The sequence below is a fragment of the Rhipicephalus sanguineus genome, chromosome 2, assembly GCF_013339695.2.
Source record: "Rhipicephalus sanguineus isolate Rsan-2018 chromosome 2, BIME_Rsan_1.4, whole genome shotgun sequence".
NCBI classification, from domain to species: domain Eukaryota; kingdom Metazoa; phylum Arthropoda; class Arachnida; order Ixodida; family Ixodidae; genus Rhipicephalus; species Rhipicephalus sanguineus.
The window spans coordinates 50,255,510-50,399,688 of NC_051177.1; the positions used below are offsets into that span (position 1 = coordinate 50,255,510).

At 47.6% G+C, this 144,179-nt stretch overlaps 4 protein-coding genes across 4 annotated transcripts in view; 3 read left to right on the forward strand and 1 right to left on the reverse strand.

Moving 5' to 3' along the window:
* Nucleotides 1-5,184: 5,184 nt before the first annotated feature.
* LOC119382921 (N-acetylgalactosamine kinase) lies at nt 5,185-17,229 on the reverse strand. Its single transcript, XM_037650836.2, has 7 exons — nt 16,909-17,229; nt 15,582-16,094; nt 14,211-14,323; nt 13,950-14,107; nt 11,862-12,086; nt 10,850-11,091; nt 5,185-5,906 (listed from the first exon to the last, which is right to left on the reverse strand). The coding sequence occupies exons 1-7, from the start codon at nt 16,920-16,922 to the stop codon at nt 5,744-5,746; spliced, it is 1,428 nt and encodes a 475-aa protein (XP_037506764.1). The 5' UTR covers nt 16,923-17,229; the 3' UTR covers nt 5,185-5,743.
* Nucleotides 17,230-17,479: 250 nt separating this feature from the next.
* Nucleotides 17,480-31,451, forward strand: LOC119382920 (NFX1-type zinc finger-containing protein 1 homolog). Its single transcript, XM_037650835.2, has 2 exons — nt 17,480-17,705; nt 27,429-31,451. Exon 2 carries the CDS (start codon nt 27,996-27,998, stop codon nt 31,422-31,424), a length of 3,429 nt encoding a protein of 1,142 aa, XP_037506763.1. The 5' UTR covers nt 17,480-17,705; nt 27,429-27,995; the 3' UTR covers nt 31,425-31,451.
* Nucleotides 31,452-49,519: 18,068 nt separating this feature from the next.
* Nucleotides 49,520-105,357, forward strand: LOC119382922 (uncharacterized). Its single transcript, XM_037650837.2, has 3 exons — nt 49,520-49,809; nt 98,461-98,748; nt 102,228-105,357. Exons 1-3 carry the CDS (start codon nt 49,783-49,785, stop codon nt 102,600-102,602), a joined length of 690 nt encoding a protein of 229 aa, XP_037506765.1. The 5' UTR covers nt 49,520-49,782; the 3' UTR covers nt 102,603-105,357.
* Nucleotides 105,358-141,690: 36,333 nt separating this feature from the next.
* Nucleotides 141,691-144,179, forward strand: part of LOC119382923 (hornerin) — a 39,369-nt gene continuing 36,880 nt past the window's right edge. Inside the window, exon 1 of the mRNA XM_037650838.2 lies at nt 141,691-142,117. Coding sequence (XP_037506766.1) covers nt 142,106-142,117 — 12 coding nt within the window. The 5' untranslated portion in view covers nt 141,691-142,105. The remainder of the gene's footprint in view (nt 142,118-144,179) is intronic.

A 144,179-nucleotide genomic window follows, 5' to 3' on the forward strand; every position in this document is an offset into this window, starting at 1 on the left:
AGCACAGACTTTCAAAATTACACAAACCAGCAGGGGACCCCGAGTACAGCCCTTGCCTGCTGTTGAGCCAAGTGCTATTGCTGGACAATAATAACTGATTTTTGGTTTAATAAATAACCCACGTGCTTTTTCGACTTAATCTGTCTATTTTATTTGCCTGTTGCAAAGCCACATTCATAGACAAATTTTGTATTTCTTTAGCTTGCAAGGAATTGGTACAGGCCTATGAATTGCTAAAGGTGGAGTTTATCACTCTGGTACTGGGTGCACTATGTGGCTTTATAAGAAGATTTTGCCAGTACATTGGCAGGTCATGGTCACATATTTGGTATGGCTGTTCTCGTGAAGAAGAAACCTATCAAATGATATAACCACTAGTGCTGTGGCTGCACTTCCACAAAAGTTACAGTTGTCTGAAACTTCAAATGCGTTTTTCTCAGTTTGATATTTTTGCTCAACGCACTCAGCCTTACGGGGTTTTTTTCCATGTTGTTGTTGAGTAAAAATCACAAATTTGGTATCATTTTACTCGTATTGAAACGATCTGGGGGGTGATGCTATTTGCATTACTCTAGCACCATTTTACAAATTTTAATTAAAGATACTAATGAGAGTGAATCAGAAAAAATAACCACCAGTGAATGTTCATCTGTTTTCTGACCTTCACAGTTCTCTCAAGGGAATAAAAATAGCATCACCCCCTACAGCATGATCTGGGCATTGGGCCCATGCACTTACATATTGGTTTTAGTAGGTCGAAATTGCCTAAAAGCCCCGTAAGAAGCAGGCACTAATTATTTTTTCGAACCTCGAGATCTTTTGAACTAGTGCAGCTATTAAAAAACTAATTACAGATTTGAAATCGGCATAAAAAACTGGTCAAGACAGTGAAGTTTGGTTCATGTTGACTCAAAAATAAAGAAAAAATTTTAGGACCCACGTCCCCCCTTAAGTGTCCCAGTGATGTTATACTACAAACTGGCATGTATATATTGTTATAGTATATAAAGACTGCATACTGCTTTTGTTTCCTTCACTCGTTTTCTTACATCGTGTGCTTTCTCCACTGCCACACGATGCGATACTGCATTGTGCAAGTTAGGTGAATGCATGCCCACATATCTAGTTGCCACGAGTCGTTTGTAATGATTTGCTTTTGTCTACACAGCTTTTCAGTCGTTTTTTAGGGGCGAAGCTCCTTAGGGTGTGGGTCTGTCCCTCCTCTGTAGTATGTAGTAGTATGTGGCCACTTCTAGTTCTCAGAAAAATCCCTAGCTGGCGCGGAGGCACTCGCTGCGTTGCAGGTGCGTGCTCTAGTCCCTTCCCCCCTCTCTCGCCTTGCGAGGTCGACGCAGGCAGCGTCTGCTAGCGAGTTTCTTGATTGAAAAAACCGACTGCTCGCGCTGCACAACCGTTCACTGACCACCCCGTATATATAGGCACTGGATTTTGACCTCCAAGGTAGTGCCTGTGTGAGATTTCTCCTGTGCATGATTAAACAATAAAAATTCACAGCGTACATGTAAAATTAAAGTGAGCTGCAAGTCGCCATGACTCTCATTGACCCTTTAGTATAAATGCGCCCAATCTCACGTCGTTGATGATGTACTGGGCAGAATTCACGGAAGATTCACATATGGCGCGTGTCATTGGTGGAAGGCAATTGTTCGATTTAGTGCGGCGACGTACGCTAGGGGGACCGTTGTAATGAATGGACCACGTAACCAAGAGTACAATAAAAGTTTGATGTTTAATATATACACGGTGTTTCTCACGTGTTTACTTGACCATATACTGGGCGAATTACTCGGAGTATTCACGGTTTACCGATGATTCCCTCCGGAGCTTCGCCCCACTCATCATCATTCACCCCGTGGATATGCTGTGGATTTTTTTTTTCACCTCTGGTCTTTGATTTTGACTTAAGCCTAAGACACAGAAATGTCGAAATTTCAGTCCACAACAGCAAACTTTAACTTTGGTTAAATCATTAAGGGAATATGATTAATAAAAATCGGCAGGCACGCCTAAGCTGGAGGAGGGAGTAGTATATACGTTTTGTGAAATACGTGTGCACTTTATTAACGATGGTCCCCTTTCAGACACAGCAACCAAGGAGCAGCAAACAGCAGAGATTGACAAGTAAAGCATTGTTTTATATTGTAGTGAATTTGATGTTGCTGATTTTGCCTGCCTAACTAAACAGTTAACTTCTGACACACAAGTAATCTCCTGGTGCACGGAGCATTGTGTTGTCACAAGAAATCAATGCAACTACTGTCACAAGTCCATTCCTTTCGTGTTTTTTACAACCTCGTGTCATGCTTCATCTTTCAACACCTTTGAACATAGGTGTGTGCAGGGGGTTCCCTATTAGAGGGGTCAAAGTTTCATCGCAGCACCCCCCCCCCCGCCGCATTATTCAGGTTTTGTTGAGTCAAAGGACAACATGCTTCACATTGGATGAAAAAAATGAAGATGAAGTGATGACGTCCTTCTCACAATGGCCACCCTGGCTTTCCTGTAGTAAAGATGGGAAGTAAACAATTCTTGGAATGCACCGTCAGGGGCTTTCAGCCTCCATTCTCATAAAAAATCTGCATGGCCGTAACTGAGTAAATGTATGAGGCAGACTTTGTGATAGCTCACGTGACAGCTTATGCCAGCAGGCTGCTGTCCACCCTGGAGCGAAATTATTCAATCACGGAGCGCGAATGCCTTGCTTGGGTGTGGGAAGTTGCAAAATTTCGCCCTTACTTAGACGGCCGACCGTTTACAGTGCTCACCAACCATCGTGCCCTTTGTTGGCTCGCCTCTTTGAAAGATCCCACAGGTCGTCTCGCTCGCTTGCAGGAGTATAGTACCTACACGGTAGTGTACAAGAGTGGAAAACTGCGTCAAGATGTGGATTGCTTATGCAAGAAGCCGTCAGAACTTCCTGCTGGGTATCTTCAGCCCATCGACATCCCACCGGAGCCCTTCTTCCGAGTCGGTTTGGACCTTTTCGGTCTCTTTTCCCTTTCCAACATCCACTTCAGGAAACAAGTGGGCTGCCGTTGCCACAGATTACGTGAGCCGCTCTGCAATCACGCGAGCCCTGGCAACCAGTTGCACTACAGACATTGCTGATTTTTTACTTCGGGATTTTATTTTAGTGCACGGTGCCCCACGACAATTGCTGACAGACCGAGGCCATACTTTCCTTTCGCAAGTGATTGACGATATCCTGCGTTCCTGTTTCACCTAGCATAATAAGCTCATGACCTCGTACCACCCCAAGACAAACGGGCTTACAGAGCACTTGAACCGGACCCCGACAGACATGCTTCTGAAATACATGTCAATCAACCATCGTGACTGGGACCTTGCACTGCCATACATGACGTTGGCCTACAACTCCTTCCGGCAAGACACTGCTGGATACTCACCGTTTTACCTTTTGTTTGGATGCGAACCAACATTTGGGACGTATAACGCCAAATATTATTATTATTATTATTAGTGTCTGAGAGGGAGAGAGAAAGGTAAAAGAAAGAAAGGGAGGTTAGCCAGAGGAAATTTCCATTTGGCTAAGCTGTACTTTTGAGGGAGGGAAGGGGTGAGAAAATGAAAGAGGAGAAGAGAATTTGTAACAATGATGCTACACAGTTGTGACAATAGCACTGTCCGAAAGCAGCACGCCAACATAGTTGGTGAACTGCTGATTGAGAAAAGCACAACTCATCAGAGGGTATATGGCATGTGGCCCACCAACAGTTCACGACAAACAGTAATTTGTATTTCAAGTAATGTTGCTGCAGTGCATGTGTTGTAGTTTTCCTTCAAATACAAAGGACAATGTAGAAGCTGGCAATTGTATTATAGTAGTTGTACTGAACTTCATAAAGGAGTTTGGAAACACTCTACCAACATTAACAAACATGGCTGTTCATTCTACCCAGGCATGTACAAGCATCGTAAAGGGTTAATTTTTGAGGAGTCAGCTTCGCATTTCTAGACATAAATGTATGGAATGTCTGGACAGTGGGAGAGAAGTCTAGTTTGTAGTTTCCAAAGTAATTTTAAATGCGTAAGCATTTCTGTGCCAACTCAACGAGAAACCTGTGTATCCGTCCCTCTGTCACATAGGATGAAACGCTATAAAGAAATAAATGTATAAAACAAGAATTTTGATGGGGTGTTGAGTATTGAAACAAGGGCCCCACACTAGCAAGCGGAGTTCGTTACCCACTGGGTTAAGCACCCACGCTTGCAGAAGCCGAATGTATCGGAGCCATATGAATGTGTTGTACTGGCAATACAAAAGACGTGCGAAAGGAGACCACTTTCTATGAATGCTTTGTTGAAATATTTTGTGATGGTGTAATAAAAGCCCTTTCTAGAACAACATGAAAAGCCAACATGAAGCATTTCACTTGGGAAAATTCCCACTTCCCAAAAATTTAATGGCAAACAAGCATTTCAATGGTTGCAGTATGCGCCTTCCATTGGGTCATTCCAGACACTGATGAACGCTAGCAAGAAGAATGGCGCTGTGCCGATGCCATCTGAAAAAAACAGTCTAGGGAAGGCCGTGATGCAGAGCAGATGCAGGAAATACAAGCCCAACGTGATACTAGATGTCATCAGGGAAAAAAAAGACTGCAGTACTTGTGTCATACACAGCACCATACAAGGACTAAACAGCAGCTTATTAGTGCTAATGATGTACAATTGTTGAGGTTTTAAGTCCCACAACCACAGTACGATTATGAGGGACACCGTAGTGGAGGGCTCCGGAAATTTTGACCACCTGGGGTCATGCACCTAAATCTAAGTATGCGGACCTCTAGAATTTCACCTCCAAATGTGGCTGCCATGGCCAGGATTTGATCCTGCAACCTTTGGGTCAGCAGCCAAGCACCGTAACCACTAGACCACCGTGGCAGGGTAGCAGGCGATTCCTAGCACATGCTTATGCGTCAACGGGACAACTACCATAGGAGATTGTCTAGAGCTTTTAATAGAGTTGTCTTTTTGGAGTACTATTCTAATAATTTTTGCTTCCTTGGAGTAGCAGCAGTTTCACTTATCAGTGACTTTGGTGCTTCAATTGTTTTATTAGCTACCATCAACTTGGTGTAAAAAAAGAAAAGTCTGCTGATATCTACATACATATATAGAATCAGTCACACTGTCAACATCCAGAAATGCAATCAGCTTTATTGGTAAAAAAGGCTTGTTGCTGATAACAAGATGGTGCTTTGGAATGTAGTACATCTGCATGCAATGTAGCTGCATTGCCCTGTTTACTTGTACAAAGCACCCAATGTGCAGCTTAAAAACCTCATTGCATGTGTATAGACAGTACTTGTAAAAGTTGGCTATTTTCTTGACTGAAGCAATGGCCAGGTAAATGGAAGTGCACCAGACTAGCATTTTGTTTATTTGCTACAACAAAATTAAGAAGGTAAAATAATGCTGCTATGCAACACAGCTTCTGGGACAGGATAAAAAGTATGAATATGACTGGTGTAGGCTCAAAAGAGCATCACAATCTCTTCTTTTCTTCCTGAGCAACTGTGTTATGGTGGGAAGAGTAAATGGCAGATGTTTGTTCATTTTGATTTTTCATTTGCTTTTCTTACACATATCAGCTGAATGGGGAATGGTCGTGCCCACAAGCCAGAAAATTCCAGCTTTTGAGTTTCCAGAGTATTCAGCACAGACAAGCTCACAACCATTGGTATTGCAGAATGTGTGACTAGGGTACAAATATGGCAGCGCCGCTGCCAGGCTTGGTGACAAACATGGCCGTATCTTTTGCCACGCTGTCACCAAACTTCCCATAAAACTTGGTGCCAACTTCCTTCAGGAAGGCATCCAGCTTGTCCGAAGGCACCAGAGAAATGCTACAGCCTCCCCACCTACAACATAAAACAGGAGATGAGGAAAGCATGGACTGAATCTGCTACAAGCATGGAGTTCTGACACAAAAATTCGACATATTGTTTTTTCTGTTGCAATAAGTAGCTAACAACCCGCTTATCATGGCTGGAAGCCTCATTTGCTTGAGCATGAGACAGTTAATTATTTGGAGATGGTTTTATGGCGTCCAGTCGCACTTTCAGTTTCAAAGTGTGCCGAGTGAGGCGGGACCCAGAATGTTCTTTTTTTTATGTACACGTAGCATTCTTGTGAGCACAAAAACTGCCTTCACATGAGCACTGCATTGACAACTCTTTTCAACAAAGGTCCCTGGGTGCTGCAATAATCCTCTCTGGGATCTTGTAAGTAGGCGTGACCCTCCAAAAAATGCACTGCCGAGGCAGTGCCTTTGTACTCCCATGCAAGTCCATAAAGGAGGCCCATCCGCTTTCCGTTGAAAATGTCTGCTAATGGTGTATCCAGATGACAGACTGACCCGCGGGCGGCTGAGTCACGTGACAGTAGGAACGCGAGTGGCCCGTCCGCTTGCTCGATACACACGTGCAGTCAGAAACGGGAGGAATAAAGCACGGGCCGAGTCTTGTTCCAACCGTAGACGATACAGCGCGCGCGTCTCAAAAAAGAAACCGCAAGTTCGTAGAGCCGCCGGCGCACTCGGTTACTGAAAAAAGAAGGAAAAAAACCTGTCTTGTTGACACCCCACCCCCCTGAGCACGCGGCCCGCAGGCGAGGAGGGGGACGGACGGTTCGTGAAAATGTTTTCGGCATTGTTGACCCTCCCGATCCGTGGCCCAGCTACGGACTCCCCCGACCGGAAGTGGAGGGTCACGTGACGGCGAGGCCGCGGGCCAAAAGAGCGGTTTGGCCCATCGTCTGGATGCACCATAAGAGAGAGCGCTTGCAAGGATCATGGCAGCCAACGCAAACTCATGGTGCAGCTGGTTGTTGGTTGCTTACAATGAAAACAAGCTGGTGCCGATGTCATGAGGTGGGGCGCTTCGCGACACGTACTTTAAGATTGATTTTAAATACGCTCTGGGCTATATTAGCCGTTGATATTCTGTAGACAATGTGTGTGCCCACACATATCTATCCCACAAGGTATCTCGGCTTCAAAGTTTTGTGTCAGTACTCCTTCAACGTTCTGAGCATCTGTCAAGCAGATACAGAGAAGCAAGCTTTAATAAAAGCCTTATCTTTATGTGCACATATGAGTGCAAACAATTGTTTAATATTGACTAAAGCTATGACGAGCATGACTTCAGGCTAAAATGTGAGTACGGCATGACTGGAGCTTGACGTGAAGATGTCATTTATGGCTACGCCGTATCTGCTATGAAAATGAAACCAATATCTCCAGTTTTCTGTACTGTAATTATTCTTTGTAAACATGCACACCTGTTCTCACACTATTGCAGCCTTAGTATATTATACTGTTAACGTCGCAGTACAGAATGCAGAACCTTGTAAGGTACATCAGCAAGGCCACAAAACAACAAAGCTTTTTCACCTGATTATAGCATATCGCAATATAATGAAGATTGTAGTTGGTGACAACCTAGCTGAACAGTAGTAAATCTACAGCTGTCGAACTCAAAGAGGATTCAGATTTATGCGCCAGCAAATTATGATTGCCCATTTCCATGTCGTCAAGTGTTTTTGCATGTTAAAGGGGTCATGAAGCACCCCTTGGGCTGATTGAAGAAACACATCCTGCGGAAAGCTGACACGGCTATGAACTGCTCTGCCAAATATTACAGTCGTGCGCGCCGCGTAATGGCCACAAGCGGAGCGCGAAGTTGCCGTTTCCCCAGGCACCCTCTTTTCAAACAGAGGCCGGTTCTCACTCTCGTCGGTGGGCGGGGCGTCTGTCCGCTGTACGTCGCAAGAGACATAGCATGCTTATTGGCCGATAGCCGACGTAAATCGAGAGCGGCGTTCGGATCAGATGCGCTTCTTGCCGCGGGGTGCCGCCACTTGCCGGCGCCGCACTCCTCAGTACACGGTAGCCGCACTCGCGCAAGCGAATCACAGCGGGAGAGCGATCGCGTTTCATGACGCGCGCTGGCGTAACTTCTTTCCCCCATGCCATCCCTCCCTGTCTAGCTTCCAGTGCGCTCGTCGGCACGAGAAAAGAGAGAAAGCGCTGGGAGCGTGCGCCAAACCCCCGTAACTCCGCTGATTCTTGACGGATTCGAGAAATTTTTGCGGCAATCGATTCGGGAGGCAGTACACTCCGATACTGAGGCCATTAGATCATTACTTGGAAAAGTGGTTCATGACCCCTTTAAGGATTGTTTATATTGAGAGCCGGAACATTGTGGCAATCTTTAAGGGAGATCCTGACATCAGTACTTGGCCAAAAATGATGTTTTAGATAGAAACAACAAACTTTTGTTTTCCGATCAACAGAGAACAGCAGATAAAAGATTTTGATTGAACTAGGGTCATCACAGCTGTCTCCCAGAGGTGAAGGGGAAGTGTACTGCAGTGTTGTTGGGGTTGGGGGGAGCTTGTGCTGAATTTTTAGGTTTTCACCAAGCTTTATACTGCTTTATAGTACAGTGCTGTAGTTGAAGAAGATGCATAGACAGGCAGCAGTGAGTTTAACCAGAGGTGATTCTGCTGGCTACCCTGCTTAGGGGCTTAGAAAGAAAGATGAGCACAGGCAAGGTTAACTTTGTACACCATACAGCGGTAGCACACGGAATTCCCAAAGTCTACCAAAGGAACTCGGGAGCTGAGGAACTTCAGTTGTGCAAATAAAGTTTTCTACACAGAGCTCCTTTAAAAACACTAGCCTAGAACTTTTTTTGTTTCTATAGTGAATGACTGTCCAGTCTGTCCAGCACTGAGCGCATCATTTGCCTCTTTGTGCTATAGCTCACAGGAGCATGCACCATCTTTGCTAATACTACTGAGATTAGTGCGAGCACAAGGGAAACAATGAGTGCTTGTTCAGCCACTGGGAAGGGACATTCGATGTACAGGTGCATTATTGTAGACTCTGGAAGCACTTATGCTAGCGCTTATGGTGATACTAAAGCTAGGGGAACCACTTTAGCAGAAAAGGATCCTAAAGCTAAATGTCGCAGTTTCACCCAAAAGGTGAAACATTGGTAGCTATAGCGAAGCTTTGACCATATAAATTGCAACAGACGTCTACTTACTAAAACATAATTTTGGCATGGGTCACGTGTGCGCAGACAGTCAGGAACAAGTGTGCTGGCAGCTAGAGGCTTCACCATGTCACCGCATCTCCGAAAGTTGAGGTTACCCTGCCCACAACACTAGGTGCGTGAGAGCACGGCATGCATGAAGTGACCAGTCATCCCAATTCACCTGCAGCCTCTGCTCCTTTTGCAGATTATGCTGCGTGTGTGGGCCACGTATGTGCTCAGCTGCACGGATAGAAAGTTGCTAACGAAATTATCCCCTTCAAATGCAAGTGGTTAATGACCTCAGAGCCCAGCTGCTGTGTATGACTGGATAAATGTCGCTGTCAGAAAAGACAACGATACATCCACACGTGTGATGAAAAAAAAACGCCAGGCCTGCGCTGAAACCGCAGCACAGTCACAGCGAAAGCTGGAAGAGCGGCGTTTCAAGAGTCCGTTGTAAGCTCTCTTGGGGCTACAATACAAGTACACTAGAAGGGTACCCACTACGCCATAAATCAAATTTTCGTGAAGTTGGGAAGCGCCTACTAAGCCATTATTCGTCATTCTGCGGAGAAGCGAGGCACCAGCTACACGTCTGTAAGGGATTATGTGCACTTTTGTTGACGCGACGACTGATGACGATGAAGAATTATGGCTCAGCCCTTTGTAATGGGTTGGAAGCTTTAAACGGCCCACCAGTTATGTAATTTGCACTGGGTGACGCCCGGTCGCTATTTCCCTCTGCCGTCATGCTGTATAACATACGCTGACGTGGGAGAGAGACGGGGGAGGGGTGCGAAGAACTTTACTGAGACCCCGAGGAAATGGATCATGCGCTTATGGGCTTCCTTGGCAACCAATACAAGTACACTTGCGAGGAACCCACTACGCTATAAATCATTGTAATTTTTGAGAAGTAGGGCAGCAGGCACTGTGCCATTTTTCGTCATTCTACGGAGAGCCGTGCTATCTGCTAAATGCATGCAAGGCATTATGCGCACTTTGTTGATGCTGTGCCTGATGACGACGAAGAATTATGGCAGAGACCTTTGTAATGGGTTGGAAGCAATCAACAACCTACTCGTTGCGCAATTCGCATTGTGTGACACCTGATTATAGAATTCGCGTTGTGCGACGCTTGGTGCTTATTTTACTCTTCTACCACGCTATATTGCATATGCTAATGTGGTTCGTTCCCGACACGAAGCCTGTATAGGACCTTTTTGCAAAGCAGTTTCAACCACCGGCATGGCTCAGAGGTTGAATACTGGGCTCACACGCAGAGGGCCCAGGTTCGAACCTCGTTCCACCCTGGAATTTTTTCTTATTTCGTTTTTTTTCTTATTTCGAGCGATACTGGTTACGGACACCGGCGGCGGCGGCGGCGGCGGCGGCGCCAAAAACGGCCGGTGAAATGATCTCATAACAGCTTTCGCTATAAAAGTCGTGAACATGGGGCGTCGCCGGAGCCGACGTTTCGACAACCGGACTTGTCTTCTTCAAATCTGCAACTGCAGCTGTAGCGTTGAAGAAGCCAAGTCCATTTGTCTAAACGTCCGCTCCAGCGACAACTTGTGTTTTGAATTTTTCATCTCTTCAAGCTACTATCTCCCCCTGAAGTTCTGCCTTTTTCTTTGGATCTACACAGGTGGTAATGCAAAGCAAGATGGAAAGGTTTGTACACTTGCGTACTTGATGACGATGCCCCAACATAACATTAAAGGCTGTTTAAGATACGTATAAGCAAGAAACGTGCATACCCTGCGCCAGTGAGGCGGGAACCCAGAGCACCGGCCCGCAGTGAAATCTCCACCAGGAGATCAAGGTCCGGGTGGCTACACTCGTAGAGGTCACGGCAGCTTGTGTGACTGTCGTTCATCAGTTGCCCAAGCTTGGAAAGTTGCTCGGACGGTGACAAGGTTCCGTGACTCCCTTCGCATACGTCCTTGAACTGCCATACCCGGTTTGCCTCTTCGTATACATGAACTGCTCGCTGGTGCAGCTGCAGAAATGTGATGACATTGCACATTTTGTTTCTTTTGTCAAAGTGTCGACACATGAAGACAACCTAGTTAAATTTTGTTCGAAGCAGTGGCAGAGAGAACAGGTATATTTCAGAAAGACATGAGTAAATATGCAGCGCAGATAGTATGCCACCCGACTTCATGATGGGTGGAGGTTCAACATTTCTAAAGGAAACATTTTCCTCTCGCATGATCGTTCACAGCCTTGCACGTTTCGCCTGTCTGCGTGATTAAAAGAATGCAAGAACTTCCCTCATGGCTTTCGAATAAAATGAATCGTCTTGGATTTTTGGCCTGCTGTGGCACTTTGCAGAGAGATAAATATTTTTTACAGCAACCTTCACACAGTCACTCCCTTAACATCTGAAGTGGATTTGGCTGGTCGACTTCTTCAGAATGAAGAAATTGACAAAGCATGCATTTCATTTTCTTTGGTTTTTCTTTTGATTTAGTGAAGCAGTGCAAGATCATTTCCCTGCTTTTTCTAATTGTTGGCCTTTGTCATTTATACCTAAGGTACTGCATTACGACATCATCGGTGACTGGTGTAGGAGCTGTAACAGTGAACTACTGTTCGAACATAAAGGCTGCCCATTCCTATGGCCATAAGTTTCAGAGCGTCTATGAAACTCCTTTACTGTTTCACTTTTGTTGCTGGGACAGCTATCTCATCAGTCTGTTCGGTGTAATGGCTTTTTATGCCGCCCTCTTTCATATAAAATAAAAATGAAGCATTAAGCTGACTCACCTTAAACTCTTGCAGGTGTTTGGTATTTTTTCCAAGGAAGCACCTCTCAAACTGAGCGTCGTCCATGCCAAAGAGGGTACAAAGCTCATCCCTTGTGTAGGCGGCTGGATGCAAAATGCTCTTGGCCAAGGTTCCCATTTCGTGCAAGGCAACTCTGAGCAGTGACTGGAGCTCTCCGAGCTTCAGGTGTTTCCTCATCTCAAGACCTTGAGCTTTAGCAATCACCTGAATACAATATGAGGAGGAAAATAAATATCAGTCAACAAGGAGTCACAAATTTTCATGAATGATTCATAAAAGCACACACAGACACGATGACATCAGTGGCAATGGGTGCCATGGGTAGCTTTGAAGCAGTTTTTTATTGTTGCTTTGAAGAGAAAGCATGTTTGTGTGGCTGATGTAACATCTGGCATTTTATTTGTATATTAATACTTTAATCCGTCTTATGTACCGTTAAAATGCAAGACATTGCACTCTATCAATCAGGCAAGCATGTATTCTCATCAGTGCAAAAGAAAAATGTTATTTCAGATCAACCACTGGTATTTGCAACTAATGTGTGCACTAAATTTGCATTACAACACTAATTATTTAGAACAGTATCATGTAAGGAACAGATAGACTTGAACTGCATCACGCCCATATAGAGACAAAGTTATACTGCTTTTGCACTGTGTTATAACTATTACAATGAAGCAGTACAGCAGCAACCCATCTGTATGTTTTAAGGGAAACATCTATGATCATGGAATGCGTAACATCCAATAACTTTTACCATAGCACTACAAATGAGGTAGAAAGCTCTTCACATAATACTGTAAGAAAGCCCACAAATTATTAAAGCTTGCCAAACTGAGACTAATAAAAAGAAACAACTACTGAGGACTTGTAAAGTTGTGATAGTCTCTACAGTAACATTAAGCAGTCAACTTGAGCGCTGTCAATGAATGAAGCTACACTTGTTGCACATCATCTCTGTTTTTGAATGTGGCCGGAGAGAATGCAAATATGACAAATAGGGAACCGATAGACATAATCCTATAGTTCGTGATACACATGATCGAAATGCAACCAGCATTTCAGACCATAACAGATGGAAAAATGTAATGAACAGGAATGAAACAAAAAAACACCAGACCTGCGCGGAACATGCAGCACAGTCACAGCGAAAGCTGCAAGAGTGGCCTTTCTAGAGCCCATTGTAAACTCTCTTGGGGCAACTACTACAAGTGCACTTGCAAGGTAACCACTATGGCTAAATCATCTTAAGTTTTGTGAAGTAGGGAAGCACCTACTATGCCATTATTCGTCATCTGCGGGGAAGCGAAATACCCGCTACATATCTGTAAGGCGTTATGTGCACTTTGCTGACACTGTGGCTCATGATGAAGAAGAATAATGGCTCAGCCCTTTGTAATGGGTTAGATGCTTAAATGACCCACTCAATATGCAATTCACATCGTCTGACACCTGGTTGTTATTTCACTCTTCTACCATGCTATATTGCACGCTAACGTGATTCCTTGCTCGCCTGACGTGACGCCTCTATAGGATCTTTTTGTCAAGAAGTTTCAAGCACTACCGTGGCTCTGTGGTAGAATACTCGACTGCCACGCAGAAGACCCGGATTCAAATCCCATCCAATCCTGGATATTATTTTCTCATTTCACACGATAGTGGTTACGGAAAACGGCAGCGGCGGCGGACAACTATGCCACCAAATCAGCTGCTGTTGTGATCTCATAACAGCTTTCACTGTAAAATGTAAGGCTGTAAGACACAATTTTCACAAGGAAGTGTCCTTAACCTGCGCCTAATTTGCTTCAGAGTTTTTATGGTCTTTGCAAGTCTCCTCGTTCAAAGCAAACATTTTTCATGTTAACTGCAGAAAGACAACATTATTACATCATGCATGTCGTAACACATGCATGTTTCCATTAACTGTATTTTTCCGAGCGTTTCTTTCTGCTGTGAATAAGGGAAGCCAGCCAGGTGCATTCAAAGCAGGAGTCAGCTGATCACATCACTAGACATGCACATTTTGAGAAATGTACACTTTGTCAAATAAGTTCAGAAGTACGAAACCTGCGCAGCGATGTGGCATTCCACTACACGGATATTGAAATCCGATGTTGCCGCCTTGTTCATTTCTACAAGACTGTTGGCGACTACAAATGTTGCCCCCTCTGGTAGAGTTATGCTCGTGGTTCTCAGTGGATTGAACTCAATGAGCTTAGCGGTACCTGGGAGAGAGAGAGAGATAAAGAACTGTTACACAAGGCTTGTTTAAAGTTTGGTACTGAGCATGTTTCATAAAATATTTAGCTGCACTTGAGAAACACTGACCTGGTTCAGCAAGGAATGCAATGGCCTGGTCCATTCCACCTCCTTGGGTGCCAATATACCTTTCAGATGCAGCGCACAGTGATGCCAGCTTCACCTTTGGTACGACAGCAGCCCTGGGTTATACAATCACATGGCTTAATCGGTTTTAAAAAGCCCGAGTGCATTAAAGACACGACAAGCAGTGAAAATCACAACATCACTGAAGTTTAATGCATCACATTACATCACCTGACAGCTTAAATGAGCGTCAAGCATTCCCCTAACTCAATCTCCTGCACTAACTACACATACCTTACATTTGAAGATTTTCTCATCTTACCACTTCGTCTAATTCTTTATGTCAGCAACTATGCATCAAATTTGTTACCCATGTCCATCTCTGGGTCATTTCCAGCTGCAATATTGACTTAGTCTCCAATCCATGCTCCGTTATTCATCTCTTAGCACTATACTACTCGATTTCCATTCCACTGCTCATTATGCCATCCTACGTTCCTTCAAGGTCTTCCAATGGCTTCCAATATTTCATCGCAAAGCTCGATTTTAACAAAAAAATTATATGTACTTTCTTTTTCGTACACATCGACCTTCGAAGTGCTTGCACACAGCAAAATCTACTCTTGTTCTTTAGTTGATCGGTTTCAATCAACTTAAACCCAGCTAGGCTAAATCAGGTCAAGTTGACTGTGTTTACTCATTAATTTCTTGCTAACTTTCTGCTATATGCCACTGTCTCAACACGAGTTCATTAAATGGTAAAGTTTCACCACACTAGGAGCACTTATGTGCTACTCATCTTGCAAACGGATCTTTTTATAAGACAGGAAATTGGATATTTACATCACGGTCGCAGCTTTAGAAAAGATGTACGAGTTTGTTGCCACCAGGCTGACTGCAGGCTGTTTGAGGGTGCTTCTTTTGTATGCCATAAGTTTCAGAAACTTTGCGAATGAAAATAGCTCTCAAGCTTATCATTCATACGTATGAATTGTCAAAAGTGCCACGAGGACTGAACCATGTAGTAAAAAAATGTGCATAATGAGGGTTCCGAGTAGTCCACATACTTTTGCGAAAGAAATGAAAAATTCTTGAACCCAGGGTGTCGCTGGAGCCAATGTTTCGACAAACGATCTTGTCTTCTTCAAGGCTGCAACTGCCTACCTTAGCACGTGGTAAACAGTTACAGCCTTGAAGAAGACAAGACCACGTGTCTAAATGTTGGCTCCAGCGAGACCCTGTATTCAAGAATTTTTCATCTCTTTTAGCTTTGATCTTTCCCTGAACAAATGCCACTGTTGTGAAAGGTTGTTCTTCCTTACTGTTTTCTATGCGACAACACTAAAGTGATGAGGTTAAACATTGATGATTTACTTGTTTGCCTGTAGTGTAGCAAGTGCAGCAGCGCAGACCAATGCACTCGAGCTCGACAAACCGGCCGACTGCGGGACAGTGCCGTGAACCATGACGTCCAAGCCAGGTGGAGAGACACCCAGATCACAGGCTCCTGCATCTTCTACAGCTGCTTTAACTCCGCACATGAAATAATGATGCCAGCATGGTTGGACGTCATCGATCTTGAGACCATCTATGGGTGCTGAGTAGCTTGGGTAACGGCTGTCGACATTGGCCAGCTGCAACAATGTGGAGTTGTTGTGTCCGCAGGCCAGCAGAATGTCCTGTTGGACTGCCATAGGTAGAACAGCATATCCACAGTAGTCAATGTGTTCGCCAATCAGGTTAACCCGTCCGGGCGCCCTGACGTAAAACTCGGGATCTTTGCCAAATGTTTCACGGTATTTCGAGCGCATCAGCTCTAAGCGCTCGCGGTGGTCTTGATCGTGAACATCAGCCAGCTTCACCAGCGGTGGGCATTGCACTGCATGCCTGCGTAATGTTTGTATCAGGTTTCAGAAAAATCTTTCTCGCGCGATCACACGGCTTCAATTGTACTGACACCGCCAGCAAAGCATAAAAAAGAAAGTTAAAAGTCAAAACTGGATCAGCACATTCCCAGGAAACCGGTTGTCACAAGGTGCATTTTCGATCGCGATCGAATTTTTCGGCCGCAATTGGCATCATTTGCTCAAGTTGCGGAGTAACCAGTTGCAGTCGAGGAATTCGATCCAGATCGAACTCTATCGCTCTTGAAAAAGGCCGTGTGACAACGGTACAAAGTGCCTTTTACCGGCATCATGCGGGTACTTTCGATCGCGATCGAGCCTGATCGCCATCGAATTCTTTAGCGATTAGATCCTTTGTGCGGGCTCACAGGAGGAGGCTGATCGCAATCGAAAGCGCCCGTGTGACACCGATAATAAAGGACGTATAGGTTTTTCCAAGATATATAGATAAGCCCATGTGTACTCTGCGACACGGTGCTATTTTTCCACCGTGCTTTGCGGATTACAGTTATCGTGCATGATTTTTTATTTCTTTACACAAATATTTTAATGTTTGGTTATCACTGTGTGATATACTTTCACTTGTTACACATACCTCGGCCCAGACTGTTTGCTGGTATAAATAACTAACAAGCATATCCTGGGACAACGCCTTTGCGACGGCGTCATGTGCAACTTGCAGCGATTGACAAAAAGAACGCAGCAGTGAATACACGAAACATTTCGATTTCTTCGGCATGTATACGTCATCGAGATTCTTAGAAGTCAGCGGAAACCATAGCGGGCAAAGTACTTACACCGGCTCTCCCATGATAAAGCTTTGATACGTGTCCAAGCCGTCGAAGCGATGAGCGCGTTCAGACTTTCACCGTATTTTGACGGGCACGCGAGCACCGTCAGCACGCCCTCGACTGCTTTCGAAGCTTGTCTGCGGGCACTTCAGCGAAATCTAATCATGCCAGCTGCGTTACAACACCGGTGGGCTGACGCTCTGAACAACGCTACGCTCCGCTAAAGTCAAGCGAAATATTTTTCTCGCATTTAGTACATTCGGTACTGCGGCTTACGTCAGATGACAGCTCCCTTTTATGCACATGTGAAATAAGAAAGGGGTATCGAGGTGTCACGTATCGCTGCCGGATGCAATCGCGCCAAGCCACAGCGTTATTTGAATTGTTGCCAGTAGCAACCGCGGCCTTTTGCCGCACCATGGTTCCTGGACTTGCCACAGCCTGCGCTGCGTTTGGAGCGGGAAATTTAGCACGTGATCTGTGACTGTAACGGTGCGAGCGATCAGGCTTTATGGGCTTTATCGCTTTATCTTCTAGCAGAGCTGCTAGCGGCTGGCAGTGCATGGGGTGTGTTTCTGTGGCCGTGCAGTGGCTTTGATAGCTTGACAATAAGACAGCGTTTGCCGCACACGGTGCTAAGTTGAAGACTTCACTCGTTCTTCGTCCACAGAAGCACGTCGCCAACAAGGATGACTGGACGACCGCAACGCGTGGACATCTCTCTCAGCTGTTAAATCACTGCGCGGAAATTGACAAGCACACGCAACAGAAAACAGCTGGGACTATCCATAAGTATTTGATTCGTAAGTTTTGAAGTTTTGGCAGTGTGCAACATGTTTTAGTAGCAATGAATTTAGAGCGACTTGTCCCTTTCGAAACAATGGGTCGTTGTTCTTTTTTTTTGTTCCTTTTTCTCGCTGGATTCTTGTGTTTTGAACACCGGCCAGCCGGCTAAGCAAACGGTGCGAACTCTACATATGAGGCCATATAGTGCAGGTTTTTTTTTCTTTTTTTTTTTTTTTTACAAGAAGAACGCAGCAATGAAGGCGGTATACGTCGGGGAGACCACGCCTGTTTTGCAGTTTCTAACTTCGCCCTTATTGGTTTCCGCTCCTTGTTCTGCATTTCGTGCTGTTTTTCTTCACGGAGCAAATTATTTTAACTGTGCTTGGGTGTTCCATATCCAGACGTGGCCATTAGCTAGTGTGCTGCGTACTGTATATTAGAGCTTAACTTAGTACACTGTAGCACTTTTACATTTGAGGCAAGCCGCGCTGTTCTTGGGTCCGGCGTTTTGGAGACGTTGATTACGTGTCTGTGTTCTCTGGTGCGTCCATTTAAAAAAAACCGCTTGACAATGTTATATGCGTGTTTTTAAATGCACCAGATAACTACATCCTCCAGTATTCATACTTGAGGAACATAGGGTGAATATGCAGGCAAATTATAAAATATGGGTATTAATAAAAAATTGTTTAATGCGTTTTTCAGAGACTTCATGCAAAACTGCTGTGTAATGTGTAGCGAAACTATATCAAGCATGGATTCGAAAACTCAGTTTGCGTACGTCATAAAGTATGCGGTTCAATTACAGGCGACTGCAATTAAGGCTGTGATTCTTCATGGTCGCGCAAGCGCGTCGTTTCTTTCTTTCTGTGTACAGGTTTTAGTGCAAGGAAATTTTGGCGGGATGTTGAACAAGCAAAATAACCATCGGTGCGGTCGGCAATTCTGGCTACGATATTGAGCTTTCGACATGCTAAACTGAGTTTATGTTGAAATGTTACTGCGTTTCTCGCTGCGCCGTGCACCAGAAGTGACAACTGTTTGTTTTTGTGATTAGCTAAACCAGTACACTTCCATATCTTGAAATATCTTCGCTCAGTCAACTTTGCTCGCACTTGTGGCAGCTGGATCGAAGGGCTATCGCAAAGGTGGGCTGCAAAACTTAATCTGGGAACATAATTCAGAAGCCGTGACACGGAAGTTTCTGTGAAAAGCGACGACTGCCGGAGCTTTACACATTTTTCCGCCATCGGTGCGAATTTGGCAATGACATGCTCGTGTATACAAAACATAACACTGAATATTCCCTTTCCTTTCGCCGATAAACAGAAAGTTTGTCTTTCATGGATCGGTTTGCTGCAATGTTATGAAAAGTTCGAAAGCGTGAAAAGGCGGACAAACGTACGTACGCCTGAAAGAAACATTTTAAAGCTTACTAAAGCTAGGGCGTCAAAGAATATAAATAAATCGCCGCTTGGCCGTTTCTTCCATTCTCTGTCGCGTTTGCAAAAAGTTTCGAAATGTAGTATATCAACTGGATCAATCTTCAACGCTACACACGTTTTGTTAAGGCTGTTAAAATTATTTTAAATATTTCTTCACGCTGGCGCGAGCGCAGGATTACATGTGGGACGCAAACCTGCCTGTTATATGTTTGCATGTTGAGTTCGCTTTTATTTCCGTCTAGCTCAGCTTTAAACCCCTCGTGCTTGGTGAAAACAGATACTTCGGAAAGGAGGCGCTGCTGTGAACTTCTCAGCCAAACCTTGCAAACGTGCGCGGCAAGAATTTACAAGCTGAGTGAGCCTTTCTCAAACGCCCTTTCTTCATACTGAAGCCAGTCCTCATTCTCTGCGGTGCTGCCGGCAGCAGCTCTATCTATATAGCAGACTGTTGGCACTGACTGATATCTGATATAAATCAAGAGTGGCGTTTGGATCAGATGCCCTTCTGCCGCATGCCGGCACAGCGCTCTATTGTGTGCCGAAATTGCACAGCAGCAACACTAGCGCGCACCGAAATCACACTGGAGTGGGCGAAGGCGTTTCATGGTACGTGCTGACGTAGATGTATATTCTTGCCCCTCTGTCATCCACCCCCTCCGTGCGCTCGTCGGGACGAAAGAGAGAGAACGCAATCAAAGCGCGTGACAAAACCCTGTAACTGCTTTCATTAATGACGGATTCGAAGAAAATTTGGCAGCAGTCGATTAGTGAGACAATCAATTCTGATACTGAGGTCATTCGATGATTACATGCAAAATTAGTTCAGGACCTCAGGAGTTCAGTACCTCAGGAAACGGGAATAACACGCCATGATCTTTTTCGATGCTTTATATAAACCTTGTTTTAGATAACTTCCCTTCCCGTAGTGAATAAGTAAACGAAAAACATTTTTTCCCTCCAAACCGACGGATCTGATCGAAGAGATGGAACGTCTTAATATACTCTGAACGGAAAAAAAAAGAGAGAAAAGCTTCTTAGTAGACTTTACTAAAAAAAAAAACTTTAAAAACAGCGAGAAAAACTGTACAGGTAGCCTAAGTGCAACACAAGAACGTGGCTCAATAGGGTGGTATATTCTCTATTTTACCCTCTATGCTGTGTATTGCACGTCACTTTAGTTCACGATGACGTCACAGATCGCCAAAATTCTTGACGTTATCATGACGTCACAAATTCTGGCGTGACGTCAGGTGGGCCGATCACGAAAGGCGGGCTGATCACGGAGGCAGTGCAAAACGACGCAGGGTGCACGATGCTTTCGGAGGGTGGCGGGGCAGGATCAGTACATCGACTGAAAAGAAAGAAAAAAACATGGATTTCGCCTTCGAGTCGCCTTGGGTGAATACATAAGGGACACCGTGAGTTTTTGATGGCACTCAGTATGACTTATTGTAATTTGTAACCTTTCCTGTTTCTTTTTTCTATCTGCCGACGTTCTGTTGCGAGTGCAGTTTTATGAGCAAATGTTAGACGTGGCTCCGAAGCCGCGCAGCCAACGTTCCCCTTCCCTTTTGTCGGCCACGGCAAAAGTTGCGGCCCACGCATTTCCGGATGCCTCTCTCATATTTGTGCCCTGCCTGACCGGTGATAAGATATGTAGTGCAATCGTATGTGATAAAAATATGTATTGTACGCCAGGCGATAGGTGTTCGATTGATATGCGCTCGACTGTTGCAGTCGTCTTGGCAACAGTCGAGCCATGTGTATCAATCGGCTAAACGTATCACCAAGCTCAATTTATCATTCGGCTTCCCATCGAGTGTTGCCAAGACGACTGCGTCGTCATAGCAACAGTCGAGGGGAAGCCGCACTAACTGTACGTTGAAGGAGGTAGCCCGCCATTGTTTTAGGCCAAGATCTGGAAGCGTATTTACGCACGTTCCATTCCAGTAGTGATCCACATGCCTGCAATAAAATGTAGCTGGTTATATAGCCTCCTCGATCGCTGAGGTATGCGAGCTGCCCGAGAGTGCGCGAAGGAGGAGATGGAAGGGGGGGAGGAGGTGGGGTATTCTGATTCGTCCAATCCCCTCGCGACTCCAGATCAGCTGCACAAGCGTCTAGACTTCACGGCGCTCATATTGCAACCTTTGCATAACGGGGCTCTTCAGCCAAGTCTTGTCGTAAGGCGTTCCAGAAAAACGACTTTTATGCGAAGCACTGTATGGGAAGCAAACGGGGGTTTCTGAAGCGGCTTCTGGGTCAGCATGTAGTAAACCATTTTCCGAGCTAAAAAAACAAAACAAACCAATGACATGTATTCATTCATTCATCACTGAATTGTAGCGAAGCCTTGGAACTTGGCAATGGGTTGCGCTCTCGAGTGCCTTCAAGTGGGTCGTCCTCTTTGGTTTAAGGACGCCGCTCGCGCTGAGAGCCCTTGTTTTGCCGCGACTGTCACCATTACATATTTTCGCTGAGCGCCGGCAAATAAACACCTGAACAGAGTCATTGATCATTTGAAACTTCATTCATTGATCTTTTAAAACTATTTTCCGGACACTAGAACATTAATTCAAAGTTTTAAAAAATTCGGTAGATCCCACGCTTGTGGGAATCGGTCTCATGCGAAGCAGCCAGCAAGTACTTCTATGCTGTATTTTATGGCTTTGAACCAAGCGTTACGAGGTGGATCGACGTGTTTTTGTAAGTGCAGTAGCTGTGTGCCAATCATGGGCTTACCAGGCACGTCGAAAACACTGGCGCTTAAAGGGTAACTTTCTGTGTGGTGCGACGTAACGCCAGCCCTCACGTTAGAGTACATACGTCAGTATTATCGCAACATTATGGTGCAATCATGTGAATATCATACGCAACTTTCGTTTTAATGTTCCGGTATGTAATGTTTATTAGACTGCTATAAAAGTGGAGCCAACACTGGAACCACAGACGTTAATATGATATGACGCCTGTATCGTAGGAGTACATGTGTAGTATTTATTGCTTTCTTGTAAAATTAGATAGCCAGCTCCACAACCACAATTGACGTTGCACCGACATTACACCTGCATAGGCTGTTTTTAAAAACCAGTTTGACCTGGCCTGGCTCTGTGGTAGAATGCCTGATTACCACGCAGAATGCTTGGGCTCGATTCCTGCTGGGATCCTAATTTTTATTCTTTCCATTCGTCGGGTCAACGCTGCTGATGTCTGTTCTCGCCGTTCGTGAGTAGATATAAACTCTGCAACCTGTGGCGCATAGCCGTACACCGCGGCCCGTGGTAAACGGGTATGTGCCCCACGTGTCTGGAGGAAGGGGTTTGACGATGTACGCGACAGGATTTTCACGTTATTCATGTCATGACCCGAGTCATATTCGTCGAATCTTCTTACCCTCTCATGCCAATTATGGTCTACACCAAGTTAAGGAGGCGATCATGAGAGCACCCAGACGTAGGCGGCGAGATAGACAGACAGACAGACAGACAGATAGATAGACAGATAGATAGATAGATAGATAGATAGATAGATAGATAGATAGATAGATAGATAGATAGATAGATAGATAGATAGATAGATAGATAGATAGATAGATAGATAGATAGATAACAGACAGACAGACAGACAGACAGACACAGACAGACAGACACAGACATAGATAGATAGATAGATAGATAGATAGATAGATAGATAGATAGATAGATAGATAGATAGATAGATAGATAGATAGATAGATAGATAGATAGATAGATAGATAGATAGATAGATAGATAGATAGATAGATAGATAGATAGATAGATAGATAGATAGATACGCTCAAAGTGCTAAGGGTTCGCTAAGAAATGCTTCGCATTTAAAATACTACGCCTGCGTGGAAGCACAGCGAAAGCTGGAGGAGCCAGGGAGGAGCAGACTTTTTATAGCCCCTTGTAAACTCTCTTGCGGCTACTATACAGTGATTCCACTCGTGCGCCAAATTGTATTTACTGCTACTAAATTGTATAATATCGACGAAATTTGCGCCAAACTGCGCCAAAGTCTCGGATTTGGGGGCGTCTATCACCGGCAATCGCGCCGCCGGCGCGTCAGAACATGTGCAGCTCGATCTTGGGGCTGCCAATAAAGTCTCAATCATGGACCAAGAATTATTCCGCTGAATAAATAGCGCTCGCGCGTGCGTTCCGAGTAAGCCACGATGCCATGCACGGTGCCGACGCAGCTTCTGTTCTGCAAGTCGGCTCGACAGCAAAACGCGCTCTCCGCAGAGGCTCGTGACGTCTAGGCCTATCGGCAGCGAGAAAGTGCGACGGCGATTCATCGGCGGACGTCGTCTGTTCCAGAAACGCTGCTGATAGCTCGTTTCAAGCGTCGCACGGCACGTAAGGAAAGCAATGTTCAGTAATAACTACATGAGTGCCGCTAAAATGTCTGTCACTTCTGTTTCCGGACATCGCGGAATGAAATCTGGGATCGCCTCGCAGTAGATATATGGGACAATATCGACTTTTCATTGCTTCGCGTTTATGGAAGAGCACGCGAACGGTGGAAACGCGTTGACACTTTTCCTCAGATATACTTTATCCATGGATCTTCATCCAGAACAGCTTTTTCGTAATTCCTTCCGCCAGCACCTCCGAGTTTGTAATCACTCTGCGCTAAATACCCCCTGAAAGGCCCTGCCCTTTCGAGCTCACGTGCTAGGGTTCCAATTCGAATTTTTTGCTTGCTTTTTTAAAAATGCCATCTCATTAGTAAAATCATATCTCCTGGTCGGAGCAGCCGCAAATGCGTAGCTGTCAGTAGCGGGCCCGTCGCTGACGGCCCACAGTGAAGCGGCTACGCCATGCTACACGTCCGCCCCTCGCTTTCGGGAGTCAACAGCTAACGGTTAAAAAAACAGTTTCGCTTAAGAGCGAAGCAATGAATGCGATACCAAAAAATTGTATTGTGAAACGAAGTAAGACTAGCAGCTAACTCTTTTGGATCCGATCTCGCGTAACTCAACAAAACGCTGGTTTAAGGGAATATGGCCCCTCCAGGAACCGAAGCGTTTTCTTGCTCTGAGTTCTCTAAACGCGAAGTAAGCGTTGAGAGCACAGCAAGTTTACGAGCCGTCTCCTGATGCCTCGAGATAGCGCGCGCGCAAGCGACTGCGCCCTTCGAACGATTCCCCCCCCCCCTTCCGCTCCCATGGCGTCTCTTCATGCTCCTTACGAAAGACGGGCGGGGCGTTTCCTCTCTGTTTGATGAGCAATCGACGGCAGGCCCGCACGCGGGAAGGTGTTATCTCATGCACTGTCCGTGCGGCGGAGACAGACGGCCGGCTAGTTTAATCTCCGCTTCAGCCGCGTTCGTCGCCAGCGCTCGCGAGCTTTTACCCGCGGTAATGCGCGTGGTGATTATTAATTTGGACTTTATACGGAAAATTACGGCAACGGCGACGGCAAAAATCCGCCGACAGTGTCCATATAATTGCTATCGCAAGGGTCAATGTACTGGGCAGATTTTGCGCCCCCCCTTCTTAGGTGATTAGGGGGGCGGCCGCCCCCCCCCCCCCTGTAGCACGCCTATGTTCCTGAGATGATTTTTTCCATGAGATTTGCAATGAATCGAAATATTTCTAGCCTTCATAAGAGCCCCATAATAATACTCAGGTGCTTGAATGTTAATGCAATATGCTTCTGTATTGCACTCCAGGATGTAAAATTCGCTGCTCCAAAGTTTGTCAGTGCACTTGTCAGTGCTCCAAAGTGCTCCCAGATGCAAAATTATCTGCTCCAAAGTGCTCCAAGATGAAAATTTTGCTGCTCCAAAGTGCTCCAAAACGGAAATTTTGCTGCTCCAAAAATTGCTCCAAATCAGAAGTCCTCGGTAGCATCACTGACTATAGCAAGTACAGTTGCGACATAGCCACTATGCCATAAATCATAATTTTGCGAAGTAGGGAAATGATCACTATGCCATAATTCTTGATTCTGCTGAGAAGCGAGGTACCCACTTTGGGTCTCAAGGCATTATGCGCACTTTATTAACGCGATAGCGTTAGAGAGCTCGTGTCGCAGAAATTCCGCCGTCGGCGTCGGCACCGTTGGTTGTGAGCGAAAAATCGAGAAAGAAAATAAAATAAAGAATAAAAATTTTCGGTCCCATTGAGGATCGAACCCGGGGCGTTCGCGTGGCATGCAGGTGTCCTACCACAAAGCCACGATGTTGCTTGCAGCTGCGTCGAAAAAAAAAACACTACATAAATGCCATGTAGTGGAAGGAGTCTCCCTAACACATTTTCTTCGACAGGTGTCACGACGAAAACGAGCCCATTCGGCGATTTGTAGGCGCATTTGGGAGGCCATCAAACTACGTCGAAAAAGGCCGGGACAGTGCAGTCATCGCCGCTAAAAGCACACACGAACTTTCAAACAGCTCTAAAAATGGACAACTATGTCCATCTAGCGGAAAACATATCAAGCCAACGCCGGCTTTCCAGAAGAGGCGTTGATCAAGCAAACAGCAAACGCGAGATAATGTGCTGCCATCTGTGAGGCATTGTGAGACTCTTCATGGCCTCCGAGATGAAGCGCGCGGCGTCTATCTCGGAGGCTGCGACTCTTGCTTTAGATCAAAAACCTGTATGTACCATTCGCGCGCGCGCGCGTGTGTGTGTGTGTCTGTGTGCGTGTGTGTGTAACAATACACATTAATAAGTATGCACTTAGTGGTTGAAGTGCGCACTAGGGGCCGGATTTCGCTATTGCGTTCAACTCTTAAAGGCGAAGCTTAAGGGTCCCCCAATTTTTGATGTTGTGGCTGATGACGCGAAGAATAATGCTTGGTGCCTTTGTAATGGGTGGGTGCCCACTAGTTACGCAATCCGCATTGTGTGATGTCGGGTGTTATGTTAATCTTCTATACCACGCTGTATTACATATCTGCTAACGTGATTAGCCCGAGATGACGCCGCTATAGGGTCTTCTCGCGAAGGTGGCCAAAGCACCGGCGTGGCTCTGTGGTAGAATACTCCACTGGTACGCAGAAGGCCCGGTTTCAAATCCCTCTTGATCATCGATATTTTTTTCATTGGGCGCGATAGCGGTTACGGACACCGGCGGCGGCCGGTAACTACGCCTCCAAAATCGGCTGTTGTTGTGACATTATAACAGCTTTTGCTGTAAAAGTGTTTATGTTCTGTGAAGCCTACCGTATGAACTCTCATTATGCCAGAGCTCGTTCGCCTATTTCCCATTCAGTTACGGCTGACCACCGCTGTTACCGACGAGAGATCGCGCTACGTGCACATGCATGTCCCCTAGGATGCCTTGATGCCCCCGCGCGCGCGCATCGAGGCACTCTAATGTTCCCAAATCCTGGTCATGGTGGAGGAGGATTGATACATCGACTATGAAGAAAAGCAGATAGCTTTCGCCTCCGAGTTGTCTTAGGTGAATGCGTAAGGGACCCTGTGAGTTTTTGTTGTGCCTGTATAACACTGCGCATTAATCGAATTTCGACGTGCACTTGCACTCTCGATAATTTACTCTTAAACAATAAAAAAATGTGAAGGCTCCGGTTAACGACCTTCTATACTCCATTATTCTCTGATTAACACAGCGGCCATTTTATGATGGATCCTTACCATCTACTCAGCTTTCTGTCGTCCTGATTCGCGAAGCGTTGAAAGCCCTGATAAAACACGAACTAGAGGACGTGGCACGATACGATGGTATTATAAGGTCACCTGAAGTTCCATGCTCCGTGCAGATAAACATATCTCTGAAGTATATAATCACGAAAAGTGCAATATATAGACGTAGGTTCAAGACCTGCACTTGGCAAATATCAAAGCGGGAAATATATTGGTAAAATGAAAAGCCTCGCAGTTTCTTCAGCATTCAGCTTACGCACATTTGCTTGGTACAACTACCAATCATGTGCGCGCAGGAGAGTTTCATTAAGAAATTTATTGAGATTGCAAAGTTCAAGCCAGTTAGTGCACTATAGGCGTACTTGATAAGGCCACTTGATAGCTAAGCCGACTCTATAGCTTTGAGACGTTCGTCTATTCTCTGATAGAAATGTATTCAGGCTCCTGTCTCGAAATCCTTTCGCGTAAGTCTGGAAATATTGCGGGAGCTTTGCTGACCTCGGGACTATCGATCATAGACTCGAGGCGCGGTCAACAAAAAGTATTGTGACTCTTCATCCCTGAATACATGTGCCATTCGCATGCCTTTATTTAGAGACGTGAGGTAGGTACAAAATAAAATACGCTAATTGTATTGTTTTTTCCGGTTTGCGCAGATATTCAAGCCATCCTGCCTGCCCGGAAGCTGGCAGAAAATTCATGGAGCCGCCATCTTCAAATCGCAATGGCCGCCCGAGACCTCGGAATCGTCGGCGCAGAGATAACCAGCCTGGCGACGGACCGCACTTCAGCTTTGCTCGGCACTCTGCAGCAGAGCGAAGTGCTCAGCGAACCTCCGCCGCTGAATTCGGCTGAGTTTTTTGATAACAGGGCGCAGGAACAGAGATGCGTCGGCACAAGCCATTCGCGCAAGATCCGGGACCAGGGCCAGGAGGGGTGCAACGCGGGGAAGAGGACGGCCCCCGTTTTCAGGAGGTCCTGGCAGAGGAGGGCGTCGCGGAGGTCGAACCCAGCAACACGGCACCCTATGTAGCAGCACTCGAAGTACAGACCATGGCTCGTTCGACGACGGTCCTTCCGGGCCGTGTTGTGACGAGAGCGTTCCAGGTGATGACTCTCCGAGTAACTACTTCGATGACCGGTCGACGTTCCCGGTCGGTACCGATCGACCCTCACGTAGCAAGGCGGTTTCTTTCCCGACGTTTGCCGATATAACAGCCGCCATGACACTGCGGCGAGAAGAAATTGGACTTGCGAGCGAAAAGTCTGTCTCGTTGCACGTCCACGACTGCTACTTACAAGCGGCATCCTCGGATGTGCGGGCTACACTAGGCAGCTTTCGACTTGTCCCCGACAGGGGCCTTGGGCGTGTCGTCACGATTGCCAACTGTGACCCGGTCACACTTTGTGGCGCCGCCGTCGCCTTCTGCGACCCTGAAAAGCAGTACATATGCTATGGTGAGATCCTGAGGCTCGATGGGAAACTAGTCGCCTTGCTGTTCGATGGCCTGGGAATTACCGACGACGAGGAAAGTCACGAATTTGTTCTGGTCAAACTGAACTTGGCAGCAAGCTGCTTCATCAACCATCTCGCTTCGCTGCATTCAAAATCGTTTGATGACATGAAGCGAGTGAAATCGCTGCTTCAAGGAGAAGCATGCGAGTCTCTTGAGTCAGGACTTCATGTCACCCATGATGAGGCTGCAATAAAAACTGCGCTTGATTCATCATTGAACAGCAGTTCGGCCAAAACACATCCTTTTGATGAAAATCAAGTGATTGCCGTGAAAGCTGCAGTCACTTCTCAAAGCGGTGTGTTAATTCACGCGCCTTCTGGCACCGGTGACAAAGAGCTGCTGAGGGCCGCAGTGGAAGTGACTCTCACTGTTGATAGCTTAAAGAACAGAGGGCCGATACTTGTGGTAGGCAGCGGGATAACTCCTATGTTCAAAAACAAACCAGATGGCTTATTTTGTTTGGACACCGAAGTTGGCAAAGCAGCAGATGCCGTTCAGGAGTCCGCGTCAGCTATCTTATCGAAAGGAAAAATGAACGAGGGTCTCCTCAAGATCAACAAGGTATTGAAAGACCTGAGCACTTTGAAGAGTACAATCCTCCACCAGTCTCGATTTCATGGGATCACTCGCGAGTTCTCAGCCAAAAGGAGTGAAGAGAGAAACTGCGTAGAAAGGTGGCTGATGCAGGGGGTTAGTCGCAGCGACATGTTGGCTGTTGTGTCAGCAGCCGATATTGACGCTTACCGCGAGGACTGCCAGTATATGTTAGAAGGAACCAAATCAAACCGTTCAGTTCGCTTTCGTTACGAAAGGGCTCCTCAAACTTCCCAAGGCGCCGAAGGTTTCCCCGACGACTTGAAAGCAGCTTACATATGGAAAACTCTCAAGTCAACGGGTAAGTTACAGCTTCATGCGGAATACAATATTATGCAGCTGCAGAAGTGCCACAAGTGGCAGTTATACAAGCAGTGGACTCTGCGCCTTAGGCAACATGTCCTCAATGAACTTGAAGACGCCCAAAATGAAGTGTTGCACTCTTACCTTCACTGCGGCCAAATGCTATCGGAAAATGTGTCGCGTCCGACTTCTGAGGCTTCTGTGATTGCTGCCTCTGTGACCACAGCCATCGCGCATAGTGCCGTCATCGAGTCTGTGCAACCTAAGGTCTTAGTTTTGTTCCGAGCGCATCAAGTCCCAGTACTGCTTGCTGGTAGTCTCTTCTGCAGCAGCATATCTAGACTCGTTCTTATAGGGGACACCGTATGTTCACAAGGAAAATCTTCGTCACTTTGGTCATGTGCATTCAGCAGCCAAGGCTTCGAGCTGCACGAACTGAGCGTTCAGTATTTCCTCTCGCAGCCCGTCTGCAACCTTCTAGCACCGTTCACAAAGAATGTGTTGAAGTCGGGTTGCAGTGTTGAGCCTCTCAGGGGTGTTGCGGAGTCAGCTCAGTTTTTCGACATTCCAGAAGAAGAAGCGGTCTTGATGATATCTCGGCTGTGCCATCATTTGAAGACACATGGCTACCAAGCAAGAGATGTGGCTATTGTTACGGTCTCGCCATCCACTGCTGTGGCTACACAGACGTTGGCCGAAAAGTTGCGGCAAGTAGGGTGCGCATACACTGTATGGTCTCTCAAGACCTTATCTTCATCTTTTTGTAAAATCCTAATCTTGCTCATTGGTTCGGGCGCTCCAGGCTCAGATCTCGCTGCTGCTCTGAGCAGGGCACGTTGTGCAGTGTACGGCTTCGGAAGGCTTGCAAGCACCGATGAGAGCTGCCAAAACGTCTTCAACACGGCTCACGAAAACAACAGGCGTGCTAATCCAGCTCTTTCTCTGTCGTGCGTGCGCCACCCGGGAACGATTGTCTGCATCGAGTCGGGAGGTGATTTTGTGACAAAGTTGCAGCAGACTGGAGGGTGCATGCAACCATGTGGTGCTAAGAGACGCTGTGGTCACGCGTGCCTAGAAATGTGCCACGAGGGAGATCACCCACGCTCTTGTGACTGGCCCTGCCCGAAGAATATTTGCAGTCGTAACCATCCCTGTCGTAACAAGTGCTCCGAGCGATGCACTGAGCGCTGCTTGGTTGTCGTTACTGATAAACTGCCTTATTGTACGCACACTGCTACACTCCCTTGTTACAAGTGGGAACAAGGTTACGTACCTGTTGCAACACCACTTCCTGATGCTGCACCTGCTAGCCGATCTGGCGTGCTCAAGTACAAGTGCAAAATCCCAGTTACCGTAAACCTGAAATGCGGACACACAGCCCAGGTACCATGCTTTGAGAACCGGGCTTCAGAGGGCACAGATGCTAGTTCATTTAGACCTATAGGTGACTTGTCCTTGCGCCATTACAAGTGCACGATGCCAGTTACCGTAAACCTGCAGTGCGGACACACGAAACAGATTCCATGCTTTGAGAAACCGTCTATGTTATCGATAGGTGCTTCAGCATTCGAACCTCCTGGCGTCTTGTGCCAGCACAAGTGCACCGTGCCAGTTACTGTGGTCAGGGACTGTGGACATCGGTTACAGATTGCCTGCTTCGAGAATCAGCTCAGAACGACCACAGATGCCTCTGAATTTGTATATCGCAAAGACCGAGTCATCTTGCCTCAGTGTCGGGAATCTGTACTAGTGACCCCTTCATGCGGTCATACAAAAACCATACCATGCTGCGACAAAGCTGGATATCGGTGCGACGTCTCGGTATCGGCCGTGCGACCTTGCGGTCACTCTTGTTACGTCTCTTGTGGAGCGGACCGTAGGATCTTCCCGCCATGCACTGTGCAAGTCCGTGTTGTTCTAGGCTGTGGCCATCCACTTTACGGGTCCTGCAACAGAATCTCCGCGTCGAAATGCACAAAGTACGTCGAGAGAACATTGCCTTGTGGGCACAGAATAGACGTGGTTTGCAGCCAACCTAGTCCCCAGTGCCGTGTTATTGTTTCCAAGTTGCTTCCATGCGGCCACGTTAATGTAAAGCCCTGCTTCGCCAGCGCTGCTCCCTGCGAAAATAGATGTGGTTACGTATTTCGCTGTAAGCACACGTGCAAATTAGCATGCGGCAACCACCCGCACGAAGACAGGTGCCAAGATTGCAAGGACAAGTGCTCCATTTCATAATGGCCATAAATTTGGACAGACCTCAAACACGACACGTTTTACCAGAGCAAAATACTTTTGACGCTTGTTAGCGTTATCAAGTGCGTCGATCTTCAGTTATTGTCTGAAAGATAGCGCTAAAGCTAAGTGGTTTAAGTAATGCAAAGAGAACCACGGTCCAGAAGGCAGCAGATGCTACCTCATGCGTCACGGCACTCTACTTATCTGCAGTGTTTTGCGCGAGTACCTCATGCCATTTATCATTGCCCATAATGTGAACGCTGTAAACTGCCAAATTCAATGTGACACGAATAAAGTATTTAAGAAAACGTTTAATGAAAGTGTCCATTGTTGCACGAGTTTCCACCCGTCTTTTCTCTGCAGTGTGAGTTAGCCAGTTACTAACCGTGCTTCTATGGTTCTCTATGGCGTAACTGTCTGGTGAAATATTTCTGCCCGCACAAAGGATTTAGACCCGTCGTGGTGGTTTAGTGCCTATATGAGGCCCGTCCTACTGCAGAACACGAGGTTGTCGGTGAGATTGCTGGTATAGGCGACAAGGATCCGACGGCGTCGCACTGAAAAGGAAACCGCCGTCTATTGTACACAAGGGATGCGATGCGGGGTTGTTGGTAGGCACATCTTCAGTAGGTTTCTTTGTAGCGCACATGCAAGACAGGACAAAATAAAGGCACATATAGACACACAGGATGCTGTTTTGTCCTGACAAAGAAACCTACTAAAGGTGTATTGTACGTCTGGTGCTCGTCAAAGACTGTGCTGTACGCGGAAGAAAAGTCGACCGACACGTGAGCTGCAGAGCCGATCCCTGGAGCTCACGGCCCGCTCCTCTTCATTTAGGCGAAAGCTTTAGATGCCTCATGAAATGCGAATATTGACCGTCGGCGGCATCGGCGTCCCGCGGCGTTGGCGTCAACGCGAGTGATGCAAAAACTCGCGTGATGAGGCTACCATGCGAACAGTCAAGGCGGTCGTAGTTAATCTGAGGACTTCCGGCTATCTTATCAGCCATAGCCAGTGACGTTAAGCATCACCGTCTAATGAACTTAGTATTGAGGAAAAATACAACCATCGCACAAACGTGTGGCACAGACAGCACATGTGAGGTACAGTCGCAATTTAGTCGTGCGCCTAGCTTAAAATAAGGGATGGCATCCAATGAAGGCTACCCATCACATTCTTTCCTCAAATTCTACTCCACAGACCAAGTTTTATACCGCATGCTATAATTTCAGCAAAAAGGATGTTATATGTGGAAAAGTTCATTTATATGACATATGAAAATGAATGTACTAAACATTGTCTTTTAACCTTCCACCAAGGTAAGAATGTTCGCTCACAGTGCGAAAAAGCACTGGACTGGCGGCAAATTTTCAGAGCACGGAATTGGCACGTTTCAATCTTGGCTTTCTGGTAGATTCTCGTGTTCAAAGTGCATGGCGGCTGTGCTCATCACCGAAAGAGAGAGCAAAAAAAAAAGGCAGAAAGGTTTTACGAGACAGCGTCTAATTTGCCACCGTTTACGTTGGGAGAAGGGAAGGGGCAGAAGAAAAGGGAATTCGGAAAGAATTTGACTCTGAGCCGTGCTCCACCAAGGGTTGAGGAAAATTGCACCAACTATTTCTCCAAGAACCAACTATCGCAAAGCCTAGCTGTGAAAAAGTGCAGCAGCACCTTTGTGCTCCTCCGCGCAAATTACTCTGTTTAGTACGTGATCATGATATCGTGGAATGTTAAAGGTGTGTGTGTGTGTGTGTGTGTGTGTGTGTGTGTGTGTGTGTGTGTGTGTGTGTGTGTGTGTGTGTGTGTGTGTGTGTGTGTGTGTGTGTGTGTGTGTGTGTGTGTGTGTGTGTGTGTGTGTGTGTGTGTGTGTGTGTGTGTGTGTGTGTGTGTGTGTGTGTGTGTGTGTGTGTGTCAGACATTGCGAAGAAACGGGGGGGGGGGTGAACCCTTTCCCGGCCACGCTAATACAGTGGAAGATATACATACACCTGTGTGTGCATGTGAATGCTTTGTTGCTATGACGAATATGGGCTGACTAGGCCCTGACTTTCCTGAGTGAGTTATTGTGAGCGCATAATCTCAATGTAAATGAACGGCAGGCGTTGGTCTCTTCGCTAGCGACTGTTTGCCAAAAGGGCGTACGTCAACCGATAAAGTGGAACGGGGCCTTTGGGCAAGCCTTATCAACGAGGTGAATCATCTGAGCTAACCTCTGTGTGCGTGCAACGTACACACACACACACACACACACACACACACACACACACACACACACACACACACACACACACACACACACACACACACACACACACACACACACACACACACACACACACACACACACACACACACACACGCACACACACACACACACACACACACACAGTGTCGCTAACCGTTTTCACATTCTTTATTTCGATCAAGCGCAGGCTCTGCACCAGGCAAACGACTCCGAAAGATGCTGTCACTTCTGCATCATAATGGTAGCTTCTCGTGCGTCAGCAGTTTGGAAAGAACAACAAAAGAAATAAATGAAAATGTGTGTGTATGTGCAGCCCATGGTCATTCTTGAGACGCCCATTAACCATTTACGTGGGTGGCCTTTGCCGACGTCTCCGTTGCGTTTCTTTGCTTCTGTTACGTAACTCGCTTCTTCCTTCCATGACGATAGGACGTCGCCGACTGTGACGTCACACGCAACCTCGATCATATATGTATATACCACGCGCGTTTTCTTCCAACAGATCGCGTGGCTCGCGTCATCAACCAACTTCGGGAAAAAGAAAACTGAGGGTGACCCGAAGGGAGTGATGGAGAAGCTAAGCGTCGAGTCGAAGAAAGCCGTCATCGCGAGATGCAGGTTCGTGTGGCCGCGGCGGTCATCTGTCGGCTTTCCGACCACCGTTTGATGGAGGTCCACTTCCGGGGAGATGCCGATGAAATGGATGGGTTTCTTGGGTACCTGTCACCACTGCGGAAATTGCAACGGAATTAATAAGCGCGGGTTTTTTCGCGTCGATCCTATATCAACGCGAGGACGACTGCTAGCAGAGAAGGCCCGCTTCTCAGGTCGAATATAAAAAAAAAAAAAACGAAACTTGCAAAGTTTCGAACGAAACGAAGATCGAAGACCTCCGTGGCAGCATGCAGAGCCCTCGTCACAGCGTCTGCAGGCGACTGCAGAGGAAATAACGTATAGTGGAAGCACTCCTGATTGCAAATCAATTGCGGAAAGAATTTCGGGATATCATCGGTAAAAACTGGTGGCGAATTTATCTAAGAAGTATTATACTGTGTAAAGCACTTATTGGAGTGAGGCGAGTCGTCTACTATAGCAGTACGCATCTGTAACGTCATTGCATTGTTTGAGAGCGCAGATCAATTTTAGCAAAGATTAGTCACTACTGGTTTGCGATAAACACATTAATTCACCCAACATATTTCGCAAAGGCTGCTTCAAACTTCACAAAAACTGTATATGTCTCTCTTCTTTTTTTTTTTCAAAATTAATTATCGGTCTAGTATCCTTTATTATAGCGTTATATGATTGCTTGTATGTCCTTGGCATTACATCGATTTTTTTTTTCACATTTCGGCTCGGAATGCTGTTTTTCTTTTACGGTGACCAAGCAAATACTTCTGAATACGCGGTTTATTCTACAAAATGCTTCGGCATTGCGGTTTTTGTGAGTTACTGTATCACGTTTTCAGTCGACGGCGCGCGCCAGTTTTTGCCCTCGCCTCGTCGGTCAAGTCAAATTGAAGAAACCGGCAATGTTTTCGTATTTAACGTTACGTCCTCGACCGTTTATATGTAATAATAATTTTCGTGACAGGTTTGGGATCAATCAGTCAATGTTATCAACAAAAATGGTAGTCGCAGATACATATAGGGTTATGCTTAAAAGTGATGCAAGAGTTTTGTCACTGCGGTATCGGTAGCAGAGAAGCGCCATGCGCTGTCTGAGCTGTGCATGCGTACCTCATATGCAGCGATTCGTGGAGTCCTCTGAGGGGCGCCTCAGTAAGCAACTGCAGTATAGTACATGGGTTGAAAGATATTATTAGCCGTGTAAACAGGTAGAAATGAAGACAGGGGACATGCGCAGCCTAGAATTACTTGATGCCTGATAAACTGCTGTAGATAAGGGCCACTTAACTATAAAACGGCAACCCTCACCTCCTCGCATATAGCGCCACGTCGCATGTATTAGCATCCCAAGGTACTCGGATCACTGAGGTTTGAAGTGTAGCTGTAGTGCCGGTAGTGCCCGTAAACGTTAACTTAATTGCGGATAATAATATTATCTGGGGTTTAACGCCCCAAAACCAGGATATGATTGAGAGAGACGCCGTAGTGGAGGGCTCCGGAAATTATGACCACCTGGGGTTCTTTAACGTGCACCTATATCTAAGCACACGGGGCCTCAAACATTTTCGCCTCCATCGAAAATACAGCCGCCGCGGCCGGGATTCGATCCCGCTACCTTCGGGCCAGCAGTCGAGCGCCATAGCCACTAGACCACAACTCAAGTGCGGATGATGCACAGCTGAGAAGGATACGTACACCAGAAAATGCGGACGGTGCACTGCGAAGTGAGGAAAACGAAGGGCAATCAATCAATCAATCAATCAATCAATCAATCAATCAATCAATCAATCAATCAATCAATCAATCAATCAATCAATCAATCAATCAATCAATCAATCAATCAAGCAAAGCAAAGCAAAAGTAAGTACCAACGACCACGCAGAAAAACACCGAGGCGGCAGACATATTTTTCTTCGAGCGGAAGAGCTGGTCTCCAGTCCGATTTGCTTGTGGTGCCCTGCTTGCATTGCGTAATCCTGTAGGATTCCTCGTGGTCCGATCAGCGGTGCGTTAGCCGTCCTAGCGTTTACGATCATCGACTGAGGTGGGCTGGACGCAGTCTGCTGTGACAGCCGCATCTCCGGCTGTCCACCCAGCGTATATGCGGGCGTCCCGGTTCGCGAGTTGACGTTCCGATGGCCTTGGCGCGTGCATTCGCACGTATGCAAAATAGAAGAAGGGCGAGACTTGCTAGCAGAGCATCCACTGTCAAAGTCTCAAATTCAAAAGCTGACGTCGGCAGGTCATTGATTTGATGATTGCGGTTCACTGTAGTGCCGCTCGGCCATCGCCTCACGTCACGCTGAATACGTAGACTAGCTCTCTCCCGGTCACTGCATATCTACGTAGCGATGTGCTTGATCTATGCTGATTGCATGGAAACACCGAGTGCTCATATCATGAAACAGCATAAATGAAGAATCGTCAACTTCGCAATGCTCTAAGGCGTCTGGTTGTGGGGAACTTCCGGTAGAGCCGTAGTTAAACTGACATGCGCGGCCGGAAATTCTTACGCCTTAGAATCTCTAATATTGTTGACATGGGATTGCTTATACCAAATATCTGCCAACTCTGTGTCTCAAAAAAAGTAATAAGGCAGCTTAGCAATAGTGGTGCCAAGCCTGAAGGAAGTGCGGAGCCGGGCGGCCTTCTCTCATCTATGCGTTTTTTGTACGTATTTTCTGTCTGCTCATTTACGTTTCTTTATTCCTCTATCTTTGCATTTCTTTCTCGATCTCTCTCTCTCTATTTCTCGCTTCCTTTTTCTTTCTATCTTTTTCTCTCTCTCTTTGTGTGTATCTTTCTTTGATTCTCTTTCTTTCTCTTTTTGTCTTTCTTCTCTTTCTTTCTCTTTCTTTTTATGCTATGATTCTTTCTTTTTTTATTCTCCCTCTTTCTGTATTTTTTCACTTTCTTTCTCTCTCTTTCTATTTTTTCTATGCTATACTTTACTCTTTCCCCTACTCATCACCCTCGCTTCCTTTTCCCACCCTCTTGCCATGACATACTATACTACACCAGTTAATGAGAACTAGCAGACAGCAATGCCAAGGAAAGTATAGGGGGTGTTATTTGTAGTAATTAGAAAATAAATGTGAAGAAAGTAAAGTGGGCGAAAAGATAACTTGCCGCCGGCAGGGACCGAACCTGTGATCTTCGAATAACGCGTCCGATGCTCCCACTGAGCTACGGTGGCGGTCATCTCCCCGTCCACTTTATAAGGCATATATGTGTATCGAAACTTAGGAGTGTCAGTCAGCGCCAGTCGCAGCCACGGCGGCGAGTGTGGAACACTCCTTTTTATGCCTTTTTTTTTTTGGCGTCACGTAGCACGTGATCTATATACGAGCAGGCAGCTGACCAATAATCCCTCGCATACTACCTGAAGGCATCATGTCTGCCAGAACGAGACCCTCGCTATGAAAGCAGATTACTTTTAAGGACTCGTTTTTCTTTGTTAGACACAATATTAATGAAAACTAACAGACAGCAATGCCAAGGAAAGTATAGGGGGTGTTATTTGTAGTAATTAAAATATAAATGTGAAGAAAGTAAAGTGGGCGAAAAGATAACTTGCCGCCGGCAGGCACCGAGGGTCTCGTTCATAGCGAGGGCCTCGTTCTGGCAGACATGATGCCTTCAGGTAGTATGCGAGGGATTATTGGTCAGCTGCCTGCTCGTATATAGATCACTGGCTACGTGACGCCAAAAAAAAAAACATAAAAAGGAGTGTTCCACACTCGCCGCCGTGGCTGCGACTGGCGCTGGCTGACACTCCTAAGTTTCGATACACATATATACCTTATGAAGTGGACGGGGAGATGACCGCTGCCGTAGCTCAGTGGTAGAGCATCGGACGCGTTATTCGAAGGTCGCAGGTTGGGTCCCTGCCGGCGGCAAGTTATCTTTTCGCCCACTTTACTTTGTTCACATTTATATTCTAATTACTACAAATAACACCCCCTATACTTTCCTTGGCATTGCTGTCTGTTAGTTCTCATTAATATTGTGTCTAACAAAGAAAAGCGAGCCCTTAAAAGTAATCTTCTCTCCTTTATACTACACCAGGCTATGCTGTGCTCTGCTAACGGGCCTGGATAGCCGAGTGGTTACGACGCTCGCCTTCCGATCGTGGGTACGCGTGTTCTAATCTCGCTTCGTCAAGAAATCTTTCCGCTAGGAATTTTTTCTTTCTTTCTTTCTTTCTTTCTTTCTTTCTTTCTTTCTTTCTTTCTTTCTTTCTTTCTTTCTTTCTTTCTTTCTTTCTTTCTTTCTTTCTTTCTTTCTTTCTTTCTTTCTGTCACTCTCTGTACTCGTTCTCTAACCCATCACAGTTATGGCATCCCACGCCGGACAAATCGGCGCATGTGTTTTGGGAGCGAAGCAGAAGATGGAGAAAAGGACAAGGAGAGAGAGAGAGATAAACATTTTAATGAAGCTGGAGATGTTTGCCTGGCTGTTCGCCTGACATGCTACTCCAGGCGCTGGGTGACGATTATGATACATACAGTGATAACCACATAACACATACAGTCACACAAGTTTACAAAGGACAAAGAGAGTGCGTGCCTGTTCATAATGATGATAGTTTTCTGTTCACTCAGCACGGACTAATGGTCGGCTTAAACAGCTCCGCTGTTAAACCACACACACACACACGCACGCACACACACACACGCACGCGCACACACATACACACACGCACACACACGCACACACACACATACACACACACACACGCACACACACAACGGCAAACCGACGCAGAACTTTTTTCTCTACACTGAGCCTTTTCTCTACACTGAGAGGTGCAGAGCGACTTTCCACGTCCTTTCCACGTAAACGACCATCACGTGGAAAGGACGCCTTCTCTGAAGGCTACGAAAAGGGAACGCACATTTTCTGGCACAGGGATGTAAAGCGTGCGTTTGCTGTATATCCGTGGTTCATTTCTGCTTTGTGAATATCCATCTTGTAGTAAAATATTTCTGATGTGCTAACACTTCTGTAGGGTTAAGGCTTGGGCATGTTGGTTCATTGCGCGTGGAGGCAGCTCGTGTCGTCGTCTGTCTCCCTTTCGTGTTCTTCCAAAAATTCGCGCTGTTTTCCCTCCTTGCATTTCTGTAGGATCAACATTTATATCGTAGCACTCAAACATTGCGTACTTGAACGGTCGTCTGTGTGTTATTATTATTATTATTATTATTATTATTATTATTATTATTATTATTATTATTATTATTATTATTATTATTATTATTATTATTATTACTATTATTATTATTATTATTATTTTACTGAGTCTGAAGGCGCTTATGGTGGCATCAGCGCACGTGCTTCGGAGGCCGAATCAGGCGATACTTGTACAGTTGACGAGAGCGATGCCGTGTACACCGTAAGGCAATTTTCGCGTCGTACCAATTCTGAGAGTCCTGGCGTACGTGCGTGTATATAGATCCTCTGATGCGACAAGATGCCCATTTCCTAGAGCTATAATCTTGTCTTTTTTCTACAGGCATCTTCCATGACGACACGGTTGTTGAGCAGTTACCTACTACTACACAGCGCGCCTATTTTTACGACACCTTACGCAAATACATGGTCGTTCACGCAAAAAAAAAAAAACATATTAAGAAAAAGAAAGCCAACCGGCTCCCGTACCCGTTTTAATGGGCGTATTGATAGCGTAGAAACTTGTATAGCAAATGAACCTTCATTTCGGGTTGCGTTATAGGCTCATACGCAAGGACGAATAAAATACAAAAAGAACAAACAGCCTTCGTCCTTATGGCGTAAAACAAGATGTTGTATACACTGCTCTCGAAACTCTTCGCAGCCTCGGCGTGTGGCCCGCCGTAAACGCTTTCCCACGCAGCACGCAAAACCATTTAATGGGCGCACTCGCCAATAGGTCTCCCGCAGGGCTAGTAATTACCTATGACACGCGTAGATTATACGCCAGATATTGCGTGTTGCATGCGCAGACCGGATGGTTTATTGACTTCTCCCGTACTGCCTTTGCGGATACGTGTTTATTACAATACGCGGTGGCTCATCTCATATACCCCCCCTCCCCTTAACCTTCTGCAAGTGCAATCAGAAAACGGCTGCCTCGTCATGCCGGAGTGGCAAGCTGTTTGAGGAATGCTGATTAATGCATCGAAACAAAGAGGATTGCCTTGCGGCTAATCGTCCTCGTCGTCATGCGATGACGAAGGGCGTCGCAAATGCACCGTCTACACGCCTATGGTCTTGTAGGGTAAACCTTGGATCTTCTCAACAAGTTATTCCGGCGCGTGTCAGTGTTACGCTACGCTCGCACCGCGATTTTCGGCTCAATGACACTATCACACGCGCGCACGGCCGTTCGAAAGCAAACGAAGCGTCACTATCGCGAGGCCCTCGGATTTCTTCGAGCCTGAAAGGCGAGCCTGACTGGCGTGCGGAGGTTCCGTTCTCTTCCGAGGTCCTTTCTCGTCACCGCACGTGCTTTACGTACAAGTTTCGCCATCCTCCCGCATTCCCGTCATCACGCTAATCTATGTGCATTACGTCTATGCGTTCAATGAGAAGGATGACGTCATGGCAAGTCGCGATATTGCGTTCGGCTCGGTAGAGATACCAGCTGTTTGGGAGGCACTGCGTGTCGCCAAGGTGAAGTACTTGAATCTGATGTGAGTACCATTGCCGGTGTGTACAGGGATTCTGACAGCTACCTGATCGAGAAAGGGGTCCGATTAGGAGGTACAATCCCTCCACGAGGCCCGTAGCCAGGAATTTTTTTCGGGGGGTGCCCACTTGCTGAAGACCTTCACTATTTGAGAAAAACATCTATTTTCATCATTTATTCGCGGTAAAATAGCCCCCTTCGACAAAATTTCGGGGGGGGGGGGGCTAGGGCATACCTTCCCCCCCCCCCCTGGCTACGGGCCTGCCCTCCATTGTTGTTCAGTGCAGGTACTTAAAAGATTGGAATGGGAAAAACGGGAATAACGATTAACGGTGAATATTTTAGCAATTTATGGTTTACAGACGACAACGTACTCTTCAGCAATGACGGCAACGAACTGCAAAAAAAGAAAGTTAAGAAAGAAAAGAAAAACAAAAGACATTGAAGACCTAACCGATAAGTTCTCAACGTAGAGCTGAAGATGAATGTGCAGAAGACAAAGGTAATGATAGGTGGTCCGGCGAAAGAGCGAGACTTCGTCATAGACAACCGAACCCCATGATCAGTAGAAGAGTATGTATTTCTATATGTCGAATAATAACAGGGGAGCCTTTTTATGTAAAGAAAATTAATCGAAGAATAAGGATGGGCTGATGCGCATACAGTATAGACATTCTCAACTCGTGACCGGCAACTTAACGCGGTCACTAAAAGGAAAGTATACACATATTGTATTTCGTCGGTTCTAGCATATGAGGCAAAAATCGGAGCCTGTGTTCACAAAAACGTCTTACGCTAAAAATTTTCGTAAGAGAATATTTCAGCCAATCACGATGCGGGACATACCATTAGGGAAGCAGGCTAGCCAGTGGGAAAGGGCACTTACGAAATAAACGTTTTGCGAATTCGGCACCTGGAGAAAAACAAAGAAACTCGAGAGGGGGTTAAGGACCACACCGCGTGCGGTGGGACGAAATATTATAGGTGTAACTCTAAGAGACAGCAGAGTGGATCGGATAACGAACAGGGATGTCCAATACCCTAATATATATTATAAAAAAAATGGACCTGGACAGGTGACGTCATCAGATGGACGGATAACCGATGGTCAATTAGAGTGTCACATTGAATATCAAGAGATCGAAAGCACAGCGAAGGACGCCAAAGGGCTAAGTGGAGCGACCAAATTAAGAAATTTGCAGAGATAAAATGGAATCAGCTCGGGCAGGACAAGGCGGGTTGGAAATCATTGAGAGAGGCCTTCGTCCTGCAGGGACATAGCATAGCTTGATGATGATTATGGTGATGATGGTACCTACTCGCTATATATAAGATTTGAAATGACATTGTTTGGTTATCGATACGTGTCACTTGTTTCGTGCTAAAGACCGTGGCGCCGCATTCGTAGAAGGTCACATCACCTTTTGAATAGGATGACCAGAAGTCGCTGCGATATGACGGTACCTCGCAGGTTATTTGCGCCTTTAAGCACTATAGTTTAGAAAGGCAAGCCCTGAGCGATGCGCATATTACAGCTGGTGCCTGCTTGATGCCATAACAGGAAATGCGATGTTCCAACGAACGCCTCTGTTGACAGTCTTGGAGGCGCTGCATCACTCTCCGAGGTCTAAGATATTGCACAATATGCCGTTAAAAAAGAAAACTAAACCTAGCCAAAAGCTGCATTTAATTATGAACGTATTATAATGGAGGCTGCAAGCTAATTTGGGCCACTCGGGGTTCTTCAACGTCCACATAAATCCAAGCACACGAGCGTTCTTGCATTTATAGCCGGCATCGAATCTGCGACCTCAGAAGCTTATCATACGCACTAAGCCACCGCGACCGTGACGCCACTACTCGTAGCAGCGACTTTTGAGCATGCGGCCGCTGACGTACCACGTAAACAGCTGGTAAACACTGTATTACGGAAACGTGCGAGAAACATGCCTGCGGTGCCGTCGCATCGTATCTATTGCAGCTGTTGGGAAACGTTTTCACCCGTTGAGCGAGACACCATTTTGCTTTGGTTTGAGCGAAAATATGTGTTGCTGCAAAAAAAAAAAAAGCCTGGTTGCTTGCTTGAGTAGTTGGTTCATTGCAACTCATGTAACACCGCGAAGCAATAAAGGCAAAAAGAAGGAATAACCATAGAGACTAGTGATAGTCGATCTTTCCCTCTCTATCGTCGTCCCCCCTCCCTTTATTTTTCTTTTTGCGCTCAGTTACAGGAGTTAAAAAAAAGTGGGACATTGTTGAAAACATGAACTAAGTATAAGCAATTTTTGCTCAAGTATCTCGCACATAAGAAACAAAAAAACGCCAGGCCTGCGCGGAAAGCGCAGCACAGTTACAGCGAAAGCTCGAAGAGCGGCATTTGTAGAACCCGTTATAAACTCTCTTGTGGCTAATAATACAAGTACATGAGCAACGTACCCACTACGCCACAAATCATAATTTTTGTGAAGTTGGGAGGCACCCACCACGACATTACTCGTCATTCTGCGTAGAAGCGAGGTACTATCTGTAAGGCATTATGTGCAGTTTCTTGATGCGACGGCTGATGACGATGAAGAATTATGACTCAGCCTTTTGTAATGGGTTGGAAGCTTTAAATGACCCACTAGTTACGAAATTCGCATTGTGTGACGCCCGGTCGTTATTTCACTCTCCCACCACGCTTTATAACATACGCTAACGTGAGAAAGAGATAGAGAGAGGGAAATTAACTTTATTAAGACCCTGAGGAAATGGATCATGGGAGCCTTATGGGCTTCCTTGGCAACCAATAGAGGTGCACTTGCGAGGAACCCACTACGCTATAAATCATAACTTTTCTGAAGTAAGGAAGCAGCCACTACGCAATTTTTCGTCATTCTGCGCAGAACCGTGGTACCTGCTAAACACCTGTAAAGTATTATGTGCACTTTATTGATGCTGTGGCTGATGACGATGAAGAATTATGGCAGAGCCCTTTGTAATAGGTTGGAAGCATTCAACAACTCGCTCGTTGCGCAATTCGCATTGTGTGATGCATCGTTACAGAATTAGCGTTGTGTGACACTTGGCTGTTATTTTACTCTTCTACCACGCTACATTACATATGTTAATGCGATTCCTTTCCGGCATGAAGCCTGTGTAGGGTCCTTTTGCAAAGCAGTTTCAAGCACCGGCATGGCTCTGAGGTAGAATACTGGGCTCCCACGCAGAGGGCCCCGGTTCGAACCTCGTTCCACCCTGGAAATTTTTTCTTATTTCGAGCGATAGTGGTTACGGACACCGGCGGCGGCGGCGGCGGCGGATAACTATGGCGCCAAAAACGGCCCTTGTTGTGATCTCATAACAGCTTTCGCCGTAAAAAGACATTTATACTCTTTAGAACCACGTACCACATTTGTCCCCTGTGCATAATCCAAATAAACCGGCTTTGTTGATATGAAATAAAATAAGTCACCAGAACCGCGATTATGTAATGATCGTATTCCAGTACTGTTCCTTTTCAGGCTCCGTCAGTAATATGTGAGGGCTTCCGCCACGCATGTTACAGACGAGAACGGCTGTTTTTGAGCCGTGACTTGTGCAAAGAGGGAGTGAAATCAAGCTAAATGAATCCTTACATCACACCGGCTCATTATTGGAACCGGATATGCTCCGACATGGCTCTTCAAAAAGAGTGTGCTTTTTCACGTTGAGCCCCTTGTGTCTGACGATATGGGAAGTGTCAAGCAGTTCGCTCGGTTCCGATTCTGAAAGGCAAGAACTGCGTGAAAGTTTGAGAAAGAAAGGATTTGCACACGCGGGATTTTAGAAAGTGCTCACGTATACAGCTTGCGCAGGAGCCCGGCGCCTATTCTTCACTTTCCTATGGTACGCCTGTTTGGTGAACTCTTGGCGACATGCGGCATGTTTACTCCAACAGGTCGTCTGCAACTACAACACGACTTGTAGAGAGAGGTTTTTTAACCAGAACTGCAATGGCGCTAAGATCTCAATGCTCACGGTTTCCAGTAAATGATAACGTAATTTTTTTTGACGCAGACTTTTTTCAGAGCCAATGCCGTTCGTGTCAGAACATGTGTATCATTGGCGTAGCCAAGAAACGCTGGGGGTGTTCACCCCCCACCCCCCACTCCTAAATACTTCAATTTGCATGTGTATATATGCGCACACATACAAATGCATGCGCGAACACATTAAGAATGGTTGAACGTAACCCCCCCCCCCCCCCCCCCGAAAAACACGCCTGGCTGCGCCCCTGATGTTATGCAGTGTGGTGTGTTAGCTTTAACGATGTGTTTTGAGTATGAGATGAAAGTTTTTGAGTTTTGAGATGAAATGATATTTGAACACGAAAACATCCGAACCACAGGCCGGCAAAAAATGTGGAGCTCACTCAGACTCACTCACGAAACATATCTTGCCCCTAGGGCTCACTCTGACTCGGACTCACCAAACTTTTCCTCGTCCGGACTCACTTGGACTCAGACTCCCTATAATTTTTCTCAACCGGACTCACTCGGACTCAGACTCACGGCTCAATCTGAGTCTGAGTGAGTGACTCATGAGTCCGTTAACCTATAATTAGCTTTTTCTACCACAGTGTCAGTGCCTTTTAACACCAATACCAAGAGGCGTAGGCAAATTTTCCGGGGGGGTGGGCACCTCCTTGACTTAGGGGGGGGGGGGGGGGGGGCAGGCAGATGTGGTCAAGTGTCATTTTGGGCTCGGTATGCCATAGCAAAAAAAATTTGGGGTGGGTGGGCACGGGCCCGGTGTGCCCCCCCCCCCCCTCCCTGGCTACGCCACTGCCAATATCGCGTATAATCGGTGCTCTACTTAGCACTGGTTTATCTCGTACCTTCAAATATGAGATAACAGAGTTTGGAATTTAATAAGGACCTATTTATTGAAAGGGATGACTCACACGAGATATTTTTATTAATAACTTTTCATGAAAAAGTTTGCGGGGGGAGGTTAAGGCACCTCCTCCCTTTCTCCCTCCGCAACTCACACCGCTGATCAATAAATATTCAGCTGACGTATGAACGGTAGCGCGTTGAAGTATGTGTGAATATACGTGAGTATAAACGTGAGCCAACATAGGGCTGATAGTAATGCTGAAGTTGAGTAGAGAGGACCATAGGTCGGCAAAAAATGTGGAGCTCACTCAGACTCATTCATGCAATATATTTTGCACTTAGGGCTCACTCAGACTCAGGTCTCGATATGAGTCTGAGTCGACTCATGAGTGAATTTGCCGACCTATGATCCGAACACACGAAGCGCATTTCAGTTGTCTGGAAGGTTTTAACGCACGAACACATGTGCACACAAGCGAAAATACTTTAATACATAAATTGGCCGCGTATCTGGGTGCTTCGCTGCAAATGTCGTCTAAAGACGATAGAAGAGGCGCTGCGTGAGATATGGACGCCATCTGGCAATACGTCGGGAAACATGAGTGCTGTGTTGCGGGCTGGTAGTCCCGGCGCAGCAGCAGTCGAAGACAGGCGGTGACCAATGCGACGGCGGGGACGCCAGCCAGCCCGAACACGCGGTTTGGCGCGAAGCGCTGAAGCAGAAGGAACGTCCGCACTCAACGAGTCACGAGTACTCTCCACACACTCTTTTATGTACACGTCGCCTGGGTAAAGCAGGAATGCCAGAGCGGCGCCCCATGGCATTCGTACAGTGCAATACAGAACCGAAACCGAAACACAACAATGAGCTCGTGCAGAGGGCACGGAGGAAGGGAAGTTTCAGCGCAGTCGCAATTTCAGCGCAGCTTAAGAAACTAGGGCCTTTAGAATTACGTATGAATGCATTTTCTATTAAAGGAACACACCACCTAATACTTACCTAGTGATGTTGCGCCTCAGATATGCGTAATATTTACTTTCTGATAGACAACGCTCACAAGTATGAACAGCCGTACCAGTTCAAGCTGGGTGGGCGGTAAGCAAGTGGTTCAACTTTGGCCGGGTGGCTGAATCGAGTGACGTGCCGACAAACAGAAAGACAGACCAAAATTTCTCCGTTTAAGTATCCCAAGAAAGACTATCGTCTTTAAAAACCTACGTTTGTGCGTATTAGAACCTTAAAGCTTGTTGTAATAGACGCAAGCATACTTTACGAGGTCCGTATATTCGATGTCGTCTGCCACACCCCAGTGCCGCCAGGGGACCGTATATCAAGATGTATCGCACTCAGAGCCCTACATACTTTGACCACTCTCGCTCAGTGCACGACGAGGTCTTTTGTAGCGTTAGCTACACTGGCCTAGCCGAGCCAGCTTCGCGTGGCTCCTCAAGAGCCGTGCTGCGCATGCGCGAGGATCAGTGATGTCACACAGCTGGCGCATCGGAGCCGGCACCTCCCGCGCACTCCGCCGCTGCCGCGCGCGACTCGCTGCCGCCGGTCTGCGCTTTCCAGAGTGAGTGACGTCGTAGCCGAGGTAGACGTAGTGGGGCCGGCGCGCGCAGCTATTCGCCTTCGCTGTGCAGTCGCCGTCTGACACTGCGCTGGAGCCGCTGGATAGCGCCTCTGACTGGCGTTTGCCAGTGTGGTTTAGCCATGGAGAAGGAGAGCGCAAAAGCTGCTCAACGGCGCAGAAGAGCGGATAAGCTTAACTCATCGGATCCCGAAGTAGTTGCCTGGCAAAATAAATATACATGTGCCTCATAATAGACAGATTTAGTTGGGCGTCCGCAACAACGTGCGGACGCAGCCTGCCAGCCATTTCCTATGGCAGGCTGCGTCCGTACGTTGTTGCGGACGCCCAACTAAATCTGTCCAATATGTATACCATGTGTGTGTCATTGGAACAGCAGTAAGCATGATAATCAAGCTAATCTTATACAATCAGTAAAGCTAAGAACAATCAGCTGAACCTTTGCTAACGCTACGTTATCCTGGCATAGCCGAGCTAAGCCACTGCAACATTTTTCTAAATGAGCGATGGGTGTGGTCTAACTTCTAAGAGATCCTGTTGACGTGAGGTAAAGTTTATATCGGCAAAACCGGCCGATGTATCAATGACCAAGCCCTTACGATAACAAGCCCTTTCGATAAAGAACGGAAAAGGGTCATATTGGTCGTTAAAATCGCAGTTTACCGGATAAATCGGAATCGTAAAAAGTTTTACCGGCGATTGTATATCGGATTTTTTTTCGGATTTATCCGAAAACAGGGAGACCTACTAATGATATATCGGGCGTAAGGATTGGCTGACATTTTCTCTTACGAACAGTTCTATCGTAAGACTTTTTTGTGAGTAGGGGCACAGCATTGTTCCTAAGAGAAATTTTCAGCCAATCCCAATGCCGGAGTTATGATAATAGAAGGCGGCTGGCCATTAAGAAAGAACTGTTACAAATGAAAACAATTGTGGAGTCGGTCCCAGGTTCTGTATTCGCAAAAACATATTACGTTAAAAATGTTCATAAGATAATATTTCTGGCAATCATCACACTACATAATGAATTGAACTGAACATTATGAAACGAAATGTGGTCAAACAATATGAAGCTTGTAAGAGGGACATTAATTGGCCGTGCCGACTGGCTATTAGAAAAGGGCCCTTAAGTGCGAAAAGCTTTGCGAATTCAGCCTTTTGGGTCGAATATTTTCTTTTGTAAGAACTTCCATGGCGACCGAATTCACAGAACTTCTCTTTCGTGAATGCTTTTTCCCATTGGTCAGCCGGCTTCGCTAATGACATGTCCCGCATTGCAATTGGCAAAAATATTCTCTTATGAAACTTTTTTAGCATAAGACGATTTTGTGAAAACGGGCCCGCGGATTGGCCGGTGACCTTCGCTGCCAATGTGTTCGCCGTCGCTACAGATAGCTTGCACGTCACGTCATGGACGCAGCTTCCGAACGTACTGGCACTCCACGATGGCGGCTTTGATGACAAACAAGTTGCGGTTAGCCTGCTTCAGTGTGATAACGATGTGGCGGAACCCCTATGTGCGTGAATAACGAAATAATATGCATGTTATGTTTTGATTAAGTTAATGTGACATCGCAAAAGTCGCATGCCTCCATGCTGGTGCTCCAACACGACGGTTTCAGTTACGTCAATGCGAGTTATCTAATGGCCGAATTTCGCTCTTACGAACATCAGTGGAAGAACGTTTCGCGAGTGCGGGTCCGGATCCTTCAGCTCGGAAACTGACGCGTCGGAACACAGCCTGGGCGACACTTTGCCGCTGGGGTCGTTTGGTCGGTCGCGTTTGACGCCCGGGCCTTTTGCAACGCGACCCGGTGACGACGGCGCGCGCTTCTTGTCGTCGTCGTCGTTTCGAGGAGGACGGAAGAGAGAAAACGACGGGGGGGGGGGGGGGGGGGGGAGAGACAGGCATCAACGTGGAAGGGCGGGCGAATCGGCCGACCCGACCTTCGCTCCGGGCGGCTCGTGTCATGAACGACTTCGCGCGCGGCGGCTCTTACGTCGCTGCAGACTCCTTTCTTCTCGCTACACTACCACCACACGCCGGCACATCGTCCTTTCTCGGCAACACCCCCCCTCCTCTCTCCCTTCCAGCCCGGCGCGCGGCGGTGCTGCTGCCTTCCGAGAGAGCTGTCGCCGCCGTCCGTGGTGGAAAAAAAGCGCGCCGGTCCAGTCGCCGCTCGGACATCGCTCAGCAGCGGCAGCAGCGTTCCGCCGACCAGCGTCACCCTCCAGCGGAGTGAGCAGCGAGAGCCCGCCGTGCTATACCACGCGCTCTCTACGCCCTGCGAAACCCGTGCACACATATACAGCCACCCGGCCAGCCAAAGGCAGGCAACCAACCCTCAGAGGAGAAATGCTCCCCACGGCGATGCTTCTCCACGTGAGTGCCGGCCCCTTTGCCTCGTTTCGAACGCTTTAACTTGACTCTTCCTCTTCTTCGTTTATATATCTGGTTTCTTTTTTTCCTTTTCCCGCTTTCCTTGCCTAGGCGACTGCTACTTTTTCTTATACGTCTTTTTTCTTTAAAGTTCGCCGCTGCCCTCACATGTTGTCGCGTGCGCTAAAGACGGTCGTTGTCTCCGTGCTTCGATGGGTCCTGCTCTGGTAGAGACGACAAGGAAGCGAACGAGAGTGTCTGTAATTAGGAGCGATGCCCAGAAAGGGGCACTGCGCAGTTGTCTCTCGCCTCTCGTGATCATCGAGAAAGAGCCAGTATACTGCAACGATTAATTCGGCACGATTAGATTGCTATCTTATCGTCTGTACATTCGTGACTACGACCGATTCAGGTCGCAACGTTGGCGAAGTCCAAGGCGAATCAGTGACGAAACGTGAGAAGTAATGACATTGGAATAGAATCGTCGCATGCTCCTTATTTCTTGTCGCCCACCTCTTACGGCCGGGTGATTTTGGAGGTGATAACGCTGCCAGGGCGCCTGCTCATCCATTCAGGAAGAGTGGAATAGAACATGATTAGGAACAAATTAACATAATTTCGCGTAACTGCACTTCGGTATTAGTTTATCGCCGCCTGGATATCACGTTAACCGCTGTCTTTAGTGTCGTGCGCCCTCAGTGCCTGTCCAGGAGTACTAACACCGTGCCCAGGAGGAAGCAGTCTTAGGTAAGAAAGTTGTGTGAATGCGCCTTCAGATATCCTAGAGGAGCTGTCAGGGTAACTCATTGAGGATGCTACCGGTTCGTTGAACTGAAGCGAGTGCGTTGTCAGCAGCTTTGTTTTAAAAATAAAGCGCGCACTCCCCATTCCAGAAATAAATGTTAAATCTACAAATTTTCACTCTTCGGGCGCGTACGAATCCTCCATTCACAATATTAATAAAGATTTGCCAGTATTTTTGTTAATCGAAACAGTAGGCGCAACACAGCGCAGGCTTGGGAACGGTTTAAATTTCAGGAAAATTGTAGCACATGGCCAATTTTAAATGCTTGGCCACCTATAATGAGACGTCTTTGGGTCACGACTGACGACGAAGCTGCATGCGCAAAGGCTCCTAACGAAAGCGAATCTGGATTATCGGAGGATAGCTATAAGGTAAGCTAGTTGGTGTTGATTCATCTTCAAAAGTGCGCTTAGTGAACGCAGACACAAACGAAAAAATACTGGACATAAGGCATAAGGCCCCCTTCGCATTCTCGCCCTGCCCCACCTGTCTTTTTTTATGAGCACCTGCGCATGCTCGTCTGACACACCCCGTGCTTGTGGCTACGTTTTTCACAGACAATAAACCAGTTGGTAGTTTGCGCTCGTTTGTGTCTGTGAACACTAAGCGCACTTTTGAAGATGAATATCGGAGGATATCGCATTGTCTGTTTGGTTTTATCTCATGCAAAAAAAAAAAAAAGGCTCTGCCCAGTTCAAACGCAAAATCATCTCGAACTTGTTTGCGTTGTCCTATGGGTTTAAAACAAAACGCGAGCTTCAGTCACTGGACACGGATAGAATTCTGGCGTGAAAACCATCGTAAATGAAACAGTGCAAAAGACAGGACAACACCGGACCGACTATGCAGGTGCATGCTATTGACTGGTATATCAAAGTGATCGTCAATGTTCGCTGGAAAAGTTTGCCTGTGTTGTCCAACTCAATTTCCTGTCTTCTTCACTCTTTTATGTGTATATTGGTTAAACCAATAAGAACAACTTCGTGCTCTTGTGCAGCCATTTTATGGCCTTATTTGGTCTCCTCACCAGCAAAAGCGTTCATGTGACGAGGAACTTTATTGTTGTATGTCGTGCCACTGAGAGTAGACAGGAAACGATCAAAATTTTCAGCTTCATTTTCTTTAGATCTGTAAATCGGCAGCTTCCACTTCTGAGGTCAACTTGCTTTAAAAAAAATAGAGACAAGAACACAAGGGCGTGGAAATTTGCAAGATCTGTTGACTAGGGAAACATCCTGTTACTCACTTTGTACAGAAAATAAAGTAAAAGGCCGCTGACGTTTTTCTAAACTTTCAATATGGATTCGACGATTGAACTTTGCCGCGATCGTCGCGAGATTCAACGATGGATAAACGGTAAACCACAGCGCGTTAAACAACAGACAGCCGCAGAAAGAAGGCCCACGCAGAACAGTCTACGTCCTGCTTCGGCGGTCAGCTATTGTCCAACGGGCTGGTATTTATTTGCCTATTAAGCAAGACCAACCAACCAGAATTTTCGCTTTAGTCATGGAGGAATAGGGGTGACCGTGTCACACTGTGCGCAGTCCCGTCTACCGTTTCTTAAGTTTCGCGCCAAGCCTGCAGCTATATAGGTTGGACTCTCAATCGTTGAGGCGTGGCATATCATTAAAGCAGCTACGACGTGCGTAAGCCAGTCCTCGATTATCTTGCTTAACTGAGAAATGTTACACTTAAGCTGTTATCTTGATGGCATTTAGGCGTGCCGAAATGTTATACCTAAACCGTTATCTTGATGGCATTTAGGCGTGTCGATGACTGACGGGTATAGGCGCTGTCTAGCCATGCGCATGCGTAGATGGTTATTCTGTCGTCCTTTTTTTTTTCCACCGCTCTGAAATATTTCGGTTGATCTTTGGTGCTGGTGTACCTTTGTCAATCTCCTTGCGTCCGTGTTTTGTTCGCGTAGGCGTGGGCAGAGTTCCCCGTCAGGGGGCAAAATTTCATAGCAGCACCCTCCCTCCGTCACTGGTCGAGTCCATGCTGCACAATGAATGAAAAAAAGAAAAAAAAGAAAACGAGGCGATGACGTGCTTCTTACAATGGCCTGCATTTGCTCTCTGGCTTATCGGTAGTAAAGATGAAAAATAAAAAGTTCTCGGAATGGAACATCAGGGGCCTTCGGCCGCCATTATCATGAAAAACCTGCGTGGCCGTAACCCTGCTCTTTAAACAATGAGGGGGCTGGCGCAGACAAACGGCGCCGACTTTCTGCCCCGTTTTTGGTGACATAGGGGGGGGGGGGGATGGGGGCAGACACCCCTCCTCCGAAGATATCATCAATCTTCTTTCTCGCATAGTCTCGCGCTGTTACTGATTACCAGCGCCATTTTCAGCCGAAGCTCTACCCTTTGATACCGGCGAGGGCTGTTGACGGTTTTCGTATACAGAAAGCGGTAGCGATCAACTGACGTCCGTGTTTCACATTGTATAACGCCTGTGGCAATAAAAGTGCCGGTTCGCGTCGTATACGCTCAGCTTAGTGAAGAAGTCCCGGCGATTACGTCGGGGTTCGATTAAGCAATCGATCGCTTTAGCGCAGGACGCAAATGTACCACGTTTGATCCGATTCGCTTGATGGCGACCTTCGGCTCGGGGAGGATCGTCGTCATAAGAGCGAGGCGCGACCGCCTAACGTCGCGTTTCGCCCTGACCCTTTCTTCGCCAAGCACACAATGTTTTGAAGATGTCGCATCCCAAACGCTCCGGGTGATAACAGAAGCGTGCAGCGTAGCAGCTACTGGTGGATAGAGTAAACTGAAACCGAATTCACACGGTTTCTTTCGTATCACAGCTGTACACATCGCAACGCTCCCTCTCAAAAGCATTTATTTTGCCTGTTCCCAGAAAGGCAGTGCTTCTGTGAAGTTCGCGGGTTCTTAGTGGCCAACTTCAGCAGGTTGTCCACTATCTAGGGACGTAGTATATATAAATAAACCAGGAGTGGGAGGGGGGGGGGGGTATGTTTTTAGGCAGTATAGTGCATTTGCGTGATGTCATTGATGCCTTACGCGCCAATTTATAACTTTCACTTCGCTTCTGAGAGAGAGAAATGTTTCTGTGGAAAGCTGGCTATTCGTCTAACATGCTACTCCAGGTGCTGGGTGATGAATATGATATACACACTGATTCGCTTCTGGTAATTAGCCGAAACCAAATTCCGCCTGTTTCAAGTGCACCTTCCCAACGTCTAGTACAATAACTTGACGCTTGTAGTCAAATCGATGCGAATAGACCAATGCGAGTACGTTAACTTGTAGCTTTAGACATTCGACCAAACGTTCTATATATGAAGACTGGCTCTAGGTTAAGACAATCAGATAAAACCGCAGTGCTAGACGCTTTTCCGTAAACACTTTTCCGCCGTATATTTCGAAATTAACTCACAGCAGCTTAGTCAATAAGGCGATCAACTAAATGGATGCTAGTTTGTACGTACAACATACTGCTCCTGTACGCAAGTCAGGAAGGCACGGGGGTCAAAGAAAAAAAAAAGAATTGACCGTTTTCCACTACTGGACTAGTGGCAAACCGTCAATCTTCCATTCTGACCAGACGGCGTCAGCATGCAACGTCCACCGAACCCCAAGGTTTTCTTCTGCACAGCACAGCGTCGAGTGGCCTACGTAATTTCGAGCCACCGTCAGCGCACTTATCGAATCCAGCAGCACTCATCGCCGTACATTTACGTCAAGGCTGGGGGTTGCGAGCACGGCCTAATGCCTCTCATTATACGCCAGTGTCTTGTTAGAGTCCGCGCGTTAGTCGTAAAACCGCTCCGTAAACAAACTCTCTCCGGGCATAGGCGTGCGCAGGGCTGTCCAGGAGGGGGCCAAGTTTCGCCGCAGCAACCCCCCCCCCCCCCTCTCGGTAGAGTCCGAAAGAAAACGAGCTCCGCAATGGATGCACAAATGAAAATGAAGCGACCACGCGCTTTGCACAAGCGCCTGTCATCGGTCCCCGCTTTTCCGGGGTAAAGGTGGGAAATATACAGTTCTTTGAATGCAACATTATGTGTCCCCGGTCGCCATTATCGTCAAACAACATGAGTAGCCATAACCCTGAGCATTAAAAAATGTCGTGAAAGGTTTGACCGAGTAAAGGTATGGGCAGAATTACCTCCCCCCCCCCCCCCCCCCCCCCCCCCCGCCTTCCTGTGCGCACGCCTATGTCTCCGAGGTCTTCCCGTCACCGAAACAACGGCGCCCCATGGTCAAGCTCCGTCGCGCCGTGTCCGTTGGCGTCCGACCGATCACTGCCCCTTGACCTCTTTCGCCAACGCTGCATTTTTACGCGGGAGGGAATTCTTCTGCTCGAGCAATGTTTCATAGCCGCGGAGTGCGTGCGCAGGGGTAAAATGCCGTGCTCCGGCGTAAATCAATCGCTTTTGTATTCCTTCCTCATTCTCCTTCTTTCGCGTGTGCCTGCTACGAGATACTTCGAGTCCGGACAGATCATTCATCCGTGCCTCTTTAATGCCTCTCCACGGTCGCGCTGTGTAGAACCTGCCCCTTGAGAGTGGTCTTGCGTGGTCGCGCAATAATTTCTCGCTGGCGTCAGTTACCGCGCACGGATGACTGCGTTAGCGCGATCCGTGGATGGTGGTTGGCCAAAACGACCAAGTTTATCTGTTCTTTTTTTTTTCTATTCTGTTGCGCAAGAGAACGACTCCTTTCTTCATTTTCGGGCGAAATGCAAGAACGAAGACAGTAAAGCGAAGGCTCCTTTTGCCCCTTCGCTCCTTCTGTGCTGGTGCCGGGGCAGCGGTCGTCTGGCTGATTACACACAGCTTGTCTACTGGACATCTGTACCTGAGTGTACGCCTGAATGGACAACTTAGAGTATTGGCAATGTGTAATCGAGCACGTGGGGCAATCGGTGTGTGAGCATTCTTGGCCAATTCAATCCATGGATGTGTGCTCGAACGGATTAACGATAGGCCTCTGAAATGATAAGCAGATATGATCGAATTACGGCCGGCGAGAGAGAGTGAGAGACGCAGAGGTAGGGAATTCCGGTCGGAGTTATCATTAACCTAACCAATCTCTATAGTGTTTGAAACGCTACATAACCACTGCAACGAGCAGCCAAATCGTTAAGTTATCACGCTCCACAGTATACCTACGCCTACTCCTTTACCATTGGCTTGTGCGCCATCGAAGCGTAGCGAAGGGACGAAATCAGTAAGATGGGCGACGCAGACAGATGACCCGAAGCTGCTACCGTAGATACTCCGTTTCCCAAATCCTTATTTTTTTTTTTGTTCGCAGAACCTGTTGAACGAGAAAGGCACATGCTGAGACTCAATCTCGTTCCGTTTCTTGTGAGGCCCGGGGGCTTCAAACAAGCACGCGCATCCCCTTTGACTGCGCCGACGCCCTCCTGTTCGTTTTTTTCCACGAAGAAAAGAAGGCCAGAAATTGGCCCAGGAAGGTGTTTCTATGTAGCGCAGTTGCCTAACTCTGCGAGGGTGGGAATAACACGCATCCGGCATTGACAATCCGCGGGAAGCGGAGACTGGAGCTCGCTTAATATTTCGAGCACGACCGCGGACAGCGGCGATCGCGAGTCCGCTAGGCGTTGCCCGGTCAGGACAGTTCGCTAAACGTCACGATTGTGCCTGTGGAGTTAAAGAACGACAAGCTGTAAAGAAACGAAGGCTGTACGCTGGCTCGCCGAGTAAAGTGAAAGCTGTTGAGCCTACTATGCGAGCCTGCTGATGAACATCGTAGTGTGGTCAGCGTAATATGCTCTGTACATTCGTTTATTTATTACTCCGTTGAACGTGTACTCATTTGCGACAGCTCGTCAAAAACATGTCCGGTAACGGGGAGCGAATAAAGAATTAAATAAAACGAAATGATGATTATGATGACGATGACGATGCGTGAGATGACTTACGGCGGATTTAGGAGACCACGTGATTTCGTTAGCCAATAGCACACACTCGCGCGCTTATACAGCGTCGTTGTTCGGTTGTGTTCACGGTTTGGAACTGGCTGAACCTTTTCACCGTAGTGTAGTATTTATGACGTAACTGGAAAGAAATTAAAACGAAAAAAAAAGCAACCTGTCGCTGGTAGGGACCGAACCTACAACCTGTCAAAAATTTCTGTAGCTAACTTCGTGAGCGATGAAGCTTGTATACAGGAACGTGACTGCGAGGAACGTTAACAGTGCTTTCTTGTATTTGTGTCATTCGCGGTCGAACCCTCAACATCCGCAGCTGAAAGCCGTTTCGAATGAGCCAGCCGAACGGGTCATCTTTCGGAAGGACAGTTTGTTGGGCAAGTTGGTCTACCATCCTTACAAATAAATATAACGCGAAAAATTAACACACACACACACAAAAAAACACAGACGCCCGTTCGTCTAGCGCTCGTCCTCGTCTGTGTTCTTCTTCTCTGTGTGTTAATTTTTAGCGCTACATTTATTTGTAAGGAGACTCATCGTTGCACGGTTATATCCAGTCACCTCGTGTATGTGCCACGCGAAGCGGGACCGGACGATTGCGCTCATGCAAAGCACAGCCGTGGAAATATGTAGGAAGCCGGATCGTTTGATTAACGATGTGCAGACGCGTGCCTGCATTTGGCCGATTCCCACTCGACCGCTTCCAGATTTCCGCGCTCTTCCTGTCCGCCGCGTATTTTTGGCGACGATATAGAGCGGTACTCCTTGGCGCGCAAACCCGTGTTGCAATGTTACTTCGTGCCTGGGCGAGACTGCGCTACCAAGCGTGTGGGAAGAAGCCCTTGATGGTTTGCCGCAGATGTTCCGAGTTATACCTTCTGCGGTGCTTGTACGATTTTGCTTCTTTTTTTTTTCACTTCGCTTGCTTCGCTTACCCAGTTAAAGGCAGAATTAATAGCCTCCTCGGATCGTGCGCGAAACAAAATACGCGGATCGAGATTGGCTAAGCGATAAGAAAGATAAGTACACTTGGTGATTACAATATTATGCGTGTTACGAAAAATCATTAAAAAAAAGTGGAGCGATGAATCGTCAGGTCGAGCTCTAATTCTTTCCCGGCTTTATTCAATATATTATAGAGGGAACGTGCTTCGTATAGGCTGTGTTTACAACTAAGCGTTGAAAAGGCAGTGCGCGCCGTTTCGGGCGTAAAATGTGGCGCTTTTAGACCAGTTCGCGTTTCTTGCTTTGTGTAACCCAATGTAATTTGAATACCACAAAAACTGAGGACAAGTTACTGATGTAATGTAGGGCTAGAACTAACCCAGAGTAGTATTAATTAAAATGCCTGAAACTTAACGACAGCGCGACCGAAGTGAGGATCGTCTATGTGCTCCTTGCGAACGCAGCAGTAACTCGAGGAGAAGGGACGTAATTCTTTCGCTATACGACTCTTGTTAGTGCGCAACATCCGGTATGTATACGCAGCTGTGGCCAAGGCTTGTATACAGTTACGACTGTGTAAAAAGCAACATAATGGTGCCATCATCTACCATGCGACAATCACCACGCACTAAAACCATTTTTAAAGGCTTGTCGATCGTCCCACGAGTTGCAGCAGTACCTTCGTAAGCACGTTCTATTGAACCGCAAAAGAGATTTCACGCTTGGCGCTTAATGCCGGGATATGTGATTGAATGAGGGTCTAAAACATCGAAATCCCACGGCCGTAGCCACGGGAATCGAACTTGCGACCTTGTGCTTAGGAGCGCAACACCATAGCCACAACGACGGTTGGTTTAACTTATATGTTTGCATACCGAACTGGGCAACACACATAGCCGGGGCAAGGCGCGGCGGTGCTCTACAAACCGCGGCTGTCTCCAACTGGGTCATTCTCGTACACACTGGGGCGCTTTCCCTTTCGTTGTGCCCAACTTCCGCCGCCACTGCGGTCGCCGTGCGTGGAGAACCGCGTGTCGCCGGTGCATGCTCTCGGAAGCGTAAAACGCGGGCGTTTCCTCCGCGCGCGGCCGCTGGGGCGGGTTTCCCTGCGATCCGCACCGCTTGAGCGGCGCAAGCCGTCTGTCACACCTGCACCGCACACGGGCCTTCCATTGTTTACTTTCTATCTCTGTTTTTTTTTCACCCGCTATTTGTGCTGCTTTTTCTTTTTCTCTTGCCATCTCCCGCTTCGTCGAGTGCTTAAAGACACCGAGAGAACTGGTTTCTCGTCTCCTACAACGGCAGCAACAACACTGAGTTGCTTCTGCTTCTTTCTCGCAGTGGAACGACAGCAGATTCGAGACAATCGTATATATAAACTGACTTTGCCGCCGGCATAGTGCAAAAGCATGGGCTTGCCAACGTTGTGGGCGGTGGTACTCTCCTCGAGAGAGTTCATGGGAGGTCGGGATCCGAAAACGTTGTTTTGCATTTCGCGAGATCCACCAATGCAGATACAAACACCCGGTCGACGCACAGTGCGTACTAAAATGATGGTATACGACGAAGAAAGGAACGTACGCAACTCGGGTGCCTTTGTGTACGACGTCCTGAAACATGAATGCAACCCAAGCGTGTTTGCGTTGCTTTGGACAGTTAAATTCAGTGTGCGTGTGTGTGTAGTGTCTGTCTGTGTGCGTGTGTGTGTGAGAGAGAGAAAGATAGGAACGCTAAGGAAAGAAGGCGGATGGAGAGGCCGGCATGAGTACAGCTTGCTAGGCCAGGCTGTGTAAGGGGCTCGAAGGAACGACAGAGATATGGTAGGAAAATGAATGTGCTATGGCAAGGACGATTAGGATAGCCGTCGCACTTTCTATTGTTCTTGCGCAAACTGCTTGACACATCCACCTTGAAGGAGAGGAGTTCTACAGTAGCCAGCGGACTGTCTACGGCCTGCGCGCCATACGTGTGCTCGCATTGCATTTAATGTGCATATTACGTGGTGATTACTTGTTTACAACGTCAGGCGTCTTTGTTTTCTGAATCGGTGCGCCGCCATCGATGACTCTAGAAACTGTCAGTGCCTCTCCCCCTTCTCCGAATGCGGGTCATAAGAGACACAAGTCGCTAGCGCCGCCCGCCGCATGCCATCTTCTGTTGCAAGGACGTCTTACGGCCACCTTTGCCACCGCGAAACGTGTTTCCGATTTGATATGGTCATGGCGAATAACGACTAAGCGATGCTCTTTTGTCGACCCATCCCTGTCTTCTCTGTTTACTCTGCCATTGTGTCCTTTTTATGCCTTTCACGGGGCTTCATCGCTATCGTGTTGCGTCGAACCTCCAAGGCTGCCTGCAGTTACACGGTTGCGAAGAATTGTACGCGCGGACATAAAGGAACATCGCGTTGCCTGCGCTAAACGCTCGTACAACTTGTATAGAGATGACGTACTCTTGCGCAAACATGTCTCGCGCAGTCGTCAGTTTGAAGAGGTGCCCGCACATTTGTCGTGCATCGGGAACGAATCGAGATTAGAGTCTCTGAATACGTCATATTGCGCCAGTTCCCACGAAATGCCTCAGGCAAGGTCACCAACGCAAACACCTACCTACCTCACTAATGCCTATTGAGTATGCCTCTGTCAGTTTCATGTACAGTTTTGCATACGAGAGCATAACATGGCGTACGCCCTCCACGATTTGTGAACGGTGAAAAGTGAGCGGTAGTGTTGTTTGTTCGTGCGTTTGCTAGGGTTAGTGAATATTTGCTGTGCACAGTGTCTGTTTTCTTTACTCGTCTGTTTGTTTGCAGACGGACATTTCTATGCACTGTAAGCCTAAGAGAGACTGAATAGCGGGAATCACTCCCGAATCGCGTCGACGATGACAGCTGTCATCCAGACTTCTTGAAAAGGCTTCACCACAATGCTTCTGTTATTCAAAATGACGGCGCAAAACTTGTTCGGATATATAAACGCAGCGCCACGAGCGGGTATAACATGAGCACATCTACACTCCAAGTCGGGGGAGTGATTTCCTTTAGGATACGCTTCTCAAGCGACAACCTGAACCGCCGTTGTGTCATCAGCCTCTGCGCTAATGATCTATAGCTAGTACCCATGTGATTCCCAAAACGATGCACGTACATCCTTGGATAGTCACTGGCTGGTTGTTAACTGCAGTTCCTATTTTTTGCATATGCACGACTCAGTCATTACCTAACTACGCGAGCCCGCGAGAGAAGTTATCAACTAGCCCCTGGCTACTCAATCCCCGGCTACGCTAACGGCCTGGAAGTGCTCGTGAGACATTAGCGAAGGAGATCGTATGACTCTCTTCCTTCTATAGAGTTTGAGCTATTACCGGTGCGGCATTCACACAAGTCATATCACTTATAACTGCAGCCGCGTGTTCTCGTCTCGCACTTTGTACCTAACACGGAAGGCCCGGACACGTGCGTTTTGACGACACTTACTACTAGTATGCGTAAACACACGGGAAATCAGCCGCGCGATAGCGGCACCGCTGTCCTGTGAGGCGTGGTATCGAGGCGCCCATGAAAACGCTCAAGTCTGTTGTCAAGGCTTTCGTCGCGAGGACTTCCGTTAGAATCTGGCCAGATACCAAAGAGCGGAATGGCGCTGGCGGGGTTTGACGAAGACGAGTCGACTAATAAGACAAGAAGAACGCCAGCTCCCTCTGCGCTGCTTTGATGCTGGTAATGTCCCCCGCGCCCTATTGTACGCTTAAGCAAGCTTCCTCTCATCTTTTAAAACTTTTTTCTTTACCTGGCGAGTACATCGGCTCCAAACGGCCACCACACGGCAACAACCAAGCGAGGTTTCTTTGTTAACGCAACGACCGTCGCATACGCGCGTCACGTAACGAGATGGTCGTCGCTAATGTTTTCACGGCGCCTTTCTTGCTTACTGACGTAAACACTACCCGCTGAAAAACTAATGTATACAGCGGGACGCAGGTGACCGCGGCGACTGGACAATTTGTCTTTCTGTAATTATTGTTTATTCACCGGAGACATGTTGTCTCCGCGCTATGCCGACGTGTCTGCAGGAAAAGCGCACCTGTTGGTGGAGGATAAGATTGGACGAACAAAACAATGGGAGGAAATAAATGAAGCAAAAATCGCCGCCCAAAAAGAAGAAAAGAGTGGCACACATGGCTGTTTACGATCACGTATTTTAATGCCCCGAACGGAAGAAGAACGGCGAGGATCGCTATTAAGTGCTTTGTGGCAGCGTCAGAAGCGGAGTGGAACCGACGTCGTCCTACAACAAAACCCCCTCCTTCCTCTGCCGTCCAAGCGGCTTCTTTTCTATGGAAGCTCTGGTACTTAGCCGCTGTGAATGTTAGGTCTTGGCATCATGCCCGCAGTTGTCTTCGTTTCGGGGCAACGGCTGTGGGGCAGTTTCATGACAGGTCTTAGCATGTAGGGGATATATTTTTCTTCGGAGTTCGCGCTTTTCTTTGCGTGAGAGCTTATGTGCTCGATATCCTTGATCTAACTCTAACCTACACTTCACGGCAAAAACCTCTGCAAGCATAGTTCGGCAGGCGTCACCGTAATGAAGCCTGTGAGCATGTAAGTCAGCGCGGCGTGAGGCAGAAGGTGAAACAAAACTTCCCCCGCGTATAATACCGTCGTTCAAAATCACTTCCTCACTTTGAGATCTTAGCTACGACAGAAATGTATGGACGAGCTCGGGAAATGTTGAGCTGGCTTCCTCACATACCATTACTCTGCGTACTGTGCAGGAAAGCCTAGCTTAGGCGTTGAATGTCATTTATATGACAGTTAGAAGTGCGATAAAAAGGTGCTAGTGAAGGCAAGAGACCTATCGATACTTTCCTACTGATACAGTGTGCGTGCCACTTAACTTAGGAAAGAAGTTGTATTGTTTCAAGCAAAGCATACCCTTGCTTGAAAGGGTATGCCTTGCTTGAAACCATGCCACCAAGTTCGTGTCATTCCTGGCAGGCACCGCGCGGGCAACAACAACAACACGACAATAAGCACACGCGCATAGATTTACAACTGCTATCACGACCCTGCAACGGCATGACCTGAGAAAGTTCATATGTCAACCGAATAAGTTGACTAGACCACCTTAAGCAGCGATCATAGTACAAAAAGTGCGCAGCTGTAGTCTCGGCAGTAGCGAGTGTCATCAAAATTTTGCGTTGGCACAACGACGTATTCAGGGTCATCGAGTATTCAAATATGCACGCGTATGTTGTTCACGTAAGGCCGCCTCCGTACTTCCTGTTGTGGTACGGAAGAAACTTTCCTTAAACGAAATGACTAGACGTGATTCAAGAATGAGTTTACGAAGCTTCGAAAAGTGATTAGCTTCAGAGTTTCACGTCATAATATCTAATTAATGCCACACACTTTATACCTTGACTTCTCGTTGGTTTCCTCACAAGCAACGCTTCTTGCCCGCTAATTGAAAGCAAGTGAAGTTTCCATGCTTGTAAAAATAAGCCACAAGTAAGTGAGAGATATAACAGACGTCATAGAAGGCATGCACGCTGGGCTGAGCTGTGCTCGCGATGTCGAAAACGGCCGACACATGTCAAGGACACAGAGCGCATCGCGATGCGCTTGGTCTTGTAGTAATTGTCGTTTATATTTGCGTCGCTGTTGTCGCCTGTCATTTCGTAAATAAACGCGGGGATGCCTCTGCCTTTTCAGGGTCCTTCGCGGGGAGGAAGCAGTGATGCGTGGATATAGGCGATCTCGACCTCAGCACAATCTTGCGCGCCTCGCGCTACAAGTTCGACCCTGTCGGGATCTCCGACACGTCGTCGAGCGTGACGCTTTCGCGTCGTTGAAAGCGCCGCCATTACTCTGTTTGTTTTTTTTCTCCTTCGAATGAAACACCGTTTCCTGATACCTCGTTCTGACCGTCTTTCCCGAATTATAGCTACAGGCATCTCTTGGTCGCTGGGTGCGCGTCCGGAAAGCACGTAGTCACTCCTCCGTCATTCATTCGCTCCCGTCTCGGTTGCAGAGGTCCTTCGGAAATCGAACCTTGATACGTCGTCCGCGTCGCCGCTGCCAGTAGCAGCTCTTGTCCGCGACCCGGGACGACCATTGTTTCGCGGTGTGCCTGACACACACGGTGGCAATGCCATCGCCGATAGAAGACAGGCCTCGATGGGTTGTCGATAGTGCGGGAGACGGATGATACGACCTTGCTTGGCGGGGCGCTCCGCGCACACACGCACACACATCTATCTCGAGTATGAGGCGCGGTGACGCGCGGTTTCGTCGTGATTGGTCGCTGTCAACGCCGCGATCGAGCGAGGCTGGTATGTCTTGTGCCTGTAAAACCATGCAGCGGTGATGATGCTATACGGCTGGCATGCAGCGACTCATCAATGAGTAAAGCCTAAAAGCGGTTGCACACTTGGCGAAAGGTTAAGAACAGGGCGGGAAATGTGCGTGAAAACCGAAATCTGTTGATTTGCACAGCTAATAGGGAGCTTTCGACTAGCGTACGCTAAGTTAGCGTTAGCGTTTGCGGCCCGCTATTTCCGTCACTTAACGGGAGCCCGCAAACGGTTAGCATATAACGCATGCGCAGTTGCGCAAAAAGCCAACGCAAAGCTTTGAGTACGTTATTCGAAAATTTCCTAATGATATAGCTTACCAGCCGCTGAAGAATCACGAACATCGAACACATGTATGCGTACGTGTACGCAGGGTTATCCATTAGGGGTGTGCGTGCGGGGGGGGGGGAAGTCCCCCCCCCCCCTCTGCCTCCTCCCCCGCCAGCTCTTCCCGACACACTGATACCCTTACGATTAGAACGCAGTGTAAAGACGTGGTGTAAAATGGGGTGGGGGCAGGGGGCCTCCCCCATGTCCCCCCTTCCTGTGCGCACGCCTGTGTATATATGAACGAAATCACCTCCTAACATGACCCTTGTCTACGTAAAACAGTTCGTTACAAAAGGCGTGTTATCCCTCGAATCATAACGTAACGTAGGCTACGCAACCTCAACGGCCAATCAAGAACGAGGGATGATAATAGTTAGACAGAATCAGGAGAAGGTAATTCTATATTAATAATGCACAAGCCCTCCTCTGCTGACGCACTTAGCGTTCAGAATACTGCATAGTACTATAACGAAAATTAATGTAGAAACTGGTCGCCTTTCACTCCATCGACGTGCTATAGCGACGTCATGGCGCCTCCGCTCCTGCACAGAACAAGCTTTTGTCGAGTCGGCGAGGATGCCGGAGCGTCTGCGGGAGTGCGCGAATTGTCCTTGCGGGCTCGACATCTTAATCAGGTCGTACTTCTGCTCAACGACCGAGCCACGTATGTGACCGGTGACACCGTTCATATCCCCCCGTCTCCCTTGATAGGGGTAACGGTGGCCGAGTCCTGCGTTCAATTAAGTGGTCGGCTGGCTTCTCGGAAAGCGGCCGTCGATCGTAACGGGCTGTGGAGCGCTATAGCTGATGTTTATTCACTGGTCAGTGGAGGCTTGATCCCGTAAACATCTTGCTCAAGACCTTCCAGTAAACTATTGTTCTTCCGTCAGAGTTTGACCCCACCAGTCCTGTCACATTTCCTGGTGGTTTCTAACAAGGAATATGAGCATAGGCTTGTGCCCGAAAGCGGGGAAGGGGGGGAGGAGGTTGCATGGTCTGCCTTCTACACTTACTCAGCCGGACCTGTCCCATATTATTTAAAGAGCAGGGTTACGGCCCCGCAGATTTTAACACGAAAGTGTTTTATGCCGGGGTCCACGAAGACTTTCATGACGTATTTCCGTCACGGAATTACGTCAGAAAAATGAACGCCATCAACTGGCAAAGAAAAAAAAGCTATAAGAAAAAGTTGCGTTGACAGGGGTCGAACCCATGACGTCTCTGTCCGCGACGATGGTTGGCGGGCGTTTAGCCCACGGAACACATAACGGAGGCTACATGAACGCGCATTTTATTTTTTACATTTTCCTCTCACAGTGCTCTTGGATAGATGGATGGATGGATGCTATGAGCGTCCCCTGTATAACGGGACGGTGACATGTGTGCCACCAGGCTCGAAAAAAAAATTGCGCCGTTGTTACGACCGTCCCATTTTGCGCGTTTCCAATAGAAGTGTAATTTCGTCAACACTTTAACACACTGCGAGGTGCTGGCTTTAGACCAAGCCTCGCTCATAGCATTCATCCATATCGAAAAATAGCTCTCCGACGCTCGCCTGGCTCGCCCTGTGAGAAAACGGCCAGGCTAGAGGTAAAACACGATGCTCGTAGCGTTTCTCTTCGCGTTCCGCGACGCTTTGAAGGAGTGCATATCGAGTATCAGTGTTTATCAGGGGCGTAGCCAAGGGGGGGGGGGGGTTGGGGGGTTGAACCCCCCCCCCCCCGAAATTTTTCAGTTTTGCTTGCGGATATATACACGCACACATACAAACGCACGCACGAACATACATAAAGTATGGTTGAACCCCCCCCCCCCCCCCCCCCGAAAAAAATTTCTGGCTACGCCCCTGGTGTTTATTATGTGCTTGTTGATGCCCTATTTGCTTGGGCATACACCATATGCGGTGTACACGCATATGTTAAGAACTTCAGCTACCGCAAGGGTTATATCATGGTCATGGGCGTTAGTCGCCGGTACGGAGATGTGCCACTAGGCATCAGCGTGAGTGCGTCCACATCAAGCGGGGCTATATCTGCCGAACGACAGTAGACATTGTATACAAGTTCTCATATGCCAATGGACTATAAACAATTAACTACTTCAGTGACGACACGTTTCACTTTCGTGTTATGCCGATTCCTATGACAGAGGGATCAGCCATATTTTTCATGATAATGGCGGCCGAAGGCCCCGGATGTTCCATTCCGATAACTGTTTACTCCCAATGTTTACTCCCGGAAAGCCAGGCACCAAGGGCAGGTCAATGTGAGAATCATGCCACCGCTCAATTTTCCTTTTTTTTTCATACATTGTGAAGCATGCGGTCTTTTGGACTCGACCAACGAGAGGGAAGAGGGGGGGGGGGTTCGCTACGATAAAGCTTTGCACCCCTACCCCCCTCTTACGGGGAACCCTGCGCGCACCAGGGGCGTAGCCAAGGGGGGGGGGGGGGGTTGGGGGGGTTCAAACCCCCCCGAAATTTTTTAATTTTGATTGCGTATATATACACGCACACATACAAACACATGCACGAACATACATAAAGTATGGTTGAACCCCCCCCTCCCCCCGAAAAAAATTTCTGGCTACGCCCCTGGCGCGCACCTATGCATATGTCATTCTCTGATCGTAGACTTGTATGCAAACCCCGTTATTATTCGCTTAAAGCGTACAGACTCAAGGTGACCAATTAAGCGCACGCACTCACGCCCGATGACCTTGCGAAAGAAAGGATTTGTGAAATTGTCCCTACTTGTATCGCCTGAAATTATCGATTATTTTTGCTCCATAACGAAACCACCCTCAGCAAAGAAGGTTTTGAAAGCGTCGTTGCGCTTCTCACGGACAACTGGTCTTAGAGACAGACTCTAATCAGTGTCGCATTTTCTTTTCTCTCTATTTAAGTGTCCCATTTTAACGTTTCTGTTATCTTTTACTCCCCTTTCCACAGTACAGGGTAGCCAGCCGGTTCGAGAACTGGCTAACCTCCTTCACTCTAAAAAAAGAAAGAGAAAAAAGAGTATCTGTTACTCCTCTCGACACTTTAACTCTCTTTTGGGTGTCACGACTCTCCGACGAGTGTGTAACGATTTCCAAAGAGAGTTCACGTGTGTCCTTAAAGAGACTCGTATACGGGGCAAGTCAGGACTCACAAAAATAGAGCAAAATGACTTTTTTCTTTTCCTTAGAGTGCCGTGTTTTCGTGTGTTTCTGCCTTCTCCTCCTTGTTTCACAATAGCAAACAAAGGAATCGGAGGGGTGAGAGTTGGCCCACCTGCGAACACCCGTACCCTATTTCGTGGTATCGCACGAGAAAACTAGCTGTGTGTACAGTGGAAAGATCGCTCTAATACATCCGCTTCCTGGTTACCCCGGTTGCCGACCTCCCTGGTTATCGCGCCGCTGTTAACTTGCATTGCGGCGCCCGTGCTCGCATATCGGGCCATGCCGCCGTGGCCCGCTTTAACGCTCTAGAAAAGCGTGATTCCAACGTCCTCGCTTCGCTTTCTCATGACGCGAACGAAGCCAGCCTCACAACGTAGTTTTAACAGACGCCGCACGGTCACACAACAGTCCGCAGCGTCAGTTATATATGCGAACAATGGAACGGCGTCCATTAGTAATAGTGCGCAAAACCAGAGCTATACGGCATACCCGCACGCGAGTGAGTCAAGGACCGGAACGGTGCACCGGTGTGTGCATAACGCTTCCCATAAAAGGAGCGAGGCACTCCCAGGCTATCGGGATCCTTAACGACGTCCGGATCAGAGGCGTTGTGTTCGGAGCTTCGGTTTAGCGATCACCTTTTGGCCCGTCTTTCCGGTGCGGACCGATAAAGAGACGGCGATCTCTAAAGCTCGGAACGCTGCCATATTCTGCACCACAAAAGGTCATTAATACGGCCGCGTGTGTCTGTTTAGTCTGCCTCTTTGAACGCCCTGTGGTCAGCAAGCTTCGGCCGCTTCTGGAGCCTGGGCCGAGACTTCCGCAGCCCTTGAATGCGCGGGACACGCTTTGTACTCTCAGGGTCAGTGAAACCGATCTCACACTCCCTCTCTCTCTCTCTTTGCCATTTGTACTCTGTGTTGCATCTGCTTGTGGCGTATCTGTGTGAAAGTGAACACAACTGAAAAGATTATATCCGCCATGGCCCATCATCTGAAAACCTAGTAAGGATCATCTTATAAGAAGTGAACCACACCAGAGCCATTATTTCTGTCGGTTTTTATGTAAGCATGAACAAAAAAAGGTATCTTAGAACTAAAATTCGGGGAAAATATATCTAATGATGTATGGTAGAGCATGTATAAAAGCTAATAAAACTGTTATCACGACGAAATATATAACTTTAATTATTTTGGAAGGTAGTATAGTTTGTCTGACGGCTATGATGCATTTACTCACACATCAGCACTGGCTAAATGTTGGCTATTCTCTGTCATAACACTATAACAAAATGATACATGCATACTGCTATGTATCGCTCCAATAAACCCTACACGCATACGACGGTTTCGCTTAGGAAAATTCGCCGCAAACGTTTTTTTATATATAACGAAAATACATTTAATCTCGCACTTAATGCACGGATTTACGGACAGGAAAACGAATTTTCGAGGCCCTGTGTTGCCGGAAGAGTAGCATTATCAAAAAAATAACAAGAAGAAGACACAGAGCGTGAAGTGAAACAAGAAATGCATTTCTGACAGAGATAGGTGAGGTCTGACGCGCCAGCTACGTCGGTGGTAGAACGAGAACTTTACCAGAGAGCGAAGCCAAAGTCACGGAGAATGTCCGGACGGTAGTGCTGCTGTTTTTGCTCGCTAAATGGTTTTTCGTCAAACCTGACTTCACCTTGTTTCGGCGTCGTTTAGTGTAGCGCCCTACATAGGCGCGTGAGATCGCCGCGGAGATTATTGAAGAGTTCAACCTCCTCTCCCCTTTTCTGGCATGCGCAAAGAGGCGGCACGACGAGATAGCGCGCGTATGTGTACGAGAGCCGTCTTAAATGGGTCGCTGTTGCGTGATGCATGCCTACATCCGCCCCTGCGTTTCGTCCTTATGCACTGCAGCCCACATAGTTGAGGACAAAGAACTTCCGCCAATTGGATTTAAAAGCGTGAAGTTAGCGCGTGGGGTCGTATCGTATGAGCGGGAAGAAGGATGGCAATGGGGAGGCAATGCAAGGAGCCACACAGCACGCGACCTCCATGTGTTCCGTGTATTGCGGTTTGTATACCGACAAGAAAGCGCGTTGAATCGTGAAGAGAACGCGAAAGAAAATTGACGTGAATACGTCAAATACCTGGAAGTTATAAGAATTTTCGGTGAAACGTTGTACAAGCCTACGTGGGGTGTCCCAGCAAAGGCGAGACAATGTGTACGTATTATTTTTTAGTTATCTCTTTGCTAGTTAGTCGAGTTAAGGATGCACAAACATTGGAAAAAATGAACAGATGACCAAACACCGTGTAAGCTTTTGCTTACCCTTTCGTCAAACATGGCGGTAGTTAGCTGGCACAAGGCGCATATAACGACAAAAAAACCGAGATGAAATGAGATACATTGGAACGAAGGCTCTTGCGTCATGCTAAGTTTTTCAATCTCGGTTTCTACGGTTATTCTTGAGCGACACATGTCAAAAAGCTTTTGGTGCTCAATTCACAGGCGTCTCGTGAAAACGAAAAAAAAAAACAAAAAACAAAAAAGCGATAAAGCTCTAGAGACCCTAAGTTGGTTTTGCCACTAGCACTACGCGTCTCGCAGTGAAAGCTCTCTTGTGCACACTGAGAGCGATTGCCGATTGTCGAGTCCAGCGTACAGTGAACAGCTGTTACTCACACAGCTCATAGGCGTGTACACGGGAGGAGGGGGGGGGGAGGCTAATCATGCGAAGGGGGCGCCAATGCTACCCCATACCTTTATTCCCTCGTACCTTTCACGACATTGTTTATTGCGCAGGATTGGGGCTGCGCATGCTTTTTGACGATAATGCCGACCGAGGATCCCTGACGTTGCATTAAAAGAACTCAGTTTCCTTCCCATCTTTACGTTCATATTGAAACAGCGCAAAAGACGTAGGCCACAGAAAGACTTGACAACACAATATGAACGCAAACCAACTAGCCCAACTCTCCCTTTTCCCACCTTTACACCCAGAAAGCTGGGGACCAATGACAGGCCGTTGTGAGACACATTTCATCGCTTCATTATCATTTTTGCACCCATGGCGGAGTGAGTTTTCTGTCGGACTCGACCAACTGGGGTGGGGGGTTGGTCCCTCCTAATGGATATCCCTGCGCGCGCCGATGCGCAAGCGTTCTATGTAGCGTTTCCCACGTTACTGCGTGTTCGCGTCTCTTACAGGCAGAGGATGCTGCCAAACGAATATGATTACGGAAAGCGCGGGATAAAAACAAAAATAAGAAGAAAATGAACACTGTATTCCTTTTTGTATTGCTCTAGGTCTCAAGAGATTGAACGTTGCACTCAAGTTTAGCAGAAGCAAAAGTAAGCCATTCTCATCTTATAAAACTATGCATTACGTGTCGCACTGTGCAAATGTCCTTTCCAATTGGCCAAGACAGCCGTACTCTCTCTGTCGCCGTGTCAATCTGACGATGTAAGATCCATCACTTGCTCTATTTGTTACTCACTCGGAATGCGAAGTTGCGAAAGTGCGAATGCAGAAAGCAGTGGGAGAGCGAGGCACGTTATGCATGGTATGCTACTGCAGTGGACTAGAAGTAATACCAACTCCAGATATTCTACGAGGAATGTCACCAGTATAGTCAGGTACAACAAAAACACACAAACAGCTGATACTATTCAGGGAGTTCTTTTAAGAGGATGGATAGGTGGGCTTGTTGGTACTGCACATTGGAATAAAACTTACAGCGCAAAAAGAAAGACGCAGTACAAGGGATGGTATACAGAAACCGCAAGCGCTCTTTTTTAAAATTAGCTCTCGTAATAGCTGTCGATGTAAATAAAAATTTAATAAAACAATACGCGCACTGGTAGATCTTCTAAGAGTGGTTCTTTGGCTGCACAGCGAAATGCCTCGGCGCGCTATCGACAGTGCAGGAGATGTCGCCGTTTCCGGGGTAATGGTAACGCGGAAACGAACAGAATAATTCTTTCCGAAAACACAAGGCCCGCGTGCTTTTAGCAGCGACGTCACAACGAAGAGGTCGGCCGGCAGGCCGTACGTTTCGGTGCGGATTCTTGTACCATGGACGAAGCTGGGTGCGCCGACGTTTCGCGTTGTTTTTTTGCGAGAGCAATCGGCCTTCCCACAAATGACGTCACATTCAGAGCGCGGAGACCCATTCTGTTGTTCGCGCAGATTTGTCCTACCGCGTGGTCACCGCTGTGCGCCGTCCTTCAACATGCGTTCCCGAACACCGGCGCCGCGCTACCTGACGCGTAGTGCGGATGGCGTCGCCCTTCATCCTCCGCCCATCTATACACGAGAGATGCGCGCGCGTGCTCGAGCGCTTAGTCGCGCACGGCGCGCGCTCGGTCGCACAGGAGGCGCGTCTTCAGCGGCGTCCGGACGCGCCCGCCGACTCTGTGGGGGGTGCAGGCGATTTCACTTAACCCACATTTTCCGCCGGTAGACAGCGCGGCACCGCGTGAGGAGCATGAGCGTTCCATTGTGTGGCTTGCCGGGGACGTCCGACAGGCAGGCGCCGGTCGGAGGGCGCGCGGAAACTGAAAGGACAACGAAGAGAGCCCACGAAATATATAGCTTCAAACGAAATGAGGGTTAGCGAAAAGACGGGATAACGAGAGGGAAGAGATAAGTTGCACTAGCAGGGAGGGCACCATTTCAGCCTGTCATTGCAGCTTGGAAGAAAGATGTGAACAACACGGCGGAAGCTTAGACGTATATAGGCTCGGTGCTCCCGCGCCTCGCTAAATCAAGTGCAGCAGCAGCGTGCAAACTCATCAGAGACACATTTTACAAATATTTTCGTTTGTAAAAGCTGTCTATCATTGGCCAACCGCTTTCGCGAATAGCATGTCCAACGTCATGATTGGCTCTAGGACACTCGTACGAGTTGCTCTAGCGCGTGTACATTTGTTCTGCAAGCACTGCGTGGGCTAGGGCTTTTCGCTTGTGAGAGTTGTTTGGAAGCAGCGTTCGCTAGAGTAGTGCACCCACCATCGCTAGCGGCTGCCACCTGGTCTTATGAAGAGTAGCCTGGCCTGAGAGCTTTCTCGTGAAACACAGCTGCGCTCAAGTCGTTTCTTGCTGGCCTGTGTTCCGGCAATTACCGCTCACGATATCAATCAGTCTGATAATGAGATGGCCTCCGCGGGGATAGCCAATCTCTTACAGGATTCTGGTATATAGGGGAAATTTTGTTAGCTTGGCTGCGGGATCGTATGAAGCCCCTGAACGGAAAGAAGATCCAAGTGTCGTGTACACGCTCGAAAGGCAGCCACGAAGGGACGCTTTTATGTTGTTTATGTTTTTATAAGTATACGGCGAAGCTTTGAGATGGCGGACCCGGTCATATTAATTTCAAGGGACATTTATTTTGTTAGAACCATCGCTCGTTAACCTGAATTGTTTTCCCAAATAGCATGTTTGATATTGCGATTGGTTGACATTTGCTCTTACTGACCGCTCCAGCATAAACAAACAGTTGCCCGCTGTGGTAACTCAGCAAGCTAAGGTGTGGCGCTGCTAACGTCAAGGTCACTGGTTCGATTCCAGACCATGGGGCCATGTTTAGATGGGGGCGAAATGAAATAACACCCGCGTATTTAGATTTAGATGCACGTTAAAGAACCCCAGGTGGTCAAAATTAATCCGAAGTCGCCCACTATGGCGTGACTCATAACCACATCGTGGTTTCTGTACGTAAAACACCGGCGATTATTTTTATACAAAGAGTTGCTTTGTTAACACGGGCTCCGGAGCACATGTATCAAAACTTCCTGCAAAACAGCAGCCGGAGACTGAGGGCATATTTCAGATGTATCTACCGTTGTCAAACCGCAGATACCTCGCGGGTGGGTGCACTCGAAAGCTGCTTTCCCCAGAACTCGTCTGTAGCGACTATTTTCACATATATGTTGGCACTGTATAAAAAGTACGTGAAGTTCAGCTTTCGTAACAAACATTTCACAAATACAATGCGTAATGGTCGTCTGCCTTTCTTTCTTCTTTCATTCGAATAAGTTATTGCGATGTAGAAAGCACCGAGCAGCGTAGAATAACAAAATAAATAAAAAAGGAGGTCATACGTCTGTAATGGCGGTAAATGCAGGAAGTAAACAGTTCTTGGAATGGAGCATTAGGGGTGTTCGGCCGCCATTATTGTCAAAAACCTGCGTGGCTATAACCCCGCACATTAAACAATGGCGGACAGGTCCGACTGAATAATGGTACGAGGCAGACTTGCCGCTTCCCCCCCCCCCCCCCCCCCATCCCGCCCTACCTTGCGAACCCTATGGGGGGCCTTGCCCGTAAGTGCAATGCCTTTTGGTAAAGTAACAAAATGATTCCTTTTAAGGGACCACGTCTACTCCGCCTCCGCAGCGCTGCACGCTTTTTGCTGAGGCACCGGCGCGTACAGTGGTGGCGGTGCGATCACATGTTGTGGGCGTGTAAGCGCGGTAATTGCGCGATCCTACGCCCAGCACAAAGGAGAATGCACCTTCGCTCGCGGTCGAGGATACCCGGCGTCTTAGGTTAACGTGGGCTGTCGTCGCCGGAAGATGAGGTCGTCGCCTCTTTGTCACTCCGCAGTTTCACAGATGTATAGCGGCAGCTCGCACTTGCATTCAGGCTTGCATACGGTTACTCTCTAGTTTGCCGAGAGTATAAGGCGCCAAAATGCCACCGTCAATTACCTGCAGAGATTTTTCATCAATGTATATATTTTTCAAACAAACCGGTACGTGTACATCTCATTTGCAAGAGGTGCAAGCTATTGGGCCGGACCTGCACCATAAGGGATTTCCTGAGACATTATTAGTACCCATATTATTCATGTGAGCCCAAAATAAACATACCAGACATAAAGAAGGGGGCAAGCAATTGTCTTTTAAAACGTACATGACGCCTACCCACATACAAAGGACAGAGTAAAAATGCAGGAAAGAGGAAAAGTAAGAAGAGGAAAAAAAGAGAGGAAGGCTATAACGCAACCCATCATACCCAAAGTGTGAGCATCGCCTACGATTGATCAATAAGGACATTATTGAAGCAAGCAAGCAAGCAAGCAAGCAAGCAAACAAACGAGTAGGCGTGAAAAGAGAGAGAGAAGTGGTGTTAAAGAAAAGAGAAATCGTTCAAACTATACAACTGGCAATATGTTCTACACTGTTCTGTGATTTGAATAAATCCTGTTGTTTCAGAGACCCATCGTAGCTCACGTTCTGTGGGATTGTCCGGGTGGCCGTGCAGCCATGGGCGAGAGCCTTAAACACATACCTACCAATCTAAAACCTGCGACCCTGGAGGAGTGGCTGGCGGACTCCTCCCCAGACATCATGAAGGCACTACTCGGACATTTGAAACTTTTAGGCGTGTCTGATGGATAAGCCTTGCCTTTTTTTATTAGTGGACGCGGACTGGGGTTCTCTTATTTTAAATGCGAAGCATTTCTTAGGGAACCTTTGGCACTTTGAGCGTTTCTATCTATCTATCTATCTATCTATCTATCTATCTATCTATCTATCTATCTATCTATCTATCTATCTATCTATCCGCCTACGTCGGGGTGCTCTCGTGATCGCCTCCTTAACTTGGTGTAAACCAAAATTGGCATGGGAGGGTAAGAGGATTTGACGAATATGACTGTTGGGTCATAATATCAATAACGTCGTCAAACCCTTTCCTCCAGACACGTGTGACACATACCCGTTTACCACGGGCCGCAGTGCACGGGTATGCGCCACAGGTGATTGACAGTTTATATCTATCCAGGAACGGTGAGAACAGAAATTGGTAATTTAAGTGCGAGAGCGTTAAGAAAAACCGACATCGCCAGCGTTGACCCGACGAATACAAAGAATAGAAATTAGGATCCCAGCAGGAATCGAACCCAAGCATTTTGCATGGCAATCAGGTATTCTACCACAGAGCCACGCCAGGGCTATAAACTGGTTTGGAAAAACAGCCTATGCAGGCGTAATGTTGGTGCAACGTCAACTGTGGTTGTGGTACTGGCTATCTAATTTTACAAGACGACCGCTATCATTAGGGAAAGTATTGGGTCCATGGCCACCGGAAACTCTTCAAAACATTGCTGCACGCGCCCTAGTACAGTTTTTAGAAGAGTCGGGAATATCAAAAAGATATTGACTCATATTTGTAATTATTCCTCACATTGAGATACTTCTGGTCATATGTTTCGCGTTGCCTCTTGTGATTCAAGACAGCTGTGTTTAAAGTGTGGGCAGTGCCCAGTGACTTTTGTGTGATGTGATCGCACTCTACAAAGGACTGTGAGTTGAACTCTTCGGCCAAGTGCGAACGATTCTTGTGTGTGTTGTGTGTGAACATTGTTGTCATTACGTGTACATTATGCATGGCGTGTGAACATTCCTTTTAAAAGGAGATTGCCGTGAGCGAGTGCACTTTTATTTATAAGCTCGTGACGCTAATTAATAAGTAAGGGAAGAGGAGTAGCCGGAGCCATGTATAGGCACAAACCTCTCCTTAAACACATTAAAAAAAAGCAATAAACACTACATATGTACTTCTACGATACAGGCATCATGTCAGATTAACGTCTGTGGTTCCAGTGTAGGCTCCGCTTTTATAGCAGCCTAATAAACGTTACATTTGTATTCCTATGATTCAGCAAGCTATATTGAAGCATTGCTCGGCCCCGGAAGAATACATTAACGAAAGCTACGTATGATATTCACATGATTGCACCATAAAGTGCACTTATATTCGATAATACTGACATATGTACTCTAACGCGAGGGCTGACGTTATGTCGTACCATAAGTTACCCTTTAAACGCCAGTGTTGTCGACATGCCTAGTAAGCGCACGATGTGCATACAGCTACTACGCTTACAAAAACACGTCGATCGACGTCGTAACGCATTGTTCAAAGCCATAAAATACAGCATAAAAGTACTCGCTGAGTGCTTCGCATGAAACTGATTCCCACAACACGTGGGATCTGCCGAATTTTTTAATAAAGTTGTTCTCTCTCTCTCTCTAGCTGAGAAGAAATAGTCATTTAAGTTATTTGCCAGTGAGTGAGAACTTTATTGTGGTCCAAAAGTGGCAGAAGCTGAATGCGACTGGAGGTCCCGCTAGCTCAGCTAGGTGGCTCCACCAGCGGTTGTGAAATGAACTACGTAGTTCTATTCAGCGGTGGTACATGCTATATATGTTCAAAATTGAGCGTAAAACGTATGCCATTTTTATTATATCTAGTTTGACGGAACTGTTGTCTCAAATCCACTCAAGCATATTCTTCTCACAGTAATTCTTGCTGTACTCATCTAGCGTTCGTTACATAACTCCGTACCTCTTAAGGAGCGTACGTCTCAATTAATTTTTTTTTCACTTGGTAGTCGCCTGGTGCACTAGGTCCATGACACGAAATAACTGACTATGTACTACAGAGGTGCGCGAGCGGACGCAACATTCAGCTCACTCTGAGTGACATTTATTACTACGAAAAGGTTCTTAAGATGGCATCTGTGAAGTCTCCCGCATAGACGACACCGATGCAAGGTCGCAGCTTCAGGCGTATGCGGGATTGCACTTTGCCTCGAACAACTGCGTGAAAAAGCACAATCGGCAAGTGTACCTATGATACGTTCGAGCAAAAGAAAACAAGTTCACTCGCCCTCTTTCGACGCGATGCGCGCAGGAGGGATGATAGACAGAGAGCGAAAGAAATAATCACCGTTCGTTCGTGCTGTTTCGCCGAATCGCAAGAAAGACCAGCGAAACCAATGTCCCTGGACACCTGTAATCTCCCGAGGCTTGTGTTTATCAGCGTCGTCTTTTCGCTGTCAAGTGTGTATAGCCTTAAATATAGAAGCGAGAAAGACAAAGGAAGAAAAAGAACCACGCATTTTTTTCGCACGGTGCAGAATTCGATCCGCCAAGCCCCGATAAATACCGGTATGTGAAATAACAACACGGCGTGTACGGCGTGGTGCACACATACAACGCCTTGTTCGGCCCAAGAAACCTATCGTACACTGCGGCCACTGCGGCTTCGTCTTCTTCTTGAGTTAGGAGACTGAAAAACCACGAGTTGCGTATACGACTCCTTCGATAGCAGGGTGTATACAAGCGCGCACACACGCAGGAGGGGCACCGCGCATAACCCCCCGGTCATTTATATATATACACTTGCGTTGCGGGGGGAGCGGGGGGGGGGGTGATGTGGACTTCGTTCTACTTTATTTCGGCCCACCGCCATATAGGAGGGGACTGCCGCTTGTGCGGCGTGACAGTGATCGAGCGAAAGCTATGTTCTGGTTCCGGCTTCTACGCGTTGCCCTCACCTTCAGCTGCCTCCTCTGGTCGTTGCACCTTCACGCAATCACGCTGGCACACTGACTCTGATTGTGTACGGCGCGTCGCCGCCGAAGACACGACGTTCGTTCGAGTTGATCGAAGCGTGCAGCCGAGCCATACACGCCCACCCGCGCGCCTCGGTGACAGGCGTCGGTTCATCGCAGCGACACTTGGCGTCGATGGGGAATCGCCTCGCAACCTGTTGGGATCGGCCGCCGAGGCGATCGTAGGATATACGAGCGGTCTTCTAGTGCGGTCGATGCCTCCGCAGCACGAGGCGCAACGCGCACGAGCCGGCAACGCGACGTGCTCGCGCGCCCCTTTCCCTCGACGCGTGAATATGTAATAACGCGGGGTGACAGCCGACGTTAGGACGAGTGCGATGAGTCGCGAGTCTTGCTGTTTCTGCGCTGTCTTCGGCGGTGATGTCACTAGGTGCCACGCATGCGGCCGGCGGTCGTTCCTTTGAGTGCGCGCAAAACGAAACGAAACAAAACAGAACAATTTGCAGGTTACGCGACGTATCGCTTGACGACTTACAGCAAGCGCACAGTTCCTAACGCCGTGAAGTTCACAGTATGGGGAGGCCCTGCATCGAGCGTGTTTAGTTGCTTTGACCGGGTAGCTATACGTTACCGCAAACAGTGCGTTATCGGCAGTCTTGTTCCATCGTTGCAGTGATTGTTAGGGAACACGCTGGCCGCCGTCAACAAGCATCGACAGCTTGCGTGCAGAGAGTTCGTTGCTTTGTTTCACGTCGGTGACATACATTTACGCATTGTGAAAAGTCTCTAACCAGTTTGCGTTTACACGGAGAGGTGCGTGGTCGATGCGCGGTTGTTGTTAATGGTTGTAAAAAGAAAGAGCAAAGGAGTCAGGAAGACTGCTGCGCACTTGCAATTAAGGCGAAAAGAAGGAGAGTTGAAAAAAAAAAAAAGAAACACACCAATATGTGCCGCGAAATAGTTACTTGGTTCCCTGAGAACATTGCACTAGCGGGAAGCAAGAAGGCTCGTGTGGGAAAACGGAATCCCTACATATATACAAAAAAAAAAAAGAGAAGGCAGTGGTAGTGACGGTGCATGCGCTGTGCGAATGGTTCTGGAATCCAGCTCCCATAGTTTGCACATTGTGTTATCTATGCGTCCTCCGACTCGTTATTGCGCCAATTCATGGTTATTACTTCAGTTCCCATCTAACGCAATAAGGAGCGTTCATATTCAGCGACGTGCTTCGGAGATAAACGGGCAGAAGCAATGATACACTCTTTAAGCTTAAGCCAGCCGCTTTCATCTATACATCTGCGCCTGTCACTTCCTCAGTATACCCTATATAGAAACCCGCCCCACTCCACGACTATTAAGTAGCAAGATCCGAGCTGTTTCACGAGTGTATGCTGACCTTCCTCTATGCAGCTTTCGCGGCTACTGCCGTTCTGCTATAGCGACGACGTATTTAATGACGCTGGCCGGCGCGTTGTTATTTTCCCAATGATTGCTAGCCTGTTCTTCAATCTCTTTCCCAAGAACAGTACACACTATACTGCAGCTTGCGAACATCCTGTTCGCGAACTCGTTTACATTATTCCGCGCTATTCTCACGGGGACATGCAAATGAGAGAAGTTATGGCCCCGCAGTTTTTCTTACAAATCCCACGTTTCTTCAACACAGTTCACTGTCCTGAAACCGCGACTTAAGTGTCACTTGCACCCGAGTGTATACAAGGTCAGTGGGCTGAGAAATTTTCTGTGCCTCCACGTCACTGGACGCTTCTCTTTCAGCGTGCGAAAAGCCACGCACGTGTCGTTCCTGTGATGGGAGTGTTTCTCTCTGTTCCCCAACAAGCAGTGAGACTGCCGTCTTTTCCACGCCACTTAGTGCTGATGTTCAGTTCGCTCAAATTCCGTTAACGTTTGCTTTTCCCTTCATGTATGCTTGCGCAGTGATTGCGAGTTCTAGTTCAGAGGGACAAACCACTTATCAGTGTAATTTGGTACGAAGTACGAATACTCAGCCTCGAGACCTACGTTTGAGACACAAGATTTCCTGCGCATATAGTTGCGCCAAAGAAGCCCTTACAGGGCCAAGAAGGCTACAAGAAAAGCTTTATGCTAATTGTTTGGCCTACAGGTCAGTTCACGCGTAACCTCGACGTTGAAAACTTGCACACATCCTGCGCGACTTGTCATCGTGATTCCACTACCGCAGTTTGTATAGCCTGTGTGTGCGAAAAGATACACGGGCCATCATGGTAAGTATGTCTCAGAAATTGTGGCATGTCAGGTTGCGAGAAGACGACTGCTTTATCGCCATGACGTTGCGCTTGAAGCATGACTCAATGTGTGGTAGAACATACGGGTGACAGCTCCCCGGAAAACCCAATGGCTGTTACATTTCTTTTGTTATTTTTTACAAAGCCTGTTCTATAAACCCTTCATACACGTAACGCGACGCTCCTTTTACGCTGCATTTTGTGTGCATAGACGAAGAAAGATTTGAAGGTTATTGTCCGGTTTTCTATTGACTCCACAGACGAGGCCACAGCATTCAATGGGACACTGTTAACGCACGCATATACGACAGCTATACACGTTTTCACCGAGCTCTCGCGTACGGCGAAAATTCAATGGGCGTCGCATGTGCGGTTGAAAGATAAGCTTCTGGCACGTTTTAAAGTAGGACGAATGCGATTTTTTTTAAATTAAGGATATAAAATAAATGTCGTTGAGGTCGTAGAACCTAATTCGAGCCTAAATGAATCGTTATTTACTGGATATAGCTCGCTGTGAGTGTGGAAACTGGTGAATTGGAGCAATACCTGAGCCATGACGAATGTTACAGGAGAGGGTTTCTGACATTTTTTTTTAATGGTATCCTGTTAAGTAGACGCATCTCTTTCCGTCTCGTGTTACTCTTTTTCTTCACCTCGCTGATACTTGAAACTGAGAGACTTTGAACCCTGTGTGTAGATTAAGTGTATTTATTAAGGCGAAAGCCTTAGATGTCTCACGAAACGCGAAAAATTACCGTCGGCGGCGACGTCAACACGAGTGATGCAAAAAATTATAATCACGTGACCATATCATCGCATTACGTCATCATGACGTCATAACGTGACATAGTCGCTTGGTCAATGGTGGGCTGATCACGGAGGCAGCGCAAAACCAGGTAAGGTGCAGAAAGCTTGCAATGCCTCCGATCCTGGAGGCAGTGCGAAACCACGGTTGGATGCAGAAAGCTTTCGAGGCGAGAGGATCAATACAGTAGATTGTGAAGAAAAGATGGCTTACGCCTTCGAGTCGTCTTAGACGAATGTATAGGGGTCCTGTGAGCTTTTTAAAATCTCAGATTGATGGAATTTAGCAGCCCATATAGCTTCAATGTGGAACGAATAGTTCTATGGCTTAAGCGATAATATTACACATTGGTAGAAAAAATACATGACATGCATGTCATGCTTTTCATCTTACCAACTGTTATTCATGTTCTTTATACAGTCACTTCGCGCAATACCAATTTTGGTGTATATCAACCTAGCGAAACGACCGCGAGTGCGCCATGAGTGCGCCATGTCATACATGACATGCATGTCATGATTTTAATGTTACCACGAGTCAGTTATGTTCTTCATACAGAAATGTCTCGTCATACCAGTTTTCGTATATATTCCTTCATTTAAACGGCCGCGAGCGCCCAGAGACCATGTCATGTAAATCATGCTGCACATGACATGCGCGTCATGATTTGCATGTTAGGACCAGTCATTATGTTCGTCATGAATTCTTGTCACGTCGTACCAATTTTGGTGTATATGAAATTAACGGAACGGCCGCAAGAGCCTAAGGTCGTGGAATGTAAATCATGCTGTTCATGACATGCGTGTCATGATTTTCATGATATGACCTGTCATTTATGTTCCTAATAAGGCCATGTTATGACACACCAATTTTGGTATACATCCGATTAACGAAACGGCCAGGAGAGCACAAAGTCGTAGGCGGCTAGATAGATAGATAGATAGATAGATAGATAGATAGATAGATAGATAGATAGATAGATAGATAGATAGATAGATAGATAGATAGATAGATAGATAGATAGATAGATAGATAGATAGATACGCTCAAAGTCGCAGAAGTTCGCTAAGAAATGCTTCGCATTTAAAACATGACTAAATCAATAGGAAGACAGCGGAAACGTTTACAGTACACGCATACACTATTTGCTCAAGCAGTACATCGTTCAGCGACCCACAAGCGCTCTTATATGGTGATGAACCTGAAAAAGACTCCCGTGGCAGCGCTTTAGTGGAGCTTTTTGAAGTTACCTGCACGCCGGCGGCATAACTATAACGCACATTTCCGCAGGCAACAACGGTATACGAGGACGTAAAAACTTCATCGTGTTGCAAAACGCTCGAAGTAGGACTTTTCGTGCCCGAATTCGGATATTGCGTCTGTGTGAAAAAAAAAAAGAGATAGAGAGAGAGAGAGAACGATCCGAGAACTTCTTTTGCTTCGCACGTATACGTACTTCAAAAGCGAACACAAATAAAGCAGAAGCGACGTGAGCCGAAGGAAAAGAGCAGCTCGAAGAAGCCTGCGAACGGTCGGGCGAATCTTTTGCCGCCGCTCAAAACGGCGCTCGTCGTACGGGACGGCCGATCGGCACCGTGACCTTGTTACGCCGGGCCACGGAGCAGGATGCCCACGGCGCGGTCATAGGAATAGAGCCGGCAGCAGCCTGCTCCCCGCATCGATGCGGCAGCACGCTGCTAAAAAGGCTGGCGCGTCGCGAGCAGCGCCGTGCGGTTTTGCCCGACGCGCGATGCACCGTTCACCGATCAACCGGTTGGCGAGCGCGCTCGGCAACCGACGATGGCCCGTTTCCTGCCGCCCAATATGCGTCACCACGTGGGACCCTACTGAAGCGTTCCTTATGCCATTCCAACAACTCTTGCACTAAAAGATCGCCAGCGAAAACAAGGGACCGGATGACGCGAACACAAGAGGCACTAACAACTGACAGAAGGAAAGAAGTGTTAATTTCAAGGGCTCGTTTTCTTTGTTATACACAATATTAATGAGAACTAACAGACAATAATGCCAAGGAAAGTATAGGGGATGTTTATAGTAATAAATGTAAGGTAATTGTGAAGAAAGAAAAGTGGACGAAAAGATAGCTTGCCGCGGGCAGGGACCGAACCTGCGACCTTCGAATAACGCGTCCGATGCTCTACCAACTGAGCTACCGCGACGGCCATCCCCCCGTTCCCTTTATAGGGTATATGTGTGCATTTAAACGTGGGAGCGTCAGTCAGCGCCGCCAGTAGCCATGACGGCGAGTGTGGAACACTCTTTTTCTGCCTGTTCTATGTTCTATGTTCTATGCTGTTCTATGTGACATTTACCTTGAATAATTCCGCAATTTTCTTCATTTCTTTTTTACACTCTGCTTGTGTTTTTTTGTGTGTGTGTGTGTGTGTGTTTGTGTGTGTGGCTGCAGGCGTTGACTAAACTGAGGACAGATGAATTATCTCTTCAAATTATCTCTTCATAGTATGGGTTGACGACTTCTATCGTAGTAGGAACAACAGAGGGGGTACTGATCGAGGGCTTGTTTCATTTGTTAAACACAACCTAATGAACCCAACAGACCACGAAGCTAAGGAACGCATAGGGGACATTACTTGCATGCTTTAACTATGGCATAGTAATTGTGACTCATGTCATAATTGTCATAATTAGCATATGCCATAATGGCTTATGTCATAATTGCTATATTACAGTTAAAACATGCAAGTAATGTCCCCTATGCGTTCCTTAGCTTCGTTGTCCATCTTTTCTGTTTCCTTCCTTCCTTTCTTCTCTGTTGGTTTCATTAGGCAGTGGGAACAGCTATACAGCTGCCATACGTAGCAGCACGACCGCCAGCATCATGACCAGACGACCAACGTGCTCTCGCCCGACAGACCATTCTCGATGTTAGCCAAAAGGGCGTGCGCGCTGGTATGCAAAACTGGTGGCTGGACTCCGTCGGTTTCCTTTATTTACTTTTCAAAAAATCTACATTCGCCCACTGCGGGAGCATCCGGGAAGCCCCGAGCGCGACTGCAAGCGGATAACAATGGGGGGGGGGGGGGGGGACGTTATGTGAGAAAACTATAATGAGGCGTCCTCGGAAAGGCGGGGAAGGGGGGAGAGAGACGCTCCCCTCTCCCTCCAGAGTCGTCACTGCGGTCCTCCATATAGCGCCTTTCTCCCTCTCTCTTTTGCATCGCGCGTACGTGAGTGAGCTGACCTCGTCGCATACAACCGGGTTTTTCCCAGTGAGTCCGTAGAGAAAGAAAGAAAGAGATGGACTCAAAAAAGGCAAACCACTTGTGCGTGAAGAATCCGGGAACGAATAAACAGTAAGATCAGAAAATCAAACAAAAAGACGCAAGGAAAAAGCGGGGTATTGAAACGCGGCGACGACCAGGCTAGGGAAAACGATAACATGCATCGAGTGTTTGCCTTCGAATCGAGGTAGCGGGGACACATTCGAAGTCGACAGCGGATTACGAAATGAAACTGGTCGCTTTAGATAGGATTCGTTCCCCTCTTCCTTCGTCTTCTTCTTCTTTCTAATCGAGTCTGAATCGCAGCGCAGCCTGAATCGGCCTTGCATGTAACTGCGCCCTTCAATGAAGTTTGCGCATCCAGTAGTAAGTCGAACCACGGTGGTCATTGTCCTCGTGTACGACTGACCACAGGCGCGCACGTGCCTGCTTGCACGTGTTTTCAAGATCTGCTAATACACTTTTTTCTTCTATTATTATGTAGACTCTCCTCTGGGCATAATAATCGGTGTATACATTATACGGCTGCTGTAAGGCCTGCGTTGTGTATGAACTGAAACAGTGTGAGACCACGATATGATTATGAGGCACTCCGTAGCGGAGGGCTTCAGAAATTTCGACCATCGGGTGTTTTTTAACGTGCACTGACAACTCACAGTACGCGGGCCTCTAGCATTTCGACCTCAATCGAAAAGCGACCGCCGCGGCCGGGATCGAACCCGCGACTTTCGGGTCAGCAGCCGAGCACCGTAAGCACTGTACATGCGAAGCAGGCTGAAGCAGTGCTTGGTGTATCTGTTGTCAAGATACGGAAGCGGTGGCTTTGTAATGGCCTAGTTATGTCTTTACGCATCGACTGTCCCGTTGTCGTGATTGAGATAAGTGAAGTGATAAGCGTTGAGTGCGCAGCGAGGAATATTAGATATCTGTAATTCGGACCGAGAGTAGGGAGATACCACATTAGAATGCGTGTTGCGGGCTTCTCTTCCTCATCTTCTTCTACTAGAGAGTCATATTTCGGCTGTCAACGAGTGGGTCTGAAATACAGCGTGAGAACGAACTCACGTGTTCGCAGGTGGCGAGAACGAGCTGTACAGCGATAGTGTATGCATATAAGACTATAGCAATGGAGCGAGACGTCGGGATCATTAAGGAAAGAGCCGTTTATGCTGATTGGTGGCTCCTAAACGGAGAAGCGTTGGTTAGATAACGTACACGAGTCGACGATGCCGTAGATGAGATAAAAAAGAATACATTCAGACTCGCTCCGGCTGCGACGACAACCATTGTGGTTCTGCATCGGCGTCTGCAGCCTTTTTTTTTCCTGAACCCGTTTTCATCTGGAAAATAGAAAGCCGATACAGAAACAAGGTGCAGCAGAACAACTGTCTCGCAGCGAAAGCTTTTCTGAGCAAAGGGTACTAGATATTCACTCATTTGATGTTAGCGTCACAGCACTTAACTGTTGACTGTTGACGTCACAGTCCTAAATGTTAACTGCTGGCGTCACAGCCCAACGGTGTGTGGATCTGCGCTAGCAGGTTCACACACTGTAGGGCGATTCTAGCCCTACAGTTGGTTTGTTATATGTTTTTTTTTTTCAGGTGTTTTCTGTGAGATTTATGAAACCTACAATCCAGCGCGTTTACTCATATACTGAAAAGGCGGCTCATTTCATCTCCGACTGGGGCTAGGTACGCGCTTAGGGAAAGCCTTTTTGGCGTTTCGAAAGGGATGTTACGAAGTGTCGAACAAGAAGTTTTCCTGATAAAGAACGGTGTGCTCCACGGCCGATAGCCGGGTGTCTTGGGTTTTCCGAGTTACGCTTCTCGCTTTCTCGTAATTGGTTTCTTGTGCGATGACCTGGGTAAAGAAAGGTCAAAGCTTTGCTCTACTACCTTCTTCACTCTGTCGTATTTGTATACGTACTTCTCGACGTGCTCTCCTGGAACCTTGGAGACGTTCTGAGGCTCATCACCGCTTTACCGGTAAAAACCCCCAACTACATTCGCACGTTAGGCTAACGTTCGGTGCTTATTGATAGGCTTTGCTGTTTTTTCCCGCAATGTGAAATAGAAACCGGACACGCATGTAATGATGACGGTATCGATCATATCCTGAAGCGTATAAGGGCTCAAGTATTCTGTGAACTGGTGCGTGTTGCTATAGGGTTCAAGCTTGGGCTAGTTGGTTCACAGTTGCAACATTTAAAAACAGCTCTGTTGTCGTCGCTTCTTCGTCTTAGGTTCTGCGAAAAAAAAATTGCGTTGTTTTCCCCTGCGGTACGTGTTGCCACTAGCAATAGTGTGTGTCGTGAAACCCGTAACGTTCAGTACAGTCGTACGAGCTTTGTGTGAGCACCGACAAGACATTCTTCACTTGACATTTTTCGAAAACTTTAACAGATGATAAAGAAGACCTCGTATGCCTCAAGAAAAGAGGCTGGAAAGCGCCACAGCGTCCAAATTAAAATACACATGTAGATGCTTTTATGAACCAGTTACGGTCTCGGTATCAATGACGTGGATGACTTCACGACACATGGGCTAAGCAACTTACTTGGCTATTAGTGATAAAAGATTGTCGAACAAGGTATGCCGGTGAAGCCAACAAAATTCATTGTTCAAGGACGCCTCGTCACCTCAAGCCTGCATCGCACTGAGTTGCATGGCCTAGATAGTGCTTCGATTCACAAATATTTTAACATAAGCGCTAGATTGAATATTTTTCTTCTTCAACACTTTCCCTACACTGCATATGACTAATCTTTCCTTATTTTATTTGCTGTCATTCACGATATGCACGCCTTCGGGAATTAAAACTGCAAGTTAGGCTAGATTGTAGGATAAGATGTCTGAATTACCTGCGCGAAGCAAACAAGGAACAGAAACTGTGGCAACAGAAGCTTTGATTACCAACTGAACTCTTCATCGTGCTGGCAAGAATTTACATAATGGCAAAGATACCTAAGATATAGAAGTCGTATTCAAGAGTACCATGTTGTCCTGATCTGTCCTGCTTATTTGTCATGTGCAATGTCTCTTTGATTTTACACAAATTCTTGTCAGTGCAAAAAAAAAAAAAAAAGCGTTCACTTGTGAGTCAGCGCTCGCGTTGTCTGCATCTCTGTCCCTCGTTTGCTTCACGATTCTCTCTGAGAAATTTCGCAATCCACACTGGGAACTGTTAGGAACGCACAACGTGATGTCGCGTACTTATGTTGCTTCGATATCGTGCACCTCCTTCTTGTCCGCCATGTATTATCGAAGCATCTCGGTATGCGGAGGCCAGCGAAGAGAGTGCCATTCCTCACAAAAGGTCAGGTTCTTTTGCTTTGCCCTTTGCGACACGGTGTCTAGATTATTTCTTTCATTTTTCTTTAAATTCGGGAACCTGCAGCAGCCGTTAGAGCTGCGAGCACCACTCGTAGCTCTCCTTTCCTCTTTTTCTCTCTTTTCTTGATATTTACTTTTCGGTTGGAACTACGGGGCGCCTGTGGACGTGTGTCGATAACGTGGGGTGACCTGCGCCGTAGAAATTGCCGCACAGCTCCACTCACTTAATCCGCACACGTCTGTGCGACGCGAAGCGTGAAAGACAAAAAGAAGTGAGTATCGATGTAGACGGTCGGGAAACCGTTGGCCATCGCTTCCTTATCGCACCTTCTTCCGGACCGCTATTTTCTCTTCGCAGTGCAAGAGGTGGTTACGTGCCGAAACTTAATCGCTAAGCGCGACAACGTATAGTACATAGTAGAGGCCGTGTCAGGTCAAGACTCGAGCAATGGATCTATATACCGACGTGATCGCCTGTTGTGTACTTGCTGCGGACAGTGTTGGGAAGCAAGTTCGACGACCGTGACTCCGGTGGCACACACTATATGTCCGATATATATACACTCTAAGAAAAAAAAAAGGAGTATGTACTTGTTACTATTTTCGGTAAGTCCTGCCTTGCCACGTACATGATTCTCTTTAAAGAGACGCGTTAACTCTCTTATGGGTCCCACGAACCTCTGACGAGAGTATAATTATCTCTTTAAAGAGAGTCACATACGTGGCATTTCAGGACTCACAAGAAAGAGTCAAATGACTCTTTTTTCTTTCTTAGGGGTTAGCGGAGTCTTATGGTTTGGAATTCTCTTTGGACTCGTGTAAGCGTAGTTGGGACGCAACTGCTCCGGCGCCGAAGCGTTCCTGTATGTAAGCGCAGAACCGAAAAGAAAGCTAACCGAGAAGATGTTAAAAGTATACATAAGAAAGATAACGGCATATATATTGTAACTGTGGCCGCATGCCGTGGCGCACGCCAAGAAGATGATGTGTAAAGATGTAAGAAACGGGATTATGCGAGTTGAGCGTACTTTTCAGATGGTGGGTTACCTTTAACCAACAAGGAATAAAAAGAATTATATTCGTAGGCCTTTTTGTGACGTGCAGTCTGACTTAGTGCCGTAGGCAGAAATTTGTTAAAGAGAGGGGGTTGGGGGGGGGGGGGGGCGGGGCACGTGCCCGGTGTGTTACCCCCTGGCTACGCTACTGGTCTGACTACAAGTAGTATGACGTTTTTGCACGTTTAACGACCATGCCGCTAAGCTGAAAGGAAAAAGAAACAAAAAACTGGGTAAGTGCGAAGCACATGTAGGCAAGGGTGTTTTAGCTCCACTAACGTCAAACCTGGGGAGGGGCGAAGCATGCAATGTTTTGAGAGAGATTTCTTTGATGAGGCACTAGTTGTGCGGAGCCTGAAACCAGGCATGTAGGGAAGGGTGTTTCCGCTCCACTAACGTTGTCAGAAAACTGCGTCGGAATGCAGCTTATCCTCAGGCACTTCTTCTTCTTTTTCCCTACATGCCCGGTTTCAGTTGCCTACGGCATATAGGGAAGGGTGTTTCAGCTACACTAACGTCGTCGGCTGTTTGTTGGACTAACTGACGTCTTCATTTTTAGTGGACCGGTGGCGAGTAGCGGGACTTACCCAAATTTTGTGGCGCATACCCGTTTTATGATGGACCGTGACTACATGACACACCGTGACGACATTAGACGCCGATAAGCCGAGCCCCTAAGGCGCTTAGCACCTAAAAAGAAAAGCAGGTATAGACACATTACAAGGCTCCAGGAGTGTCTGTCTTGTTCTGCCCCGTCTTATATGCGTCCTTGATAAATCTACCAGTATATGAGTCAACCATTCTGGCAAACTATTCTGTAAGAATTCTTGTGATGCGGCAAATGTGTTTATCTGTAAGGGGTTCTCCTTGAAGGAATAGAATCCCCGTGATTAGCGCTCGTCCTTTCTCCGTATACTTGTCCGCGTTTTTATTTTCGCGCCACATCGCGATGACCCTCCGCTCGCGGGGCTAGGATAGTCGTCCGCCGGATAATCAAGCAAAGTCTTTTTCATTTACTCACTCACTTATTGTCACAGTGCATACTTGGCTCAGCTTGAGTTCCACGCGTCACAATGTTATTCAGCGCCTTTACCGTACGCCGATACCGCGTCACGATACAGGACGTCGTTGAGCACCACTTGTTTGCAAAAAAAAAAAAAAAAAAAAAAAACGACGTACGACGTCGCTGAGCACCGCTTATTTGGAAAAGAAGAAAGACAAACAAACAAATGAAACCGAAACAAAGAAATACGACACATTACTGCGCTTCGGAAAGCAGTTCAGGGTAATGCGCATCGTCGTTCGTGCGAACATACAGTCGACACGACAACAAAAGAGTCCGCACCTGCGCACGCATCCAGTCGCATTGTTTTTCTCTAAATGCACGGGCTTTGTTTTTATTTTTTCGCAAGTCATTCCTTCCCAGCGTTTCGCGTGGCACAGCAACAAACACACCGAGGGCGCAAGCTCCACGGGACGTGCCTCGTTTTGAGTCGTGACGCGCGGCTGGTCATCCGCCACGATCGTCTCTCCGTAGACTGCCACAACAAACGAGTCGGAGGCGCGGTCCGCTCAGTTAAATATATCGGCACGACCGTCGGTTTCCGTCCCTTCGGGTTGTGCTACGCGCACTCTCACGAGCATGTGCGCCGTCCTCGGCCCCCATCGACGGGACGGCCGATCGCGTTCGTGCGTCGCCCGGTCAAGGCGACGTCTAAAGCACGCGGGCGTACGCCGCGAAACGTCGCGTCCTCTACATACCGGAGTGAGCGACGGTGATTGGAGGCAGCACGCCGCTTGTCACAGACGCATCGCCGATCAGTGCAGTCCTTCTCTTTGTTCCTGGAGAAGGAGAACGCCTTGTGGGACGACGTTGATGCGTCACGTTCCAGTGTAGCGTGTAGCCTCGAATGAAAAGTGTAGCAAAGCTGCATGATGCTTAATAAATGAAAAGCGCGACCTTGGTGAAGTTCTATTCTGTAGTTCATGCTGAAAGAGTGAATTTCTTCAGACTTAAAGAAGATGCAGAAATGCGGACGTGCGTCAACGTTTGTCGTTCCTTCCTGACGTGTCGATTTTTTATTCTCAGTGAAGATAAGTGAAATATAACTTTTAAACACTTGTAATAATAGCGGCTGCTATTTTTAATGTAATAAAAATATAATAAAATATAACAAAGATATAACGAAAATATAAAAAGTTGTATGCTTTCTCACAGGCTCCTTATCTAAATAACAGGGACTCTTCGAGAAGATGTTTTAGCATCTTCTTTAGCGCCTCGATACGTAAGTTGCATTGTTGAGATGTGAAATATACGCCACCCTCATATAATCGTTTATAGACTTAACGTACTGTAGAAGCCGACGACATGCTGCAGTTGTTGCCACTATCGAAAGTCCATAATTGGTAATTCAAGCAAGAAGAAAGTAAAATAACCAAGAACGGTCAAACAGGCCAATGTCAGGATATCGTATGATGCCTTCATAAAACACCAAAGGAATCACGTAAGTAATATTGTCAGAGATATGGGTATTCATATACGCCAGTGTAAGCGCGACTAGAACAGTCAGAGCTACTCATAAAACAGTGAAATACTACAAAAAAAAAACAAACAAAGAAAGAAATATTGAACTGCGTACTTGTATTTCGGAGGCCGCAACGGCAAAAATATACAATTCTATTCAGTAAGTAGACACGGCTGGAACACAGATAATCGTGGTGAAGTAAGCAGCAGGATGCACATACATAGAAATAAACTACAGGGGCCCCTGCAGGGTGCTTTCAGTTGTTATAACACTGCACAGTACTTGCCGAGTGTTTGCAGACCGGCTCCACTGCATCGCTCGTCGGAGCGATCACGATCTCGTGTATACACGCTTGTGCCGATGCAGCCGCCTGTGGTACCAATTTTACTGCGACGAGCTTCACATCGCATTCTGCGTAGGACCGCGCAGCCGCATGATTCGTCAGCCAGCACTCAAGCGGGCGGCGGCATCGGTGTTTACAAATGAAGTGCGGTCGTTCTCGAAACTATACGACTGCCTGCTGATCTTGCCGACCTCCTGTCGAACTTCTTCTGCATTAATTCTTCGATATTACCTGTTTTATCGTTTCTTTTAACAACATACACAATCCGACGCGTACTTTTACCAGGGATAGACGCCGTTGAACGCTTTTAGAGTACGCGCTGGCGAAACGCGTTTTGTAGGCCTTTGGTGCGAATGCCGTTCTCTTGACAACACTTGTTTGCCTCTTCAATGTTTCAAGCTTAAAGCGCAGTTCGGCAATATGCTTACTTGTATGCCTACAAGAATATGTTTACAAGAATAACAAAGATGGAACTATGTGAACGTACCACTGTACACCACGACTATCACAGTCAATTGCGTAGCTTGAGCAACACTCCATGCTTTTTCCAAGCGTGTCGAAAAATTTATTGTTTCTATCATCATGCTTGCACAGTAATCCTTGAATTGATAAATGATTTTTGGGTCCTTCGCCACTATTTATTATACAGGTTGTATAATTCAATAAGGTTTGTAACACTAAAGAGGGGCGATTTAAGCTGGTTGGAAGGATTCAGTCGTAATGGTAGTCGTAATGATAGTCTGTGCTGTCCTGTCTTCTGCGTTATAGTGCGCTTAGTAGCATTACGACCGATTGTAACTCTAACTTAGAGGAATACATATACTAAAACACCTCGTACTTTGGCAAGTACATGACGTCCCGCCTCATTGGTACGTCCTGCAAAGAAAGGCGGATTGTCGTAAACTCTTTTTGGAAGCGTAACTACTTGTTCCGTATTCGGCGTCTTCGAAAATTGTCGTACCTTTAGATAGCGTACGTTCAATGTGAGTGCGGAAGAAACATACTGGAATTTGCATGTACAAAAGCGACGAGTACTCTATCGTGTAAATGTATAACCACGCCTATAACTCTCGTGTTCACTCTGTTACGTTGGAAACTACTGAGCACCTCTTGTGCTGCTGTCCGTCTTAAGCAAACGAAAGACTTCACCTCCGCACTGCTCCGCATCACTTGGATGAAAACGCTTTCACCATCGAGAAGATATTCGTGCCATGGGACTGCTCATCCTCTGAGCCGGGTGGCGCGGGGTCTCCCCTGCGTCTTCTCTGGACCCCAATAAAGTTTGCATCATCATCATCATCATGGGACTGCTCATCACAGTTCCGAAGTACAACAAAATCGCAGCTGCGATTTCTCAAGGATGCCGGACTGGTTCACCGTGTGTATTATGAAACGACGTAACTACTGTTACGTCGGCGGTAACAGTGACTTTTCTCTCCCCCAGCTCCAACTTTTCTTCCCCCTTCCCCAGTGCAGGGTAGCCTACCGGGTTCAACCCTGGTTAACCTCCCTCCCGTTCTTTTATCATTCTTCGCCTTCTCCTTCCCTCCTCTTACGTAGGGTCGCGGTAACACTGCAACCTCACCTCGCCGCCACGCTGGGGCCATTATGTGCACCACTTCTTCCATAAGTGGGCTCGCTGTACTGAAGACGCATACACTATACTGGTCACTGTACAAACACACTATGAGACAGAGTAAAATGTGACTTTCGTGGGTAAAGCAGAAACCAGTACTATATACTGTCCGGTAGCATAACCGCCTGCAAGGCTCTTATGTGGTCAGTTCGTCATACGAGGTTGCGGTAACTTTGTAACCATTACTACGCTTGGAACTCGCATTGAAGGCCATTCTGTAAACCACCGTTTCCACGAGTATACATATAAGCTCCATGGCCTTATTCCTACGGGAGAGCGTCACGACCAGACAGCGAACATGCACGGGTCGTTCTGTACATCGTCCGCATCCCGCGCGATGCATGGGCACGCGCTTCCGCGCTTCTTCGCTCGACACGCGATCGCCGCCGAAAAACCCACCCACCCACCCGCACGGAGGACGGAAGCGTGCCTAACTCGCAACAACTTGCGCCTAACCTGCTTAGCGCGCGCGCCCACTAATGGAAGCGGCGTCAATTAAGTGCCGATTGACCGTACCATACGCGGCGCGCCGGCCGCGTATCTCGGTCAGCAGCGGGCGTCGATTTTCGCGGTCTTCACCGATGCGCCGCATCAGCCAGCGAAGCCAGCGATCGTGTCTCTGCATATCTAATAACGGAGAGCAGCGACGCGCGCTGACGCTGTTGCGGGAGGCATGGCCGCGCAGCCGCGCGGGACTTCGTGACGCGATCCGAGAGAGAAGAAGAAGAAGTACAAGAAGAGTGCATACACACACACACACACACCCTCCTCTCCACTTGTGCACTTCGAATGCTGCAGTGTCGTAAGAAGCTCCCGCAGTGCACGTGCGTTGAGGGGTCAAGCAGAGGTGCAACGCGGAGGCAACCACGTCTTTCTTGCCTGCCTGTCGATATATCCATATCTACTGCTGCACATGTGCGCACATTACTGATGCGCGCGGAGAGATCCGCCGAAACGTCACTTTACGATATCTGGAAAGCAATGCGCGACTTCTGCGGAAAATATGTTACAGTTGAAGTTTCGCTAATATAAAATTATTGTAAGGCACGTCGCAGTGTTGGACAGGGATTTAATGTTGTCCACGTGGGTTTCTCTAATGCACGCCTAGGCATATGTACACGGGTACCTTTGCATCTCGCATCCATCAAAAGGCGACCGCCGAGGCTTGGAATCAAACTCGCTTCCTCGAGCTTAGCAGGGCAAACTTTAGCAGCTAAGCTAGAGCGGAGGCTGCAGTTTCAGATAATAATGGGAAGTGTGTGACGAGACGGATGGCATGATGTCTTGCCCAGTAAGGCTTGCCCTGTTTCAGGTTTTCGACGATTGGGCATAGATACAAGCAAAGTGGAAAAAGCGAGAAATATTTTTTTATTGGTGTAGATCAACAATAACAACAAGAAAACTTTAGTTAGTGAGGCTTCTAATTTTAGTTGTCATCGATTCGTTTGTATATAAGTAGCGCTCCCCGTTAGGTCATAAAGCTGAGAGGGACGAATCTTATTTATTTCCTGCTCATTTTGTATCACGTGACCCTTGTCATATAAAGCTATCGTGTGGCCCTTTTGTTTATGACGATTCCACCTACGCGAACTACGATAAGTTGTGTCAACGAAAATCTCAGCGAGAAATTGTCCTGCTGGTGTTGTTCTGCCACACAACATTACTGCGAAGCAAGAAAGCCTAGCTGTTCATGCTTTTGCCGATACTGACACGGCTGCCTGCGCTTGCCTGTATGCAAGCCATCGCGACACCCGCGACACACGCAAGAATCTAAGTTTACTGCGATGATTAATGACCCAGGGTTTCTTGTTTCGTTATGAAAAGCAATTAAATTGAAGAGGAGCACGTAATAGTCGTCCACAGCGCGTTAATAATAATAAATAAATAAAAAGACGGCGAAGCTGCAGCTGCTAGATTGTTGTGAACATGTACTACTCTCAGTCCAAAGTAACATTCGGCAGGTAGAAAAAAAAAATTCAAAGATGGGCCTGGCACTTGGCGAACGTCCAGCGACGCGGGAGGTCGCCCGACCCGCGCGCGTAGGAGTCGTGCATTGTGTTTGGCACGCTCTTTTTGCTGTGGCTGGCGTAACGCACGCACGACCGAAGCGGTAGAGCTCTTTCTTTCACAGCTCAGCTGGTTTTCCAACTTGCTCAACTTCGTAGGGGGCGCGGTCGGTCGTGGCGCAAGAGTTAAAGAGCCTCTTGTCATATTTATTACGCGCCCCTTTAGGTCACCCCCCCCCCCCCCCCCCCAATCTCAGCTGCCAGATGAAGCAACGGGTGATGTGCAGACGCGTCTGTCGTGCGTGTTGTGTCATTTCAAACAGGTTGCTCGGAGACAGAGAAATTCTCGCGCGATCCGTTCGCTTCTCCACTCTCGATCCATCTGACGGGCTACACTGGAAGCGTATAATCAATGCTATCCGACGTCCGATTGCGGTTGTAAACGATCGCGAATGGAGATCGACTTGAGCGAAGTTATACGCCTGTACATACAATCGGGGCGATTGATGGTGTACGCCTCGGACAAATAGCTACCCATCCTCGCACAATCGACTGCGTACTGACGCACGTTTGTGAATGCGGCCGTTAAACACCCAGCCGGCGATATCGCCGCAGAGCCTGCTACGGGAAGCAGCGTTTTCAAGGTTACACATGTGTCGAGGTCTTCCCCACTCCCCCCCCCCCCCCCCCCCCGGCCGACAGTATAAATTATATTGATTTCTTGATTTCTTTATCCTCTTATGCACGTTCTCGTTTGTTCCACGTGCTTCGCGTATGTAGTTACGGTAAACTAGCTTTCACTGGTTCCTCGTTATGCGCCTAAGCGCGGGCACACGACAGTATGTGGTCGCGCATTAGCGTTCACCGCGCTGCTTAATACGAACGCCGCTCCCAAATGACCGAGCGCGTAGCGTGAAGGGAAGGAGGCGCTGTGCTTTCGTGATAACGCCAGTATATCATCCGAGTCCGAAACCCCCTTCTTTCCGTGCCACAAAGTTAACCGTGGCTAAGCGCGATGCCTCGGCTTAGCATCACTCGCAAGGACGAAGAGGATAAATATTCAGCGCGAGTTGAACAAACTTGGGACGTAAGAGACGTGTTCGTCATGTTTAGCTATCTTGCGCGAGAATTACGGAACGCACTCGCTGGCACGATGCTGCTACAGCGGATCCTTGGCGTATATATAACTACTGTATGCAGATTCGCTAATTATTTGTCCAGCGTAATGAAGCTTGTGTCACGCTTACGGAGTTCACCTCGAACGCTAATTGCGATGACAAGCCGGCCTTGTTCGGGGGCTATTTGCTTTGCGGTAGTAACGATGTGCAGGGTGATAACTTGACCTCCGGAATCAGGCCAACTGTCTACGTTTGTGCGTGCACTCTAACGATTTCACTGTTGCGCCGGAGTTGTAAAAGAGCTTTCAGAAAGTCTTTTCCACGGCTTCTTTTTTCTTTTTTTTTTTTGCGGTGGTTGTTTCAGTATTTCTCGGTGTCAGGGTCGACGACGGCGTCAGCGCAGAAAAATAGCCCGATTGTGTAGCATTGACGGTGTTTTCCCGAATGATGTAATGTCCGATACGAACCAAAGAATCTGCACAAAAGAAGGAAGTCATCTTCGTATATATATATTGAATAATGACGGAGATATATGCAACAAGGACAAAAAGGCTGAAGAATTAATGGGTAAACGCCAAGACGAAGTGAAAGAGGCTAATAGGAAATAGTAACAGGAAATAGTAAACAGTTAAAGGACGAAAGTGATTATTTCGGGTTTCAGGCAAGGAATGTTGATGGTCCACAGCGTATGCGAGGCAGAATCGATTTGCGTCGAGGTTATTATATGCGCATGGTTTAGGCCAGCGCGACTCGTACATAGCTTTCATTTAACTTACTCTCGAGGCCGTATAGACTGACAGAGAGTGGTGTAAACAAGAAAAAAAAAGTGTAAACATGGCTAACAACGTAGCGCATGGCCACAGATGGCAGACTTGGAAGTGTCATGCAAGACTGGTGACGCCGACAACGAAGGCGGGAAGGCGGTTAGAGTCTCGATTTGTTTTAGCTTTTAGATTTGTTTTTTTTTTAAAGCAACGAAGTACACATGGCCCTGACACTGTGGTATGCGGCCAATTCCTTTCATTCGATGATCAGTGCGAAAGGACAATTGACTAGGAAGTGAGAGAAAGAAGAAGCGTTCGTTTTTCTATGTTCGTAGTGCCTCAAGAGGCATTAAAACGTGCAAGTGATTCTACGCCAGCGCCAAGGCCTAAGGTTGCTAGCACAATCCCCCCTCCTTTCCTCCCTCATTGTCGCGATGTAGTCAGCCATGTTAAGTTGCACTCTCACGGACAAATAAAACGCGAACAAGAAACTACAGGGTAGAACAGCTACCGCAGTCGATAACTGGAAGCATTACCTGGCACTGCTATATATACGGTTGACAAAGATGTTTTATGTCTTACAATAAGCATGCAACCCGATATCATGCTGACGTTACTGGTACTACAGCTAAATCATAAGCGAAAGAACGCGTTTAGTTTGCCCTGACTTGTTCTTACTTCAATTATCAATGAGTGTACATCGCGCATGTGCCTTTCAAGACGTCCTCGGTGAAAAGATGTTGATGTGCGTGCGTGTCCGTGTATAGCAGCAGAAGGGGAATGGTAGGAGGGAGCGTAGGTGTTTTCCATCAGTGAATGAATCTTGTGGTGTCGTGGCTTATGCATCTAAACAACAGTTGCGTGGAATTACCTACCATTGCACATTGCCATTCTGAATAAATTTGTTTTATTTCTGTGTAAATATTTATAATGTACTACTTTAAAGTTTATTCACATGTTGTTCGGTGTATATTTTTCCTGTTGTGATCATTTGTTAACGATTTGCATGCCAATTGTACAAGCTTATTCATATTATTTATTTATTCTTCAATTTAAAATTTGTGTGACTTCTGAGCAAGACTTCGTTTTACTTCTTTTCCTTGTATACTGTGATTGTTAGTGCCTTTAATTTATGTTTTCTTAGTCAAAATTTTATCACTCCTCTAATTTTCACTTGCTCATTGTATTTTGTATAATCTTGCGCAGACATCAAGAATTCAAGCAATTAAGGCATTGCTCAAATTCCTAAGGACAACAGACTTACACGAGCGGCTGTAGACTCTTAATGATGCCGCATACCGCATAAGACTTCCGCTCTGCGCTGTGAAGTTATGTGTGTGCGTGTGTGTTCCCCTCGCTTTCTCTCTTTCCTCACTCTTCTTTCAATCTCACCCATCCCTTCCCCCTGTACAGGGTAGCACACCGGTTATGCCAAACTGGTTAACATCCCTGTCTTTCCTCTCTCCCGTTTTCCTTCCTTGCGTTAGACTGTGTGAACAAATATCTAATTGCTTCATTGTCCGTTTCTTTTGTAATACCCCTTCAGGGGCTATTATGAAATGAAATGATTAAATAAAATGTCACCGCGCACACGCAAAAGACACAGGCATGACCGCCGACTTTACCGTCTTCTCCCGCTCCAGGTGGCCCTCGCGACCTGCCTGGCGTCCGCTACGTTAGCGGCCGAGTCGGCCCCACTGCCGCCACCGCCTCCGCCGCCGGTGAGGCGGCCGAGCCCGTATTCGGCGTTCCGCAGTATCCGGCCTCCCGCGTGGTTCCGCGTGGAGCCCGCGCCCAGCCGCCGGGCCGAGAGCTTCGTCGAGGTGCCGAACCTGGAGTCTCCCGGCGGGGACTTCGTGGGACATCCTCTGGACTATGGCAGCAGCCTCAACTTCGGCGGCCCGCTTGCAACCACCGTGGGTAAAGTGAAGGTAGGCGAAAGACACCCTGTCATTCACTCTTGCGTGTGAAGAGCCTACACACTGAACACTGAGTCATTGTGGCTACAGCGCGACAGACACAGACGAACGACAAAGAAATGGACGCAAGGCGGCGCTGACTATCAATTGCCACTGTAGCCATAACGAAACTATACCGACACGCCTAGTGTTCCATCTTAATGCACACTGAACATTGAGAAGTGAGGTGCCTGCGAGTATTTTTTGTGAGGCTCGTTGTTGAAACATAGCTACCACAATTGATCTCCTATATAGAAGGACAGGCAAGAGATGAGAGATGTTAGACGCTGTATATACTTTGCATCCCATACATACGGCACATGGATGATCTTAATGACTGATTGATAATAACTAAGCATCGTATAGACCTAATCAAAGTGGACATGGTGTAGGAATATGGCGTCGCAATTCTTCAGCTTCCATCAATACCATCATCACTGCCTCTCCTCCTCTCAAATGAGTATCGAAAAAAAATATATTGTTGGACGAATTATGATCTCTAAGCTTCTCTGCCGAACCGGCGGGCACCAGACGATAAGGCTAAACCAGAGAAATAATCGAACATGAGAAGAAGGGATAGTTCAGCAAGAAATAGAGAAAAAAATAAGCAAACATCGTACTGACCCTTTGCTTGCTTCACGGATACACAGAATAATCGAAGCAAAAGCGGTGCAAGAGACGAGCCGCGTTTTCTCGAGAAAGAGAGTCAATACTGGACAGGCTCGGCGATCTTTCACAGGTGTCACACGAGGAAAGATATGAATTCACCTTACATGGGCATGTGTCTGCAAGAAAAACCTACACTAGTTCCGAACACCTAGACACTTTACTGGTTTTGATAGCACTATCTTCCTTCTAGATTATTTTTATATATATCTCTCTCTCTCTCTTTATTGACATGATGTAAGGAGATATTGGTGCACAAATAAGGCGCCGGTATGTAAATACCCAAGATAAGGGGAAGCTTTAGGGGTTTTCCCTTTGTATTTAGGTGCTTTCCTCAGGTGAGTGCCAACTTTCTCTTGCATGGAACCTCCTCCGCCATACGCATATCCGTAGAACTCATTTGCCTGCTACAAGTGCGTATGACAAATGTGGGCAGTCACGACATTCTTAGGCCACCTTTGGCCCTTGCGCCAATAAACACCACCATCTTCATCAGAGGTGTGCAATCTCTTTGTTGTTTAGAAAAAAGAAAAGGAGAACGCTTTAGCGCGCTATGTGCTCTACAATAGAAAACCTAGATGCATCTGTCCTTCGATAAAAAGCTCACTTGGCGGCTAGCAGCAAGGCATAATACAATTACTGCTGGAATTTTACGTTCCGAAACCACGACATGACTGTGAGGGACTCCGCAGTAGAGGGCTCCGGAAATTTCGATTACCTGGGGTTCTTTAAAGTGCACCTGAATCTAAGTACTCGAGCCTCTAGCATTTCCACTCCATCGAAATGCGGCCGCCACTGCCGGGATTCGATCCTGCGACCTCTGGATCAGCAGTTGAGCCCATAACCACTAGACCACCACGGCGGGTAGCAGTGAGACAGTATACACCACACACTGAATGAACAATGGGCTGATACCGTCGGCGCTATATTGGAAGCTGGTACCGCCACTTCGCTACACAATATTGAGATTCATGATAGCTGTTTTCCACACACTTAAGTGCTCACTTCGGTGCAGTAAACACCACGACCGTGAGTGTTTTAGCGCAATTTTCTCATTGATAATAACACACTCGAAAGCGCGCAGGACGTCGCTTCGGCGAATAACTCTAAACGGTCGTAATGATATTGTTGCTGGAGATTTAAACAATGGCGCTTCTGGAGCGCACGTTCCGGGAGATAATTGCGCACTATCAATCACGGTCTTGTTTTTTTTTTTTTTGCTTCTGCATGCCCCTCGCAGTCGTGTGCCATACCGGAACCCTTTGCTCGCGTGGTGCACGTTGCACAAGGTTCGTAGCACTTAGCGCCACCGCGACTCACGCACGTAGTCAGCCGCACCTGTTTCCTGGTCGCCCGGCTTTCCCCATTGACAGGCAGGCGATCGCATGATGCCGAACCTATCATTAATGCGAGCTGTGAGAGCTGTGATATCGAGCCGGCCTTGTAACGTGCCCGATTCGTTATTGTTCCCGGCGGTATTTACGTCGATTTGTCTTACTACCCTTACAGCGGCGATGACATAATTGGTCACGCGGCCGGTCCTCTTACGGCCACTGTATCCATCATTTGTTCACATAAATGATTGCCATAATTAAGGGTTATTGGGGGTCCCCGTCAAATTTGTCGGTTAGTGATCGATTAATGACGTGGTTGATTGGTCACCGATTTCCTCGGTGATTGGTAACACGCTCGAGCAAGGCATCCCGAGGCACTTAAAACATCGTCGTAACCAATCACAGCGCGGAATTGAGGAAAACAACGATGTTAAGCGCTGTAATACCTTAGAGAAGACGGCATCTGAGGTCGTTGTATTTGAGTCACCTTCACATGTGGACCCTCCGTGTGTCGCGCTGCTAAGCTCGAGGGCACGGGTTCGATTACCAGCCCCGGTAGCCGCACTTTGATGGGGGTGAAAGCAAAGAGTACCCGTGTGCCTAAATGTATGCGCAGGTTAAACAACCACAAGTGGTCGCAATTAATGCGGACCACCCCACTACGGCATGCACGTTAAACCCCAGCAATAACTTTCACATGTGAATGCCGAAGAGTAATTGTTTTCACACACGCTACGACTATAAGGATATACAGTCGGAGCAAGCCCTTGTAGTAAAAAAAAAAGGGGGGGGGGGCACAATTGAATACTGTTTCAATATCGCAGGCAGTTAAAACTATCATCATCATCATCATCATCATCATCATCATCATCATCATCATAATCATCCTGACTACGACCACAGCAGGGCAAAGGTCTCTCCTATGTTACGCCAATCAACCCGGTCCTGTTCTTGCTACGGTCGCGTTATCCCCTAAAACTTCTTCATCTCATCTGCCCACCTAACTTTTGGCCTCCCCTTCACGCGCTTGCCTTCTCTTGGAATCGAGTGTGTTACTCTCAATGACCAGCGGTTATCTTGCCTGCGCGCTGCATGCCCTGCCATGCCCGTGCCCATTTCTTCTTCTTGATTTCGACTAAGAAGACCTTAACACCCGCTTGTTCCCTGACCCACTCTGCTCTCTTCTTGTCCCTTAGGCTCCCACCTATCATTTTCCTTTCCATTCCATGGAAAGGAATAATTTTATTTAGGACCTTCGGGGTGGCCCATTTAAAAATACAGTAGTTGAAATATTACCGTTATCATTCACTTTCTCTACCAGACGAAAGAAAAACGAACACAGAGAAAAAAACAAGACATGCTGGTGAAATTAACACGACAGTAGTATTAATAAAGCTGAGAAAACTCTGGGACCTTCGAGGACAGCGTATAACAACTCGCGAAAATTTGCAGGTGCTGGACTACGCGAGACGAGTGAACGCCGAGGGCGGCAGCAGCAGCCGCTACGGCAAGCCGCTCATCAAGCCGTACGAGAGCATCTACGAGAGCAAGTCGCGGGGCGCCCAGAAATACGCGAGCGCCGCAAAGAAGCAAAAGCAGCTGCCGCCGAGGCCCACTTCGCGGTCGCATGGCGAGAGCAGTGAGAACGAGATCGAAGGCTCGTCGGTAGGCGGCGGTGTCAAGGACGAAACGTTGCCGCCGATGCAGCCTTCTTCCCTCGAGGACGACCAGCTGCCGCCCTTTGACTTCGCGACCTCCCGGAGCGGAGAGGAGTCCAGAGAGTCGCCTTTTCCTGAGGCCGGCGAGATGGCGGGCTTCTTTTTCTGATGACCGTAACGGTTGTCCTGCAGAGGAGGCCTTCTGGGCTTCCGTACACTTGTTGATGTTTTCGCTCGTGTTAAAAAACAGAAAGTGAAAGCGAAAGGTGACTGGGTCCTTGTGTCGCGACGACAAAGCACTCTCTGTGACAAGGCTGAAGCGCTAGGCTTATTGAGCGAGTTTTCTTTGACGTTCTAAGCTTCCGTGCAGCGAGTTGAACAGTCACCTACTCTTCGGCGTATGAACGTTGCAAGGCGATTAAGGTACATGGGCTAATTTGGGCATGGTCTCTTGAGAACCATAAGGCCTAGAAGCTGGAAACTGTTTCACGGTTCTGGTGGCTTGACAGTTCGTGAGCTAGAACGATGGATGGATGGATGCCGCGAGGCAGGCAACCAGCGATGCCGAATGCGTTCACATCGGCGCTTAGCGATTGAACCATCGGCATAAATGTGTGGTATAATTGTCCTTCCGTCACGCGGGTGGCCTGACTCGAAGCCGTGGTGCGAAATGGAAAGCTACGGTGATGAAGACACCAGAGGCAGAACTACGACATAGAATGTGTTGTGCGGCTTATAAGTATATATGCCCGATGGGATTCTAAACCGTTAGCGAAGACGCGTGAATGCATTAGGATGAGTAGCAGTCTAGTTTACTATGTTTTGGAATGTAGTATATAACACTACTCGTTTTGTAGCCGCGTAGCAGTAAGTAGCGTTGACGAAATGTTTTCCGTAAGTGGCGGCTAATAATCCAGAAGTAGCTCAGGCTTAGGTGAAGAACGTTACGTTCGATAGATTGGATGTATAAGAAGTTGTTCTGAGAACACAATTAAGAACGACCAAATGAAAGTGTCTTCATGACGCCTGCTGGTTTCGCTGAGTTCAGAACCGGTGCCTTCACCTTTCTTTGTTAGTTGCGAAGCCTTGGTCTCCTCGCTTACGATTGAGGACGCATTACTTATGATCGCACGTGCGTATAGTACGCGTGTGGGCGGGCGCGTACGTGCCAAAATGATGTAGCAACAACCGTAGCGGATTACCTTCGCGCGATGCACGGCGTACCGTGTAGCAACCGAGCGCCTTGACGCCTTAGCGCTTGAATAGGCGTCTAGATTTGTTTGCTAGTAAAAACAAGAATAAAAGAGGGGGTGAAGGGAAGAATACTCACGCTTCAATTTGTAGGCTGCGAACGAGACTCGTTGCTTCTTTCACAGGACGTGGACGCGAATCCCAATGACCGGCCGCCAGAACGGCGTTTACGCCCTACCTCCGCGATTAACATGCGAAAGACATTGAGGACGATGGAGACAGAATACGCGAATCCGCGGCATACCTTGGGCACCCCGGGAGCATCTCTTAAGACGCGCCGATCTGTCATACGGCGAGCAACAGAGGTCACGCAAGTGTATAGAAAAGTTGCGACTCCGGCTAATCGTTCGCGTGGTATACTGTCGCCAGTTGCAATGATTCTGCGATCCACCCAGACGTTATAGGATTGGCGTGAAGTTTACCTTGATGCGCAAGGACGCGACAGAAATTATCGATGGCATGTCTTACTGCAATCCTAATCGGTTTACTGAGGTACCATGACTACGCCATTGTGGACTACTACTGCGGCAGGTCTCTCTCTCTCTCTCTTTTTCTTTACAGAGACGTGCGGCAGCGAATAAAGGATATGTATATTGCGTGACTGGAAAACAAGCAAAACAGCGTCGACCTTGCATATCTTTCCTCTTTGTGCAAGTTGTGTTTTCTAACGCGGATGATGGCCGTGAGGCGTGCAGTATCGACAAATGTACAACAAGCGTGAGTTTCAAGTCTCTACACGCATTCCTGTTAACTTCTTTATAGCTCTTTTAACGTAACACATGAATCGAAAGCGCTGAAGCATAAAAGAGACTTCTCAATAAAAATTTTTTAGAAATGGTATACATTACGTTTTCCTTCATCGGTGAAAGAAACTAGGGTACTCATGACTCAAGTGATCATTAAACATCTTGCTGCTTTGTGAAGCCAGTGCGCTCCGGTGCAGTATGTACAGATCCCGATTAAGGAATCACTTTTGGTTTACCCCTAATATAACTGTGTGTCTTTCATGCACGATACCTTATGCCGCAAAGGTGCCTATCGTTATGATGTAGGGTAATATATCGCAAAGTGTTAAAACGCTATCATCCTGTACGTCTAAAAAAAGCACGAGTCGCAGGCTCGGTTTGCGTATGTCTATTAAGGTACTCGAGTTTTTCTCTGTTCACTCCTAATACAAGCAAAACACATTGAAGAGACTTTTCCTGCGTGATTCTGGACGTTTCAGGATTTACGGAGTTCGTGTTGACCCAGATATTTTGGCGTGGAATAAAGTCGGGCCGCGATATTGTGTAGAGGCTTCCGTCTTGTCTTCCTACAAGTAGACCCAAGCTTGAAGCAACTTGAAGTTGTCTGTGCATCTATTGTATATACGTTACCATCATATTTTTATGTGTTCTATCTGTTCCTTGTGATGTACGTCAGCAGTTCCAATTGGAAACATCCTTACTGACACGGACGTTAAGTGACACGAAAGCTGTTTTTATGTTTACGCGCTTGCTGTACGCTGTTGAAGAACCCACGTAAATTTTATCAGGGTCATTCGCAGCGCTGTTTGTTGTGTAGTGAGACATTATATACCGCATTTTGGCTTACATTCTAAGAAAAGTGTGAGCCCTGTGCGTGATACTGCTGTATGGCTGACCATATAAATGAAATAAAATTTTGTTTTTCCCAAGAAATGTCGTTGTCTTCTGGAGTCTCTCGACTGAGGCACTTTTGCACTTCGGCGCACATGCAAGGGCTGCCTAACGTCACGAGATAACAGCTTTCAGATGCATTCATTCTAAATTTGTGCCGGTACAAAGTGTCAAGACTGCAACTCTTCCCCCTACGTTTAGTTTGTAAATGTTCATGTAAACAACTGAATTAGAGATTATTTTTGGTTGCCGAAAAACTTGCACCGCTAACTACATGCGTTGATCAATCATTCCTTGATCCATTATATTGCGTCTCTCATAGCCTGAGTTTGATGTGGAAAGAGCAGCGATGGTCCGCAGCTTGCAAAAAGGTTGTCATAGGCACCACGACGTTTGAAGTCGTAATTTTTCCTGAAGAGCCCGCGGCGACGAGGAGAAGCGTACAACGAATATTGATGGTCTTCATGCGAGACACCAGGCTGTTCAACACGTAGTGACAGACACCTACAGTTCAGAAGATGATCAGGCAGAACAATTGTCTGCATGCAGGCCAGGCTAACCCCGCCTGCTGCAACATCACAGCCACCACCACCACCACCACCACCACCACCACCACCATCACCGCTATGGGACGTTAAGCCCTACAAACCATCCAGTTGATCCACGATATTCTTTGATCATACACTGTCAAAGGTAACGAGCTCGGCAACTCTTCGTGGTGCTGGCGTTTTTTGGTTGCAGACACCACCAGGACGAAGCCGAGAGCTCCTACTAACTCGCCGAAGCCAGCAGCAGCAGCAGCAGCAGCAGCAGCAGCAGCAGCAGCAGCAGCAGCAGCAGCAGCAGCAGCAGCAGCAGCAGCAGCAGCAACGACAAAAATGCGGGAAGTTTGCACTAAGTTGCGCAAACTTGGCACAGCGAAGCACGCTGATAGGTCGTCGTGCTGCAGCACGGGAATCACAAAGCCGGCGGCGATTGCATGGATCCGGCGTGCTTTGCCGGCGGTGGTGTTCAAAGCAAGAAGCGGCAGCCAAGAGACGGCGACGGGCGGATCCGGAATACGCGCAAAGCTTGCCACTCCCAATGTGTTGAAATCGCTGTCCCTGTGCCTCGGTGTAAGAAACTGTGGCGGTTGCTATGGCGACGGCTCGGCGGCGGCTGCTCCTCGGCGCGGCGGCGGCGGCTTGGCTATATTTAGCACAGGCACGGCTCAGTAGGGGTTTCTTGTTAACGGACGTCTTGCTGCCAGCTTTAACAACTTCGCTGTTAAAAATCGAGCCTGTTCCACTCCGTGAAAACCGTTGGAGAGCGAAGCTGTTTCCCCATTCGTCAGGCATACATTCGTCAGGATTACATTTTGCTCCCACATTTCGGCAAAGTTTTCGCTAAGGCTTTCTTTGTTGTTTCTTTGTTCTTCATTTTAAGACATATGGATCCCGCGCGACGATATGCTCATTCACGGCCGCGCTTGCACGCTACGGTAGCGTTTAAGTGCGGCCGCGACTCATTCCACCCACCCACTCGTCCAAAAACGTTCTCCGAGTAATGGGTTCGATACTGCTGCCGGAAAGTGAGTAGTGGATTGGATACTGCTGCCCCATCTGGTCCCGTTACCTGCGTGACGCCGACTACAACTACAAGTACTACTACGACGACGACGACGTCACAAGGTAAACTAACAGCTTCGCTTTAAAGAAATCAGTCGTGCAAACGCGTATGCTACCGCGGTTACCGATAAGGCAGCTGCAATCCACCATTCGCCAAGGCCAAAGGTCGCCGACTGCCGACTTGCGGCAGCGCGACGCGTGCATTGAATGGGCAGAAGGTATAGTATGGCTTTCAGCGAATGCATCTTTCTGTCCACGGTCACTGCGTCGTGCTACCTTCTGAGCGCGCGTGGCGTATACCTGCCTATCACGATCGCTGGCCCCTCTGCATCATCCCGGGTCGTTCCGCGTTAGGTCATTGCCGCCGAGCCAGTGGCGGAATGATTAGCCCAATCTTCAGCGTACAGTCGGGTTTGCACACGCTGTGTTAGAAACACAGGTGTCAGTAGCTTCCTTTTTATCAGCAAATGGGAACATGAGTAAGCTTACGTGAGTGTAGCAGTCACCTGCAGTCATGCTCAAAGAAACCATTCATTCAGGAAAAAAAAAAAGAAAATAAGTAAGGGGCCGAATCCACAAAACTTCTATTTCGTAAGGGCCTTTTCTCTATTGGTCAGTCGGCATCAGTAATAGCACGTCCTGCATCCCGAGTAGCTTAAATATTCTCTTACGAAAATTTCTAGCCTAAGTCATTTTTGTGAATACGGACCAAGGTTACTGCGAGAAGAAAGCGACGTGGAGTAGGTGTCATTATTGCACCTACTCCTATTTACTATTGCACGATTCTCAATTCACTATTGCACGTACTCCTATTGACTATTGCACAATTCTGAATTCTCAGCAACGCTGCACCCCTTTATGACCAGCCGCTTTCTGAACAATCAATTTTGGATTGCCAGAACGTTCTATAGCGTCTAACCAGAAAGCGACGAAGGCGCTGCTGACGTTGCTCTGCTCAACCGACCTCGCTAAACGATTATGAGGCTCCCGTGCTTGAGTGTGTGTGAGTTTCTTTTTTCTTAATTTTTTTCTATTTTTCCTTCCTTACCTTTTTATCCCCCTTACCCCTTTCCCAGTGCAGGGTAGCAAACCGAAAACCTCTGATTAACCCCCCTGCCTTTCACTTAACCTTTCTCTCTCTCTCACACACACTATTGCACATACTCATTGTCACTATTGCACAATTTGGTCTCCATGTTCGCCACGTTAAACACAAGGGTATAAATACTACAGCTCACACTCGCAACAAGTCGCGACTACGCTATATCAGCTCGCCAGCAGTATACGTGTACGTCGTAAGTATGCCGCACTCACGAATAGATAAACGCACAAAAAGGTCTTCACACACGAAAAGGGAAATTCGGGTTACAGATGCACAAACAAAAGGGATAGAAAAGAGCGGAGAGAGAGTGCGTGAGTGGAGATAGAAAGTAATAAGCGCGCTTTTGTAGGCAGTGGCATGTACGTTGGTAAACGTCTCTGTCTTCTAGTAAAGAGTTTCCTTTTCTCATTTGTAGAAGTGGTCCTACAGGTAGAACTGTCTCTATAGAGCCTGACCAGGCCCCGTGGAACCGCCATAGCCAGTCGAGTGTTGGAAGAGGGGCTCCAGCCAGAGCAACCAGCTTTACTTTAATAAGGTTGTTTCTCTCTCTCTATCTCTCTATAGAGCCCATTCATATGCCCACCCTTCCTCATGCCTCGGAAGAAACAATATTAAATATCGTATCTGATTTTGTAAGCCAGTATTCACGAACTTCCACGTGCGATGTGCACAAAGCGCTTTAGAAATGATCCGTGCGATTTGAAACTTGGAGATCAACATTCTTGTTGAACAACCATGCTTTGACAATCATGTGCTTGACGTCACAGAACGTCGAAGGTCGTGGGATCGAATCCCGGCAGCGGCGGCCGCATTTCGACGGAGGCAAAATGCTAGAGGACCGTGTGCGTAGATTTAGGTGCACGTTAAAGAACCCCAGGGGGTAAAAATTTCCGGAGCCCTTCACTACAGCGCCTCTCACAATCATATCGTGGTTTTGGGACGTAAAACCCCAACAATTGTTATTATTACGTCACAGACGGTCAGTCAGCCCATGGCCGAAATTACAGCAGCGCTTTCGTTGCTTTATGAAACTTGGATGTGCGGTCCCATGAATCCAAAAATCTCGTCGACGGTGAAGCCCCCTCACCCCCTCCCCCCAAAAAAAAGGCCGACATTTGAATTTGAATGAGCTGATGTTCTAAGCGCCGTTCTCCAAATATGCACTTAATGCTCTAACTTCCGTGTGCTTTGCAAATCATAGAGTTGTTGATTAAGTACGAATATCGGTACGAGTTTATTAGGAGCTGGCTTGCGAGGTTCTTAAGTTGGGGCGAAGTCCCGCGCCGTAACCTGCATCCATCCTAGCATGGCTCAACGCACGCTCGCGCGAAAGAGAAGTCTTCTTCCTCTTGTTTTTCGAGCGCCTTGATGATGATATTAACGCATACAAAACCACATATAGTATAGCCAACTGTAGCATGCGGCGCTCGCTCCACTCCGGCGCGTGCTCTAGTTTGTTAGGAGACCGCTAGAGGGCCGCAACTGCGCGCTTCCTCTGTCTTTCGACAGTCGTCAGTCAGTACGCTTCGATACTAATAACATGAACGAAGAAGACAAGGCGGCGGAGCGGAGGGCTCGCAAGGCAACAGCAGCGTGGGCTCACCGCCAAGACCCTGCGGTGAGAGCTCGCGAGGCCACAGAGAAACGTCAGCGTCGTGCGGAGCCCGAGATACAAGCCCGCGAAGCCAAAGCAGCGCGGAAGCGGCGGCAAGAGAACCTCGAAGAGGTACGGGCACGGGATGCAGCGGCCAAGCGCCGAAAGCAGTCGCTACCTGAAGTTGGTGGCGCCGACGCGCGCTTCAAGCGCGATTTCCTCGACCACACGTTCGGCCACAGCTGCAAGGTCTGCCACCGCTTGTGGTTCGACGACAACCTGACCACAATCGCTACTATAACAACGTGTCACGTCTTTATATGACAGTAGAGGAACGGAGCATTGATAGTTTACCCGATTATCTCCGAGCAAGTTCCTCTAACATCATTCAATGAGTGTATAATTGTAAACTGTGTATATAGTTCATCAAAATTGTAAACTAATCAAACATTGCGTATATACGTATATATAACAACGTGTGTCACGTCTTCATATGATGGTAGAGGACTTGTACAGAAGATTCACGGGTCTTCCCGATCTTCTCCGAGCCAGCTCCTCAATCATCTTTCACTTCGTGGATATGGCGTGATTTTATGGGAAGGAAGTAGCGTGCACATGTGACTGTCTTGAGACGAACTTGCCCAAGTGTAATCAGGCCACACAAAAAACGCGATACCTTATTACAACTTCGCTTATAGTTGGACTGCCATATTAGATACATTTTGTTACCTGTTCTCGCTTGCCTTCGTTGTGCGTCGTCGAATCGCTGGCGACTCCTGGTCACACCACGAACGTATCAACGCCAGTGAGATAAGTTAAACGCAGCTTCTTGAAGCTCATCGGGAAGTCTACCTGTGGCCCGATGTAACCATCACGTGCGCTGGCGACCCCGTTTTCTCTTAGCTCCCAGATTGGCTACATAGGTCCTCCCTATCAGCCGTAATAACTCTCAATGTCGCTACATTTTCCCTTACCGTGTCGTCGAATAGCTTGCAGGAGTAATCTATCTCTAGCGGTCGCCTATACAAATTACCTTATCACGTTCGCTCTGTCTTTGTCAGCCATAGTATACGCTGATCGCACCGGCTCTCATCCCATCACGGAAGTTAAGCGGCATTGATTTGCGAGACTCCTAGAGAAGGTGGCAAATCGCCTGGGAACACCAAGCGGCTGCCAGCTTCTATCGTGTCGCGTGTCAGCATTCAGCGATACGCTTTCACTGCCCGCCTGTACAGAGGGTTCTCTAGGCCAGCTCTCTGTCAGTCACATTACGCATCTCCGCTTAACCATATTATCGCGGGAAATAGGCCGCCTGGCAAAAGACCGGGAGAGAGGGAGCGAAAGGAAAGCAAAAAAGAAAAATCAGAACCGAGCTCAGCGGTTCCTCCAGCTTTGAACTCGTTCACCGCGACGAGTGCAGGCTGCCAACGCGGAAATTACAAGGATGCTCGCTTACACGCATACTTGTCATAGGTCGGCCAACTCACTCATGTGTCGACTCACTCAGACTCAGATCGAGCCTTGACTCTGAGTCTTAGTGAGTCCGGTTGAGTATAGTTTTGATGAGTTTGAGTCGGAGTTAATCCGGTTGAGAAACATTTTAGTGAGTCTGAGCCCGAGTGAGTCCGGTTGAGGAAAATTTTGGTAAGTCTAGCCCTAAGCGCAAAATTTATTCTTTTTAGTGAATCTGAGTGAGCTTCACTTTTTTTTTTGACGACCTATGATACTTGCTGCTAAAACAATGACGTCATTTTCTTAAAAGTAACTTCACGAAAAAACTCTTACACTCCAATTGTTTGTAACAGAAGCTTTCAGCCAACGCCGATGATCGACATACTGTAGCAAGGTCCACAAGTGGGCCACATTGTACGGTTCCGTTTCAGATTGAAGCAGCGCGAACAGAGACGAAGTTGTGACAAAGTTGTGCCCTTTTAACTTCGTCTCTGTTGTTGCCGCAGCTTCAATCTAAAATCGACGTACTATCGAAGAACACGTTGGCCAAAGAGCAGAAATGCTCTCTCACAAAGAAGTTCGGCAGATCCCACGCGTTGTGGGAATCGGTTTCATGCGAAGCAGTCAGCGAGTACTTCTATGCTGTACTTTATGGCTTTGAGCCAAGCGTTACGAGGAGGTTCGACGTGCTTTTGTAAGTGTAGTAGCAGAGTGCACATCGTGGGCTTGCCAGGCACGTCGACAACACTGGTGTTTAAAGGGTAAATTATGGTGCGGCGTAACGTCAGCCCTCACGTTAGAGTACATACGTCAGTATTATCGAACATAAGTGCACTTTATGGTGCAATCATGTGAATATCACACGTAACTTTCGTTAATGTATTCCACCGGGGCGAGCAGCGCTTCAGTATATTAAACTGCTATAAAAGCGGAGCCAACACTGGAACCACAGACGTTAATCTGATATGACGCCTGTATCGTAGGAGTACAATGTGTAGTGTTTATTGCTTTCTTGTAAAATTATATAGCCAGCACCGCAAACACAACTGACGTTGCACCGACATTATGCCTGCATAGGCTGTTTGTTCAAACGACTTTATAGATCTGGCGTGGCTTTGTGGTTGAATACATGATTTCCACGCTTAATGCTTGGGTTCGATTCCAGCTGGGATCCCAATTCTTATTCTTTCCATTCGTCGGGTCAAAGCTGCCGATGTCGGTTTTTCTTAACGCTCTCTCATTTAAATTACCAATGTCCGTTCTCGCCGCATCCTGCGTTGATATAAACTTTTAATGACCTGTGGCGGATACCCGTACATTGCGGCCCGTGGTAATCGGGTATACGCCACAAGTGTCTGGAGGAAATGGTTTGACGACGTACGCGACAGGATTTTGAAGTTATTCATGTCATGACCCGACAGTCATATTCTTCGAATCCTCTTACCCTCCCATGGCAATTTTTGTCTACACCAACTTAAGACGGCGATCATGAGAGCACCCAGACGTGTAGGCGGCTAGATAGATAGATAGATACGTAGATAGAAACGCTCAAAGTGCCAAAGGTTCGCTAAGAAATGCTTCGCATTTAAAAACTGTGTGAATACGGCCTCGAAGTAACAGCTACCTTCTCTATCCTATCTACTATTCCCCCTTTCCCCCACCCCACGTATAGGGTAACCAACCGAACCAAAACTTGGTTAACCTCCATGCCTTTCCTCTTCGTTTTCTCTCTCTCTCTCTCTATGTAATATATACACCGACAAATACTGCAACTGGGTGAATTTATGCCTTTGCTTTTCTCAACTCTACGGTATCATATGAGTGTACGTTTCGGCGAAGCATCGTTTGCATCACGTGCTCGGTGATGCAGAACCCAAGACGTCCGGCACGCGCTTCATTATCCTATACAGCGGCACTACGTTTTCCCGCTAAGTAAACAAGCAACACCGTTCAAAGCCAAGTGGCTCGCAACATGACCGCAGCTGCTATTAATGAGCAAACTGCTTTGAACTCTGCACCAAAGGGAAGCCTCTCTTTCTTCTCCGGTGCCGCACTTAGCAGAGAGGGAGAAAGGAAAGATGACGAGAAGGAAGCTTTGTTGCTGAATGCGATGGCACGGCCGTTGAAAAACGCACCGGGGCTCACTGGCTGTTCGAGTAAGCTGGCTCGGCTCGTCTGTATATACTCGCTAAGAGCGTCTAATTTGCGCGCTTCCAATTGGGACTGCTTATTTTCAGCGCCGAGGAGGCCCTGAACGCATACAACACCCTCCCCACCTTCTCACACACCATTTCTCACTTCTAACAATGGGGGGGGGGGGGGGGGCTTGCTATGGAGGCCTCCTCGTTGGCCGCTATTATCGCCTGCCGCGGCGGCGCCGAGGATAACCCTCGGATTGTCCTTGCAACAAGGGCACGATGACTTCCTTCCTCAGGAACGTGAAGTCGAGACCCGCGTACACCGAGCGGTGCCAAGTTGGCGCCGTTCGAGGCGAAAGAGCCCTGTGACCAGTGCCCTGCTGTACCTTTTCTTTGTTCAACCCCTTTGGTTACTCGATGCACCACGTTATCCTTTCAGCGACGCAGGTGGCTCGAGTATAAGTTAAGGCTCATACAAACCTCCACGAAGGCGTTGTCTCTATAAATGCGTGCAGTATTACGGGAGCTACAGCTGGTTTAACAATACAAGACGAGCGTGGAGACCGATTGAAGCAGTACGGCTGTGTGGCAAGCATTGTCTTTGTGTAGAGCACACAACAAGAAGCACACGGTATATTGCAAACATCCTCACACGTGCACACGAGGGATTAGGAAGATTCCGAATCGGGACACCTAAGTTATTGGGAACACTATCAGCTAGGCGTACAAAAGAGCTCAAATATACAGCGCAAAAGAACCAACGTAGACGTACAAGGTATTTTAGATGTCTGCGTACACAAAATCGCTTGCGGATGCTACGTCTGAAGCTCGCTATTGTTCAGACGTATAAGGACCCTTCCGAAGGTGACAATCATGACGCTTTTAATGTTCGAAAGAAGAAGACATGAGACGTTTTGAAATTTGAACTGTAAGTGTGTTGGGTTTCGCTGTTCTGGAAGGAAGGAAGGAAGGAAGGAAGGAAGGAAGGAAGGAAGGAAGGAAGGAAGGAAGGAAGGAAGGAAGGAAGGAAGGAAGGAAGGAAGGAAGGAACGAAGGAAAACAGAAAAGGGGAAGGCAGGGAGGTTAGCCAGAAACACTTTCGCTTGGCTACCCTACACTGGAGAATTGTACTACAAATACTGGTGTTGTCTATACAGACCTTGCTATAGAGTTTTATGTCACACTCGCGTAATTACATAAGAGCTATTGAGGTCTTTAAGTGTCGGTGTACACTTCTAGGGATTAACCGTATAGGCTTACAAGCGGTGCCTCAGCCAACGCTTCGTCAGAACTTGTGTTCGTGAGAACACCTCCTTCCTCTCTTCGTCCTCTCTTAGTTTTTATTTTTTGCGCCAAATTTGGAAGATGGGAATTAGGCTTGAAGTTAACAATGCGACGTATAGCTGCTGCATGCGGCTGACGAACGCATATGTGCTGGAAAAGAGTGTTTGCAGTGAAACTAGTGGGCTGGGTATACAAGGCATGCAATATCAGGAGCCATCCTTTTGCGAGGACCGAGTTCGCAGTCACAAAAGCACTTTCGCGATAACTGTTGAAAGAAACAAAAAAACTTGAACCAAGCCTGTGCTGGTTTATCGTTATAGCACTGGCGTCAGGTCAATGGAAAATTGCACTTACGAATGAATACGTTTATGAATTTGACCCCTTGTCCGTGCCTATGGCACAGGCGTAGCCATAATTTTTTTTTTTTTGGGGGGGGGGGAAATGGGGTGGGGCTGTGTGGTTCAACCATCCTTTAGTATGTTCGTGGATATGTTTGTATGTGTGCGTGCATATAGACTCATGCAAAATTGAAAAATTTCGTGGGGGGGGGGGGAGGATGGGCTGGAGTAGTTCGAACCCTCCCATCCACCCACCCCTGGTTACTCCAGTGCTACACGGCTCGTCAAGTTCCCAAGATGCTGCACAGATTTAGCGACATACGTATAGCTCGGTCGTGGAACAAGCGAGTATGATAAGGTTAGAGAGGCAAGCAAATTATGGAAAGGGAGAGAGTAGGGCACATGACCCTGACATAGACGAGCTACTTGGATGCTCGTTGCCATGTCGAGCGTTGGAACATTAATCAAACACGCGAAACATCTCATAGCAGCTCGCAAAGCGGGCGTTGCCTGCAGATGCCAACAACGTGCGTTTGGACCGCAAGGTTGCATATCTGGCGGCTGCGTCGACTGCCGGCGAAGGCTCGATATGTTTAGGTTTAGGCATCTTAATGCGACCGTGACGCAATTCTCATGACGTATACACGCAAGCATTGGGCTTAGTAGCTATGTGGTAGGAGTGAAGCAGAAAGGACGATACGTAGGGCTCCGTGTTTTCGGTGTTTATATCTCTTGAAAATCGGCGCATGTTTATCGGAGTTTATATTTTTGGCGGAAATTCGGCGTTTATCGGAGTTTATTTCTCGTAAATCCCCAATTCTCCGAAATTCGGAGTTTTGCATTATTCTCAAAACTCCAAAATTTTAGATCAATTCATATGTGAATGCTAAAACATCAAAACACACGAAGCACATTTTATTTTTTCTAGAAGGTTTGAATGCACAAATACATATATGCACAAGCGAAATACTTGAGCACAAAACACCTGTATCTGTGCGTATAACAACCTTAGCTTAAAGCTTATTGTAAAACACGCAAGCATACTTTGCGAGGTTGCTGTCAGTGGTCGAAGCGCGCTCCTTTCGATTGACGGCGGTCAGCTTTGAAAATGCCCTTTCAACGTTAGCGCTAGAAACAGGATGCGCCAGAAGACGCAGCGAGCAAGTCGTGTACTGCGAGCTCATCTGAACGAGCAAGTCGTGTACAGCTTCAGACGATGAAATAAGACTCTTGAACTTTTCACGCTTCGTTCCCTTGGCTTTGTCGCTTCCCCCGAAAGACGAAATGGCGCGCCAGTAGTCCAAAATATCTTCTAGAGCTTTATAAAAAGAGAACCACCTCGACGGACATAAGGTTTTCAGCGACTTCAAGAACATGCCCATGTTCTTGAAGGCACCACAAACGGGAAAGTGTACCTGCGCTTACACATTCACCAGAGCCACACCTTTGCTGCCCGGGCTGAGCGAGTGAGTGGGTATGCGCACAGACGATACATTGTGCTATCCAAGCGGCATTCTTAATTACAGTGTCAACATTCTTTCACTACTAACTCATACGGGGCAGGAACTTGCGACGGTATACCAAAGACCCCTGAGACGAAACTGTGCATCACGAAACAATCTGTCGCACAATGGGAGGGAAACTTCAGAAACGGGAAGACAGCGGAGTGTATTATGGAGTAAACATGTGTAGCCAATGTTTCAGTTGTGATCAAGACGAAGAAATTCGGTAAGGCATGCTCTGAAACGAGGATAGTAGAGTACCGGTGATGTGTTAGACCAACCGAATGGGTGCGAGGGGAGGGAAAGTGCTGTTGAGGTTGGTAGAATTGAGTTAATGTGACAAAATTGATAAGCTTGTAAGGAAGGGTGGAGTTAGCTGACGTTAGACTAGGGTGACTGAACATTGCACGAGACAGAGTACTTCGTCCTCCAGGAAGCGTAAGTTAGGATGCTGCTTATTATCATATTTATTTATAGTATAAACCCACCAGTGAGGGCTCAAAAGCGTTAAACATTGCTGAAATAAAGATGACACGAATTTCGCATTCTGTTTGTGATCAAGGCACACCGCGAACCCCCCAACTATTTGACTTTCCCGCAGCGTCTCAAGACTGTCCCCGAAGCGACGCGTACGCATACGTTTCCCAGGACGGGTAAGTAAACCTGCGCGCTCTAAGCCCCCTTTTTGGGTTCCGCAAGAAAACTAAGCCACATCCTTCACGCAAACTTCACGTACACCTTGGCAGCGCGCGAACTCGAGCCGAGTTTCACGCTTCAGAGCAACGCTAGCTAAGAAAACGGCAGTGCAGACAAGGATTGCCTTTGAGAGGCCGGTTTTCTCGGCTCTCCCGGCAAAAAGAAAGAAAGAAGCTTCATATTTCTTTTTACAGTGCAACCGAGTTCTTCTGGGAGCACGCGCCAACGTCAAGCTGTGGGCCGCCGCGCGGCTTCTCTGTTCAAAGGTAAACGGGTCGCGCCACCGAGGATTTGTGCGCTTCCTTCGTTTTTCTGCTTCTCGTGCCCATAGCGGGGTCAACGAACAGAGAAGACGCGCCACACATGTGAAAGCAGCCGGGAGAGAAAAAGTGAGCAATGATATCTCTTGTCATGGTTCGGCTCGTGCATGACTGCAGGCGCGGAAACGTTTCACGTCTTCGTCTGATACGCAAGCCGCTGTGACGCGCGCTGTAGAGCCCGCTCCACGGCTTCTTCTTCGCGCACGTGCGATTGTGTTTGGACAAACGCACCCCTCTTGAAGCTCCGGCCCATTCTGTTCGACTGCGGACGTGAGACCTTGAAGACCATTCCGTGCTCAGTGTGCATGTCGGGAAAGCTTTCCTTTCAGGAAAGGAAAGTGAGTCGAAGTTGGCAATACTGCAAGCTTGACGCCGTCCAGTACTCGCGTCAGGTCAAGCGGTGCTACGTTGGTACTCATAGAGCTTCTGCAGAGCTGACAAAGATCGGCATACCGCTATAACTTCCTAGTAATCAGCGTACTTTATAACTGCACAACGATACGGCGGCAGGAGTGACGTCAGCGTGTACGCTCCCTGTTCTTCTTATACGACGCTTACTCGCTCCAGCTTTGATTACGCCCACTCGCAGAATGACAGAAAGCTAAACTAGATGGTAGGGATTCATGTTCAAAGAAAGTGGGCATGCTAACACGGACACAAGAGAGAAGTCACGTCAACACTTCAGTCAATCAGGTTGTCCTGACTTCTCCCTGTGTCCGTGTTTGCACGCCCACCGCCCACTCGTACTGAGTTCATGTGTGCTTCCAGGCACGTCAGGCCTGTTTGCTAGCACAGTATGAGACAAATAAGAGAATGTCCATGGCTTGTTTTGTGCTTCGGCTGCAAAGCAAAGAGAGAGAGAGAGAGACTCTTCATTCGAAAAAAGTTTTTTTTTTTGTCGGCGTCTATATAACCGCTGGCATGGTCTGTATAGGGATGAGGAATGGGATTAAAAGATTTCAGAATAGAGCTTTTGCTGAGGACAAGTAGTCAACGGGCGATACTACTGCCCGTATTCGCTCCCGTGGAACTGGCGGCATGCTGCGCGGTTTTCGCCATTACCTTTTACGACTTCGTGCCCTCTAGCGAACGCACTTAGCCGCCGGACACAACTTCGAAATGAGCAAAGCTCGAACCGCCCGAATCCATCATACGCCGAAGATCGTCGTTATAATCCCGTTTGTAGGAAAATTCTATAGCCGCACAGTGAATACCACCAGCGTAGCAGGATTATGCGACTATATATTTGTTGTCGTTTTGCTGTTGTTTCTGCCGTTCGTAACGTTATTCCATTTCGACCGCGTTACACGGAGGGTTCGCGGCCCAGTTCCTCGACACTGTTGCGGATCTTGCCTTTTTCCCGCGAGCTCCTTCGCACGTTCCACTGCAAAGCCGAGGATGAGGAGGTAGGCGTCTTTTCAATTCCAGCACTGCACTCGCGCGCCTCTCCCAGATAGTCGGCCCGCACTTCGAAGCAGTGCAGCAGGTCCGGTCATTGCCGTTTTGTTCCGAAGGCACAGAAAAGGCCAGCGGCAAGAAAGGAGAGCACGGAAAACGGCGATGTTCGGGAAAACAAACACTGCCGGCGCGAAGCATCACGGCGTAAGCGCTTGCCACTGCACCCCCACCTCTTTTCTTTAGATTTTGTTTTTGTTTTTCCTTCCTTTTCTTCTTCTTTTAACCAGTTCTTCGTGGAGGCGTAGTATACAGCCGCAAGAAGCTGAAAGAACAATCAGCGACGCGGCTGCTCTGAACTAGGAAAGCTAGATAAGAAAAAGAAGCTTTACAAATGAAGAAAAAGGTTGAATGAGAAGGAGGAGGGTGATAGAGTGAGATATACAAAAAACTAAAACAAAAAAGAGAAGACTGGTAACTGGAATATCGGTTACGTGGAGGCCTTCTTCGGGACGATTCAGTTACGCTGCCCCAGTGTCTTGCGCTTCTCTTTCTCCCGGTCTTTGCAGCTTCACAAGCAGCGTGTGCTGCTGACGATCTGCAGCAGCAACCTCTTGACGCTGCTGCCACCGTCTTCTTTGCCTCGTTGCCGACGCTGCAGTTGGGTGGTAGCTTCGGCCGCACGAGAGTTTAAACGGTTCGCCGCTGCCTTCGCTCACATGGAAGGGGGAGCAGCCACAGGGCACAGCAAGGCGAAAGAGTCGCGCAGCAAAACCAGCGCGCGAATGCGGCTCGAAACGCCTCAGAGAGCGCGTTCGGTCTACTGATAAGCCGCTTACGATTTATATTTTTGTTTCTTTTTTAAACGCCTCTTCGGCAGTACATCGCCCTCGCCAGGCGAACTTGCTCCCCTTTTGATCTTTCGCGTATACGGAGCTATTCCTCGCCCTTCGTTTCCCGTAGCGCGCCGGTGTTCCTCTTTTGCACAGCGCCATATAGGTATGGAGCCCTCAACCGTACATACGTATCTACTACATGCCGTGCTGCTGGATTTTCGTCGCGAGCGGCAAACGCCGTCGTTTCGCGTAAGACACGTTCGTGAGGGTGCCTACGTTATGCAGGGACGCTTCTAGCGAGGTGCGTGTCATCTGAGATTTGAGAGCGAGCGACTAGTGACACTGTAGTTCCTTGCTCTTACGAGTCCCCAATGAAATTACAGGTTGACGCCATTAGGAGGTCATCTAATACACATTCGATGCCGCAAGAAACCATTTGCAAATGCGGTGAGCCAAAGGTGCCGCTCCGAATTTCATTGGTGCGAACGGTGAATGACTTATAGTTAACAAAATCATGCTTGCTTGCGTTACGCGAGTCTTCTACTTTTTTTAGTAACTTTAGCATGCTTCGTGGTGTGAAGTAGGTCAAGAGCGACACTATGCCCTTTTCCTGGTCCTTCAAGGACCTAGGCCACTCGATCTCTCGCTGTCACCCAAGCTCTCACCGAAACGTACGCGATTCAGGTCCTCGATGTTTGCTGGGATCGTTTTTCTCAACTGCCAAAGAAAACAAACAAACAAGCAAAGAAAAGCTCGCACCCTCTGACCTTCGCGAACTTTCCTAAAGGCATACCATCCCCGCTGTCGTTGTTCGGCTCGCAGATCTGAGAGCACCTGACAACCAAGCGTTTTTTAAAGCGGTTAGCTGGGCTAGTTTGAACACGGAATTTTGATGCGTAGCTAGCGCTTGAAAAAAAAACAGAAAGGAAAACGTTTTTTCCTCTTATTTCTTTTAGCGCTACAAATGCACCAACGCTCAGGCGTTTTCCCCGTCCCTTTCCTCTGCAGTCTGTTGTGCGAAAGTACGCGCGCGTAGTCATACGAGGAATTATTCTTTGCTCTCGACCGACATGTAGATGCTCAGAACTATTTTCTTACACCCACTCCGGAATTATACAATCTGTTAGTCTGTATTAACCCTGCAGTGTCTGTCATCCGCTTTAGGTCGTAGGCCAAAATACCGACTAGTACTAGAGATAAAGCCAGCGCAGTTAAAAGACAAAGAGCATATGACATAACTTTTCAGTGGCTTCCAGGCCACTGAGGCATCAACGGCAACGATCATGCCGATAATGCTCACAAACATGGCATACAGGAACCCACTACACTGTCAAGAAGTAACGCATTAGCAAAGAGCCGTACGCTCGCGCGTGATGTCACACGATCTATGCGAAATACGTCCTGTTTACTCCACACTCGCCTTCGTCGCCTGAACCCGTGCTTCCGACTCCAAATTCCATCTGGACTATCCGGATCCGAAGCAACCGTTCTCTGCCGCCTGTGGCTTCGAGTGTCATTTACGAACAACTTTGCTTTGCAAACCCGCGACCACGAACTCAGCAGTGCAATATATTGCAGTCACATTATCTACTGAGTACGCGTGTTTGAGACGACTGCACTAAGTTGAACAACGCCAGAGGGATAGGATGAGGCTGCAGCGCGTTAGAAACAGCTGCCTTGACAGGGGTCCCTGGCAGACCGCTACACTGTATGACCGACTCCTGAACTACTCTTTGACTGGACAGAGCCTGAGAGCACTGATTGCTCACAGGTGGTCTTCCTCTCAAGGTCTGAAATGTATGCAATGTTTTTGGGCTTCAACTATGTGACAACATCTAGAGAATTTAGAGTGCCGAAAATTCTCACACTGTATAGCACCTGCATCTGAATAGATGGAAATTTACATCGCATACATACATATCCTCAACCGGGCATATATCTTTGAAGGCTACGGGCTCGTTCAAGAAGTTCTGTTTCCGAAGCGTACCTGCACGCACTTCGATGTTGTGCAATGTGCAGATATAGCGATTGAAGCAGTTTTCCTGGCTCTGCCATAAAACTCGCAGAACAGCGAATTCTACAGAATCCCCCGGGGAGGTGCGGATATCTGTTACGTCGGCCTTACACTAAGTGGTCCATGTATTTTCGATAAGGACTGCACGTACGCTACATACAGCGTGACAACGCGAGAGCGGACGCTCGCTGATATCGCGTGCGCTTGCGGATGCCGAAGGCGAAGTTGCTCTCTCTCTTCTCTCGCGGCCCATCCAAACATGCCAGCTATCCCATTACGCGCTTCGTCCAGCACGCAGCCCCCGCGGCAGCCTCTGCTGGGCCGGCTCACACCCGATTTCACGCAACGCCTGCTTTCAGGGGCGGACGCCGCCGCCGCCGCCGGGAGCCCTCGATGCCCAGTTCACAGGGCCTGGCGTGGCTCCGCGTTGCGCTACGCCGCATGCCTAGGCACCTACCTGAGCGGTTGCAGAGGAGAAGCAACGACTCGCGTGACTCCACTGCTTAATGCCCTGACGCGCGCGCAAAACCGAGGGCGCATGCATGGCGTGCCGAGTAAAAGATGCCTCTCTTCCCTGGCGACGAACCACCCATCGTTGTTTCTCGCTCTGTTCGGAAAGCAGCGTTCCTTTTTCTTACGCCCGCGCCCTGTTACTTTTGCAACGGCTGGATTCGGCCGTATATACAAATTATTCGCCGCCGTAGCACGTGAGAAACCATTCTCGGGAAGGCGAGAGTTTTAAGAGCGATGCGCTCACGTTGTTGCGAAACTCGCGATGACGCTGCCCTCGAGGTGTTTCATGCACGCGTGTACGCACACCCCACGGGCGCCCAGCGGCGTTGGTGACGCTGTTGCGTGCGTGCGGGCACGCAACACTCTGGCGCGGAAGAACCGCCAGGTGGTCCAGAGAGAGAAGCGGCTTTGCATAACAAGGTTAACGGAGAAAACGCACGCGGAGCCGACGCCCCGCGTGAAGTGTCGTTGACACTAAACCATGGAAGACAACGCGGGTTCGGTCAGTTTGAAGGCCGCTGCGAGCAAATCCGAAAACGAAACTAGCGAACCTGAGTTCCGGAGTAAGCATTAGGTGACCGTAAAACTGTCGTTTCAGTTGAAGATATTTTAGGGGAGACGTCACGTAAATGTGTCAGCAATGCGACGACGAAACACCGTCAACGATGACGACGATGATGACGACGAAACAACAACAAATTCGGTCAAGTTATTCAATTGTACAAAAAGAAGAAACTCGGACAAGTACTTGTCTGGTTTCTCTTCTTTTTCAACATGAGTCATCCACTAGCGTAACCAGGGGAGGAGGGGGGAGGTTGCGGGTTCAAACCCCTCCAAAATTTTTCGATTTTGCATGTATACATACACGGGCACGTACAAACGCACGCAACGAACAGATATGAAAGAAAATTGAACCCCCCCCCCCCCCCCCCCACCACCCCCTGGAACAAAAATGCGGGAACTTTGCACTAAGTTGCGCGAAGCTTTGCACAGCGAAGCACGCTGATAGGTCGTCGTGCTGCAGCACGGGAATCACAACGCCGGCAGCGATTGGATCCAGCGTGCTTGGCCGAAGAAGCGGCAGCCAAGAGACGGCGACGGGCGGATCCGAAATACGCGAAATGTTTGCCACTCCCAATGTGTTGAAATTGCTGTCCCTGAGCCTCGGTGTAAGAAAGTGCGGCGGTTGCTAAGGCGACGGCTCGACGGCGGCTGCTCCTCGGCGCGGCGGCGGCTTGGATATTTTTAGCACAGGCACGGCGCAGCAAGGGTTTTTGCTAACGGACGTCTTGCTGCCAGCTTTAACAGCTTCGTTGTTAGAAGTTTCTGACTAGGCGCCCCTGGAGTCATCCATACGCACTGTTCTGTTATGCAAAACAAAAAAAATGTGTATTACCAGGAATGGCTCCATGCAACACTGTACGGATGAGAGTACAGTATTACACTTATTTTGCTGCTCTACAGTGCATTACATGCTAAGCATAGTGTTCGCTGCAATTTCTATTGAAGCATAAGCAGCTGACGAATGTGCACTCTGTGGCAGGACTGTTCAGCCATGTCTGAGCTTCGGTAGCATGTCTGCAAGAAGCGATCGTCATCATGATTTTCACCGTGTCTTTTGAAGAGGCTTATTAGCGAACAGCTGTTTATACAGTACTCAAGGCCAAAGACGAGATTATCATTATGCGCCTATGCGGTCACTATGGCAACAGCGGGACATTTCGATGATGAAGTAGCTGCTTCAGCCCAGATTCTCGCATTTGGTTAATCTGTTCTATTGTAGCTTGATTGTTGTGGACAGGTTGATGTTGATATCCCCTCGACTACTACATTTCTACAATTTATGCAGCGCAAAAAAAATTAAAAAAAATCACAGTTTCGTCGCAAGAGCGAAGAAATGAATGCGATAGCAACAAAAGCGGCCCGTGATGGACGCGCTGCTATGCTGCAGAAACATCTGCAACCCCCCCCCCCCCCCCCCCCCCCTGGGCAGCGACTACCGCGCGAGCACACATTTTTCTGAATTACTTTTCTTCGAGACCTTTATATATATATGCATACCTATACATATACGGTGCATGACGGTGGCGGCAAAAACCAGCCGAGACTGTCCATATAATTGCTATCGCAATAAAAAGAAGAACAGGAAATGGCTACACCAAAACAAAAATGATCAAGTCAAGAAAAAGCATACAGCAAACTGAAACAACTAGAGAAAATAACATGGCAATGGCCAGTTCCCTTGTAGCAGTTCACTTTGCGCACGCGAACATTCACACGAGCACATTTGTGTCCAAGTTCGACCCACAGTATAAGGACTAACACATCACTTCGTATACGTAGCTACACATCGATGCTCATCACAAGCGCTTATCTGGTCCTGTGTCCGCTAAGGAGTTCGCTTTTTGCTGGAGATGCTTTTCAGGCCACGGACCAAGTAATCTAGCTGCTTTTATTATTTCGCTTTTTCTCTCTCTGAAGAACAGTACGAAGAGGAGCAAGAGGCCCACAATCACCGATTAGCGTTGAAATACTGATTTCAGAGATTGCTGAATAATTACAGAGCAAACACGGCCCAAAAGAAACGGGACACAAATTTTGTGTGTGTGTGTGTGTGTGTGTGTGTGTGTGTGTGTGTGTGTGTGTGTGTGTGTGTGTGTGTGTGTGTGTGTGTGTGTGTGTGCAGGATTATCAACTAGAGGGGGGGGGGTGTAAGCTTCAACGCAGCCCCCCTCCCCCCCCCCCCCCTTTGGTCGAGTCCGAAAGGAGGCAAGCTCCGCAATGGATGTTAAGATGAAAATGAAGTGATGACGGGCTCCTCACAAAGGCTACTACATTGTTCCCCGAATTTGGTGGAAAGTAAACAGTTCCTTGAATACACATCAGGGGCCCTTGGTCGTCATTATCATAAAAGAACATGCGTAGGCATAGCCAGGCACATTAAAAAAAAAAAAAAAAACATTAGCGTAGCTTGCACTGGAGGCGCAATGCTAAAGAGACCGCGGAGCTGATGGGCACCTATGTAGCCCTGGCTTTCGCTGTTTTGCTAAGCTTTGCAAAATTTCTCTCTCTTTCTTCCTCTATTCCGTTCTTCGCTCTTCTCTCTGTTTTTCTATGTGTTTTTTCCTGTTTGTTTCTATTTTTTTCTCTCTCTATCTCTTTCTTTTTCTTGCTCTTTTTATCTTTCTTCCTGTTTCATCTCTTTCTTTTTCTCTCTCTATTTCTCCCTTGCTTCTTCCTTCTTTCTATCCTTTTCTTTCTCTATCTCTCACTCTATTCTTTTCTCTTTCTTTTTTTTGATTCTCTCTTTGTTTCTCTTTCTGCATTTCTTTCTCTCTATTTCTCTCTTTCTCATTCTTTCTATGTCATGCTTTACTCTCTCCCCTCCTCCTCCCAATCACATCTCTCCTCCTCACGCTCACATCCCTTTCCCACCCGCTTACTACACCATACTACACTAAGGTTATGCTATACTCTGCTATAGCGTGCCTGGATAGCCGAGTAGTTAGAACGCTCGCCTTCGGATCTTAGGTACGCGGGTTCGGATCCCGCCTCGTGAAGAACCCTTTTCCGCCGAAATTTGTCTCTTTCTCTTTCTTTTATCTCTTTATATATATATATCTCTCTGTACTAGTTCTATCACCCGTCAGGGTTATTACAGACCACGCCAGAGAAATCGGCGCACGTGTTCTGGGAGCGAAGCAGAAGAGGACGAAGAGGAAGAAGAGCATGTAGAGAGCGGGTGCCAGTTCATGATGATAATTGTTTTGGGTCACGACAGACAAATTACGGTGAGCTAAACAGATACGGACATACGAGCGCTATGGGATGGGGACATAGAGAAGAGGCACACAGGACAGGCGCTCAGCTTTTAACTGAGAGTTGAAAGTTGAGCGCCTGTCCTGTGTGCCTCTTGTCTATGTCCCCGTCCCACAGCGCTCGTATGTCCGTATCAAGTATGAACCAACTTGCCCAAACACAAGTCTTGCTAAGCTAAACAGCCTCGCTGTTATGACGCGAAATGTCGGACTGAGTGAAGGTATGGGGCAGAATTGGCGCCCCCACCCCCACCTTTACGTAATTAGGGGAGGGGGCGACCACCCTGCCCCCCCCCCCCCCCGCCCGTGCGCACGCCTATGTTCACACGCATACACACATTCACATACACACTGTGTTGATCTTTGTCCCGTCTTCGATGCGCAACGCGAGCACGTCCTTCCGATAAATGATTCTCTCTCACTATGCCATCGCCGCTGTTGCGGGGAACCGCAGTAAGGAACCTTCGGCACAAAACAGTGTCGGGGCGTTCACGGCGGCGGGAGAATCCACATACCGGCCGCGAGGCATGGACGAGGGAGACGACGCTGCGGGCCGACCCACATTCGGGCGGCGGCGGCAGAAGTTAAAGGCGGGAGGAAATGGGGGTCCGCAGTAGGTATACGCTCCCCGACTTCAGGTTCTCCCGTCTGGACCCGGCGGCCGACGAAGAAACGAGGTCCCGCCACCTTCCAGCTTTTACAGCGGCCTGCGAGGATGGAACGCAGAGATACGATGACGAAACGCGTTGTTGCGTGTGTAGGTGTAAAAGGAAGCAACACAAAATTCAAGCGGAATCAACTCTGGTTGCTGTCTACGTATATATGGCTTGCACTGACGTCATCTTAGCCACCATTTTGGAGGATCAGCAGTGCGATACTGTTGCATCTGTTTTGAGACTTGTGGTCAGGCGCTGTTCGTTTTGCTCTAAGTTATCTTACACCCGCCAGCAACGTACCGTGGCATTCAATATGATGCTCAGGCGTCATCCTTTAGCCACCATGCCGGAGCACCAGAACGGTGGGACTCTGCTTGTCTGACGTCATGTGCAAGGCATTCATATGCTAGAGTACATGGACTCCGGACACATTTACGACACACCCAGTTTTTTTTTCCTTTTGACATCTGTTTTCAACATTACCGTCGTTTCCCGCGCTCTCATGACTGCATGAACTAGGTTGTAAGTGCTGAAGTATGACGCCTATATAAAATATTGCAAGTGCGGATAACAAGGGCAGACAACGCAATCGTTAAAGTGAGATTGAATGAGCTCGACACTGTTGCTGATATAAACAGCAGATAGCCATCATTAAATGAAACCACTCGACATTAGCCATTATTAGGCCAACGTCTTGCAATACAACAATAATTGTCATTTTACTGCCCAAACACCGACATGATTATGAGTGACGCCGCAGTGGAGGCCTTCGGAAATTTTGACCATCTGGTGTTCTTTAACATGCACCTAAATCCAGCTGCACGGGCCTCTAGCATTTCGCCTCCATCGAAATGGGGCCGCTGCGGCCGGGATTCGATCCCGCGACCTTCGGGTCAGCAGTCGAGCACCATAACCACTAGACCACCACGGCGGTTTAACGTCCAGCAACACTAGCTTACATTTTCCAATAGTAAGCCAACAAGAAGTCAACATCAACAATCGCTTAGCCTGCATTAGTGAGCATAAGCCAGCGCTAACCAGGGCTAGTAATATGTGAGAAGATACGGTACGCCAGGACACAACTGCTCCCTGTTCACAAATTGCGTTGGGGTCCCTTTTATCTCGGCGTGACGTTCGCTCGCACCTTGGAGCCCAAGTGACACCTATAGTGTGTTTGCGCGTGCATACTCGTACCACAGCCAGAGTTTGCATTCTGGGCGGAGGCATCACGATTCGCCCGCATGTACGCTACGGCCCATTGCTGCTAGCTAGCGCGCCAGAGGTCAATGCTGCCGCCACCGAATTCGTCGTCGTGGGAAAAAAAAACTCGGTCTCTGAGACAGCTCGGAAATTTCGCGTTGCGTGCAGATTCACTTTTTTTGACAGTTCAAAAGGCTTTCTGTTGATGGTTCCTAGGCTGACTTTTATTTTTTTTTTATACCCGCATGGTGGAAGATGCTAGCTCTAAGCGTGTGAATCGTACTTAAGGATTACAAGCAACGAGAACCCGGTCGCCACGACATGGCACACAAGCCACGGCCTGAACGTTACCGATGCGACTTTTTGGGCGCTGCACGAGGAGATGAAAAAAACTAGGGAGAGCAGAAAACGAAAAGAGAGAAAGCAAGGCGTATGTGAAAGTCCGTCAGTGTGTTCTTTTTTTCAATTGTTGTGTTTATTAATAGCATACGACGAATATTACACAGCATATCGTATCTGAGAAGCCTGGGACACACATAGGAACCAACATCTGCTTAAACACATTTATTTATGAAAACTTCGGCAGATCCAACGCCTTGTGGGAATCGGTTTCATGAGAAGCAATCAGCGAGTAGTTGTGTATGCTGCATTTTTGGCTTTGGGCCAAGCGCTGCGAGTCGGATCGACGTGGTTTTGTAAGCGTAGTAGTTGCGTGCAGATCGTGGCCTTACCAGACACGTCGACTAAACTATCGTTCCTGGGAAGATATAAGCTGTCAATCACCTGTGGCGCATTCCCCCGGACTGCGGCCCGTGGTATATGGGTATGTGCCACACGTGTCTGGAAGAAAGGGTTTGACGACGTACGCGGCATGATTTTCACTTTATTCATTTCATGACCGGACAGTCATATTCGCGCAATCACCCTCTCATGCCAATTTTGGTCTACACCAAGGAGGCGATCAGGAGAGCACCCAGACGTAGGCGGCTAGATAGATAGATAGATAGATAGATAGATAGATAGATAGATAGATAGATAGATAGATAGATAGATAGATAGATAGATAGATAGATAGATAGATAGATAGATAGATAGATAGATAGATAGATAGATAGATAGATAGATACGCTCAAAGTGCCTTGGTTTCGCTAAGAAATGCTTCGCATTTAAAAAACGCAAAGGGTGTCCCACTACTTCAATTTCGAGTGCGAATTTTCGCTTTATAACACTATATTCTGCTCATGGGAGGTTGATCCCTTAAGGTGGGCCTGTTGACTCGTCGTCGCTTAGCAAAGGAAAAAGTTGTCGCAAACATTATAACACAGTCTCTAACAAATGCATAACAAACTAGTAACAGTCAGTAAGTGCATGAGCGCAAAGTCATGTACTCCGTGAGTCCAGAAAAGATAAAAGTGTACACAGGCGCATATGCAAACATAAGCATATCGACGTGCCCGATGATTATCAGCAGAGTCACAAAAGCATTTTAAACCGACTCTACGGCGTTTAGGAAAGTCAGATTACTGTTCCAGACTACTATCATATACTACTACTATATTGCAGTGCGGGCTGATCATCCGATATATAGGCTTACAGCTGTCGAAGACACGAGCGACAGACTCTTCGGTAATGCTTGAGACATTCGGCAAATACACTGGCGGTACATGGACTTCACTGGATTGAGGGGGAAAAATGCTTAGCGCTCTCTTGTACAGCTCTGGACACTCGTGACTGCTGTCTACTGTGTACTCACGCAAGGTATTTTCCTTGTTGCGAAACGTGTGAGCTCCAGCTTTCGCGTTCTGCGCTTTACGAAATGACCACGATGACTTTGCATTTGCGTCAAGCTGTAATGTTATAAGGTAAATTACCCATTTGCAAAATGTTGTGTTGCCAGCGAACTGGAGGAAAATAATTTCCGCCGCTATTTCGCAATTGAAGGAGGGAACATAATTTCACCTACGTTATAGGAAATAGGCTGAGCAAGCGTGCTGTGGCCCCTTTCGATAGTATACATAGCTTAAAAACGTTCGATTGTGCTCAGAGAGGCATGTGGGGGGGGGGGGGGGGGACATTAGGTGCCGTACTGAAGATGAAAAGGAACTGAAGTTGGTACTCTGGAACATTTCGTAAGAGCAGATGTCAACCGATTGCGTCAGCGGAAACAGCCGACTGGTGAACACCTCTCACGAATGGAAAGATTTGCGAAATCACCCTCCGATTTTCATGGACGTCACCTTTTCAACGTTCCTAATGCTATTTTGACCTCAGCAGTAAAGAACGCTTTCGTGTGGATCGGAGACGAAGGTTATAGAGTGGCCATGAACTGCGGTCATTGCACCCGCTGTACCAGCGCGTTCGCCTAGTGCGGAGAGAAGTGGGAATGCCGCCGATACAAGGAAAAGCCTGCTTTGTTGAAATGTGTTACAGTAGCCGTTCAATAGAGAATAGTGTATGCGGTGCAGTATGCATGTATACACTGGCGCGCGCGCGCGCGCGCGTGCGTGTGTGCGTGCGTGTATGTATGTATGTATGTATGTATGTATGTATGTATGTATGTATGTATGTATGTATGTATGTATGTATGTATGTATGTATGTATGTATGTATGTATGTATGTATGTATGTATGTATGTATGTATGTATGTATGCGTCGTGCTGCTAAGTTCAAGGACTCGGGTTTGAATACCGTCCACAGCAGCCGCATTTACATGGGGGCGAAGTGCGAGAACATCCGTGCGCTTTGATTCAGGTGCACGTTAAAGAACCCCTGGTCATCAGAATTTATCCGGAGTCACACTACTCAGCGTGCTTCATAATCACATCGCGCTTATGTCCCGTAATGCCCTATCCCTATTCTTGTTTGCTTCTTCAGAGCTTGCTAGAAAGAACTGCTGGGTTAGATTTGTGATCGTCTCCTCTCGTCTTCTTTCCATTGCTCGCACTGTTTGCTCTTGAAGTTCAGTAATGTGCCACGCAGCCCAATTCAATACGTCCCATCGCTTCTTCTGGGTCTGCAGCTGAATACCTATTTCACTCGACAAGGCGCAGCCCATGCCACTTACGGTCGATAGTAGACCGTTAACAGTTACGTAAATCGATAACACTTCTATGTACGGCTTTGTTCTTGTGTTTGTTTTTTGTCTTAGGGGACGATCCACCCTTCTACACGTACTATCCATCCGCGCTGTCTTCTTTTTCTGACAAACGAGGATATCTTCAGACTGTGGCAGCCAGCATGACTCAGGCGTCGCCGTCATCGCAGCCAGCGATGTATATACATACAACTTCCACCACCTCGCAGCATCGTGGCCCAATTTTTTTTTCTTCTGAGAGCAGCTTGCGAACGAAGAACGGTACACATGCACATCGCGCCTCGGGGCTGACTTACGCAGTCAAGTGCGCGCGCGCGGGAGAGCGCTCCAGTTGCGACGACGAGCGGATTGCGGCGCAGCGGCTTCTGTTTCGGCTTGGGCCGAGGATTCCCGCGGCGCTATTTAGCCGGCTATGCCAATCTCGCGTGGAATGCAATGCGGGCCAGCTCCCTCGAGGCGGCGGGAAGTTACCGCGCCGCGTTCCTCCGGCGACCCCGAACGCCCGGCCGGGCCCGCCTTCGTACGGTGGCACGCCGATTACGCAGGGATAAGTCGCAGGGTGACAGCGTATATACAGAATGAAATAAAGAAGGACAGAAGGAAATGAACACCCGTCGCCTTCCCTTCGGGCTCAGGTAAACGTACGCAAGGGCTATGCAGTCATACAGGTGACATGGATTGTGCGGCAGTTGCGCCCGCTCCGTTAGTTGCTTGGTTAACGCGTTTGGTTTTCTTTGGTTACGATAATAATAATACTCTGATACTGACCGCATGTGTGGAAGGGCAAGGGGGTGAGTTGTAAGTATTGGGGGTATCTGCAAATCATGAGCCTCATTCAAAGCTCATTTGGTGCTTTACGTGCCAAAATTACGACATGACCTTTACCTAATGAACCTGATTACCTTCTTTAGGTTGTGTCTAAAAAAACAAATGAGCCCTCGATCAATTCCTTGATATTCCGTTCATATTCGATCAGCCTTTGACATTCCGAATAGCTCCGGAATAGGCTTTGACCAGCTGGGATTACTTAACGTGCACCTAATGTCCAAATACCCGGGCGTTCTTTTTTTCCTTTATTTCCATTACGCCCTCGTAGGAATGCGACCGCCGTGGCTGGAAATCGAACCATGCATTACAAATTCGTCAGGATGCTACGAGCTTAGCAGCGCCACGGCTTAGGACGCAATGCTAACACGGCGGGTCATAAGTCAAGTCGCTCAATCGTGAATACAGAAGTGCTCCCTCGAAGAATGTTTCCTCGATGCCCAGGCCGGGCGGAGGGCGCAGCCACGAGTTCAGCTCCGTCGGCTAGGCTGTTGATATACTTCACAAAGTACGCCTGAAATCTTGGGGAGCGATAGGTCTCACTGCTCACGAAATACTGCGCGATGACCTTAGTTAGCGTTTCTTGAGATGTCCTGGACTGAAGAGAACCGCTGCAATGTTGCACCCGCTCCCTGGACGAGAGTCAGTCTCAAAAAGGGTTGCTAAGAAAAAGGACGCAGACAAGGCGGATCAGAGTGACTGCGTTAAGGAGCCCCGATGTAGCGATGTACTCTTTCACGTGACCTAGTAACCTCCAGTCACACAAGTGAGCTTGTGTTGAATGAATACGAACATATATGTTGGAGATATATAAAAAATATCACAGATGAACGAAAGAGCCACATGACAGGTGAAGAAGACTAAAGTAAACGTTGACGAGTTGCGCAAAGAACCAGGACAACGAAGGCACAAGAACACAGGACGGGCGCAGTTACCGTGCCTCCTCTGTCCTCGTCCTTTGCGCTGCTCGTCAATGTTTTCAGCAATGAACCAACTGGCCCAAACCAAAGTTTTATTGTACTAAAGTAAAGTGATAACATGAATATAGTACGCCAGGAGAAATAAAAAAAATTCTAAGAGTCACTTTGTTAAATAAGTGTGTTAAACAGTAGAAGAACTAGTATCTCAGATTGCAAAGTGGTCTCGATGCCACCAATTGACCGTTGCCCTCCGTTCGCGGTCTGAATCCTCCTCTAAGCAGGAGTATCAGGCAACGAGGAGCACACTGTGCAATCTCAAAAGTGGCGAACCGGTTCTTTCGCTTTCGTCACTGCAACCGCGCATGGTGCCAGCCCTTTCCCTGGCCGCTGTTGCGACTGCACTGTTGTCGGTTGGGTCTTAACTGAGTGAACACGGGTTACATATGGTGATAGTTATCTACAGACCTTTTCGACGAACGAGTGTTATTGAAAGGATTTAATAGAACAGAGTTAAATGAACCTTTCACCAGTATCTTAACACAAATATCTTACCTTCTACAGCATCCATTAATGACCTATGGATACTTATCTCAATATGAAATGAGTGACGAATGGTATCTATCTATCTATCTATCTATCTATCTATCTATCTATCTATCTATCTATCTATCTATCTATCTATCTATCTATCTATCTATCTATCTATCTATCTATCTATCTATCTATCTATCTATCTATCTATCTATCTATCTATCTATCTATCTATCTATCTATCTATCTATCTATCTATCTATCTATATGATTTGTAATTTGATTCGGCCTCGCTGTGCGATTTACTATCCGCCTACGGGCTTAGGTCAACTGGTAGACTGACCGCCCCAGAACGACGATGTTCTCGCATTCTGCTCTCGAACCAAGACAAATATTCATCTCAACAGCGAAACCTTATATCAAAGAAGTTTATCCGAGTTTCTGTTTTTATTTTTATTTTTTGCAGTGGTAGTATCCTCCTCCCCATCACTACCACCGCCATCATAATAATCATAATCATCGTGACCATCATAATCATCATCTTCGTCTTCTTCCATGCTATTTTACGGTGGATGACAAGCTTTCTGTTTAAAAAAATTAGAAAAGCTTTTGCTCTGTTCTTCTTAAGGTTGCCTTGAGCCATTGGTAAAATGGGACAGTCGGGACAAAGAACCAGATATTCTGTATAGCAGAGCGCTTAGTGACAATCTTCCGTACGAATAAAACACAATTCCTTTCATACATTCAACACGACGCACGCCCGGTTACCGTTTCGAACTCTTCCTCTCTTTCTTAATCAGAGTTGCTCTAAAAGTAAGTGTTACTGACTAAATGTTACTCAAGTTAGTGTAAAGAGTTCGGTTTCTTTGATGGCTGGAAACAATTTGACTACACACAGAAACTACTTCACGCACCAGCGAGAAGTATGCTGGCACCCGTAGGCCAAGTCTTCCGTTTACCGGCTTTAAAGAAAGCGGCTTCTTTTGCGTCGAGAAAGAAAATAGAAAGAAAGATACCAACAAATAGATGAAGAGAAAAAGAAAAGGAAAGAAGGCTGGCTTTGGTTTCCCACGAGTTGCATGAGGTCAACGGGCAGGTGCTTTGGGTCGCGGTCGAAGGATCGCGCGCGCCCGATTAAGATATATGCTCTACGCTCGCGCGCTCGCCAGCCGCTGTGCCAGCGCTCGGCGACCTCTTCCAGAACCTGGAATATTGCTATTCTGCTACGCGCGCTGTTCGCGGTCGTATAGTATATGTATGTACGGCGTGCTCGCATCCTCTTGTATGCTGTTCCCGTTTTAGAAAGTGAGCAAGAACGCATTCACCTCGAACTCTTTTTATTTTTTTTTTCCTTTTGCTTTCCCATACGAGCTATACGAAGGGCTCCTACTTTCCCTCTTATCTGAAAGTTTTGGTTATACAGCGCATACACCGAGTCAAGCGAACGCCACAGAATTTGGCAACTGCGCACGACCGCGTCTCGGTTTTCTACCGTCCTTCTTTGTGCCACGCGATTGCTTCAACGACAGCGGCACACTAGAGCGATGAAATCGCGTCTTGTAAGAAACACGAGGAACGATATCGGTCACGGCTGGTTAAGAGGCTAAACCTATAACACTCGAATCTGGAGCTTTCACTCGGCCGTTACAAATCCAGTGAGGCTTACGTGCTTGCCCAGATATAGCGCCATCTTTTACGGCACCTTTTACTGCCCGTGTATATATCTGTACACGTGGGCTTGTAAGCCCACCTGTATGTATCTGACGTAGGTGTGGTTTTCATATGGTCAGATCAATGACCCTCCAACTGCAGACGCGACCAATGCGACGTGGCTTTTATTGCCGTCTCAGTAGGAAACGAGTCAGCTTACATTCAAATGGGATCAAAAAGGAGAACGATATTTTCGTGCATACATCTGCTGAAATACGCCTCGGTAACGCGCGTTGCTTTTGTTTTAACTCTCATTACGCACTGGCTTCCGCGAAACGCCCGTTCGCCAAGACCTGCAAGATGCTTCCGCCGCTGCATGCGCCGTCTCCGCGATGATAGTCTTTATTCTTTTTCTCGCGCGAGCTTAAGAACGTGTCAGTGCACCACTGCCTGTACGTCCACCCAGTGTTTTGTTCTTTAGCGCTCCCCCTTTCAAGGAAGTCCTCTAAAGGATGAATTGAGCCAAAGTGAGCGAACTCTAAACTCGACATCCCCGGCACATCCAACCTTAAATACCCCACCTCGTTTGTCTGGCGCGTGTCCCGTACTAATCGCTCTATACATAGAATCCGTGCGCCTACATCAAGGACGGAATTCGTCTCTTCCACTTTTATAATTGCAGCGCGTAATTGTGCGAGACGGAAACAGAAACTGTACCATGTCCCGCACGTATACAGACTCATGCCGCTTTCCTCAAAGCCTTTGTGCCTAATTGGGTGCCGGCTAGATAGCCGGCTAGCTAGCCGGTCGGCTCTCGCCGACAGCCGGACATTCCGCTTTCCCACCCGTGGCGCGCCGCTTGTGCGCGCACGCCGGGCCGTTGTTCGGGAAGCAGGCAAAGAAACACGCCGCGAAGCGCAGGTCGACTGTGCGGCGGCGGCTCGGTCTTCTTTCTTTTCGCGCAAACTCACTGTACGTCTCGTCTCGGCCGAGATTTCGCGTACGTACGCATGAAGCTTTAGCCGCACCCCACGAAGTCTTTGATCCTCGCGGAAGCTGTTCTTCCTATAGCCCACCCCAAACAACGCAGTACAGATGCAACAACGCCAGTGACTGCCTCACTGCCTCCTGTGTTGTGGTGGTGGCAGCAGCAGCACAAACGAATCCAGGCAGGACGCGGAAGTAGACGTGTCTACCGGCTACTGGCTTCCCGGGCGTGTCCCGGCCTGGCTATGTTGTTTCACGGGCAGCCGATTCGCTTCGGCGACAGCCGAGAAAGGATAGCACGCTGGCGCGCCAAGGATTTACGGCGTGGTCACTCAAGGGTATAAGGCCAATTCGAGGCGAGGCATAGAGGAATGGTCATAGTGCGACAATTTGCCTGTAGTATACGTGTGCGCACGTGGAGTAGAGAGAGCTGCCGAGCCATGCTTTCTTTTTCCCGCAACTTCCATTCCTTGATTACGGGACGAGAGGGAAGGCGCGACTGCGAAGAAGGAGAGAGCTAGAAATTGGGAGAGGTAGGATGAAAGTAACGGGCTGAACTAAAGAACAAAAGCAGAGACAGAGAAAGGCGATAACGGAGGAATCGCTGGAGCGCCGCTTTCGCTCATCAAGTGCGCGCGTGGGCCCTGGAGCGTGACCCTCGCCGTTCGCGTGGCGATTGGTCCTGCGTAGTCCGAGCGGCTTGCCCGCATCCTCGGGGTTGTTCGTCTTGCTTATTCGGAGCGACCCCCATTTTGAAGAAAAAAAGAAAAGCGAGGGAGGGAACATATTTATCAAGCAGCTCGAACGGAACGAAAGAAAAAGTGATGGAAAAGTCAGGCGGTTTTATAGGCTATACTGCCGTCGCGTCGTTAGAACAAAAGAAGCCTCTATAAGGAACGCGGTGTTTTGCATGGTGCCTTGGCAGTCATGCGAGAGTGGGAAGACGCTTCACGTCTCGTAGGAGCTCTGGTCGCGGCCTCTTCCATTCCGTTGTCGGGAGATGCAAGTATAAAGACGAGCAAAGCTGATGGTGGAAATGGCTGGTTAATGTTGCGGCTTCTGTCGCCATCCTGTGTCTGTCGCCGTCTTGAAGAATACGAAATTTCTGTGGCAGTAAAAAGAAAGGTGTGGCGGAGAAGCCCGTGCAACAAGTAAAAAAGCGCCCCCCCCCCCCTCTCCCCTCTGGTAGTTTCGCGTTTATTGGGACGAAAAAAAAACGCACACACAAAAATCTCATTCACAAGGAACAGCATAAGCTAGATAAGTTAATTAATGGCAGGTACACAGTAAATCACAACGAAAAATAAAATATTTCACCGAGGGTCGGTTTGATATCTTATTTTGCCGTTTCTGTTTTTCCACGTTTGAGAAAATCCGATACCATCATACGCGGGAACGGCAATTAAGTATACGCAACCAAGAAAAAGAAATGCCGCCGGTCTACTTGGCGCAGAGTTTCAAAGTTACGTTGTAGTTTTGGCATGTAAAACGGCGGAATTTTTAAGTGTCCGAAATTAATACGATAGCTTGCTGCACAGAGAAGAAAATAAACAAATAAAGGAAACTATCCGCAATGACACGCCATCCGGGACAAAACGAAATAAAACTGCCTGCGTCTTGTTTGTCTTGAGTGCTCAAAGGCACCACGGGAGAAAGCTTCGCTGAAGTTTGTTGTAATCGTTTGCGTTTACCTACTTCAACAAAAGGCGAATTCGGAGGTCAACCCGCTTACGAAAAACGGAATTGCGCAGCACCTTCGATTAACGTAGCGCAAAGCTTCGTTGTTGCGTTATCGTGCGCTTTCTCAGTGCGAACGAGTCCTTTCCTCAGCGGCTCCGCCTCTTTCATAACGTCGACAAACATCACTCGAACAACCGATGTTCGACGCTGTCGACGTTGCTGCAAGAGGTGCCGCAACTCGAAGTTTTTGCTTTTATAGGCGTGTCAAATTTCGTGCTTTGCAAAACACGCGCCTGTGCTCGCTTCACGGAAACACAGATAGAGGCGTCGTCGTCGTCTTCGAGCGGCGGCTTCCGTCATATTCCTGAAGTCACAAAAGACGTGTACGATAGGCGCGGCTCGCTGTCTTTTGAAGAGGGTGTGAATGCCTGCGTGCGTTCAAGACGCCGGGCGACAAACGGGACGACTGTATACAAAACACCTGGATGCGTGAAATTGAGAAGTCATTGCGGCCCTCGCTAGTAGCGTGCAGTGCTACGGGATGTAAAAGCTTGCGCGAGTCACTAAAGTGTCGAAATACAAAAGGCCACGCGATTCCCACGAAAGAAACAAAAAAAAAATCTTTTGAGAATTAAAGAAAATCTGCATGTCTTGAGGAGAGAGAGAGAGAGAGACAGAGAGAGAAAGATAAAAGAAAGACAGATGAAAGAAAGAAACGCGAGTGCAGCAATAGAGGCACTTGTCGACTACAAATATTCTTTTGCTTTGTACTAAAGCCTTCAAGATGCCTCTCTTGACGTTTGCAACAAAAACATGCGAGGCATTTTACAAAGGTGGGGCCCCGATCGGCTGCTAATGCTACGCACCGCTAGCTGCCCAGTGTGCCAGTCCCTCGCTATACGCCTTTGCATGTCGGTCTACATTGAACCTCTTTGACTCTCACTTGGGATACTGCTGTTCATGGCGACAGCAACGACGCAGTGACATTATGTCGATGTCTTCTCGAGTTTTTTCGACGAAAGCCTTAGATGCCTCGGTCAAACGCGAAATTGGACCATCGATGCGGGCGCCGGCAACACCAGTGATGCAAGAAATCGTCATCACGCGATGACGTCGCCACATGACGTCATCGTGATATCACAGATCGTCGAAATTTGTGAGGCAATCACGACGTCCCTGCGACGTCATATGATGATGTCCTCGAATGTCATCGTCACTAGACAAAATGTGCACCGATCAAGGAGGCAGCGGAAAACCAGGTGAGGTGTCGAAAGTCTGCAATGCATCCGATCTTGGAGGCAGTGCAAAACCACGTTAGGTGCAGAAAGCTTTCGTAGGCGCACGGGGCAGGATCAATACATCGACTTAGCGTGAAAAGAAAAAAAAAAAAAAGACGGCTTTCGCCTTCGAGTCGTCTTAGGCGAATGCATAAGGAACCCTGCGAGTTCTTGTTTGTTTTTCGTTGCAGTTCCTCATATCTTTTGGTCTTCCAAGATCGCTGTCTATCACGGAGGCCTATGCTATCTTGTCACTCATCCAGAGAAACCGAACAGACAGCGTGCTTGAAGTGGATGACCGAAGCAAACAAAAGAAAGAAAAGAGACATGCACCGTCTGAGATTTACGCCAGAAGAACTTCAGAGGCTCTGTGTTCACGACGCAGGCTGTGCTGGCTTACTCCGTTTCGTAACACTACAGGAGCCCGTACTAGTCTCCAGAACGTCACGCAGTTGTACAGATTCATGTGTCCAATTCTTCTTTCAGCGTCCACATCGATGCGGAGATGTCGTGTCCGAAAATTCCGAGAGCCAGGGAAAACAAACGTTTGTTTCCCCCTTTCTTTTTCTGGAAATATTGGAATTGCTTGGAAAATATGAAATGCCAGCAATGAAAATAACTCATATTCCTTATGTGAGCAAAAGGAAAATAAACCACTAATGTACAGTTACATGTCACAAAAGACAACGCTTCGAATATCTTACCCTCTTTTGAGTAAGAAAATGGATATGACAACTTCGAAGAGGATTAATAATAAAAAAATAACTGTTGGGGTTTTACGTACCAAAAACCACGATATGATTAATTGCGCAGTGTTGGAGTCACTGTCATTATATGTGTATATACCTGCCGTGGGAGCGACTGCCGTTTTTCCTACACCCAGGTTTGATCGCACAAAGACGGGGTAACTTTTCGTCGAGTTCGAATGGAAGCTCGCTGCGCAGCTTGGTGCGCACATTTCCGAATAATGTCGGAAATCAGTCACATTCGCAACTCGCACATCATGGAGGAATCCGCAGCAGCTTTGAATCTAGAGGTGTTGAAGACCGATTAGTGCAAAGGCCCTGCTGGGAGGTCGATGGTTCGATGTGCTTGACGGAGTCCACACGCCAGCGCTAGAGCACATCCCAGGAAACACCTTGTATTCCGCTACATTTGAAAGCAGTACTTTAGTGCTGAAGGAAAAATTTCGATGGTTTTCTCGTGCATTCCTGATGCCAAATGAATCAAAAATGGTTCACTGTCAGCGTCGGGTAGTGCCCGGATGCTAACAGGGAGGAGAAATGTTTCCTAGAATGCCTCTATAGGCTCATGGCAGAGATAAGCTTCATGTCATTTCCATTCTCGTGCAGCGCCCAACGAGACCACACACCAGAGAGAACACAGTACCAGCGCTGGTCTTACAACTGAAGGTTTATTCGATGGACACAAATATATACAGTGAACCATGTGAGTTGATTACACATAAAAACACACGTGCCATGAATAGCATCTCTTGTTCGGAGAGTGAAACCGAAACCTGACTTATGCAGTTATCGTTCTTAGTCGTGTAGTCGAGGCAAACAAAAGAGTTAGCTTTACTCAGTTATCCTGTTATCTTTCCTTAGTTAACCTCAGTTATCGCTGTTGCCCTTCATAATAATTGTTCGGGTTTAACATCTCCAAAGCACGATAGGATTATGAGAGACACAATAGTGGAGGGCTCCGGAAATGTCGACCCCCTGGGGTTTCTGAGGTTTTTTAACGTGCACCCAAATCTAGGCACGCAGGCTTGAAGCATTTTCGCCTCCATCATCTCTTGCCCTTTGATCTTGATGCTGAATGATGGTGGTGGTTGTCATGAACAAAGGCGCGCATGAACAATAGAACATATCCATTGCTGTGTGCTGCCAAAGAATGGATATGTTTCCAACTCGGCCGCATATCGGTTATACTTCATGCAATGTGTATTCCGAGCGATGTTAGGGACACTTTGTTTGGTGTCTGTATGATGTTGAGTTGTCATTTGTGAGAAACAAGGGTAGAACACTCTTCTCAGCATGTACCTTTATAGGCATCAGAAGACGCAACATCGCGTTTTGAAAATGATGTAAACAAGCTTGTTTCAAGGACAATGCCATTCAACAGAGCTCAATATAGTACGTAAAATAAGTGAACGTACATGAATACCTCACAATTTGATAGCTTAATCTCGCAGAGATTCTGACGCTTCCAACAGTTATTCACACGAGCGCACGACTTATTAGAACGATCGCTTCCTGCTCTTCCCTTCACTCTACTCTCATACATTCAAAGCACCGTCATGGGTGAAGTCGGCAGGTACCAAATACCTACAGAAACATATATGACACCGCTCAGGTAGCCGTGATTGCCTATCACTCAGGTGCTACTACCTGGACGAGCTAGAAGTCAACTTTGTTCATGGCTGGAATACACAATATCATCGTATGGAAAAGAAAACCAAAAAGAACGTGCACGGAATTGCAGGCGCGGCCCCTTCGTAGCCGCGTGCAGTTTTAATACTGCACGGCGATACCCGTTGACACCGCGCGAGGCACGCGTCCCGGAACGGGAACTTAAGCGAACCGTTACCAGCGAGACGAAGGGGGGGGGGGGGTGCGCCTTCCGTCAGCGCTGCAGAGACGACGACATGCCTTCACCCGTGGCCCAGCACCGCGTTTCCTTCGCACCCATTTTTTTCTTCGTTCATTTCTTATTAGTGGTATTCTGTGTTTTCCCTGGTTGCCACTCTGAGCCGGCATCCCAAAACACGAGTCGGCGGCCGGCGCCCCGAGCAGCAGCTAACGCTGGACGGCGTGGCGAGAAGGGTGGGGCGAGGGGGAGGCCCCGGCAGACAAGGAAACAAGGTCATAGCGAGTCCTCCTTTCTGGTCGAGCCCGCCCGTCGTATAAAATCTAGAACAAGTTCAGGGTGAAATAGTTGCTTGGCTTGGCATTGATCCCTGTGGATGCGGCGCACGACGACCTGCAACGACGAACAGGCACAACGTCGTCGACGCTTCGCATCAGACGCCGCCGACCGACGGCGCGCCACCACCGCTCACCGCCCCCACGGCGAAGGAGGCTAACCACCGAATCGGTTATTGCCCCAACACGTGTTGCAGTGATCGGACGTACAGCATCGACCTTGTGCCGTTTCGCGAAGGGAGGTTTTGCGCCCAGCGCCGCGGTATCTTGGTTTGTGTCTCACCCCGGGCTGCCCAATCGTGTGCCTACGGACGTTTTCTCGTCGACGACACGCTGCCCCCTTGCCGGACTATTAGAGTGGACTACTCGCTGAAGTTGGGCCTTTGGACCGTGTTGTGAAACGCCGAGTCGGATCACCGCTGCCAGAATGTTGCCAGCCGTAAGTACACGGTGGTGTTATCTCTCGCAGGTTTGATGCCACAGAATTTCGTAAAAACGAATTTCTCGGTATTGAAGGAAAAAAAAAAGAAACGCAATGGCTGTCATTTAGATAAAATAGAAACTCCGTACGCATGACTTCGATATAGCTGCTTACGATTACCTGCTTGAGATTCTCAAACCTGAGAAATAAACGCAGTGAACAGGTATAGCTTCCACCAGGAATGTCTTTGTAACGAGAGCTCACATCGCAGCTCTCGAGTCTCTCGCGAGGCTCGAAGTGTGTTCAGAAATTCCCTTTGATTTCAAATATATGTTTATATCAGCGCTCTCGTTCGGAACAAATGCTATTTCTATGCACGAAGATATCAGTTTCCTCTTGCTGTAGGTAACGCCGCAAGCTTTAAAAAATCACAGACGTGAATGCCACAATGTCATTACTAAATGAGCAAGGTACTCGTTCCACCTACCTAAACTCTTTTCTTTCGGAAATTCTGAATACCTTTTAAGGCGTGTACATAAGTACACACGGCAACATGGTTCTTTCAAATGATTTTTGACGAATGACAAAAATTACGAGGAATATTGTTGTTCATAATGTCGCCGGCATTAGTATATCTTTGGATTTTGCTGCTGCATACTGCTACAAGAGCAGAGAGATCGAAGTATTTGCTTGAAGATTGCGGTCCGTAGCACTCTCTAACCACACCAATAATCTATGGTAGAAAAATAATCGTGAAGCAAGCGGAGGCTACATCCAAGTGGCCTACAGGGTAGTGATCTGTGGATCAGTGGTATACAGGACTAGATGCCTGATCAAATTTACTGAACCGAAGAATCTATATAAGTTATATTAAGTAATTTTATATCGTAATGAGGCAAACTTTCGAGCTAAGAAAACTTACATAAATAATATACTTTATTCCCTGTATGCACCAAAGGGGAATGTACGCCCGTACTTGCATTTAGCAAGTGGTTTAATCCAACGCTGTTTCGCTAAAAGTGCTGCAGCGCAAAGAAAGGGCCCTCTCACAAGAGAGATAATGCATCATATCGTGAATGTAAATTAAGCCAAATATGGACCGCCGTCATTACCTGGGAAGAGGCTTTTTTTTTTTTCATGTTAACCCTGCTCATAGCATAACTCATATAGACAGCTTAAATTAAAGTTAGCTAAAGGCTGGGATTTTTTCGTGGCAAAACCATAATATGATTATGACTATGGCTGCCTAGTGATTTTTAACGTGCTCCTAAATCTAAGCACACGGGCGTTTTTGCATTTCGTCACTACTGAAATGTGGCCGTCGTGGACGGTAATCGAAGCCGCCTTCTCGAGTTCCGCTTAAATTTAACTCCCCCTATAGTGCAGAGGTCCTTAACAGTATCGTCTCTGAGCGAAAAGATGAGGCACATGTCTCCTACGAAGAAGGTGGGAACATCAGCGAGCCTTGACGTCGCTACAATAGGCATTTCTATGAAAGCGACGCGAATACTGTATGCGTGCTCGTACTGTAGCAACAGGTAAATTTTTACACGCAAAAATGCACAACTAATGCGGTTCGAGTTTGAGAAAAGGCCAATGCGGGGCGACGTGGAGCCTTTTATCTCGATATGCTCGATGTTGGATATAGAATTAAGGAGAACCTCTGGACAGCCTACACAGGGGGAAGTCTTCTCCACGTGAGCGTTTAAGTTGTGTGTCCTTCGAAGGGCCTTGAAGAAGTTCTAGTGCTCATGGCGCTGTACTGCTGACGCGAAGGTCGCGGTATTGAATCACGGCCGCATTTTCGATGGAGGCGAAAATGCTTGAGGCCCGTGTACTTAGATTTATGTGCATGTTAAAGAACCCCAGCTGGTCGAAATTTCCGGAGCCTTTTTATATGGAATCCCTCATGATCATATTGTGGTTTTGGGACGTTCAACCCCACCAGTTGTTATTATGAAATCAGGAGAGATGTTCTACACCTGTTGATTGCCGTCATCTGAGTCTGTGACTTCATTAAATGCTGATTGAACACGAGGATTAACAATGTAAGAGAGGCAGAGAGAGAGAGCTCTTAGTG

Bases quoted from the DNA above. Each gene is read 5' to 3' on its own strand.
- LOC119382922 (XM_037650837.2), top strand. From the start codon at position 49,783: ATGCTCCCCACGGCGATGCTTCTCCAC. The intron at 49,810-98,460 runs GTGAGTGCCGGC...CTCCCGCTCCAG, and splicing joins CCACGGCGATGCTTCTCCAC to GTGGCCCTCGCGACCTGCCT. The intron at 98,749-102,227 runs GTAGGCGAAAGA...GAAAATTTGCAG, and splicing joins CCACCGTGGGTAAAGTGAAG to GTGCTGGACTACGCGAGACG.
- LOC119382921 (XM_037650836.2), bottom strand. The intron at 12,087-13,949 runs GTTTCGTACTTC...TATTGTATTCAG, and splicing joins AATGCCACATCGCTGCGCAG to GTGATTGCTAAAGCTCAAGG. The intron at 5,907-10,849 runs GTATGCACGTTT...TTTATGTTGTAG, and splicing joins TCCCGCCTCACTGGCGCAGG to GTGGGGAGGCTGTAGCATTT.
- LOC119382920 (XM_037650835.2), top strand. From the start codon at position 27,996: ATGACACTGCGGCGAGAAGAAATTGGACTTGCGAGCGAAAAGTCTGTC.